Source organism: Colias eurytheme, chromosome 10, assembly GCF_061535395.1.
Source record: "Colias eurytheme isolate Ceu_HAF_F1 chromosome 10, ilColEury1 Martin Lab GWU primary, whole genome shotgun sequence".
Classification (NCBI taxonomy): domain Eukaryota; kingdom Metazoa; phylum Arthropoda; class Insecta; order Lepidoptera; family Pieridae; genus Colias; species Colias eurytheme.
Window position 1 is genome coordinate 7,796,105 of NC_142989.1, and position 144,179 is coordinate 7,940,283.

General features: G+C 31.5%; 6 protein-coding genes and 3 long non-coding RNA genes across 10 annotated transcripts; 7 read left to right on the plus strand and 2 right to left on the minus strand.

Moving 5' to 3' along the window:
* Positions 1–12,912: 12,912 nt before the first annotated feature.
* Positions 12,913–14,390, minus strand: LOC149905299 (uncharacterized). The gene is made up of 2 exons (XR_016457198.1): positions 13,975–14,390; positions 12,913–13,531 (listed from the first exon to the last, which is right to left on the minus strand). It is a non-coding gene; the product is annotated as an uncharacterized LOC149905299 (long non-coding RNA).
* A 9,686-nt stretch (positions 14,391–24,076) lies between these two features.
* On the minus strand, positions 24,077–37,034 carry LOC149905300 (alkylglycerol monooxygenase-like). Its single transcript, XM_090106344.1, has 9 exons — positions 36,702–37,034; positions 34,855–34,982; positions 33,662–33,813; positions 32,345–32,448; positions 28,340–28,502; positions 27,037–27,188; positions 26,686–26,817; positions 26,282–26,401; positions 24,077–24,439 (listed from the first exon to the last, which is right to left on the minus strand). The coding sequence occupies exons 1-9, from the start codon at positions 36,834–36,836 to the stop codon at positions 24,179–24,181; spliced, it is 1,347 nt and encodes a 448-aa protein (XP_089962470.1). The 5' UTR covers positions 36,837–37,034; the 3' UTR covers positions 24,077–24,178.
* Positions 37,035–43,544: 6,510 nt separating this feature from the next.
* Positions 43,545–45,472, plus strand: LOC149905301 (NPC intracellular cholesterol transporter 2-like). Its single transcript, XM_090106078.1, has 4 exons — positions 43,545–43,664; positions 43,824–43,937; positions 44,302–44,483; positions 44,898–45,472. Exons 1-4 carry the CDS (start codon positions 43,595–43,597, stop codon positions 45,072–45,074), a joined length of 543 nt encoding a protein of 180 aa, XP_089962204.1. The 5' UTR covers positions 43,545–43,594; the 3' UTR covers positions 45,075–45,472.
* Positions 45,473–50,917: 5,445 nt separating this feature from the next.
* On the plus strand, positions 50,918–52,014 carry LOC149905302 (uncharacterized). Its single transcript, XM_090106238.1, has 3 exons — positions 50,918–51,011; positions 51,379–51,560; positions 51,882–52,014. The coding sequence occupies exons 1-3, from the start codon at positions 50,954–50,956 to the stop codon at positions 51,996–51,998; spliced, it is 357 nt and encodes a 118-aa protein (XP_089962364.1). The 5' UTR covers positions 50,918–50,953; the 3' UTR covers positions 51,999–52,014.
* Positions 52,015–53,426: 1,412 nt separating this feature from the next.
* On the plus strand, positions 53,427–55,650 carry LOC149905303 (NPC intracellular cholesterol transporter 2-like). The gene is made up of 4 exons (XM_090106136.1): positions 53,427–53,503; positions 53,953–54,066; positions 54,703–54,884; positions 55,459–55,650. Exons 1-4 carry the CDS (start codon positions 53,434–53,436, stop codon positions 55,633–55,635), a joined length of 543 nt encoding a protein of 180 aa, XP_089962262.1. The 5' UTR covers positions 53,427–53,433; the 3' UTR covers positions 55,636–55,650.
* Positions 55,651–60,498: 4,848 nt separating this feature from the next.
* On the plus strand, positions 60,499–97,617 carry jus (EB domain-containing julius seizure protein). 2 transcript variants are annotated; one of them, XM_090106541.1, is made up of 9 exons: positions 60,499–60,749; positions 84,686–84,823; positions 86,896–87,048; positions 92,996–93,136; positions 93,629–93,743; positions 94,074–94,170; positions 94,791–94,875; positions 95,480–95,521; positions 96,220–97,617. In XM_090106541.1, exons 2-9 carry the CDS (start codon positions 84,718–84,720, stop codon positions 96,345–96,347), a joined length of 867 nt encoding a protein of 288 aa, XP_089962667.1. In that variant the 5' UTR covers positions 60,499–60,749; positions 84,686–84,717; the 3' UTR covers positions 96,348–97,617. The 2 variants fall into 2 exon arrangements, with proteins under 2 accessions (XP_089962667.1, XP_089962668.1); XM_090106542.1 differs by lacking the exon at positions 95,480–95,521.
* A 1,828-nt stretch (positions 97,618–99,445) lies between these two features.
* LOC149905305 (uncharacterized) lies at positions 99,446–102,233 on the plus strand. The gene is made up of 5 exons (XM_090106443.1): positions 99,446–100,227; positions 100,916–101,015; positions 101,340–101,429; positions 101,856–102,011; positions 102,180–102,233. Exons 1-5 carry the CDS (start codon positions 99,446–99,448, stop codon positions 102,231–102,233), a joined length of 1,182 nt encoding a protein of 393 aa, XP_089962569.1.
* Positions 102,234–130,758: 28,525 nt separating this feature from the next.
* Positions 130,759–133,048, plus strand: LOC149905306 (uncharacterized). The gene is made up of 3 exons (XR_016457194.1): positions 130,759–131,323; positions 131,447–131,508; positions 131,583–133,048. It is a non-coding gene; the product is annotated as an uncharacterized LOC149905306 (long non-coding RNA).
* Positions 133,049–133,536: 488 nt separating this feature from the next.
* LOC149905307 (uncharacterized) lies at positions 133,537–135,082 on the plus strand. Its single transcript, XR_016457193.1, has 3 exons — positions 133,537–134,113; positions 134,240–134,301; positions 134,376–135,082. It is a non-coding gene; the product is annotated as an uncharacterized LOC149905307 (long non-coding RNA).
* The last annotated feature ends 9,097 nt before the right edge of the window (positions 135,083–144,179 follow it).

The window sequence follows — 144,179 nt, forward strand, 5'->3', positions numbered from 1 at the left end:
GCGGGTAGCCGCATTGCGGGTAGCCGTCCGGCTGACCGCAGGATGCGGTTGCGAATGCGGCCAGCCGGACGGCTACCCGCAATGCGGCTACCCGCATAGTGCGGTTGAAGAACCGTTGCGATTTGCGGTCATGTCAATCCATTTCAAAGATGAAAATGGAAGAAGTTGCAGCTATTTACTACATTTACACACGTTACGTAAAGAAGAAAAGCAAAGAAAGAAGTACTGGGTGCATCCTTATTTGCAAACACGAGATGAGAGCAAGCATTTTTCAACCACGTGCACACACTCACTCAATTGCGGCACATGAGTAGAAAGACGGAACAGAGACTAAGCTTCTTAAGAACGTGCAAAATTGTTACCTATTTTGGTAGGGTTGTCACAATAGGTTAAGACAAATTAAACAAAACTACCTACTACAACCCAACCTAGGTATGTACACACTTACAATACATACATACATACTTACAAATGCTAAACTTGTAATAATAATGAAAGGTAAAAACACACCATGTACAATTCTCATCTTATTAAAAAAGGACCTAATAAAATAAACGCAAGTAGCTACTTACTTGAAAAAGTAATAATCAAAATATTTACTCACCTATTGTACTCCTTGAGATAGTTGAAGTATGATATATTTTTGGTTTTTCTACTATTATTCATACACACAGTACAATAAACAACCATTTTTGACAATGAAATATTACGTTTTATATTAAAATATTCAAACTTGCAAGTTGCAACTAATAAAACAAACAACGTGCGTCGTATCAACCCTGAGACTGTCCTCTGCCTAAACCGGTTTTTTCCAGAATCGCTGCGTACGCGACAAGCGGCCAGAGTCACACACACATGGCCCCGCGTACTTGTAGTAGTGCAATCGATTCTCGCGTTTGTTTGAAGCTTAGTCTCTGTTCCGTCTTTCTACTCATGTGATTGCGGGCAGCCGCAGACTGAACCGCACATTGCGTATAGCAACCGTCCGGCTGGCCGTCACTCGTGACGTAGCTCTCCGAGCAACCGGAGCGGTCTGCGGGTAGCCGCATAGCAGTGCGCATAGAAATGAATATTACGTACATAATTGTGCTTGCGGTCAGCCGGACGGCTACCCGCAATGCGGCTACCCGCATAGTGCGTATACGCTCTAAGAAGTTAGATATTGTCAGGATTGACAATGACACTTTGAAGTATTTGTTTTGAGAGAACAAAGCTCTCACTTGAAATTATTCATTGTCTAGTACAAACTCAAACTCAAACATTTCTTTACTCAACAAGACTTATTTTGGAAGCGCTTTCAATTTCAAATCTATATAAGCGGTCCGCCCCGGCTTCGCCCGTGGTACATATGAAAAATAGATGTTGGCCGATTCTCAGACTTACCCGATATGCACAGAAAATTTCATGAGAATCGGTCCACCCGTTTCGGAGGAGTATGCAGACTAACATTGTGACACGAGAATTTTATATACAGGGTGGCCCGTTTATAGTGGTCCAAAAATTTTTTTCAGCTTGAGAGCATCATGAGTAATCATTTAAAACAAACTTTAGTTAAGCGAAAACTTATGGTTTAGAAATTATGATTTTTTTTATAAATAATCCGGAGTTTCAATATTTTTGTCACAAAACCACTCTGTTATGAAAACTACTGGACCGAATTGAATGAAATTTGGTATAGGTATAGCGCAATAACCTACCTATCGCACTATAGGCTCATCTTGTGTAAATAATTAGACTGCATTTTTTTATTTTAACTTTTTCCGTAGTTTTTTGAATTTCTCGGCAAAATATGGATTTTTCGAAAAAATCCTGTGAAAAAAAAATGTACCACCAAGATTTTGCTGGTACTGCTAAAAACTACCTTAACATAGGGTTATTCTTGACACAAAAAATCATAGTTGTCCTTCGATTTTAACATCTTCAAAAACAACATCATGTACATTAACACGTGGAAATCGAAAAATTACGAAATTTACCATAATTTAATTTTAATCATTTGGAACGGCCAATTTATGTTTAAAGAACCATATATTGCCGTAAAAGTCATTACAAATCAGTATTCACATGGCTATAAAACTTAAAATGAATGAAATAAAATTTTAACCTGCCAGGCAAGATAACTTAACTTTATTCTAATGTCAATTTATTGAGTTTTTTTTTGTTGTTTAGTTTTTATGATTAAATCTTAATAAAAGGTTTGGAGAATTAATAAAACAACATAAATATTAATTAACATATTTTTTATTTTTTACAAAAGGTTTTTGAAATGCCGTCCGCCTTAACTAAACATAATCTGCATTTGCGTAAGAAATTTCTTCGCAGCCTTTTAAATGGCTGCCGGCTTTCTTTAGTGGCTGTTATAGCCACTTGAATTTATGCCTATAAATAACCATACATTCATTATACATAGGTACATTTGTATACCAATTTATGGTATTATACCATTTATTACCATAGGTTCATACCTAAAAATTCAAGTGGATATAACAGTCATTAAAGAAAGCCGGCAGCCATTTAATAGGCTGCGAAGAAATTTCTTACGCAGATGCAGATTATGTTTAGCGAAAGGCGGACGGCATTTTGAAAACCTTTTGTAAAAAATAAACAATATGTTAATTAATATTTATTTTGTAATGTATTAATATTTATTTTTAATATTAATTCTCCAAATCTTTTATTAAGATTTAAACATAAAAACTAAACAACAAAAAAACTCAATAAATTGACATTAGAATAAAGTTAAGTTATCTTGCCTGGCAGGTTAAAATTTTATTTCATTCATTTTAAGTTTTATAGCCATGTGAATACTGATTTGTAATGACTTTTACGGCAATATATGGTTCTTTAAACATAAATTGGCCGTTCCAAATGATTAAAATTAAATTATGGTAAATTTCGTAATTTTTCGATTTCCACGTGTTAATGTACATGATGTTGTTTTTGAAGATGTTACAATCGAAGGACAACTATGATTTTTTGTGTCAAGAATAACCCTATGTTAAGGTAGTTTTTAGCAGTACCAGCAAAACCTTGGTGGTACATTTTTTTTTCACAGGATTTTTTCGAAAAATCAATATTTTGCCGAGAAATTCAAACAACTACAGAAAAAGTTAAAATAAAAAAATGCAGTTTAATTATTTACACAAGATGAGTCTATAGTGCGATTGGTAGGTTATTGCGCTATACCTATACCAAATTTCATTCAATTCGGTCCAGTAGTTTTCATAACAGAGTGGTTTTGTGACAAAAATATTGAAACTCCGGATTATTTATAAAAAAAATCATAATTTCTAAACCATAAGTTTTCGCTTAACTAAAGTTTGTTTTAAATGATTACTCATGATGCTCTCAAGCTGAAAAAAATTTTTGGACCACTATAAACGGGGCACCCTGTATAAGAGGATATTACACAGCAATTGCGTTTCTATAACGGTGCATTTACATCAAACGAGTGAATGCTCATTCTAACCCACTATGTCAAATTATTTTAGTGTAAACGCTGAATACGAGTTTTCGTTTACACTAAAAGATCACGAACGAATTGCTCTAGCTCTATAGCTCTATGCTCGTTTGATGTAAATGCACCGTAACAACTGATACAATAAATTATTATGATTAAAGTTATGCAGTGGAAAATATGGATCTTCACACGGTTACATTTTATATGACCGTTTTTACTCATAATTGAATTATAGTGCTATTTTCACGTGTAGAATATTATGACTCTTATCTCTTAGTAATACCTATGTTAATTTTTCCAAAAAAACATAATACGTAAACGCTATCAATACATGGTCTTTTAAAAATGCGAAAATTACAAGCAATAAAATATAAATAATATTATAGTTATCATTTCGTCTCATCTATTTCATTGTCATATTATTAGAAATATATTAGAAGGTACACTACTTTTTCGAAAGGTCGTGTCTTGGTCGTGTCATGTTTTTAGAATCTTTGTGTATATAATATGAGCTATAAAATTGATTAATAAATGAGTAACAAACCTTTTAACCCTTCCTTTTCCATATTATTATGTTTAATTTAGGTATTTAATTTTTGCAAGTATTCAGTTTAAAGAGGTAGTTCTAACAGCATTTTTTAAATATATTGCGGACTTAATAGACTTCCCAAATCAGTCGATAAAATGTTAATTACACGAGCATTCTTTTATTAATATAAGGCCTATTTTTATGAAAAGCTTTAGACCAATTAGGAAGCTTACGAATTTGTCATTTATTGATAATATTACTTTTCATACACTATTTTTAAGTTTATAATATTAAAAAAATACTTGTGCCATGCCTCTTCAAGTCAGGTGTTAGGGATAGCATTTGCTAAAATATTAAAGTACATGTAGGAAAGCTTTTCTCTCAAACATAATATTGACAAATACAGCATATCAATTTAAAAGTATTTGAATACATAATACTTTTAAGTTTATACTATAGACTAGCTGTGCCCGCGACTTCGTCCGCGTGGAATAGTGACTGCATAGTAGTTACTACTTAACATACAATTATTGAGTAAACACGTCTTGAAACACGTACTATCATATATATACAACTAAATTGAGTATTTGAATTAAATTTTTTTTTGTGATAAATGGAAAGATTATATATTAGTTTTATAACAAAACTGTTTTTATTTTATTTTTTTGCAATAATTCAAAAGTTATTTCAAAATAAAAATTAGTCTTTGAATCCAGTACCGAAGCACGCCGACAACTCCCGAAGCGTCACCTGACCGCGTGTGACGTCATAATGTTAGTTTTCACTTTTCACTCATTGCAGTTGATAGAAAAATAAATATAGTTTGAAAAACTAAACAGGATAATAAGATAAATTCATGAAATTATTGTATTGTTACCGGGTTTTTATAAGTATACAAAATTCAAATTAAATCCGTCGGTTTATAGTGGGTCTAAATCGAATCGAAAGGAGAATTGGTTACATACAAACATATGTTTTAAGCTGATCCTGGCGATCCTTATCAGGATAAATTTATGATATTATTTTATTTTCATCGGACCTTGATAAGTGTTCAAAATTTGAACAAAATCCGTCGGTTTTAAGTTGGTCAAAATCGAGTCGAAACTTCGAAAGGAGTCGGTTACATACAAACATACAGGTGAAGATAATAAAAGCGTGTTAATAATAAATACAGTGTTTTGATCTATTTAATTTTGTTGTCATTATTAAATTACATATTAATTATATTAATTGTTAATTATATTACTTAAATTTATATTAAGAATGGCGAACCTCAAAAGTTTTGTACCATTATGTACGAATACTACAAAGGCATCTCCTGACAAAAATCGGTGATCATAAATATATCAACATCAAGAATATTATTTTCATAACTAACTAACTAATTCGGAACCAACTAACAAATCGTATTTTAGCTATAAACTTTCAATATTATTGTCTAGTCACGTGTAATAGCCGTAAACGCTATGTACTGCAGTAAATAGCTATAACATTATGACGTCACAACTCACAACTGTGGTGACCAGTCATGGCGCGTTTGTAGTCACGTGATTCTAATTTAAATTTCATCAATATTTAATTGCTTGTAATTAACGGAAAAAAAAATTTTGAAGTTATTTGTATTAAATATCAATATTATTAATAATAAAGTTTCAAAATACATAAAAAAAATCAATATTTTTTTTTTATTCAAATACTCAATTATAAGTACTTACACATTATTTTAAAGTTAAGAAATAAAATAAATAATAACACAAAAGAACTGTGAGTAAAATTTATTACTAAACTGAGCTAGGTATAAAACTTAGGTACAGAAGAGTTCAAAATTTCCAGGATGTGGTTATTCTCCCGCTCCCATATTCCTTCTACTTTCACAGACGTTCAACTTTTCCCTTTCACCCCTAGTAAATGGCAGAACCGATTTTGATCTAAACCATGTCTAATCATACCTATATATTATGTACATGTCATATCCTTTCGTTTGGTACCTACTCCATTTGGATTATTTATCCCCACTATCACCCCTAAGGTGCCCTATATGTAATAAACAGATTAACCAATTTTGATAAAACATGACTAATTGTAATTCACACGTCATTTGATATGCCGCTTGATTATATTATTTGACCACATTCGATTATTCATTCCCACTTTTACCGCTATAAATCAATAAATGGATGAACCGATTTTGATTAAATATGCCTCATCATACTTCTCACGTCAGGTCATGCCCTTTCATTTGATATGCCACTTGGGTATATTATTTGACAACTTTTATTCCCACTTTTATACCTATATCCAATAAATGGATGAACCAATTTTGATAAAATATGTCTTATTGTACTTTACACGTCATGTCTTTCATTAGATAAGTCACTTGAGTATATTTGATAAAATTTATTTATTTATTCCCACTTTTACCCCTATATCAAATAAATGGATGAACCGATTTTGATAACATTGGACTACTTAATTGTTTCTGACAGGTCATCTTTTTTCATTTGATATATCACTTGGGTATAACAGACAACATTCGTTTTTTTCATTCCCACTTTTACCCCTCTATATAATAAATGGATGACCGATTTTGATTAAATATGCCTCATTATACTTCTCACGTCAGGTCATGCCCTTTCATTTGATATGCCACTTAGGTATATTTGACAACTTTTATTGCCACTTTTATCCAATAAATGGATGAACCAATTTTGATAAAATATGTCTTATTGTACTTTACACGTCATGTCTTTCATTAGATACGTCACTTGAGTATATTTGATAAAATTCATTTATTTATTTCCACTTTTACCCCTATATCAAATAAATGGATGAACCGATTTTGATAAAATTTGACTAATTGTTTCTGACATGTCGTCTATTTTCATTTGATATATCACTTGGGTATAACCTACATTAACAACCTACATTAACAACTAACATTCGTTTTTTTCATTCCCACTTAGCCCTATATAATATAATAAACAACTAATGTAACAAAAAAACGCATCTAATTGGTATTACCCGTTAGCGAGCTACGGTGGCACAGACAGACACGCAATTAGCGGACATAACACCCCTCTTTTTGCGTCGGGGGTTAAAAATAATTCCTACGACATAATTTCAAAGACCTTTTATATAGAAAATTTACCTAGAAGTAACCATAATGCTACATATTTGTGCAGGTTTTAGACTTATGAGCAAAAATCTAAATAAAGGTCCTTTGACCCCCCTACTACCCCCTCAGAATAACCACCACCCCCCCCCCCCACGCTTGGGGACTTTCGATATGATCATCTGGACATGTCAAGGAATAACTTTAGCGTATAATTTACGTAATAAAGTAATTCATGTATAGAATGCCTTAGCAAATGTTCGCTGTGATTACTTAAATGGTCATAACTTTTTTATTTATGAACCGATTGACATGAAATAAACACTAAATGTTAAATGAAGCTTACCATAATATATTAGTGAAAACCGCATCTAAATCGGATAAGCCGTTTCTGAGATTAGCGTGTTCAAACATACAGACAAACAGACAAACCGACAAACAGACAAACAGACAAAAATTTTTTTAACAACAGTTTTGGGTTTGGGATCGATTTAGTAATAACCCCTGCTAATTTTTTTTTACATATTTTCATTGTACAGACACCACTTTTCTAGAATTTTATTATATGTATTGATGATAAGAGCAATGTTTTTGAATTAATTCGAACTGGGATAACGTAAATGAAGAGATATCATGCATGGGCACGATTTGGGCCAGGCTTATAGGTACCGTCAGGTCATTACTCCCACAAAAATCAGCATTAGGTATTCATATGAAGATCACGTACTGACAAGCGAAAGAAGAATAAGCTTTATCTGTTTGAAGTCACAGTATAACATACAAATACATAGATACATTATATTGGCCTTACGGGGAGATTTTTATGTATGTATTTTTATGTTTCTTATTTAAAAAATAGATACAGCTTTCCTTGACAAAGTATCGAAATTTTAAATGTACCAAATAAATAGATCTTATTTGAATTATAGCAATGTATGATAATTATTATTTTAATATAAGTTGGATAAATAATTGTGAAAATGTATGTTTTTCTTTGTTTTAAGTATGTAGAGAAATCGGATATAAACATAAAACAGTTATAAAATTATCTAACTTGTTTGCTTTTGTTCGATAAAAGAGAAGTTGAAATTTATTAATATCTTTGTTGTTCGTTTTATGGTATGATATTGTATTGTTGTGATAATAATTAATGGACAGTTAATATGTTTTAATCATTAATTTAGTAATTATTTTATACTAGTGGTCCGCCCCGGCTTCGCTCGTGGTACATATTTCGCAATAAAAGATAGCCTATGTCCTTTCTCGGGTATCAAAATATCTCCATACCAAATTTCATGCAAATTGGTTCAGTAGTTTAGGCGTGATTGAGTAACAGACAGACAGACAGAGTTACTTTCGCATTTATAATATTAGTATAGATTTTGTTTTGTTTCATTTTTAGCTAATGATGGCTTCTAGTATCAGCAATGTTAAAACGTACTTACGTGACTTTGGAAAAATAAAATACAGTTAAAAAAAATATGCTACCATAGCTTCGCCTTAAATAAAAAAATTGTCACGTATGACTGACACTTATACATGTATGAATTTACTATGAATTAAATTATTCTTGCGCAATATATAAAGAATTTTTTTATATAAAAAATTATCTACATAATGTCTATGTAAATAATAATGTTCTAAACGTATATATAGAGATAAGCTATTGAGAGGTTAAAACCAACGTTATCTTAGTTCAATTTATTCAAATTTTATTTCTATTCCCTTGTATAGTTTAAGTACACATCAGCGGAATGATAGCGTGGAAATGGAATAAGGAATTTTTATATGCTTTTACAAGCAAAGCTTATTCAATAAAAGGTCACAAATATAGGAGCAAGCGAATATATGCTTGCCACCATATTATGAATGAATGAATCTTTCATTAATTTATTGGTAACTACGTAAAACGTATGTTTATCTAAATTCTGTCATAATATCACTACATAGTATAAAAGAAAGATGCTAAGTATCCATTCCCATGTAGGTATGCTTAAATCTTTAAAACTACGCAACGGATTTGGATGCGGATTTTTTAAAATATACAGTGATTCTCGAGGAAGGTTTAAGTATATAATTGATTAGGTTTTAGTCAAAGCAGACAAAGCAGGGGGCGGAAAACTGGTCGATCTATATTTTTCGGAGTGCCACGGAGTTAATCGCCTTATTCCGCCGCGCTTTTCCACTTCGAGTCTTGTATTAGATTTTCGAGTCTTGTAGTAGATTTCTAGATAAAATTAATCGCGGTTAAGCCACTAAAGAGCAATGACCGCGGATTGCGAGTAATCATTGATTCCCATATACGGTGTGTTGTCTATTCGACACGAAATTAATTGGATAAACAGACTGCAAGTAAAACCAGATATTTTGAAAGGATTAAATCGCTTGTTTTTGCTGCGTTTGATTGACCTCTTTTAATATTAAAGATTATTTAGTTTGTGCTACCGCATTATGTTGGACGATTCTTTTTAAAAATTATTGTATTTATTTGTTATATTGGGTATTATTACAGGTTATATTTAGATTACTTTGTCTTTGCTACTTATCTGTGACGACAATTGTCTCTTATAATAATTTTGTTATTATATTTCAATATACATAATATCTTTTAAAATTATTGTGCAATAATTATTCTCTAACATTATTTAAAGCTTCACGATAAGATACATAATGAAGCTGATGTTTCTCAACCATTATAACAATTTAATTGAAATATTTTTATCTAGTTATGTGAGTTTGGGATATTTAAATATTTATAAGTCATAAAACAATTATTTATGGGAAACTAGCGACCCGCCCCGGCTTCGCACGGGTGCAATGCTGATACTAAATACACTACAGAAAAACTGTGAACGTTGTATATAAAAACATAGCGGCCCGACCGGCCGGTACCGCCGCAAACGCTACGTCCCGCAATTTTGAAATCTGTAATATCTTCGAAAATATTCACTTAAATCATACGGTGTAAAGGGCCATATAGATCTATATTAAATGAACAATGTATTCAAGGTATTTAATTGGTTAAGGATTAATGCTGTATTGGTGAAAATCGCTTCGAAAATTAGCTATTATTTGTCGTAAAAAGTAAATGACAAAAAAATGTTATTGTGGGTTATCCATAAGAGATAGACATATACCATCGCGGACTTTTCTGTAGACCTTTTCAATGTGTATAATACTTAGTACATTATTTTGATAAAACTCGTAGGGTTCAGCCTGCGTTTGCAATATAAGCGGAAACAATGTAATTTTTTACGACATCACATTAGAAACCTCAAAAATAACAGTACTTCTCCACTATTTAATGGATGTTATTATACATATAAACCTTCCTCTTGAATCACTCTATCTATTAAAAAAAACCGCATCAAAATCCGTTGCGTAGTTTCAAAGATTTAAGCGTACAAAGGGACATAGGGACATAGGGACAGGGAAAGCGACTTTGTTTTATACTATGTAGTGATGATTAGGTAGACAGTTTTAGGGTTCCCATTGTGCTATCAACATAGTGATTTTTGATATTTCAATTCTCATCAACAAATTTCAAAACATGATATTACTTATTTATTTTTTATGAAACGAACAAAATTTATTTATTAATTATCCCAATTCCCAACCTCTAATATTAGCCTGAGTCATGGCCCATATATATTTTTCGATAAAAATATCTGAAAGCGTAATTTTTTTTTACTGTAGTTCATGGGTGATGGGTATCGTATTTTTAAGAATAAAAATCTTTTATTGAATTATTTATATAGGTGACAAAGATCCTTATTTATATATTTTTGACTTTAAATTAACTTAATCTATGCATAATGTTATAAGATGTTATATTAGTTTCTGATTTTGAGATTTAGACGATTGGGCGAGCGAGGAAAACCATGAGCAATAGTAATTTATTTTAAAAATATTTTGCTTCAGCAATATGAGCGAAGGTGGGGAAAGCAAATATAGTTACGTGAGAAAAATTTATAAAACAGTTGTAAATATATGGTCTCAAATTAATATAAACTAATTAGCAACTATATACTTACTCCTAATTTTATACCTATAAATAAACTTCTTAACTATTACAATTTATCAATCATTCATTATCATTGTGCTCGAAGGACAAAGGGTAATTATTGTATGGAATACTATCATACATCGAATACTATGTGTAGTACAGATCTAATTACAAACAAGAACAATATTAAAAATCAAGTTCAAACTCTTGACTTTCCTTTTCAAATATAAAAGACACATATAATTCTAATAAAATATAATCTAAAGTTTCTACTACTACGCCAAAGTATATACTTCTTCAGCCATTTAGTAGCTTACACAAACAAGCTAAAAATAAAAACTTTCCCAAAAAAATAGGAAGTATTTTCAATATGTACAGACATTGCTAACTGTACATTTTATATAACTTATTTATAAATAACGGGTTGAAACTACAATGTCATATTATCATATATCAATGTCAAGGTAGATTCATGGAAACGGAAGCAGGAACTTAAATAACATGCACGATTTAAACTAATGTAAATAAATAATAAACAGTGTTTCTTTTAAATAATATAGAATTTAATAGATTTTTTTTAGACAGAGAACTGTACATTTTTGAAAAATTTGCCTAAATTATAACAGTTTGCCTATATTATATTATATAATGCCTACCACATTACATTACATACAATAATAATTGAATGTCATTATTACAAGATGGATTATTTATAGATTTTGTTCAATTTTAAGCAAAATGTACCCAATTGTAATTGCACCTTCACCATAAAATTATGTTATCCTTATGGTTTTGCGGGTTGTCTGGCAGAAATCGCTTACAGCGATAAGACCGCCCTCTGTACATGTTTTAACTTTTATCGCTCCTCTGTTGTAATCCTGTATGTGTGTGCAATAAAGAATTTTTCATTCATTCATTCATTCATTCATTCAATATTTTCCCTTCAGTTTTTGCAAGCGTAAGGAACAGAAAAATATATTGCGTAAAGTATGTATTCTGAAAATGATACTCTTAAATTAATATATGTTTGGGTAAATGTAATACAAATTACCTGTTATTACTTTTTCGCAGTATCCATTCACTTTTCCCTTTCAACCTTCACAGTTCACACAATGATGATTATAGGTTACGTGTAACCTTAAATTACTTTTCCAATTAATATAATATATATGTTATAATTTGACAAAAAAGGTAAAAAAAAAAAACAAAAAACTACGTATAGTTATGTATAAACCGATAAGTGACATCGTAGACTTAGAACTTTACATTTAATTTTGTTTGCGAACAAGTTATCTTGTAAAAGGATCATAATATACTATAATATTAGGTCTTAGAATAGTCAGGTATTGTAATGTTAAAATTGCGAATTTATGAGTAGTTTGTATATTGACATTTTCTTCATTAAGATAATTTTAGTATGTAGTTAGCTTTTTATCCTGATGAATCGGGTCTAGTAGATACATACTTTACCATTTTATATTTATTATATACCAACTACTTTATCATTTTAGCCATATCACGTCCACTAAGCATGTTTTAGAAGACATAATTTACCTATGCTTAGATTTGAAGATATGTAGTTTTTGCTAATAACAGATATTACTTACTTATACAGTCTGAAGATGACCAAAAACTTGTATCATTATACTCACTGTAATCCAGAGATTAAGTATAGGTAATTATGGCACATTGTTAACTAGTTTTTATTCGTTAGGTACCTCATATTATGATAATCTACTCTACAATATTACCAGACTATCGGTCCGTCGTGGCTTCGCCCGTGGTTAATATTATCTATAGGGTAACGGCACCAGTGGTCAGCCTCATAACAGCTTTTTGAAGTTTTGACAATTGCCATTTCTACAACAATCGTCGAATAAAAAAACGTACAACATGTATGGATTTATTGTTTATTGTAGTTTCGAATCAGCGTTAATCAAAAACAATAATTCTCTTAGTAAAATATATAATTAATTTTAAACAAAAAATGGCCCAGTGTCCCAGTGAACAGCCTCTAAAAACCAATAAACAGCCTTGTTGAACCCAGTGTTCAGCCTTTAGTAAGTATAACTAATTATGAGATCAAAATAAACAATGTTATATCAAAATCAACTATATAAATCACATTTTTATAGCAACGATTCACTTAGCACAAAAAAATGTATATCGCACATAATACAAATATTTTTTTAAACATACTACTTATTACAATCTCTTTGTGTCTTCTTATTGTCTAGGAACTTCTTATTATTTATCATAAAAACAACAATAATTCTTTTTAAAAAAATCAGCGATATTAGTTTATAATATTATGTCCTATTGATGTATCTATAATCCACAATATATATAATTATAATCAACCACAGGAGGATCTCTTTCGGAGGATTTCTCTGGAGGATACTGTTGTCTTGGCGGCATTTTTAGCTAAAAAAAAGGGAACAATAATAACTTTTGGATATGAATACACATAATACCATTATTTCAGGTAAAACTTAAGTAACATGAAGTATTACTTAAAATTTTAAACACAAACATTCGCATTTATACTTAAAATATTATTTCAATAACATCGTGGCTGAATACTGGATCATTGAGACCCAGTGGTCAGCCGCTTGAAAAAAATATTTTGAAATGCGGCTGACCACTGGGTTTTCTAACAATTAGGAATAATACCAGTAATCAGCCCCAGGGGCTGTCTATTGGATCTTTCACAAAAAATCAGTATCCAATGGTCAGCCCCTCAAATTTTTAAGTAAAAAAACAATATTTCTTATCAAATTTCATAAAATTAAATGCTATAAGTAATATATAAATTTATTTTCTATAAAACAAAATCACATTTCATACTAAAATATGTTATTTCTCACCTTTCAAAAGAGCACCACGTGAAACAAAAAATATTGCAGACATGACACTTCTGCTCTTGCCGGCGGACAGCACCTGTACGAACGTGTTTACTTCTCTCCCCTGACCCCCTGCTGCTCCTTTCGCGTGATGCATGAACCAATAACGAAACAGAGCTTCTATTTAAGTGCGCGTGATTTGGTTATTTTGATTACAGCGATATTTATGGCCAATAAACAACGCAATAGGCTGATCACTGGTGCCTGGCTGACCACTGGTGCCGTTACCCTACTAATATTATAAAGAGGAAAAGTTTGTATGTATGTATGTATGGTTTTCACGCATAAACTACTGGACCGATTTTGATGAAATTTGGCACAGATAATCTTTAGATCCTGAGAAAGAACATAGGCTACCTTTTATTGCGAAATATGTACCACGGGCGAAGCCGGGGCGGACCGCTAGTTATATATATACCTATAATAGCCTATAATAGCTCTCAAGAATCATATACATATATAAATAAGTAGGTACAATACCATTTTGAATTCGTCCTGAAACTGGTATAATTATTGCCATTATTACTATTAGTTCAATATAATATTGATACGAGGCTTTAAAATACGAGAACGTTAATAACAGAATAACTTAGAAGGGAAAACAGATCTATGTATGTTATGTGTAATATTCGTCGAATTAAAATGAAACCGTACAGGAATTTTGCAATAATAGCAATAATATATGATTTCAATTTTTGTAACTATACTGCATTCGGCATGCGAGCTTACAAATCGGTTCACTGATCAAACAATTTTCCGGTTTTATTGCAAATCAAATATTCTAATAAAATCTGCAAGTATGTTTCGAGGAATGCTCAATGCTCATATTAAAATTATTTTTATTATTAATTATTGCTTTTAGGATATCCATATTATTGCTTTTAGGTAGAGTTAACCTTAGATACCGTTTAGAAATTAATACTGATGAAAACCTGAAATTTTTGTGTCGTTTTTACATGTGTAACATTTTTAGTGATAATGACCGTAAACACGTTTGCATTTTTTACAAAGGTACTTTGCTTGTAGAAACTTTATTATTATAATATCCTGCGCTCATAAATCGAGATTTTCCGCCTGCGTCGAATATCAGTAGAGGAATTTTGAAGTCGATTAAAATGATATATACATTATTACATATAATTAATACATATTTTTTTGAAAACATTGTTTTATTGGTGTTAATAATTGCATAAATAGAACAAAATCTTATTTAGAAGCGGTCAAGAGTGTTAATAATAAAAAAATAATCTAAAAAAATAAAGCATTTACATAATATTTAGATTGGTAGAAAAAGCTCTACTAACTAACCTACTAATTTTAACTAAGTTATTAATAACATCATATAAATATGATGTAATTACAATTATTAATAACTAGCAGTCCGCCCCGGCTTCGCCCGTGGTACATAATATTTACGTTTTCTCTACATAAAAACCATCCTCGTACTTCAAGGAACATAATAAAAAAAGAATTATCGAAATCGGTTCAGCCGTTCTCGAGTTATGCGCTTACCAACACATTTTGCGATTCATTTTTATATATAAAGATTATTCATGTAAATTTTGTAATTGCAATTTAACTTTACATTTAATTTTGTTTGCGAACAAGTTATCTTTGACCTACCTCCTGGTCAATTAGCTTAAAAATTTTATAATGATGATTAATTCGAATGGCAATGAACATAATTATGTCAGACATGATGGTAAAATCAGCAGGAAATCTATAAATAGATACAAAAGAGAGTCGTGTTATTTATACCACTTATAACTCAAGAACGGCTGAACGAACTTTAATCATGTTTTATTTGTTTGATAGGTCTCCGCTTGGATTAGAAAAAAAAAACAATAAAAACAGAAGAAACAATCCTATAAAAAATTGAATAAAATTGTAATGTCTATCCGATATTGAGCAGTTGCTCGCTCTTGATCCAGCCGTATTTGTACTGAAAAAAATTTCGTATATGGTACTAGTATAATATATATCTATGATATTTGTTAAAATATACAATAGAAGTCACATCTCCTAAGAAGTTCCTAAAAGTCTTCGTTAAAATATTTAATGCAGCTTTATTTTGCTCCTAAACATACAATTCGACTAATTTAAGAATAAAAACATTAATGTACATAATATACAATGTGACATAAAAAGCCGCATTAGTCATTATCTTATTGTTATTATTTCTTTCAGGTCAACGGAGAATAATAATGTTTAATCTCATTTGAATTTTTTTAAATATTGTTAACAGGAATTAGGCATTCGCTTGGAAATGATCTTTATAATAAAACTAAGTATTGGTATTTGAGTTTGAAAAAAGTCTTTTCATTTGTTACAAAGTAAGTTTAATTACTAAGTTAGCACAAAAGTTATAATAACGACGACGACTACGAAGTTATTACAAAAGTATCAGAAGAAAATGGTGTGTGGGTTTCTTATTGTAATGTTCAATGATTGTGTTTATCTTTGGAAACCAAATTATATGATTTTATCGTAGGAATATTTGTATATCCATGTGAAAGTTGTATTAGGTATTTTAGGAATTAATTACAAACGAAGTCTTTCCAATCAATTGATACTAGATGTAGGGACACACATATGCAATTCGCTGATCGAGCTTTTTGTATATGTGTGCGTCCACATTGTTCCCCAAAAGGCGTTATTATTTGGGCAACCTTGGGGGCAGCAGCACTACTCTACACTAGACACTATAGACAGGTTATATTTATAGGAAATTCATCTCAAGTTACTCTACTTACTTATGTATACTATTATGTAATAGCGCTAGAAATGCTGTATTTAATAAATAGTTCGACGAATATCAAATTGCATATCTTCATTAGGTAAGCTACAATGTTTCAAATTACAATAGACTTTTAAAACCCGACGGTATTTTAGATAAGAGGCGGCGGTAAAATATACAATCTTTAGAAGATTGATTGTTTTCGCAAAGAAATCCGCACTAGTATTTTTCTGCTAATCAAAATAGATACGATAGAAAAAGTTCAAGTAAACAATACTAAATACGCGGCGAGGTCATCATTCTATATTTTTCTACAATAACAATATCGAGATACACGTAGCTACAGAATGATTAATGAAATAACGATATAATCCTACTAATATTATAAATGCGAAAGTTTGTGAGTATGAATGTTTGTTACTCTTACAAAAAAAATCTATACGGATTTGGATGAAACTTTATAGTAATAAAGTTTATACACCAGAAAAACACATGAGCTATAGTAATTGTGTACATGTTTTTACCCATTGGTTCGTTTGCTGGTAAAACCGCGTGACACAGTTAGCTTTTATTAAATTTGATCTAAGGGTTATTTAAAAGTTTTCCTGTTTCGCAAGGCATTTATTATCATAATATTTAAGCCCTTAAGACGCACTTATCGCGACCCCGTTTTATAATTTGACGTAAGAGATGGTGATTTAATGAACTTACCTGGATACGGAGTTGAAGCATAATTATTTTTAATCCTTTTCGTTTCGTATCTACTAATCTGAGACTGTTATCTATGTGTGACCTTATTTCATTTAAATTCGGTTAGCCGTGCTTTTGTAAAAATGTAACATATATTGAACCATTTCCGTACCAGCAATTTTTACCGTAACAAAGACGAGTAGGATGTATATTATTATGACCGCAGATAATATTTAAATAGTATATTATGTACTAGTAATCATGACTATTTTAAATCAATCAAGTTTCTTTAATTACTATTTTTACTCCATACTTATTTAATTTCCCATTCTTGTAACATTAACGAATCATGTTCATGTCAGTCATTAATTAATACAATGAACGATAAGTAAATTATTTATTAATACAGATAAAGTATAATTAGATTTCTTTGGTATTTGGCCATTTATTCGGAGGTTATCAGATTCCAGGTTTCAATGAATTTCTTCGAAAAGGGATGATTATGTTTATTTTCGTATTTGTTTGAATTTATTTGCAACAGTAAATTTCTTTAAAATATTATATTATGTTAATTACGGTAAAAGTGATAAGTCAATCAAATAGTTTTTAAACCCTTATTAAGATTCAAAGTCAGACGCATTTATCGATCAATTGACAAGGGACTCTATTAATCTGCATTTGAAATTCATTATGAGTATTCTGGGAATTGAATAACCTACAACATTAGGTACACTATGTTTGAAGTGAACCTTCTTTAGGCGCGTTGAGAGTAAAATTTCAATACCGTCACATCATGGAGTAAGGTGACGATTTTGGTATCTTTGAATCTTGCCATAGAAGTTTCACTTCTGACACGTGTGCTCGGCACACACGCTTTTTTTTTAATGAATCTGCCCAAAAGATGTTTAGAAACCGAAAAAGAATCAATACCGAGAAAGTACTACCGATAAAGTTTTTAATGTTTTTATTGATGGATAAACAAATATAATAATTACGATATTTCTTCAGGGAATAAACAGATATTATAACAATGTTGCCTTTTTATAATTACAATTCGTTAATGACTCTTTTGCGATATTTTAATTAATAAAACCTAGCATCTAATATTTCTTATTTCGATTCAACTAGGCCCATAATTGGGTAATTAGGATAAGAAAATTTTGGTCTATACCTATTATGCGTAAATTTGGTTAAATAAATGGTGAGGTCAACTTAATTCAAAGGTCTGACGGCTTTTTATAGGTTTCTTGGATTTGATGAATGTTAGTAAGGAAAAATAATATAGAGAAAAAGGAGATCTGATTTTTCTCTTTACTCAACGCTTTACCTAACAATTCCTTTAAACCCGTCGTCATTCTTTAATTTATCCGGTATTCCTTATCTTATAAAGCGAGCAACACATTCCATAGGCTCTGTAAAAAATATGCATGGCTGAAAGCGATCGTTTACTATGCACCACCAGCTCAGTTGCCCATTCAAATATAAAAAGACGTGTTGCACTCCAGGAGTGCCGGCAGAAGTGAAAACTTGATTATTAACGTTCAGCATGTTTGATATTTTGGAATGGTATCCGTCTTACGCATGGAACATAAGGGCTTAAAAAAAATCCGTCTTACGCTTTTTCGATCAGGCCACGTGTTCTGACGCGAGTTTAAGATTTTATACCCAACGCCGCTAAAGATGTTTTCACTTCAAAAAATAGAAATTGAGGACGCAAGAAAATACGATAAAAATTTCGATAGAGTAGAGTGAGGATAACCATTGGGGCAAACGCGTTGTAGAGTGGAGACCGCGACTCGGCAAACGTAGTGAGGTGGCGCCAGAGTCGAGGCGCCCTGTAGCAAGGTGGAGCGACGATATACGGAGTGTTGCTGGTACTCAATGGCGGCGAAAAGCTGAAGACCGAGCTCTATGGCGTGCCTTAGGAGAGGCTTTTGTCCAACAGTGGACGGAAAAAAGCTGAAGAGAGAGACAGAGAGAGAGGAAGTAATAGTGTAATTTTGGAATGTTTGACATGGTAATGACATAGGTTACTTTCAAGGACAAATGACTTTTGACACTTGAATGGAGAAAATTAGAAAATAAACCAATTTATTTATACTCAAATGATCGCTTTCAGGCGAGTCAATGCACTAGGTACTATATTGTACAAAATGACGAGAAAGTTTTCACAGTAAAAAGTAACGACTTAAAAGAGATATCTATTTGAAATACAATCAATATAATTTCTTTACACAAAATCAAATATCTTTTGAACCAGAGGTTACTTTTGTTTCTACATTTAACTAAATGCTACAATACTATAATGGTGGGCAACCACAACATTATAACGTAATAATATTTAATGAATTAATTATTAAATATATTATCTATAACTTATATTTAAGTTATAGATAATTCATAAGTTATCTCTTATTTCGACCCAGAAATATTCACTTTGCTCTCATTATAAATACTTACTTTGTGTTTAATTTATTTTGATTAATATACTAACTATCAATCGGTGTGTCAATGTACGTTACCTATGTGAATAAATAATATATTATATTATAACCTGGAAATTTTTGGAAATACGGATAAATCTTATTCGAAACAGCAGTTAAAAAAAAAAGAATAAAATGAAGTATTTTCTGAACATCACACGTTCTATCCTTTTTTTTATTCATTTTTGTTGAGTTTTATTTTGTTGTGAAAATCACTTTTGCAATAACTACCTATTTGTCTGTGTTCTAGCTTCTTTTAAGCTATTGCATACATAGCTTCTATCGCGGGCCTTGAGCGCGGGGACCGAATCCAGAAATTCCGTAACGAAAAAACCTCACGCTCCCCACTCCGACGGGCACGGAGGTGTAGCTTGAAGGCATAGCATGCAATAGCTTTACCGCGGCAGTCCCCGAGTGCCACACGTCTTTTTTTTTCAATAACTTTCAGTCTCAATCATTTGGCTTTCATTGTGCTGGAGAGTTCATATAAGAACTTAGTCGGAATTTATGTCAGTAAGGATGAAAAGTAGATTTGCATTTATCTAGATGAAGTCCGTCTAGACAGTTTAAGCACATGCCTTTGTAAATATTGGGCGTGCGAACAATCGTATTTGAATATTTTTCAAATTATTTAAACAATAAAAGTGATTTTGAAACCATCGTTCGTAAGCAATTTAGATATTTCTAAGTCAATGTCCATTCAGTTGAACAATAAAAACTATTTTAAACTATTGTTCGTATGTAGTTTATATCTTTAACTTTTTTTTTCGAGCATATAATTAATACTTAATAGTAAATGATGCCGTCGATTGGAACGTTAATTTGGTTAAAACAAATTCTCACACTCGCCTAAAATGGGCTTAAATAAATTACAAACTCTACAAAGGATAAATGGGCGCTTTTTTTTTAGGATGGACAGACTGGCTATGCCAATTTATCGAGTTTTTACTTATAAGTTAAAACACTAATTTTAGCTACGATATATTAAATAATAGATAATGCATGTGTATACTACCTTATAATATTGTTTCGCTTTTATCAAAAACAAACATCGTAAACTATTATATGAAATCTAAATTTTATTCTTAAGTGTCTTATTTATTTTTGTTTTTTCCGGGTCAACCCAGGCAGAAAAAGGTTAAGCGTGTCATAAAATAATTAACATTTTTCTTGTAAAATAATTATATTTTACATCATACCAACAAATAGTTATTCCATGAGTCGTCATATATTAGATTATTAAAATGTAAATATATTGAGAAAACCGGTTTTTAATAAGCATGTGAATATTATGAAAGTAATGACTCCATTGCATCATGGTACTTTGCACATGTTTAATATTGAACTATGATTTCACTAATTGCTGCATCTGGCTTTGCTTAAATCTACATAAATAAATATGCACGTATGAGTAGCTTGATGAATTTATTTTTTATTTCAACCGTTGATATGTTTTATTGGGACAAGTATTTAAACAAATTTTGGATAACCGGTGATGAAGATTAATTAATTACTTTTTGCATTCATAAAATCCATTTATGATTACAAACCATGCAAACTCCCCATTGATAATTTACAAAAAAATGCACCTCACAGAAAATTTTATGAGCCTAACCAGAAAGTTATAAATGCCTTATACATATCTACTTGTTTGTTTAAAATCAATGAAAACAAACGTACACTCCTCTTGTATAAAAAATATAGCTAGTGTATATATTTTAGCATAAGCATTTTATGTATAGAGGATGTTTATACATATAAACCTAATAAATATTAGATATAGAAGCCAATTAAAAAACTTAACCTGCGTTTATTCGTGTCGCCATACTATAATTAATTATTGTATGTTGAATAAATGAGTTCTATTCATATTGCATTTTTCTTAGGTCAACTTCCTCTTGCAATGCCTAGATTATGCTACTTAGATTTCTAAGTCAATGTCCATTAATTAGAAAATAATAGCTACATCCGTAAAAAAACAACTGGTCATTCTTTTCTTTACATTTTCCTTATCTTTACAAAATTATCTGTACATTGATTTATTTAATTGTTTTAATTACAGTTATTATATTGTCATAAAATAATTATCTTTATGGTGCACCTGTCAATCTATATAAATAATTATATTTTATTATTTGTTTATTTTTGAGACAGTGTTAGTTTATGAAGATTGCTCTTCACCTTCTTTTATTATGCCCCGAACTATCAGGTTGAAAAACTGTAGTAGTAAAGTATAAACTGCCGGAAATCCATATTATCCAAAATATTATTTAGTGTTCTACGCTTCATTTATACAATCTACAGTAAACTATAAAATATATCAATCAATGCAAAATCAATGTTTTGACGAATATGCAAAACTGTAATATTTAAGTAGGTAGTTGTTTATACCAAATTAAAACAACTATGTATGTCCCACAGACTATGTCTGTGGTAGGTATGTCCTTATTGATTTGCTAAACGGGATGAATACGAGTAGGTTAATTTTTAGTAAATGGAACAGGTTTATAACGCAAGTACCTGCTATTGTTGCATCATTATTATAATGCCCTTAATATCAATCTATACAAACTATAGTTACGTGGACACCATTTTCATAACTTATAACATTATTTATGAATGTTTCCTTATGCCTTTTGTAACCGACTGTAAAGGACGACGTTGAAACAATTAAAAACTGGACTGTTGTAAATTGTCATCAACTATTTGTTTTGCTGCACGATCGCAGAAAAAGTTTAAAGTCAAGGATTATCATCCTCTTCGGCATAACGGTGTCTACCCATTGCTCCATTATATTTTACTGAATGAACGGCACGAATCGCTAACGACTACGACTTTTACGTTGTACAACTTTTCACAACCGTAGCAGTAAATTACTGCAATGGGTTCGTTTACAGATTAAATTTTATAGGAGCGATTCGAACTGGGCATTGAGGGTTAAACGCATTTTGAACTGACAAAAGAATTAAGACAGGAATTAAAATGAGGATGCTTAATTTAATTGAAAATATTGTGATAGTTTTTTCAACTATGTAGAGTTTTCCTTCGTTTATTTTATGATGACAGAACAGTGGGTAGATATCCTTATATTCAACATTTTATGTGTCTAGAAGAACATTTCTTCGTACCTATTGTTTTTACTCGGCATGCTTGCGAGCTTGTTGCGAGCGTTTGCCCTTTTATAATAATTTATGTAAATGTTACAGTCATATTATGTATTTTGTATTGTACCACATTCTTAGTATGGTATCCGAAATGCAACGTTTATTTGCGTAGTATTTTTCGTAGATAAATTCCACATAGATAATGATATTATTATATAGATAGGTATATATACAATCACTTAATATAGCATTTAATTGGTTTCTATAATTTAAAAAATACTATGTTTTTTGTTAAGATAAATTTAATATTTTTACAGTTATACATGTGCCAACTGCAAATAAGGACGTTTGATGGTGGTTTCCCATATTAGTTCAGGATCCATCGCCCATTTTTGCAAGTGATTACTATCAAGCTAATTTTCCGTGAGTAGCTTTATTTTAATGAGACGCCCAATAGTTTCCTATACGAAACTCTCGATTGTGGTAGCTAACAGAGGTAATAAGGATACAATTTTTTGATTTGATGGTTCTCAACCGACGGGGTCTGGGTTCGATTCCCGGTGGAGACGAAGAAAAAAAATGTCTCGGTCTGGCAGGACACAGAAGGCTGATCACCTACTTGTCCCTAAAGAAAATCGATCAGTGAAACAGACGTATGAATAATGCATCTGCCCCTTACCCCACTACGGGGACACAGGACTTCACTTCACTTTTTTCTCAAAAGATATTATCGGAAAGATGATAGACAGCAGATATTAATTTCTGCCTTCCTTATATATTTATTACGGATACAGGAAATAATAAATTAATGTGGTTTTATCGTTTATGAGTCCACTGTGGCATCACTTTATCTGTACAAATTACAATCATATACATATTATAATTTATAAGCAATATGATGTAAATACGGGAAAAAAATGAAATGAAAATGAAAAATTTATAAATTGCCAGAAATGTGGTAACAAAGGTTTTACAGTATACGAGAATTACGTCCGCACAATAGAAGGAGAAAATTTATTCTAAATTCTTGTGTTTAAAATAAAAAACACGTGTAAAAAATATTTATAATTTATTCGAAATTAAAAATGAGTTAACAATATCATACGTATTAACTATTAATAGTCTTAACATACGCTTACAAATATTGTCTTAAATCAGTCCCCTTTCTTTTCAGCTCTTATAACGGTGGTTTTATACACAAACAAGAACCAAAACAAAGCGGATGACACGTAGAACATCTTTGAGAACATGCTGAGTCGTATTGATGGTACAAACGAAGTGATCACGATCAATGTGAGGCATCGAATGAGTTCCAGGAAGGGCGCCCTTGGAGACGCGTCCAGGATCATTCCGAATACCGTCAGAGAAGCGAGAATGTATAGCACTAGGACGAGTACTACGAGTGGTGACATACTCTGTGAACAAATGGTTAATATTAATTAATCACGTTTATCAATACTAATATTGTAAAGCTGAAGAGTTTGTTTGTTTGTTTGATCGCGCTTATCTCAGGAACTGGTGGTCGGATTTGAAAAATTATTTCGGTGTTAGGAAGCCCATTTATCGAGGAAGGCTATATAGGTAGGCTATATATCATCAGTCATCACACTAAGGCCAACAGGAACGGAACAATGCGGGTAAAACCGCTAGTTACAGATAAATATAGAGATAGAATTGGGAAGTAGTTTACGAACTTTATTAATTTTTGTCAGAGACTCTTATGAATGTAAAAGTTGTTTTTTCTTTGTAAAGGCTGTCATTTAATCACAAATGTTTTATTATGATACAAGTAACCGCATTAATAATGCAATCCGTAGGATACAAGTTTTTGTACATTTAGTCATACTTGGTGCCCAACTTTGTATAAGTTGGACACCATTCATTGCCAAAAAACTAATTCTACGACATGGCATAAATATTTAAAAACCATTTCAGAAGTTATTAAATGACTTAAAACTTCCCAGGAGTTAACGTTTTAGAGATTAAGCTTTCCACATTCATCCATCAAAGTTTGTGCCAAAGCTTCAAGAGTAATTTGGTGCATACTTTTAAAATATTTCACAAATTTTGTCGAAGTACCTACCTACTAGCGAAGCTTTGCTTTCACATTACATAAGAATACCGCGAAATTAGAAGCAGGTACAACTAAATATACAATATACTAAATATACAGTTACAAATAAACTAAACTAAAATAGCACAACTAAGTAAGTAGTAAGATAAATATCTTGAAAGTAAAATTACCTGGTTAACATAGTGTATGAGAGAAGTTTAGCCATATATATGTATATTTATTTAGTTATGTTTTACGCATGATATTATATTTGTGTCCAAGTTAAATTTAGTATATTAGTGTATGCGGTTTCAATATATTAGTTCAAAGCATGCAAAGTTTAAAAAACATAACATAAACATCAACGGCCTTAAGCTAATTTTAATATTTCCGCTCAAACCGGATTAGTCAAATTAAACAAAATCCACGTTTTTTCCAGATATTTCTGATACATAATAATATTCTAGTACATTTTATGATTTAAAATCGGAATTAAAACTACATTTATACTTCGACACAAATAAGCTAGATTTCTAAAAGCCACGCTTTCTTTGTTACTTTTATTAAATGGGAATTGTGACTGCAATTCCCATTTAATAAAAGTAACAAAGAATTATCTTTAATAAATTATATTTTTTTTCCCTCAAGCCTGTATTTTCACTCTCACTCAAATATTTTCACATTACATTCAGTTTATCTACTTTATATGATGAGATCATTTGTATAGTTTTATGTTAATTAAAAATATGCATGTACGGGTATACTTTATTTTTTATTCGGTCGTTTAGTAGTTAAAATAAATTTCAATTAGAAAAACAAACACGCCAAAAATAAACTATTAATCACCTTATTAATTCATTTGTATTTTACACAAACAACAAATTGTGTGAGTAATACAATAATTATGTATTAGTAACGCCTGCTTTGATGTACTACTATATAATATGTTGGAGTTGTAGACTGAAAACGAGAGCTTTAGGTCATGTTGATATTTCGTTCTTATCTTGTATTTTCATCCTCTTATGTTGAATGTAAGAAGTAGCTTTGATTCGTATTGAATATTTTAGTATGATGTGTGTTACACTCAGATTAAGATATACGACAGGGGTAAAATTTGGGTCGATATTTTCTTCGTGTTTCGTTTGGTACAAACTTCTCAATTATCTTGTAGTCTTATAAGTAAAGTAAGATATTATAAACTCACCAAATGCATCAAAAATAGGCGGTAAAATCCATAAAGAACTAAAGTGTAGTGACTCAACAGGTAAACGATGCACCACTTAGGAAGAACAACGTCATATTTCACGGCAAGATGTATTTTGGGCTGCAAAAAATATAAGTAACATGCATTTAAATGTTATATTAATTAATTATGTAATTAGATTATAGATTACTTATCATTAAAAGTATAATAAACAAGGAAACAAAACAGTAATGTAAGACATAAGTCACGCTAATAAGGCTGTTCCGGTTTCCTTAACAATATAACTTTGTCAAATTTTATGAAGATTTTTATGAGTTTGTTAAGAAACCGCTTTGATCCTCGTCTGATCTTCCTACCTTTGATGTAGAAGCACAATGTATTGCGTGGGTAATGGGTATACTTACGTCTTCAGGCAAATCCTGGAACTTAACATATTTCTCAGGTTTCCAACTTGGTCTATTAAATATAGCGTGTATCTTGTGATCCCATTTTGTGTAATCCTTATATTTCTGAACAACATACTTGTTGTAGTAAGTCTGAAAAAAATAACATAGGTACAATTAGAATATGTAAAGAAAATTGTATGTTGTACTCCTAAATATTATATTTATTTTAATTGACACATTTATAAAAAATAATAGCACCTTCAAAGAAAATTTAGTTTATTATCTACGTTATTTTATTATCTACGTATTAGAATTTTTTTTCAACAGGCGCTATCAAATTTTGCTAAATCAAAATAACGTTTTATTTACCTGCAAATGGAGAGGATTGAATGAAGGTTGTTGGAAAATAAGACCGTACACGATACGATCTGTGTCCTTCTCTGCTCTGAACGTGCCGAAGAGTTTATCCCAGATAATTAACACGCCGCCGTAATTGACGTCTATGCAATAGGGATTACTTCCTGAAAGCATGAATTATATTGAATTCCTTTGTTTTATAAGGGTCAATCAATGCATTAAAAACGAATAAAAAACAATTGAACCATAAGTCAATGGTAGTGTTGTCCAAGTAAGTAATAATTAAATTCAGACTCATATAAGAAAAATAACATAACTATGTACTACAATTATATATTATTCAAGATTCTTATTGCTAGAATATCTGAAGAGATTTGGACGAATGTTGTTAATAAGTAGTTGTATATTCGATAGCTAATTAAAAAACGTGCGGTTTTATTTTAAACGCATAACTTGTGTAAATTATAATTAAGTATACATACAATTAAAAGTCCTGCTTCTTAATTGAGTTAAGATTTAGGTACTGAGTTAATCATGATTACACAACAAACTTCCAACTAACTTTTGACTCCACCTCTACAAGTTTTTCATCAAAGAGACGGTGTTTTCATGCGTAAAATGAACTACCTATATACCTAATTTTTTGCTCAAACTATAAAAAAGATCATTCAAAATATGATTATGTAATAATTATAATAATAACATTGATAAATCTTTGCAATTAAGTTATATTATTAAAGAGACAACATAATTATCTTATAAACTTTATAAATACGCGTAATATTTTTAACCAGCATGATAAAAGCTAGGGCACAAATTTGCGACCACATTTGCTAAATGGTTAGCGGCTATGATGCGGTAGCCAGATAAATGGCGAGATCATTCTTATTTTCTTCCTCATTTTAAAAATCCCTGAAGTAAAATTGAGTAAAGTATTATCTTCCCCACCATATAGGCTATAAACCTGTACCATATAGGCTTTAAACCTGTATAACCAAAACCAGGCTATAAACCTGTGCTCATAACAGATCAATCATAATTACATTTATTTAGGACTGTGATGGGACTCACAGGGACGTTTAACACAATTTTCTTGCATCTTACACAATATGATAATCCCCACAATAATATTACAATACGAAAGTGTGTTTATCTCTCTTTACATCAATCGGAGCGATTTTGTGTCTGGAGATTGTTAGGACGCTAGAGAGTAAATAGGCTAATTTTGCAGCGGTAAAACAACTCATTCCCATGAGAATTTCCTTTGACTACGCGGCAAAGTCAATTTAATAATAAACAATTATTGTCTTCTTACCATGGTGGATTCTGTGGTGGCTGGGAGTATTCATGAAGTATTCTAGAGGTCCAAGCTTGTTCACTATTTCAGTATGAATCCAGAACATGTATAGATAACTGAATTGATGGTGAACCATGAACTGCGCTGGTGGGATGGCCAGAGCAAGAGGGAGGTAGAATGCCTGTAAACAATTTTAATCATTAGTTTTGTCCACGATACTTGTATATTTTTACTAGCTGTGCCCCACGCTTTTACCCACATTGCTATTAATCTTAGCTTGATGCTCCATCCTCCTGCATAAATGGGCTATCTATCACTGAAAGATTTTTTAAAATCGGACCCGTAGTTGCTGCGATTAGCGGGGCAACCAAACAAACAAACTCTTCAGATTTATAATATTTGTATGATAGGTATATTAAATGTAGAATTACCAAAAGTAGCTGGTATACGAAATATGAATTATAAATTACTACATTACTCGAATAACATTTAAAATGTATAATAATAACGTTTAAAAGGTTGTAATTATGTTCGTAAAGAAACTTTAACCGGATGCGTGGTTAAATTGTCTGTGTAAATATTTCTAACGTTTGTTTTAGATTCAGTCAGTTATATTATTTATACTTCACGTTTCATACTTCATACTTCGGAAACATAATATTGTAAGTAAATAAAGAATGATTTAAAACAGCTGACCATATACGTGCATTCCGGTAAAATTATTAACCTTTAATATGCTTTGTAGTCGAGCAATTAGAAACCAATTGAGTTGATTGGTGCTATTAAAATCTTTATCTAATAATGTTATCCGTAAAAATGTTAATTAGTGATTGATAGGTAATAATACCTCATCTCAACTACTGTTTAATGATATAAGAAGCACGGATTTCTCTCATATTACTCTATTTTATAATTGACCATAATTCAAAGTCAGATCAGTTTTAAATACCATCATCATACTTTTAATTTCAGCTTATTCTGATAGATCAGGATATAGCAAATTTAAGGTAAAGTTAGCGATAATATTTGGATAATCAATACAAATTAATAACATATTAACATATACATACTGCTGGCTCATATCTATGGCTCATATGTAAAGTAAAAGCGTTATTATTTCTCTATTTCGTGAATATTAAATAAAAGTAGAGTGTAAATATTTCTGATTGAAAGTTGATGACATAAAGAGGTTTACTTTATTTAAATGTCGGATATTTTCATGTTTCATGTTTTATTCCAGCGACACAAATTGTAATAGAGTTATTTTAACAGTACCACGCAGGTACTGTTCTATCTTATTGAATTTCGTAAAACCTGTATTAAACTCATAATGTAATATTACCCTCGGGTTGACCATATCTTATTATATTATTTATTACAAGGCATGTATGGAGAATACAATCCTTCTTATTAGAATTCCCTTATTAGCATTCCCAATATTATTCCGTATACAGCTCTATTTCCTGTATAAACAGTAACTGATTTTTCATCCGACTTTACCAAGTTAACGAGACCGGATAATTAAGTCTCTTCTGCAATTATTGATTGAAACGTGCATGCATTGCAGATGTACGTCATCGCGTGCCGTTTATTGCGTGATTATATCGATACACGGGCTAAAGAGCGTTGAACGACCATTAGTAGGGTTACAACACAATTAAACAGTACAGTAATTAATATATTATATAGACCACTATTTCTTTTAATATAGATTAATTTGCGGTGACAGTGGTGGCTCAGTGCAGGATCGGACTTCAAATCGACCCTTTCAATCAGGCGAGGGTGCATGAAAAAAGTTTTCAATACATCTGCGCATGTTATATCATCACCACTGCTTTAATTCTGAAGGAGGAGGAAATCGTCATGTTACTCGAGAACGGCTCGAGAGGATATTTTTTTAACGTTTTTGTCAAGACACAAGGAAAGTTCTAATGGAGAGAAAACACAAAAAAGGGGCAATAGAGCCACATAGAATAGAACTACGTCTACCAGGGCAGCCAGTTTAAAATAAAGTAGACCAAGTTTATGTATTCTCTTTTAAATAGACATGAATTCGTAAAATGACAATGACGTGAGTCACATTGACAGCTGGTATATTTTGTGTTGAGGCGGGTCATAGATTGTCTTATCTATTGTATTATTTTATGATAATATTAGGTTTCCGCCCGCGGCTTCGCCCGCGCAGTCAAAGAAAAACCCGCATAGTTCCCGTTCCCGTGGGATTTACGGGATTGCGTCATTTTCCCGGGATAAAAAGTAGCCTATGTCCTTTCTCGGGTATCAAAATATCTCCATACCAAATTTCATTAAAATTCGTTCAGTAGTTTAGGCGTGATTGAGTAACAGACAGACAGACAGAGTTACTTTCGCATTTATAATATTAGTATGGATTAGCTAGATAAATATCATTATCAATTAAATTCCATGTGAGTCATTAAGAATAACATCTGCACGATAGATCGCCAGTGATTATTTAAATTTGAATCCTATATAAACATATAAATTATAGTGTATATTATTTGTTCTATAAAATCAAACGTTTCCACAAAACAGTCTTAGCAAAGTGTATTTAGGTTAATCTATTGTAAGGGATATACAAATTTCAATCAGGTCATTTAGTTATTAAAATGTATTTAAATTAATCATTTAGAGGATAAATAGATTTTATTATATTTTCTTTTGTCCTATGCCTTTTTTCTGCATACCAATGTAATTTTTAGTAAGCTTGATTTTGCCCCGGTCGTCTGGAAGCGATCACTAGAAGAAGATAATAAGTTATCCATCTATAGTTTTATTAAAGAGTAACATATAAATAAATAAATTTTACATAAAGCGGTTACCCTAAGTTATAATGATAGTAAATGAGCCGATGTAAATACATAATCGAAGCTGATTAAATTTGTAAGAATTAATGATGTTACATTATAGCTAATTAACGAGTTTTAGAATAAACGTACATTTAGTATTAAAATTAAATTGCTCTTTTTTATAAAGCATTCAACATTGTTACATAATGTGTTTATTTTCTCTTTATAAACAATGTTTTGAAGGTGATATTTATGAAGCTTGATGTCATATGCGTAAAGAAAATATTAATAAATAAAATACTATTTAAATCATTAGATTTAAAGCGCAAGAGCAAAACCTCAGTAACTTTTATCTCAATTAAAAAAAAACCTTTGTGAGCAGAAGAAATTCACAATAATAATAATAAACGGATTAAGTATATAAGATAAGTTTTGCACCTCGTAACATATTGTGTAAAACTAGTTAGCAAAAGCGAAATATCCCATTAAGAGAACATTAGCTGTCCAGAGTGTGAAAGACGTCGAAACTAACAGAAAAGTTATTGAATAGTTGGGGGACAGAAAATTGTTTACGAACGAAGTAATATGAGCACGGTAATCATTTTATTTCCTCCATTCGATAGCTAAATAATAAAGCTACTTAATACTTATATTTCTATAAACTTATAGCAAAACCGTGTTCGTGAAAATGACCGGTGCGTTTGTCAATTTGTACGGTTTTAATATTAACTTATTAACGAACTCTATGCAGTTATATACGCATAATACGCAAAGTTCAACATACATGTTTTTTTTTTTACAAATTAGGAGTTACTTTATAATTTATATTTCATCTAAAAAAGATATAAAATACCGTTCCAATAGTTTGAGCTGAAAATCCAAGCACAGAACAGTTCAATAATACACCAAAGAATTCGTGGATGGCGAATTGAACTTAAATTGTATTTGCAATCGGTGGACCGAAGAGTCCGTTTCCAATGTATTATTTACGATATATCTTTTTATATGATACTGTTAAATATTTATGATATTTATACGTCACATAGAATAATATACAAACTTGATTAGTACCTAGTAAGTACATAATATCCCAAAATAATTAGACCTTAACGTAAACACATAACGTCATTGTAAGCCTGTTCTATAAATAAATGGTTCTGTTCTAAAAAAATAAATGCCTATTCTTCTATTAAAAAAACTTATAATGAAAACTCACAAATCCACACCATCCTTGCACAAATGATTGCCTGATACCGACTCCCATGTTGAAATCTTCTGACGTGTGATGAACCTGATGTTGAGCCCAGAGAACGTGACTCTCTGCAAAATTAACATTTTTAAGTTTGTGGCAAACAACAGTATAGAATATTAGCCAATAATAATATTATAATCTAATCTAATGTATCTTTGGAAAGTGAAGTAATTTTTAAGGCAGACAAATCTGTATAAAATGAAATGGATTATACATCTATACTAATATTATAAAGCTGAAGAGTTTGTTTGTTTGTTTGAACGCACTAATCTCGGGAACTACTGGTCCGATTTGAAAAATTCTTTCGGTGTTAGATAGCCCATTTATCGAGGAAGGTTATAGGCTATATTTCATCACGCTACGGGCAACAGGAGTGGAGCCACGGGGGTGAAACCGCGCGGAGCAACTAGTATTTTATATTATGACTAACGTGTAGCAAGAATAGCAAGTGTGCATCCTGAAAAAGATATCTTACCTTTAATCTAAATATTTATATATCTTTTTGGAAAATTCAAATGTGTATTACTCAATGTGAATACCTTATACTTTAGTTATTTTTATAATGATTTATCAATAATTGAGAATAACACAACTAATTTTAAATGTTTTAAATAGAAAACCGACCAAAGAACTATTATGAAAAGTGAAAAGTCTCTTTCATGTGTAGATAGTTATGTTTCTTATATGGGATTGAAACCACTGACATTACAAAGCCATTACTGAAAATATTTTAGTAGAGGTTTCAATACAAATGTATTCGTTTTGGGTCGACAGCAATTTTAAATCGGTGGCAATATTGTAAATAAACATCTGATATATGATGAATCATCATCTGAATAAACATTTTGATTTAAAAAGCCTATTCATATATTGTATTCCAAATACTAAACATTTTTCTATGTATTCGGAATTGAACATTTTTCGCCGTACTGGATATTTCATAATATTTTAATAAAAACTGAGTTTTTTTTTTAAATTTGCAATCATGATCTGCGAAAATATGGCTTTGTAAAATTGTTTCGTTTATCTTTGATAACACAGGATTTTTATTCGAATATTCTATCTATAGATGTTTGAAACATACTGTATGAGAAAGACGTATGCAAAATATATTTCATAGAGCTATATAATGCACGGTATGATATCTTCAGGCTGTTGCACCCTTTAAAGCTAACATAATTGAGAATCCATCCAAGAACCATAAGCTTTTACGACTATGTCAAAGGGATTACGACGAATAATAACTTTAAAACCGTATTATAAACAATGTTTAAAACTAACCATGACAAGCTCTGTGCATCCAATAGTAGCAGAAGTCCATCCCCAGAGCTGCTAGAACCCAAGTGGTAGTGGAATCCCATGGCAAATCCACCATTTTCCAATTATTATATATCCAGTTGTATGCATAGAATTCTGCGCCGCGCCATATCAATCTAGAACAAGATTATTAAGAAATCTTAACACCTTCATAGAGCCGTTATACAGTTTATTACTATTTTCTTGAAAGTTTTTCCAATATTCTAGCTTTGAAACTACAATAAAAAAAAATGTTAGAATCTAAATTTTAGATAGATTTATATTGCTCAATAAAAATATGCTGTTTATAAGAATTATATATTATGAGAGATGTTTTTTTTTTCAAAAAACAGTAGGTAGTGTATAACTAGTGTCAACTAAGTTGGATATCTATAATGAATTAGTTCTGTGTTAAAATTCGTACGTTTAATAATTTCCGATTTAAAATTCAATCGTGTCTGTAATTATAATAATATTATATGTAATATGATAGGTATACATCTATATTAGCGTTAGCTACTATTAAGTATTCTGTGTCTATATTATGCTTGCTGTATTGACTCTATAGTCAGTAATTATTTTTATAACATAACACGATAACATAAACGCAATATGTTAATGACTTTATTAATTGTTTCATTTCATTATTTATAATATTTTCTACCCAAGTGCATGTGATAATGACTGCTCTATGATTAAAATATTGCACAATAGTTGGTAACTATAGTAATTATCTACTTTATACTTAATAGTTTTACTAATGCCTTGTAAATACTGTATAATTATATTTATGCATTTTTCAGAGTAAAAAAGAGAGTGTGTGCGCAGCCAAATGTCATAAATGAAGTGATAGATATCCATTTTGACCAAAATCGTCACCTTATTCCATGACGTGACGGTATTGTCGAGACGTGGCCGAGACCTTGAAATTTTACCCTCACATTCACATTCACATTCAAAGCCTTTATACATTTTATATATTATGTAATATTAAATATAGTTCATAAATTAAATATGGAGGAGGAGGTGAAAAACTGATACAGAAATCGATGTATTGGCTGAATATAGCTTATTTAGAAGACTTCATGGATTAAAAAAAAATTCAAAGGGGAAGACGGGATAATTTATTATAAAAAATATAAAATTAATAATAATAATATGTTGATTAATTGACTTACCTGCCGCCTTCAAGAAACAGTCCATTTGAAATGCTTGTTATGCCGTCATTTAGTCTTATGCCTCGTTTACCCTTAAGCTTCAGAATGATATGTTCCAGTATCATAAAGGTAAAGAAGTAGGGCCATGACTGAAAAAATAATATTTATGATTCATAAGATCAATTCCTTATCAATTCTAAGAAGTTTTTTTTACGTATATCGTTTAGGGCCGATTTTTCAATGCTTGGATAAAACTTATCCGTCCAATGTATTACACGATAATATTAAAATGTCACGTAAACTGTCGAATACGGGCAATTAGAATACGTTTTTAAAATGGTAGTTTTATACATTATTCGACGAATAAGTTTTAACCAAAGTTTGATGTATATAATGTTTAATATGCATAAAGTTTCTCTTTGAAATTAAAATACAAGAAATAATGACAAAATTAACTTAAAAATATCCTCAGTTATATTTTCGGGCATAATATAAAAAATATGTTGTATATAAAAAAAAAAAATGTTTCAAATTAGTATTTTTAACTCATAATAAATAGCTGATACATAAACACATTAAAAGGCTTCAATATGGATAGATTTGCAAATATTGCGAATTCCGGTAATTATCCGTATCGACATTAATTTATACTAATAGTCATAATTATATGAAGCAACAAGCTGCTTTTAATTATTAAAAATAAGCAAACAATTATGTATTTTTATAATCATTCTATCAATCAACACACATTATGCGGTTTAAATTATTATATAATAAGGTAATAAATAGGTAAATAATGATATAAACTAGGGATGTAACGATACCGATACCGATACCGATATATCGGCCGATATAATCGGCAAGCCGATATATCGGTATCGCCGATAATAAAACAACCGATACCGATATCAAACAATTAAAAAAACCGCGCCCAATGAACGATGCGGGAGGCCGCCAGCGCGTGCGCACTTTGTTTTCTGAAAAAACTCTACCAATAGTGAACTTTTATTAGGTACTGATTGTATGTGTATTACTTAAAGTTTAACTGACTTTGTAAAATAATAATACTAAAATAAATGGTTTTGTTGTTTTTTGATTTGGCATTTTTATTTAAAAGAATACGATTAACAGTTGAGTCTCTGTTAAATGTTGGTAACTTTTTATGCATAATGCACTATTTATTTTTCTACCAAGCCATCGATATCGGTATCGGTATCGGTATCGCCGATACATTACTACAAATATCGGTATCGGTATCGTATCGGCAAAATCATGTATCGTTACATCCCTAATATAAACATAATAATATATGTGTGTTTCTTAGTGGATATAAAAATTTGGGAGATCGAAATGTGTATATCAAAATAAAATATTATCTATGATGCTAGAATAGAACAAAAATTTCAATTGATGGATAATGTACTTCCAAATATTTTTCTTAGAAACGTCTATAATTCTTGTAGTAGGTACAAACCATAATCTAAAAATACTTTAATACTATTTTATTCATAGTTTAAATAAAAGCCTCTTGTGTCTTATTTCAGTTGTATCCTTACTATAATATAAAAGTAATTTTGATAAAAAAAGGTATGCAAACACAATAATATAATCTAGAGGCTGTTTGTTATCCTCAGCGTTAAGAATTATATCTTTATAAATATTACAATAAATAAAACAAATAACTAAGGTACTTGTTTCTATCTATGTATAAATTTTTATATTATGCCTAATAGATAAAAGGTTAAATAGTAACGGTAATAAGGTTAATAAACATGTAATATACATAATAGGTAATATATTATTATATAAATACACATGTATAAAATACAATATCACACTTCGCATATATGAACTATATATTTTTCTACCTGCACATAAAAATTGGGCACTTCCTCGATCCTTTCAAACTGCGACTTCTTGGGGTCTATCACATAAAACATCCGGCCGAAGCCTTCGATAAAATCACTCGTCGACGATATAACCGAACCATTGTTATGGTTCATTTTGAATGTTGAATTTTAATGGGATTTTAGAATATTTTATTCTATTTATATAAAGGCACAATTGCTAAAGCAATTAGGCAGATTGATTTGTACGCGACTTGTATATTTCTTATGATTGTGCAACTGTGGCCAGCATTACAGTGGCGGGGCAAACCACGCACTGAAAAATTACACGCATATACGATATTAGAAACGCGAATTGGTACTGACGATTCGCCTTTTTTAGCGTATTATTTAGCTGTTGACATTGCATGTCCTACCGAGTGCTCGGACGAGGAAATTAGGCTAAGTGCTGTTTACCGTTAGTTAAGTTTTTGCAACGCATAGCGTATGATTTTTTTAGCAAACGAATTCAGTGAATATTGGAGCTGATAAGCTGGGCTAATAAACATGGTATTTTTCATTGTAGCAAAAAGTAATGATAGACTACAGGCTCATGTTGAAAAATTTATGGGTCATTTGAATCACCAGGTGACCTATCTAGAACGATATACGAGCATAAAATAATGAGATTCAGCACTATGACGTCACTTGTATAAGCTGTCCAACTGAGTGCAGATGAGAATTCGAAATAGACCGGGATCCCTCGCCCTTTTTCGTAAGTGATTACTAACAAGCTAAATTTTCGTCAGTAGCTTCATTTTGACGAGACGCCCAACATTAGCTAGTACAAAAATTTCGTAAGTGGTAGCTAACAGGGGTAATGAGAACATAATTTGTTGATTTAGTGGTTATCAAAAATTCATTACTAACTGGTTTTTTTATTTATAATTCTTATAATAATAATCTAAATTAGCCGAAAAAATATTTGTCCTACAAAATGCTAGGTTTGATCAACGAGGTCCCATTTTTGCAACATGTACTATTTACGAGGTCATGAAAAATTATTACTAACCAGCTGATTTTTTTTTTGTTGGTTAATTAATAATTATATAATTTAACGCCCACATTGTCCTACACATTACGTGGAACGTTTTTCTAGTCCGACACTCTTAGGTTGTAGTACAAATACTAGATGTAAAAATAATAAGTATCAAGTTGAAACTTCGTGAGTAGCTTCGTTTCAATGAGACGCTCAAGAATTTCCTTTACGAAAATGCTCGATTGTGGTAGCTAACAGGGGTAATGAGGACATAATTTGTTGATTTAGTGGTTATCAAAAATTTATTACTAACTGGTTTTTTAATTTATAATTCTTATAATAATAATCTAAAGTAGCCGAAAAAATATTTGTCCTACAAAATGCTAGGTTTGATCAACGAGGTCCCATTTTTGCAACATGTACTATTTACGAGGTCATGAAAAATTATTACTAACCAGCTGATTTTTTTTTTGTTGGTTAGTTAATAATTATATAATTTAACGCCCATATTGTCCTACAAATTGCATGGTATATTTTGCTGATCCTCCAATGGAATTTGAAATTCATAACAATAAAAATCTATTCATTCTGTACATTTTTCTATTGGAGTTTAGTTATATTAGTACGCATGCGCGCGATGCTGCGTACTGTGTTTAGTTACTCCATGCTGAAGCCGACTATATAACTTACATTTTTTTTTTAATTGCTCAGCAAAAATGGAGTGTTCTTTATGCAGTGTATTGTGTGATAACCCTCGCTTTAGAGAGAAACGCGAAGAGATCAAGAAATTTTCTCAAGAAATTTTGCTTTCTTGTCGAACTTTTTTGTCTGCTCGAAAGCATCATAAACATAAATATAGTAATGTCGTATTACCGGAAAATTGGAATGACGACATAATCGGGTATCATTCCTCTTGTTATAAGGAATTCAGAGTGAAATCTCAATATTTGTGTTATCAACGGTAAGTCGATTGAATATTTTTTAATTTTATTTTCAAAATAAGGTAAAGCACGCAGCCGTTGCTCAGGAATTTGTATATCTATATATATGAATATAGATATACAAATACATGGAGTAAGCAGTTACTGATCGCTGAGCAGCTACTGGGTGTTTTACCCTATATGATAAATAATTTATTAAGTAGAAGTTTTCACATAATTATATAAAAAGCATGATAAAATTATAGCTATTTTTTTTTGTAAACAATAATTTTACAAAGTATATTGTGCTTTACATATTTTACTAAAAATTTTGAAGTATAATATATAAATATATATATATACATTTAAGAAGGGTTTATCGTTCAGTTTGTCCATAAAATGCTCTTAAACAAATAAAAATGTTTAAGAGTATTTTATAGACAAAATTTGCATTTATCGTTCAAGTGCAACAAGGACCTTACTATTTATCTCAACGGATGCAATAAAGAAACAAGTATAAACCCTTCTTAATACAGAAGTTAATTTAACCGCGTGCTTCTCATTTTCTCCATTGAGAGTCAGAGAGCACAATTATATTTGGAAATGCCCAATTGTTTTTGATGATTTTCCACAGAGCGTAAATCTAAAAAAGCACATGGTCGTACACTTAAAAAAAAAGCAAATTGTTGTCTTAAGTGTCTACTTTTCGGATCTGCTCATAAAAAATGTTTAGCAAACTAAGAAGTATCAAATTTTTTAACAAATCAATGAGGTGAAATTTCGAAAAAAAAGTTTTCAAACTCACAGACTTTTTTTAAAGGAAGCTAAATTGTTGAAATTTTTTTATTTTTGTAGTTCTCTCTGAATAACTCCGAAACCGTGAATGATAAAAATTTTGTATGGTAACATATGAAAACTAAACAGTTGGGACTAAAATAATTTTTTTTTGTTTACTGAACGACGATCTCCTTCCGAGTTACAATCTGTTGAAAATTATCCAAACATTTATGACCTTTTTTTCAATCCCGTAATTTTTGTGTCTAATGTATATATACTTAATTTGAATTATTCTTTTATTTATTTGTTTTATACAGAACTGAGCCAGCTGTAACATCGTCTGCAGCTGAATGTACTGAAGTTACAGACGCTTCGACTTCTTTAACGTCTGCTCCAATCGTAGAACCACACTTAATGCCATGCTCCTCTCGGTTAGTTCGTAGAATATTCTTTTTTTACGTTATTGTTCATTCTTATAATGAGTACATGTGAATACACAGATTACAAAATTATGCCATTTAAATATTTTTTAGCTATTAATTATTTTCGCCCATACACAAAAAGGGTGGCGATTGACCTAAAATACCTTGAAATGTCAGGGAATTTAAAATTTCTGGAATTGAAATTGAAAATTATTGAAATTTGGTTTTTAATTTTTCGGCGACATTAATTAATTTTTTTCATATTATTACAGATTTAGATACCACGGAAGATCAGAATGAAGAAGATACTGATGAAGATGAGGAGAGTGATGCCAGTAGTGAGGATGAATGTTTTTCTGATGAGTCAGATGAAAATTAATTACTTTTTTATATAAAAATATCTACTTTTTCATGTATGTTACATAATAAAGTTGATTTATTTCAATAAATATATTTTCACTTTACCTCATGTTGCACATAGGAAAAAGGAAAATTACGATTATTGTAGGACTACGGATGCATACCAGTTTTTTTGTAGGACATTGTTTTATTCGGATAAAAAACACACTAATGTATCACGTGATACTTTTGTCCTACAGTTACTAATAAAAAAAATGGTCCTGTGGTATGGACAACTTAGGAGTCTAGGACTAGAAAAACGTTCCACGTAATGTGTAGGACAATGTGGGCGTTAAATTATATAATTATTAACTAACCAACAAAAAAAAAATCAGCTGGTTAGTAATAATTTTTCATGACCTCGTAAATAGTACATGTTGCAAAAATGGGACCTCGTTGATCAAACCTAGCATTTTGTAGGACAAATATTTTTTCGGCTAATTTAGATTATTATTATAAGAATTATAAATAAAAAAACCAGTTAGTAATGAATTTTTGATAACCACTAAATCAACAAATTATGTTCTCATTACCCCTGTTAGCTACCACTTACGAAATTTTTGTACTAGCTAATGTTGGGCGTCTCGTCAAAATGAAGCTACTGACGAAAATTTAGCTTGTTAGTAATCACTTACGAAAAAGGGCGAGGGATCCCGGTCTAAAAGGGTAGGTAGCTAGAGATTTTTTCCCCTAGTCTCCATGATTTTTGTACGGATTTTTGTACACAGATGCCATACAAAATCAAATGACCAAATTTACCCTGGCAATTGTCGGAAAATAAAAATAAATTGCGACTTTGTGGAGTGTGGACCACCATTTTTGTACGGAATCTATGTTTTTTACCTCTTTACCAGTTTCTATTTATTACAACATCCCCGATACAATTTATTACAACATCCCCGATACGAACTTACAATTCCTAAAGCAACATGCTAAATTAGATAAAAACTCGTTGTTAGAATACATAAACCGAGAAAAGGACTGAAAAATTAGGCATTTCAATACATATTCGCGTATTTTTATTATAATATCTCGCTTTGTCTTGGAGAACAAGGTATTCTGGATACTGAAGATTTATAGTAACTATATCTATCTTAGCTCGGATTTCCGTTCTATTGAACTATGAGCTGGAGGAAATATGGCGTCTTTATATTTTGCTCACCTACTCGAATATATAATATTGTATCTTTGTAGCCTCTTTCAAGGTACCTATAATGTACCTATCAGAATTCTTGTCAAGCGTATTTTTCAGGGTCGAAAACTTATATAAGAAAAGAGTAATAGTAGTTAGTTAAGTAGGTCTTTACGTTAGATCGTCAGGGAGAGTGAAAATAAAAATGTGTCCATCAGTTGAAAGTTGAGTTACCACAATGAACGGATAGAAAATATATTTTAATGTTACAGAGGTCAGGTCTTTTTCTATTAAGTAGATTGATTTGAACCATAATTCTGTTTTGCTAAGTTTTTTCAATAGGTACAAGGTACATAGGTCCGCGTCTTTTTAGTAGGTAACCAGTCAGGAATACATGCATGAGAGCGTCACCAAAATCCACCTATAATCACAAACTATTCACATAACATAAGGAAAGAGGAACGAATCTTCCTTTTCTAATAATGTTCAAAATTATGCTGATACGAATCTAATGAGGCACGTAGGTATATCTAGAATGTTCCATTTACTCGACTCTGGAGGATGGTTATGTTAATTAAGACAAGCTCCATGAAGGGAATGTAGGTGAGCGTGAGCAGTTGAACTCATTATGTACGAAGACTTGTGCCTATAGGTATTTTAATCTCAGCACACGTTTTGTTAATTGCTCCTTAATTGATGTAAAAATTGTGTGACTTCAATTTAATTATTTAGTTACTATAAGCAATTGTCATTTTTTCACTCTTCATCTATATTCTAAGAAAATGGATTTTCGTATGTATGTAATATAACTACTGAAGTGATTTTGAAAATGCCTATCTTTCTCAAGAAATATCGTGTAGAAGAAATTGTTTAGGCGTATCGCGGATGGCTGGCCTGGCGCGACGCGCGTTTGAATCCCGCCTCGTGATAAATTTTTCTCTATCCTTAAAAATTATACCTACTCATAAAAAAATTGAATGCTGAAAAAAATATAAAAATAAAATTACGCAATACACCGCTTTTATCCGTCTTGAACTCTTGAATATGTTAATCGTTTTGTAATAGCATATTAATTAAGTTACCATTATGGCTTAACCACAAAAAAATCATTTTTTTATAAAATATATTTTTCATGTAGGTATAATCACTCATTGAGTTTTATGTAATATCTCCTTTCTGGTATGAAATAAAAAAAAAATATCAAAAGTCGTAGAACAAAATATGTTGTTACTTATAATGTTACCTATCTTGTCCTGCGAGGTTGCTGGTGTTTTACAAGTAACCCTGTTTAATATATCTAATTTATCAATTCGTTCTCGAGTTCTTCTTTTTCTCTAAAATTTGATATTTATTACGACGTCGCGGTCGCATGTTTAGTTGTTTATAAAACAATCAAATTTGATTACTGTCATCAGTTAAAACTTTGATTTGATTAACAATTAAAATTTGGTATCTCAAAAATTATTGAGATAATTCTTATCAATACGATAATAATCAATACAGTTACTAGTAGGTGTTCTTGACGGCCGAGATTAGCGCAAGCAAATCAACAAACAATCTCCACAAATTGATACCTTTGTTTTAGATCACGGGGATATTAAACTGAAATTGCTCTACTAACCTCAGCTAAATATGGAAATGAATAATAGCATGGTTGCGGGTTAGAATAATAGCATAGTGTCTTTAGCGTAATATACATAATATAAGGAATGTTAACAGCTAATTGAAAAACAAATGAAAATAGACATTTGTCTTATACACACAAATTAGTTACTGTTGAACAAATTCTCTTACTTTCTAGTTATGTCCAAGATGTTGACATGATTACACACGATTTCGCAATAATGTTACCTTTTAATCACATAAACATTCGGTGTTTATACGTAGGAGATAAAAATACATGTACAAAAAAATTTTCATGAATTTTAATAGCAAAAGAGAATTCACTCCAAATAATAAAAAAATACTACATGTACATATTTTATTTTATTGTTATTAAATAACTATGATATGTAAAGACCGCATTATTCTCTGTTGAATCTAATGAAATTAAATTTGAAATTCGTAGTTCGGAGTTAGGAAATGTATCATCAGCGAAGTTGAGGGAAACAGCTTGTTTTTAATCAGATAAATAAAAATTTAGATAATTAATCATTATATTATATCACATATATTTATTTGCACCTGTTTGATAAGAAAAGGTATAAAGGTACGGAATTCTTGTTCCGGTAGCGGTTTAGACCAAGATGTTTGGTGCTTTATATTTCGTTCTTGGATTGGCCTATGTCACGGGGCAGACGACACAAGTTGACCGATGTAAGTTGAAACAACAAAAAAAAAATCTATAATATCTATCAAAAATTAGTGCTCCCCTTGAAAATCATTGTTTAAAAGAGTGGATTTTATATACTCTAACATCACATATTTTAGACGCTATATTTAGTTTTTTATATGTATTGCTTTTCATAATTTTAGGTCCGCCTGGGGATGCCGATCCACCAATTAACCTCTATATTGAAGGGTGCACTACAATGCCCTGCAGTGTAGTCAGAGGAGAGGATGCAATTATTAACGTCATCTTTGAAGCTCGTAAGTAGATGGGGCATAGGTGGCTCAATCAGCCTCTGTCATTTCTAAAAGTCACTGAATAGCAATTAAACCATCTTCTTAAATATTATAAGAAGCATTGCATCCAAAAGTTATAAGTTATACAGAGTGTTTCGCCTGCGCCTAAATTTAAAGTTACTAACTTAATAAAAAATAGATTTGTTCAAAGCCGTCGGTGCGCGAGTCCGAATCGCACTTTTATTCGCCGGTTTTTATATCATACTTCGGCCGTACAGAAAACTGTTAATAAATAAATAAATCTATCTATATCATATAGTATCCAAACAATAGCAAGTACCTATTTATTAAAAATTTTACTTGATTTAACATTTATTTAAATTTCCAGCTTACACAATACGAAGTATGAAAACAGTTGCTCGCCTCCCTACTTTCAATATTCCAAGTTTCCCGCTTGACGAAAACGAAGTGACTTGCAATCATCTAGAAAACACATATTGTCCTCTGCAGAAAGGAGAAATAGTCCAGTATCAGCTTCGAATGTACATCGAGCAGATATTTGTCACAATAGTAAGATTCAATTTACATAATATTCTATCTTAATCTTAAGGATAGGAAAAAATCAATCATCATACTTAATATTATAAAGCTGAAGAGTTTGTTTGTTTATTTGAACACGCTAATCTCAGGAACTACTGGTCGAATTTCAAAAATTCTTTCGGTGTTAGATATCGAGGAAGGCTCATTTATCGAGGAAGGCTATAATCACGCTAAGACCAATAGGAGCGGAGCAATGCGGATGAAACCGCGGGGCAGCTAGTAACGCATATAATGTGGTTTTAACTTTAAAGACATTTCTTTTCATTTTATGCCCAGATCTAGGACTTCACCGAAAAAAAAAATACAAAACTATTGAATACCGCGAGCTACCTATAATTAAACTCCAGATAATTTCAGTGACATTTGGAATTTGTTTTCGTTTAGTTTCCAGTGACAGTGGACTTCTTCGTCGAGGATTCTGCTCAGAAGCAAATTTGGTGTGCAAGAGTTCGAATCCAGACCACCGCCAACTCGTTAAAAATGGAAACATCAGCCGATAATAGTAACAGAGACGTTTTGGAGAGATTGTTACTAAAATATAATAATTCTACTAACTTGTAACGAAAAGAGATGATAGACAAATGAGAAATATGAAGGGGGGATATTTTTTTTTATTTGTCAAATGTGTAAATGATTATACGGAGCTGTCGAAATAGGAGTTTAGTTAAAGAAACAATCGATAAACATAATAATATATTGAACTCTGCTAATGATTTTAAAAACTGGTCAAGAATTGATCATGGATTGATTGAAAATATAGTTGAGAATGCAATTAATAACTTGAGAATGAACGAATTCAGTAAGACGGTACTATTATATCGTTAGTAAGGATTAACTGAAGCTTCACCGAACTTGAAGTGAAGCAGAAGAGGAGCGTAATTATATAAAAAAAATATCATCCTATTCAGGATAAAACAGTGGATGTTACTCTTAATTATGTGATTATTATATATTATACCTGTATGAAGTACAATTTATGTTTTATTTTTATTTATAATTTATTTTTAATTCATTGTTGTATTATCTCTGGAAATTTTTATTCAGATTTAATTTGTCAATTGGGCGAGCATTTATTTTTTTTAACTTTACGAGCCGCTCCATCCGCCCGGACAAAAAAGAAATTCAAGTAAGTATATATTTTAATTCGAAGTTGGATAAATAACAAGTAGAGCTACATTAAAATATAATGTGGTAGCTTCGGCTTGTGAAAGGTTTTTTCAAATCGGTCCGGTACTTTCTGAGTATAATCTTAATGTAATGTGTAGACTATAGGTGGTTTTACAGCAGTTACAAGCCGTGTAATATTGAGATTTATAACTCAGAATTTTAGACGGTTCTCTTACGCTGCATTTACATAAAACGAACATAGAGCTAGAACAAGAGCATTCTTCGGTGATCTTTTTGTGTAAACGAAAACTCGTATTCAGTATTGTTCAGTATTAGAGCATTGCATAGAATCTTTTCGACGCACTAAAACGAAATAATACTCTACACCTGTTTACACTAAAATAATTTAACATAGTGGGGTTAGAATGAGTATTCGATCGTTTGATGTAAATGCACTGTTACATGTCAGGTTTAGAATTCATGGATTATTTTAATTTGCCAGTTATTCATATATTGAGTTGAGACATAAACCAAAAAATTAGAGTAAAATATAAATAATTAAGGGGGCTCCCATACAACTGACTATAAAAAGAAACCTTATTTATTGTTATGATCTATACTAATATTATAAAGCTGAAGAGTTTGTTTGTTTGTTTGAACGCGCTAATCTCGGGAACTACTGGTCCGATTTGAAAAATTCTTTCGGTGTTAGATAGCTCAATTATCGAGGAAGGTTATAGGCTATATATCATCACGCTACGGCCAACAGGAGTGGAGCCACGGGAGTGAAACCGCGCGGAGCAGCTAGTATAATATAACAAGCGCTATTATTAAGTATTCTGTGATATAACGGCAACACAGAAATATTCATAGAACCTTTAAAATATTCATTTAAAGAATAATTACACGAAAATATGGAAATAGATGTTCATATTAATCTTTATTTTCCACGTATAAATTAACAGTTGTCAACCCCTTTTGTCCGATTAAAAGTTCGTAGGATGTTTAAATAGAAATCTCTTCAAAATGGGTCTATTTTTATCTTCTGGTGTTCCCTTTTGCATCGTTTTGGTGTCACTCCATAACCAAACTCTTGCACACCAAATAGGATTCTGGTCAGAATCCTCTACCGCGAAGTCAACGGGTATTGGGGCCTAAAAACAAATTAAAATTAAATACGCCATCAATTTACAAAATGTACCTAATGGAAATTAATTGTATTGTTACATTTTATGGAAACTATAGTTTTCGCCATTGGCCTTGCTGTTGCTACCATCAATCATAAATCATAGAGGGATTGCTCAAAATGGAATACATGAAAATTACATAGAGAGATCTGATTCATATATCGTATTTACGATCACAACATATTATAAACCTTAAGGAGATTATAGAATAAAAACAAATTAAATCTTACACGAATAACAAAAAACGAATCCAGGAACACTCGAAGCTTATACTCGACTATTTCTCCCTCCTTCAGGGGACAGTGTGCATTTTGGAGATAATTACAAGTCACTTGATTTTCGGCGAGAGGGTAATTTGCAACCACATTGAGCAAAGTGACGCGAGCAGTCGTTCTCATACTTTGGATTGTGTGAGCTGAAAATTTAAATTAATGCTAAATTTATTATTAAATACAATGTACACAACAAATTATTGTATGGAATGTATATAGTTTTATAGCTACGTAATTATGTACTACACCACAATTAATGTTCTGGCATCTCAGGAAATTTTTAAAGAATTTTTTATTCAATATACTATGTAAAACATTTTAATTTTTATGCTATAAAACTAAACATTAACACACTTACTTTGTGTCCTCTCCACTCGTCACATTGCAGGGCATTGTAGTGCACCCTTCTATATAGGTGTGGATTGGTACATCGCCATCTCCAGGAGCACCTAAAATTATACAATGGAGCTAATTAAAATGCGAATTTATAAACTTAAACATTTATTTAATTAATGAGACTTCTCCTAGAAGCACTTCTAAATCGTCATAACACATTTACCAGTGATTCAGAAAGCAGTTTCTACGAAATACTTCTTTAAAAACAGTTAAAGAATTAACACTTTTTAATTGAATATTACTTCGAAGTGTACCAATATATATATATTTTTTTGTTTCAACTTACATCGTTCAACTTGTGTCGTCTGTCCCGTAACACAGGCCAACCCAAGAACAAAAAATAAAACACCAAACATTCTGACCTAAAACTTTCTGAGACCGGAACGTTTGACTAACGTATTTATACCTGTTTTCTTTTCTTATCAGTGCAGGTGCTGCAAAATGATTAATTAATTTTTCTTTATATATATTATGTCAAGTCATTTCCCTCAACTTCACACACATTGGCTCACTGCGGGATATTGATACTCCTTTTTTATAGGGTGTGGCTCCCGGATAAGAAGTCTTGGATTCCTACCTACTATATGGTTGAAATTCGTTCACGAACCCCCGGCAGCAGTCCGTCACCGCGTCAAGTACATCTAAATATTACGAATGTTGCAATAACATCATTGAAATTTCCAGCAGAGTAAAAATTTAAAGAAATAAAGATGTAGAAAATTCAATTTGCATTTAAGGATGTCTTGTAACATTTTCTATATAATTGCGCTAGTTGAAAAGATAGAGCGTAAAACTCTTTTTTCAAGAAAGCGGTCGTGGGACAACATCGGCAACCCAACTAACTCGGAGTAAAGTTACTACTAACCACCCCTACGAATCTATCAAATAAAATTTGCATCTCGTAACGCACGCTAAGGTATTTAAATGTAAGATTTAAATGGATTATTTTTCCGACCCAAATATCGACCAATAGAATTGCACCATTCGACGTCACGTGGTACAACCTACATGGTATTATACCACTATTATACTGATAATTTTTTGAAAATTTTCTCTGGTAGTTGCCACACGTCAAACTGACAGGTTGAATAATTCAATTGTGAAATTATTGGCCAACATTTGAGACGGAAAAATAATCCCCCGAATACCACACGAGCTTCAAAATTATCTGGCATTTCCCCCTAATTTTGAAGCTCTTGTATAAGTGACTAATTCGTATCCTAGTTCAAATGTCTACGACAATTTTACATGTTTTAAAAAGACACATTCTTATAAATATTTATTTAAATCATAATAAAAGCACAATATTATATGCAATGATATTGATTGAACAAATGTTTTCAATTTCAAATTATTAAGTACCTTAAAGAAAAAGAGCTTGTGTGCCGAGCACACGTGTCAGAAGTGAAACTACTTTGGCAAGATTCAAAGATACCAAAATCGTCGCCTTACTCCATGACAAATCAAAAATTCAACAGTTGTTTGTTTATTGTTTAACAAAGATAGATCCCAAGGCCTGTGAAAAATATAGCCGGAAAGCACTACTAAGCCTTGTTGATTATTATCGTATTGATATTAAGTCAAAATAACAATTATCTCAATAATTTATCAAATGCAAACTTATACTATTAACAACGAAACATGAAAATAATGTCGTTCGAGATATCGGATTTTGTAGGGAAACATTATTTTGCAATAATTGAAATGTATACTTGACGCATTTTTTTACAGCTCAAGCTAAAATGACGGAAGTTATCACCTTGTGGCTGTGTTATCTAGCCTCAAAAATTTCTGTATGGGAAACAGTTTCACAGTCATCTTATACATTGGGTTAGCGAATTATAATGATGTTCAGATCATGGGAAATGGGAATTTAGATCGTGACTAGATGACGGCTAGGCATCAGCTCGGATGAAGTCCTAAACATTTTTTTTTACACTAGAGTGGATTGATCTTTACTACCCGAAATAATCTTTCCAAAATAAGCATTCTCATTTTATGATATTAACCACCCACATAATTTTTTGCCGATATTTTAACAATTTTATCACAGAAATTCACAAATCAACAAAATCTACTGATACTTTTTATTAAATATCTTAAAATTAAGAATTTTATGATATTGTAAATGTAAAATCATAGCTTTTTTATGTATTTATTGATTTATTTCATAACAAGAAATTAAAGCAAAGCATTACCCACATGTTTAGTTTTATAAAATATTAAAAATATAGTACAATTTTCATTATAGGTTATATTTCACTATCTTCTTAAGAATTTAAAAATATATGCTTTATGTATATTTTAAGGCGTACTAAATAGATCTGTCTCGAGTAGCAGAGCGAGCAAGTCGTTTACCAATTTTACCGAGCGCACCAAAGGGGGCGTTACGGCCAGAAATAGTTCGTACGCCTTGCTGCACAGCTAGGAAACCACGACCTGGTTGTAGTCCTATACTTATTCAAAAAAAATTTAGTTATCTAATCGCGTACCTACACATCGGGATACCAGTTACCACTACCCACAGGTGCAGCGGTAGGTGATACCGCTCTAGTTTGAATAGGCCTTCATGCTCTTATACATTCTTGCAGTACCTTTTTATATCTTTTGTTTTCGGACAAGATCTTTTTATTGTTTTAACAATTTCAATGTTTGTTTGTTTGCAGCTTATCAAATTAGCGGTTTTCATCTTCTCTTAAAATTTCTATTTTTGTTTTATATTAGCACATTCTAAAACGGAAAAGTTTTAAAGTAGCGGTCAATGGTCATGATTGACATGGTATCTAGTTATTCAGAAGATAGATAAATAAAAATTAAGATAATAAATCGTTTTGCAACACCTCTATGAGCACCTGCGTGATAAGAGAAGTCCAAAAGCTATATAAATACGCAATATTCACGTTTCATCACAATTATTTTAAATCGAAATGTTCGGTTTTTTATTTTTCGTTCTTATCGCCTATGTTGCGGGACAGACAACACAAGTCGAACGATGTAAGTTAATACAAAAAAAATATCATTGTCAAAAATCTTCATCATTGACCTGTTTTTCTAGAATTTACTTTTTTATTAAAGAGCAGTTTTTAATTTAATTTTTAACATTTCACATACTTAATATGCACATTGCACATAATGAATAGCTATGCTAGCATATAATAATATGCTAGCATAGCTATTCATTCAAGTGTTAAAAATGCTGATGTGGGTGGATTTTATTATAGACAAGCTGTGCCCTTGATTAAAGATATTGCGTGATGATAGCTTTCCTCGATAAATAGGCTATCTAACACTAGTATAATTTTTCAAATCGGACCAGTAGTTCCCTGGATTAGTGCGTTCGAGCAAACAAACAAATAACAGCTTTATACATTATACCATACCATAGATTTGCATATTAATTAGAAAATGGTTTCTATAATTAGGTCCTCCTGGGGATGGCGATCTACCAATTAACATCTATCTAGAAGGATGCACTACAATGCCCTGCACGTTGCGTAGAGAAGAGGATGCAATTATCAACGTCGTGTTTAAAGCTCGTAAGTATTAAAATTGTACATTAAAACAGATGTAGCTCAGTAGTCAACTTTTATAGGTAATAGTCGGCCTTTGATTTTTGTATTTCGTTAGATGAAATGCGTATTAGGTACCCAGGATGTACCTAGGTGTATTTCCATGCGCGATAATCTTTAGTTTCAAAGAATGATAATATGGTTTTAATTGCTGTGATTAACGACAAAGAGGCTACCAAACCGAGGTCTCAAATATGGACAATAATTATTATTGTAATATTTACGACCAATATATTATACAAAAAAATATGTTATTTGTCGTACCTATATATTATTGTTAATAATATAACATCATCACGTTTAGAATAAATTTAACCTTTATTTAAATTTTCAGCTCGCACCATCCGTAGTATGAAAACATTTGCTCGCGTCCCTTTCTTCAATATTCCAAGCTACCCTCTTGGTGAAAATGCAGCGACTTGCAATCATCTCCAAAACACATATTGTCCTCTCCAGAAAGAAGAAGTAGTCCAATATCAGCTTCGAATGTACATCGAAAATTATTTCATAACATTTGTAAGATTACGTTTTAATTTATTTACCTTTTTTATTGATCAGCTAAGAAATTTTAGTATGTATAATATTCTGAAGTCAAAGACTTTTTCACTTAATACATATTTATATTCAAATTCTGCCCAGATCTAGGACTTAATAGTCTTTTTATCAAATGGCTCGATAGCCATTCGATGAATGATGATATATTTTATTACTATAATATATTATTAGGTATGCCGAGAATGGATGAGAGCAAAGCTTCAAGGAAAAGTATAGTAATTACACCACGTGCAATATACCCATGTATATATAATATATATATATTTAATATATTTTTTTTAGTTTCCAGTCTCCGTGGACTTCTTTGTGAAGGATTCTGCTAAGAATTCTACCATTTGGTGTGCAACAGTTCGAATCCTGACTGTCGCCAAGAACACGCCACTAAAGGAAATATTATAAGAGGATTATAATAGTTACCAACTATATAACATATATATATATACATTTTGAAGAGATGCCAATAAATTGTTATGTATATAGGTAATTTGTTCTACAAACTTGTAATGAGACATGAGACAAGAATATGTGACAGATTAGTGAGAAATAAAGATTAATAATTATGAATATATTTTTTTTGTAGTATTTATTAAAATAAACATACACAAACAAGTGCTTCAAACAACTTGTGACAAAGAAAACGTGTGTGGGTAAGGTGCAATTTAAATATGCAATTTTCCCGCAGAATACAAAAAGCGCTCCTGCGTTCGTAAAAAAAAACTTAAATATACCTACATTTTATACAAGAAATTAAAAGTATTTTTTCATATTCTTTTTATTTTTATTCAGGATATTTTTTTAGAATTTTTATCTGTTTGTCTGTATGTGTGTATTAATGTCCGGGCTAAACTCAAAAAGTACTTTATGGATTTACTTCAAATTATTTTACATTAATATTAGGTACTAACAAATCGGGTCGACATAATATACATCAGAACGCTAAGACCAATAATTGTACCTAATAGGAGCGGAGTAATGCGGGTAAAACAGCGGGGCACAGCTAGTGACATGTAAAAAAAGTTTCTTTTACGCATGACAGGGGGCTCCTTTCGTGGACGTATATATATATTATAAATTCATGATAAAAATATGAACAATGCCATCTCTGGAAAGTGTATAAATCCTTGTATATATTCTGACAAAACATTAGTTGCGATAGTTCAATTGTGTATAACTAGATGTCACTATGACAATATCCGACGGATATTGTTTTAGTGACATCTAGTTATATTATATGTTACTATCATAATTATTGACCGCCTCCTCGGTACAGTGGTTGACGCGTGAGCGTAACACCGAGGGGTCCTGGGTTCGATTCCCGGTGAAGACGAAGAAAAAAAAAAGGCCTTGGTCTGGTAGGAAACAGAAGGCTGATCACCTACTTGTAGCGATTGTCTCTTCATGAGAATATTGTTAATATCCATCCTCTCTGGACTTTGAATTATTAATTTAAAATTTTTAAGAATTTATGAACCGTATCTATAGATAATTAACCACTATTGCTATAAACTTTATTTTATTTTCAGTTGCGTTTATAAAACACCCCTTTCTAATATTTTTTTTCATTGTTATGTATTCATATATTAATAGATCTAATTATTATTATATTTAGTTTTTTTTAATTTATAAACTGTATATACCTATTACGTTTATTCTTATGAACGTTGTCTAAATATAGATATAGTTTACCAATTTAAAAATTCTTATTCAATAAAATTGATTTGTGACAAATAATCGTATTAATTTTTGATATAAAAAGATAATTTGCTTGCACCTGTGTGATAAGGAATTACGTATAAATACTTCTGAATCATGGTATCGGAGTTTTTTAATCAAAATGTTTGGTGTGATATTTTTCTGTGCTGTTCTCGCTTTGGCTAAGGGGCAATCCACGCCAGTTGAACAATGTAAGTGAAAGTTAAAAAATATAATATGCTTACTTTCTTTATTTTGATATCCTAAAATTTTATAGATAGAACCTTCTCTTTGAATTATATTACAATATTTATCATAACGCTTTCAAATACGCACCTACCTAACCTATAATTATTTTTGTTTGGGATACCTAGTTGTATAGCAAAAATTTTCGGGGAAGGCTATAGGATATATAAGTTGTTATATATCCTGCTGCTACTGCTATAAAATACGCCTTTTTGAGAGCTCTTTTATACTAAACGGTTATGTTATATTATTATGTATTAATATATTTTTTGTCCAAATAAGTCGTGGGATATCGTTTATTCAATACTGACATAAACACTATTTTGTCTTTTAGAAAAAGTAAGGTTCGTCTAACCTTGACCTTGTTCTCTCTTTACACCTATACATTCATATTAATTTATGTTATAATTTTCAGGTAATACGGGGTATGGAGATCCACCAATTAACGCATACCTAGAAGGATGCACTACAATGCCCTGCAGAGTACCTCTTGGGGAAAATGCAGTTATAGACGTCGTATTTGAATCTCGTAAGTAAATAGCTGAATAATTTAATTAATCGAAGTGATATATAGTAAAGTTTGTCACTCTTTCATGCAAACTGTTGACCGAATATAACGACTGGCTAGTATTCTGGCATAAATATTATGTAAATATTACATACAGTACATTGAGAATATGATTTCAAAACAGCAACTAGAGTTTTTTGCCGTCCTTACTGTTATAGCTTTTCGTACCGACGCGACGGTGATTATCTGTAACTAGCTGCGAATTGCGGTTTTACCCGCGTGGCTTCGCTCCTGTTAGTCTTAGCGTTATGATAATATATTCCCTCCTCTATAATGATAATATGCCTTCCTCGATAAATGGGCTATCAAATGCCGAAAGAATTTTTCAAATCAGACCAGTAGTTCCTGAGACTAGCGCGTTCAAACAAGCAAACAAATAAACAAACAAACTCTTCAGCTTTATAATATTAAAATAGTATATATTCGAAAGCGCTTCTTACTAACCTTTAGTTCGATAAATAAATGTTGGAAGTTGTTTTGTGATAAAGAAGATGAAACCCAGATCTCACCATCACCATCACACGCCAATCATACTACGCGGGTGGGGCCGCGTGGTTTAAATTCTAATAAAATTAAAATTAAATTTCTTGTTTTCAGCGCGCACAATCCGAAGTATGAAAACGGTCGCTCGTGCTTCATTGGGACCTATAGCTTTCAATTACACTCTCGGAGAGAATGAAGTGACTTGTAATAACCTTGAAAATACATATTGTCCCCTGCAGAAAGGTGAAATTGTACAATATACGCTTCGAATGTTCATAGAACCAGTGTTTCCAACAGTAAGTTTACTTTTTATCTATTATCTTCATCCGCCCATATTATACTAACTTTCCCAATGCTACGAGACGGCCTCCTATGAGGGTATTTTTATCTATATTATCCCACAATCTTAAAAATGTATATACGCCTATTAATTTTGGCTATGACATTGTGTGAAGTCCCGTGTCCCGGGGTATGGGGTAGGTGTATTATATACATCTGTTAATCGATCTAAACAATCATTCATCGTGTCAATCTAACTTGCAAGAAAAGCCACATCAGATAGCAGTCAGTTATCGTCTAGGGACGATTTTAAGCATCACTGTTTGCTAGCATATTATGAGTGTGTTTACCTAGAAGAAAATAGAACCTTCATTGCACTTTTGAGACCTGATTCATTATAAATTTTGAAGCAGATTTTTGCTTTTCCGGGCAAAGTATTTATTTATTTATTTTATTCAATGTGTACTCATATTTCCCTCAGATATGGTACAGTGTTCGAAGAAAAGCTTTATTTACAAAATAAATATATAATATTTCAAAAAGAACTTATTGGCTATGTCATGTCAGCTAATGTTATATATTTTTTTTAAGATTGGAGTACAAGTCGACTTCTTGGTTGAAGACGAGGATCAGATTCCTCTTTGGTGCATAAGAATTCGGATCCAGGTCGTAGACTCACAAGTGAAGAGAATATCCAACAGTTCTACACCACCGGCTTCGAATAGCTTATTATTAAAATATCTTAATGCTACTAAGTTAATAAATTGATAGAGAACAAGAAAATTTTGTATTATTTTAATTAGTAAGTACAAGAAACAACGTTATATTAGTTACTAGCTTTCCGCCCGCGGCTTCACCCGCGTTTTCAAAGAAAAACCCGTTCCCGTAGGATTTCCGGGATAAAACCTATCCTATGTCCTTCCTCGGGTGTCAAAATATCTCTATACCAAATTTCATGCAAATTTGTTCAGTAGTTAAGGCGTGATTGAGTAACAGACAGACAGACAAAGTTACTTTCGCATTACGTATTACATATTAGTATGGATTAGTTTTTTGTCAACGTATATATCGTACACAAAAAATAAGAAAATAAAATACATATTATACATAATATTATACCAGGTTTAAGAAGTTTGACCATATTGTAATGAGCATGATTAAATTTAAATAATTAAGATTTTTTATCTTATATTCAATAATTGTTAATACCTACCGAACTGCCACGATGTAATTTATTATTTATTACTGTTCACAAAGTAAAATCACATTAATTGCTGTTTGTTTATTTATGTCTGTTTACGAGTATCTATAGCCTAAGATGATTAAATGTATTAAGAATAAAGAGTGCTTATTTATTTTTATATCAGTCAAGTGGATCGTATTTTATAATATACAAACGTTACCAATAATTGTGTGATCTTTGAAGATTTATTTGAATTTGAAGTTGAGAGTAACTTCGTAAGTAATGTCTATCGTTAATTGACATGAACAAGAATTGGGTCACGTATATTATATCATGAGAAGTTATGTATACACAATACACATAGACATTCAAAAGATAGGCAATAAATTCTGTATTTCTCATTATTTTCTTTGTTACTAAGCGATTTGTTTAAACACAATATGCTATTCAGTTTTGAAGTGAAATTTATTTTATTGGTCTTTATTACTGCCAATCATATTCTTGCAGTGTAGCTACTTAGATTTTGGAGATAAATCAGCGTCGGCATAGTGCATAATTTGCTCACACTCATATAGTTACAGGTTATACAGCAGCAGCATATTTACAATACATTGTTACCCGTAGTGTTTACTAAATCGGAACTCTCCCTAGCTTAGAGAAAAGGTAGATAATGTAAAGAGCATCTATTTTTAGGAATTCTCCCCAGAATTTCACATTTATAGTTTATTCTTCCAAATAAACCCAAGATGCTTTTGAGTATGGGAACAATACTTGAATATTGGTGTTTAATAGCCCTTTATTATGTTTGTGTTGTTTATAATCGTCGTGGTAACACAGAAAGTAAAATAAATGGTCATAATGTATGTCTGTGGTCATAAATTAAAGCTTATTTACTGTGAAGCTTCGAATATTATTCATAGAAAAATATAATTACAAGAACCACCAGATAGTAATAAGTTACCGCATTTAATGTTTAGATCCCATGGGAAATTTTCTTTTGTGGCCGAAGGAATCAAGTATTGATAGAGTCAAGCGTGAAACTACGCAGAAATAAAGTTGCATGTAGTATTTTAGATTTGAAATTGCATAGTATAGAATTTTTAGAATGATTTCCTTATCGATTCATCTTCTAATCATCTTTAAATGCTTATTTATTTAAATTGATTATATGGATGTTTCCATATTCACCCAATAGTACGTAAACATCTGATTTTCTGTCTTATCACATAAGAATATTGAATATTATACATCATTCGTTCGATTACTTATAATGGGAATAAGGGGAGCAATGATATAGGGACCTGCAATAAACCACATGAAGCAGTCGAAATTTCCATCTGAATGCGATTTACATAAATACGCTACATACATTAGGAGATAAAAACCGGCTTAAGAGTGTAAAGCGCGTCACACACGTTGAAGATACTATAATATTTTATCTTAAGATACTGTTATATTTTATATTACAGTATCTTAACGCATCCGGTATCAGCGTTCGGACCATCATTTTTCTTTTTGTCATTGCGTAGGTACTAAGACCCCTGTAGAACCGCCATCCTGTTACAAATGACCCACAAAATTTCGCGTCATTTGTAACAGGATGGCGGTTCTACAGGGGTCTTAGTACGCAATGACAAAAAGAAAAATCACTCTATTGAGAATAAGTACATTATTAAAGCTACCTACTAAAATATAATAGTAGGTAGGTATTTAAATTTTCAATAAAGTTCCTCCTCCTAAGTGTCTCTTACGTATAAAATTCCAACGTTCCTGAATGCAAAGGTATGATTTGATTTGATCTGTCCCTGTATCGATGTAATATTGAATTGGCGCTCCATTTCAATACATAATATGTATGTAGATTTTCACCTCTATCAAATAGCGGGCAAAAGGTTGAAATCAACTAGTAAAATACAAGAAAATAGGTCAAATTGCGTTAACGTATTGGTTACTCACATTGTAATAAAAATACTATTTATTTATTATTGGAATAATACATAAGGAATAAATTATAATTGTAATTCTTAATAATTGTATTTTCTAACATAGTTTTTCAGTCATGTAACTAACAATGCCTCTGTTGCTAAAATAAAGAAGTAGGTATATTATTATTCATACTGCCGCAAAGAAAAAATAACATTACTTTGTACGCATTTTGTGCTGATCCCTAATTTCCCTGCTTATCGTATGTGGCAATTATGCTACAAAGCTTTCGTATTGCAGTAGTATTTTATCGATTTGCGGACAGAACTAAATTACAAATTTTGTTTGTTAATTACGAGCAGTATTTTGTTTATTAACAACAACATCTTATGTACTAAGTATTAAGTAAGAGTCTATCTAATTTGCTAAAATTTTTAGGTTTCATTTAGTTCTTAGTTCATTGTCTTTTTTGCATGTCTATGAATTACAATTGATAATTTTTATCTATTTAGCTAGATAAGATGTAAAAGTATGAAATTTATAAGCCAACATTGTTTTCGATGAGAATAAAAATATTAAAAAAATATAAGTGCACTTATGCATATTACTTATTATAGACCGTACCTACTCCTTATTTAGATCTGACATTTCAAGTTTACTCATCTATGATGCAGAGATAATAAACAAGGCAAATACTGCTGTACAAATATAATTTACGTGCAATAATAAACAAAGATAAATATGGAACGGTAAATATAAACAAATTGATAATTTTATACAACCCCAAATGACATGGTCGTCCATTTTCCATTCTCTGCTCTATCATTAATCCTTAATTACTATCAATATAACGTATGCACCTGACACCATATTACTGAGTCATAAATTATACAAATATATAAAAAATATGATATTTGACAGTGTCCTGGACTGGTTATCATCAGAGTTTAATATTTATTTAGTATACTTCGTAGGAGACTTTCTTTTTTCTATACCAAAGAAACACTTTTAAAGTTGTGACATTTCTTACAAACGCAATCATATATTATATTACATTATTTTAGGATTTACCTTAGATTACGCGCGGGTCAAACACAAGCGGCGCGGGCGCGGGCGTGCCATAAGCACACCTCTTGAATCTGTTTTGCACCACGTCCTTCTTATACATTTTGTATGAAAGAATTTTGGAAAGGCGTCGAGACGGCTCGCCACGGTTGTGCCACGGTTGCGCCGCCTTTCCAAAGTTATTTCATACAAAATGCCAATAGCGCACCCGATGCACGCCGGCAGTGCGCCCGATGCGCGCCGCGCCGCTTGTATCTGTCCCGCGCCTAAGGGATTTACTACCACACAAAGACTCTCATCTAGTTGACATTCCGATGGTTCTTTTTTGATGAAAAATAGCTTGTCTTTTCGAAAAAATACGTACATCTGGGTATTGGTTTTATGTTTCGTAGTCAAATATACAAACAGGTACCGGAGTACCTGCTACTTATTCTTTGGATTTAGCCACCGAAAAGGTGTTAGTATAGGTAGTAAGTAATCCCATATGCTGTACTTTTCTTAAACATATAGAGTCTTTTTCAAAGTTTTTTAAAATATTTTCTCTTAAAAAAGGCGTAGCTAATTAGAGCTTTATTTTTAGCAGAATTTCCGTTACATGTTAAAACAAGGTAGAAGATTACTTCGTAGCGTATGTTTTTTGTTTTACTTTGGATTGCATATCGTATAGCCTCTCAAAATGGAATGCATTTCACCAAAAAATACTCAGTTGTTTCAAAAAAAATAACACCAAAAAACTCTATGAAATAAAATACTTAGAAGTACTATAAAAGTATACAACCTAAAATTAAAGTGCTTTTAATTATTCGAGTCGCAGAGAATGAACTACCTACCCATATTATTTCAATTATATGCATGCAAATGAAAAATCTACGTTTCTTTTATTAAAAACAAAAAACCTATCTACCCATATTTTCATTAAAACTATTTGTTTTCACTTCGCTACAAATATTAAAAACTCAAAAATCTGATGTAACTTGTAAAATTTTATTTTGCCGAGTACGAAATTTAAGGCGCATGTGCTGTATAATATAATATCTAGTGATGTCCAACAGGTTTCGGTATATCGACAAACTTTGTAGACACAATATTTTTATTTTTCCTTAAAATACTCAATTTAATTTTATGTTAGATCACTTAAAGAGTTCGATATAACTAAGACATAAAAATAAAAATAATATGATAAGAATAATAATTTTAGTACATATTTGTTTGGGGAAAGGAAACTTATATTTTATGAAAAGTAAATTATTTCATGGTGAGCTTTTAAAAGTTATAATAAGTTCGTAAAAATTAAATCGACTAATACATCTGTTATTATACAAATATATACAAACAAAAAACACATCAGATGAAAATTATAAAAGCAAGAAACACGTAAACCATGAACTCAAACATTACATAAACATCGAATCGATATATAATTTTCGTAGCAACACTAAGCGCCAAGTCTCCGTAGTCTGTAGTCGACGCTATGCGGCTACGCCCGTGCCACCTCTGTTAGACGTTTAGAACAAAACATTTGTACTATATGAACTGTTTTATGTATAATTTTTAATTACAATGGGCTTCTAATGAATTAAAACATTGTGTTCCTGTGAAGCATAGGCGCGGGAGGATTTTGACACATGTGGCAAAGAGGTATAAGGTTCGATACAGCGTGGCATAAGCCTGGCTAGTTCGTGTTTGGTTCTTTGTGCGTCAAAATGACACGGTGAGTATTTTTTTGGGTATAATTTACTGTAACAAGCCCATTTTATGTTGCCTAGTAGCGATCTTTCGGAGAACCGGGGCAAGCTTAAGTGACCTAATTTTTAACAAGGACTTTATTGTTTGTTTCCTGAATACAGCTAAGTGTGAGAGTCATCTGAGATATATTGTTCTAAATGAATTCAGTGGATAATTTTATAATGGCGCCAGTTTATAGCGACGTATCACAATTACCATTAATTTAACAAAGAAAAAAATATTCGCATAATTCGTTACACAAAAAACTTCAAAGCTTTTTTCAACGATACTCTGTTATCAGAGTATCGTTGAAAAAAAGCTGAAATGTCTACGACTGTAGACATTAAGACGCCGTATGATATTATAAGCTTTGTTCTAAAACAAAGTTAATTTTTACTAAAGAATAATAATATAGATATCTACCTAAACTATATAATATTATATTATTACGTTTATCACAATTGTCTTTGTTTTAAAATTCAATGAAAAAAATTATTTTAAGTATAATTTTTTTACCAGCTTTGATCAAAAGCTATTATGATGGAAAGCTTTTGTATATTTTCGGTTAAATCATTGATCACACAGTAATGAATATCTATATTTCTCTGTAAACAAAAGATAAGTTAAGTTTCATATTTAATCAAAAGAATATAAAATAATTATCACATTGCTAAGGAGTTTGATTCAAGATTATTGATTACTAAAGAACCCCTTTCTGCGGGGTACTAAAGCTTCCGGGAAAGCTCGATTTTGTATACAGATAAGCACGCAATTTAGCGACAGTTTACTTCCAATTTCTTTTGTCAATTTATTCTAATTACTTAGTTAATGGAAGAAACGGTTCTGGAATTGATTAATGCAGCCGCTTTCATTGTTTTTAAACGACATTTTGTGGCATTATAGTGATTGTAGATCTTAAATGTAATTTCCTGAAGTTTAACTATTTGCAAACATAATAATTTTAATTAATTATAAATAAATATAAATCATTAAATTTTAATAAATATACTACTTAGGTATTGCTTTATGTAAATGTCAAAAAGAACAAAGAGGAAAACATGAATAAAATATTGTAGATGTGATTCTCTATGGTACCTTTTAAATAATTCACGAATTATTTAAAAGATTCCTTTATTTCTTTTCTACACATTAAACAATAAATATACCTACAAAAAACCTATTATCTAGTAACAAGTAGTATCTTCCGAATGGTAATTTTATTCATGGCAGAAGCCCTACCTCACTTTATCACCTTATCCCCTATGGTTATACTCTTAGTATTAATATTACATTATTTTTATTCGCATTTCCTTTTACCATTTATTCTCTTTTAACAATCTAGAAATCAATACCTTCTTATATACAATGTTCGTTTGTTTCAAGTTGTAAGACGAACTTTATACCAACGGAGATACAATTAAACCTTTTCTATTTTTTTATAATCAGAATTTAGTGGTTTCTGAAATATTACTTTAGGTTGTACATTATAATTTTATTAATATTTTTTCGGCGTATCTTTGCTAAAATATGTACAAATTACAAAATGCATCTGCGATCTCATTTATCAAACAATTGAATGATTTTTTCAAAATCATTTAACAACACAACTTCAGCGTTTAAACATGTTTTTTTTAAGTGAAATGAATACATTAGATAGATAGAAAATCGAAATGTAAGATCCGTTCATGTGGAAATCTTCCATCAAAATTATTAATCATTCATACGTAAAATTATGTTTTAAATAAACATTATTCGAGGATATACCGAAGTTCACGATGATCCAGTATAAACAGCGCCTAATGTATTCATTTTACTGGATCGTCGCCAGTTCTTTCAAACCGAAGCTTTGAGACTCAATTGCGTCGTTCATGCTCAGTTCTTGTGATAAATTAGCAGCTGTTATACTAAACGCGTTTAATTTCAAGAGGATTTACCGATGCATCAAATACATGATGAATTATAATCAATGTTAAACCTATGAGAATTTTATAGAGCTTTCGATAAATTATAATATGTACTTGCAAAGATGACTGAATTCAAATTATACATGTTATATTACTATAGTAGAAGGCGTATACAAAAATTCCATGTTTCTAATATAATTCTTTGTGCCAAAAATTTTACTCTGTTCTATTCTAAAAATATAACATCAAACCAAGAGTACTGGAAAAAATCCCGAACAACTTTATTGACTTATCCCGCAAAAAAATCTAACAATGTTCCTCGAATAAAATAAGAATGAAAATAAAATTAATTCGAGCGCAAATTTTTCTCAAGCTTCACACAATCCCTTCACGCGGAGGATTTCCACGAATAAATCCTCGCCTTGTGAGATTACTGTAAACTACCAATCTGTTTTGGATAAAAGTAAAGCTGTTTTTGAAAGCGACTATGCAATTTTAGTTGAAATCGGTACAAAAAGTGTGAACTATAATTTATTGATCTTAAAAGCTCCTGACTCATCAGTCACTCGTAAAAAAATCTTAGAACATCTTCGTCTTTTTTAGCAATGATTTGGACATCCCTTAAGCTTTATCTATACCATTTACCTTTTTCATGCGGCTTGTAGTTACCGGAAATCGAGGAAAATCGTCTTTTTTCCTTAAAAGCATACCCCACCCACTTTCCGACCTCGGATAGCCTGTAAATTATATTTTTTTCTTTTACTTTATTTTATTCTCCTCCCTTAACAATAGATTTCATTATATTTTTTTATTCACAAAAACATCAGCTCTTTATTCTAAATAAATACAATAGGCCCATTGTTTATAATGTAAATATGTAATCAAATCCAGTATCGATCGAAGAAGCTCTATTTTCTTATGATATCAGGAGAAAATCATCTTATTCTTCTTATTTTTATCCTATTCTCGTTTTTCGAAGTCATCCTACTACTTAGGTATATATTATAAATGTGAAAGTTTGTGAGGATGTGTATGTGTGTGTTTGTTACTCTATCACGCAAATACTACTGAACCGATTACAATGAAATTAAGTAAATATATAGAGGGTAACTTGGATTAACACATAGGATAGGTTTTATCTCGGAAATCCCACGGAAACGGGAACTATGGAGCTTTTCTTTGAAAACGCGGCCGAAGCCGCGGGCGGAAAGCTAGTTTAAACATAATTACAATAGCCTTTCATGTCCGCGCTCCGTGTGTTAATTTCTGGGGTTTTATTTAAATTGCACAGAAGGGTCGTTTGGCTGAACATACTTGCACGGATGCCAAATTGAGGACCAGCATAAGCGAAATGATGCCAATGCACTTGATGCAACGCTACATAAGATATAAGAGTGTTAGTGGCCTATTTACTAAGATAAATAAGTCTAGACATGATATAACTGGAGCAAAACATGTCGTTACGGTTCATGATTTTATGCTTTATCGTTGTATTTCTGTAGAATTTAATATAATATAGGTAGTAGGTTCATAATATTATCCTATAATAAAACTATCATTCCGCTCACAGGTTCACTTGCGTTGTCTAAAACTAAACAATTTACTAAAACCTTCTACTTCTACTATAGTAACGACCAGAGGCGGCTCGTGACAAAATTTTATGGGTGTTCACTTGAAATAAAACACTGAAAATACATGGTGTAAATCAGTACAATTAATTAAAAAAAAAATATATATATATATAGATTCCGGGATTCAGGGATTCCGAAGACTCATCATGCCCCCATAAAGCAATTTGAAATGCACCACAAAATACGACACAATCTATTAACCTTCGTAAAATATGTCTGTTTTCATCGACACGGTCATTGAACTCGCGTATTGACTTTCGGTACGCGGAATCTAGTGCTTTACGAATGTCTTGTCTTCCGATAGACGCCAATTGCAGTTCATTCAACAAATGGTACCGAGATTGTGAATGTTTTTTCATCTTGATTGAAAGATGAGCTAAGTCGTCAACGCCCGTTTCAGTCCAAGCACTCTCACCTCCGCCGGCCGCGCCCGCTTTAAATAAAAGACACGGAAAACAAAATAGTTTGTTGCTTTCATCACAACCACACAACCACGGTGTTTTCACATATTGTTCAGATTTAAACACACGCGTATATGTTTTCGTTTTTGTCGTACATTTTTGCGTAAGATCAAGTTCAGGCCGTGGCGGTCCCTTAGCTTTACATTCAAGCCGAATTTGTAACGTTTTATCACACTTTTTAATGAACGCCACATTATAATTATTGTTCATTTTAACACTCACAAGTAATACTGATAACTACAGGCTATTTCAACACGTATTTTATAATTTTAATTAGAAAATTGCATGAATCGCGCGCGTGCATTGAAGTTGACTCGAGTGTTTGTTTATATTATAGAAGTGGAAACTGGCAACATCGCGCCGCGCGCGCAATCGCTGTCCTGCCGGGCGGTAAAAACGAACCGGCAACGTTTGCGGGTGCGGCGCTCCGAATTTTGCTACTTTTCCATAGAAAATCTTTTGTTTCACGCGCAGCGCCCTGGCAAAACCCTCTCTTTCACTCCTATTGGATTTCGTATTAGGAAATGTACTAAATCTTTTTTCATTGGAGCGCAATCGTGAGCGCACCGCTTCGCGCGTTACATAATATAGTAGGTATTATACAGGTTTATGTGATGATGGAATGATGGATATATTCATTGGTATTAACATTAGTTTTAAAGATTACGATTGATTTTAAATAGTAATAATTAATGTTAATAATTAAATTAAGGAGTATGATTTTATTATAATTATTTATGGGAGTTCACTGCACCAGCGCTCCTTAGGGCGAGCCGCCTCTGGTAACGACTACCTATAATACTATGTACTTCTGCCATGATAAAATTACACAGGTTATATCAAACATGTATTGAAAGTTATGCTTATAAAATAAGAACCTTCTCTCGTTTTTCGAAACCTCGGTTAAAATAAAGAAACATAAATAATGTAGTCCTTACGTCGATCCTTGTCGTCTCTTGCAAGATTGATTCACTCGAAGAATGATTTGGAAAGTGGTTTGTTGATGAATTAATGATATGTCAACGCGGATAAAATATGAAGTTAACTGAATTGAAACATTTATAAGGAGAGATCCCAACGGCCTGAAGCGCGAATTTAAAGTGCTTCTAGAAGAAATCTAATTGAATAGGTAAATATTTGAGTTTGAGTTCAAGTTTGATTTATGTTTTAAATAAGTCCAATTGCAATGGTCTTATCCCAAAGTCATGTGACTGATATGACTCCTACGCACTTGCAGTTATCGAAAGCGCGGCGGCGAATGAAGGATAAATACCGCTTGCCATTTGACCCTCAATCGTTACTTATAAATATTTTAAACGAATACATTTTTGATAAAATGTATTTGTTTAAAATATTTAGTATAGTAATAGTTCCTCGTGAGATTGGCCTGCGAATTGTTGTCACTAAAGTGATCTTTTATCACGAAATACACTCCGGTTCAAGTTGCGATTGAAACCAATGCCATTGATTTTATCTAGTCTTGCATCAAACGCTGTCTTGTTGACTGTCAATACATCGGATTAGATACTTAATAACTCATTCCATAAAAGCTTAATCCGCTCTACAAAAGAAGATTAACCCCGCGGAAAAGTGCCTTTAATTCACCCATCTGAAAATCTTCTTCGACTTTAGCACATCCACTTGGCTTAAGTACCGGCATTAAGAACTTTTGGACTATGTTTTTACACTGCTTGTTGCAGGATTAGTGTTAAATTTATGTAGATATTATGTTTAAGTTGTTTATATAACAAGTGTAAGAATTAAATAATACGATTAAAGCCACTATAATTTTGAAGGAACTTTATGGTTGTACATTATGTGTAGATAGGCATGTGCATTTTTCAGTCACATGATATTATTTTCTTGTAGAGATTGTTTATAACAATGACCGTTATCACTTTTTAATGAAATAGGTACACAAAATATTGTATTTGCTGAATTTGTACATAACAATAATTATCTTTTGAACATGTTAGTTGTAGTTCATTTCTACAAGTACCAGAATTTTAAATAAAAGTTATTTTTATAAATATAGCATAGCAACTTATGTCATACTCGATTCGTTTTAAAATTTTCTTACATTTTAAACGATGGCTCATATATCATAGATGATATGAGTTCGTGTTGAAATTCTCTTAAACTCCTTTATATTTTATGTATTTTATCTAACGAATGCCAACAGAGAACATCTCCATTCATATTGTGTATTCGGGTCACGCATTGAGTTTTGCTTCGTACAAAATTCAAAAAGAGCTAAAAGGTTTTACGATCGGTTCAAAGTTCACTTGAATGTAAAAGTGCCTGTTTAATTTCAAATTATTGATTACTTGGACACGCAAGTGACGCCTAGATTTTATATTTAGCGCTATATAAATACTGTTGTAATTAACAAAGACATACCTGTAGTAATTTACACAATTCATTTTAAAGATAGCAGAATAATAAACAGTAAAAGAGTTAATAAATTTAATTGTTAAAATATGCGCTGGAATAGCGTTGTTGTTTTAAATTGTATTATAATAATATTATTTTATGAACTTGTTGAACTTATAAAGTAAATTTGCATTTTGTTTTTTTGATAAGCTCTATAAAATGCAATATATTATTCTATGGTTGACCATCATAACGTACCTAACTTCAACGGCAAAGTATGCTGTGCCAACTTCTTAATTCTATAATATATTTTTATTTAAATAATATATTAGCTACGCAATAAAATGGGTTATAATATGTTAATTTATTGTAACAGTTATAATATACATAATATTTTATTTATTACTAAAAACAAAGAGTAGGTAATATGTTATTCTTCCATAAGTTGAATTACTTCACGTGCGAAGGTAGGAACTCGGCTGAAATGTGCGTTAACATTCAGAAGGAATTTATGAGCTAAATTAATAATAAATTGTATGTTTACCACATGTATTTTATGTTATTTTACATTTAGGTGTTATTATAGCGTTTTTACAGGTGACGGTCGGATTATTCAAGGAAAAAGATTGACACATTTTGTTCCCAAAAAAGAGTCATATTTTAATGAACATAAAGTATTAATTTGCTTCTCATTAAATATTAGTTTGCGTAATACGTGTGCAGTGCTATCTCGTACAAAATTCATGTTATGAATGTTAGCAGACCGACAAAACAGCAATTAAAGCTCGTGAGATAAACACGGTTAAATGAAAACATAATTCAAAATCCAAAATAACAGAGTTTAAACGCAACTGCAAAAACACTCGAATGTGGCTTTAAATGCAATGTTTTCATTTCAGTCGAAAACAGGCACCGAAAATGTGCTTTTACAAATTATATATTTTACTGAAGTCGTATTTATACTGGAATATCGAATGTGCCTCAGGGATTGTGTTTACATTGTTATCAATTCATTTTATTCGCGTTGTAAAAATACTTTATAGAATGCAACAGAGAAATAATCAGATTTTATTTAACACAGTTTTCAGATAAATGCTCAGATTTTATTTTCGTTTATTTTTGTTCGAAAGCTGATTTTATAGTGATATCTTTGTAAAGTAGATAATACACAGTAGTAGTATTATTTTAAGTCAAATTTTTCTTCAAGGCGATTTTTAATTATCTAATCGGCATTCGGCTATAAGACAAAACGACATCTATCAACGCTGATAAATATTAAGTACCGATTAAAACATTAGTACTAACTATCATAGTCAAGTTTAAACTACAATGTGTAATCCTTGCAAATACAACTAACTCGGTAAGTAATTGAGTAAAAATAAACTAAGGTAAATTCACATAACGACAAGATTTATACATGCAATTAATCATAATATTTCGTCTGTTTTATGGGCATTGTAGGGTTATTTTAATATTGTAGGCTAGTATAAAAGCTGAATCGACATGCGAACCTTATTAGAAAATTAGGGGTCATTAACTTATTCTGAATAAGTCCGTATTAAACTAATTCCATTTGACTTTTAATTGAACTGTCAGAGCTTCTGAACATTTTAATCCCTCAGTCCCGGAATCACAGACACAATAGAAAATCTATTGTGTCGCGGCCCGATCGGGCCGCTCGGTGGTCAATGGGTTAATTAACGTACCGACGTTAGATTTCAGTGTTGTAAATGATATATTATTAATATTACGTTCGCTTAAGCTTAATATGAACTGATCATTAATTAATATATTCCTTTCAAATTATTTTAAACTGATCATCGCCCATCCTATAAAAAATTGTAGGTACTTTATATTCTTAGCTACAGACTTTTTTTTTTCGAAATCGGAATTGGATAGTGACGTCAATGAGTTGATCTTAATGGCTATGGCACGCTACCTATCTAGTATCTGGTAGATTAATAGAATATAATATTATGTGTGTGTGTGCGTGTATGTGAGTGTGCTTGCATTAGTGTGATGTGAATCAATTAAGGAAGGAGACACTAAACCATGCTTCTGAATTAATTAGTTTACATTGTAAATCGTCAGGGTAATCTTATAAGTGTTATCACTATGCCAAAGTTCATACATATATTACCAGTTTCAGTTTGTAGACGTACTTACTAAATGACATCGTTTATCGATTGTCTGCCTAATATGGTCTATAAAATTGATAGAGTACATGAGTATTACTTCAAGCAGTAACATAAATGTAAAATTGAATTTTCTTCGACTGTACAATGATGTAAAATACAATAATCAATTTATTTTGAAAATGCCATAACCTTAGAAATCTCACAAATTAATTAAGCTTTCAAATCAATTTCCCAGGTAAAAAAATCCAATGCTTATTTTACTTGTAATAACTTCCAATTCCAATTCCTTACAAAAAGCGTTCGATAATCCATTAACTTTTCTTACACGGATTGCTTGCTCCGAAGTACGTTGACTCGAGAGCTCTTAATTATTTATTCATAAAAGGTTGCCCGGGTAACTCACCGCTTTATTTGGGTACAAGGAGATTAGCGAATATTTATATTGTTACATAGATTTGTATAAACCCGAGTAAAGCTAGCAAGGAATACGATTAGAACCCTGGAGATTAAAATGTTATACAGGGGTCGTAATAATGCTCAAAATTGTGGCTGGCCCGGTGTTACTAATCTACGGGTTAAAGGTTTGAGTGGTTGGATTAATATTTCTTGTTGCACTTTATGCTTTTGATAGACACAATATGCTTTTGATAGACATTATCTTTATGGTATTATCATAACGGTTCATTTTTGTCATTAGGTATTATTATAATCGCTATCCCAACGTAGTTAGACTTTCTTTAATCTCTTTCTAATTCTTTAGCATTAATGTAAGTTGTTCGTACGACTTAGCTTTATTATATTTATTTGTATCTTACCTTTACCAAGATATAATAATTATTGTAGCAGAAGTACAAACCGGTGCCATTTAAACTTTTTGATGATGACAGAAATTACTTTTCGTCTCCCCCGCTACATTGTCTTATTGAAAGCTACAAATTGTATCAAATAACACTGATTGCGTATTGTTAAAATGTCTACCACCTGAGACGAGGGAGGCTGAGGAATTTATATTCAATTTGATTATTATCATACTTACTGTCTACTTTTATAAAAATAAAAATCATTTTGAAGTGATTTTGATATCTTTGAATCTTGCCAAAGAAGTTTCACTTCTGACACGTGTGCTCGACACACACACACACTCTTTTTTATTTTATTTATAATATTACGTATCAACAGACAATTTTTAAAGTTTCTACTACATCATAATTTTTCTGTTCATACAGAAACAAGCAGTGTCTCTAAGGATAAATTTACCTAATTGTGGCATAAACCGCTGTAATTACGTGTACAACATTATGAAACCGTAATTTCATCGCTAATTTCTCTCCGCTTCAGATATTCCTATTGGTATGCACCACTAGGTTATACACCTCATTTGAATTGTGTAGTATATTAAGCAATGTCTATTAAATAGATCAATACCTATTCAGTCTATGTAACTTACTAAATTAGGCTATTAATTGGCTGCTAATGTTAGCAATAGTGCTGGCTTGATGGGCATCGTTATGCAGATTGCTTCATATCTTCAAAGTTCTAGTAACGTGATTGGCTGTATAGGGAAGCGATTCGTAAGAAAGCTCTCTTGGTTTGTAATTTATGTAATTACTAGTGGTCCGCCCCGGCTTCGCCCGTGGTACCTACATGTTTAAACTATCCTATCTCTCAAGTTGGATCGAACTGCACATGGTGTGCGAATTTTATTATAATCGGTTAAGTGGTTTAGTAGTCCATTGAGGACAAACATTGTGACACGAGATTTATATAATATATATAATCTTTAATATATTATATTAAAGATTTGTTATAAAAATTCTTCGAAACAGCACATTATTTTTATAGGTATAAAAATGTTGGTCTTAGACTAGATAGCTTAGAGGTGAGCAAAATGTTACTTAAATTTAATGTAAAGTTTATTGAGTCATCAATTTATAGAGTACTTTTAAAACTGTTTTAGCTAAAATTACTTCTTTTATTGAAGCGAATACGTTTAATATAACATACTAAAACTTTAATCCGATGCTACGCGAGGCTTTCAAGTAGATAAATGTAGCTGAAAATTATATGTAACGAAACCTTTTTAAAATAAAATGTGTAATATTTCAAAAATTGCGGTATATTATTAAAAATAAAATATTTTAACTTTGCATTTACTATCAAAAGAGCGTACTTCGTATAAAATAGACCAAGCCGGGTTATAAGCGGGTTCTTTGACAGCATAATTGATGTAAAAAGCTTAACAATGAAGCCTTCCACAGATAATAGCATACTTGTTTAATGGAAATACGGACATACGTATAGCAGTTTGCTACGGCTTCTTCCGGGTTCAACAATTCATAAATAAATATTAAATACTATCAAAAACTCTTTAATTACTCATTATCGTCCCCAACTTTTAAAAATCTAATCTACTAATAAATTAATATAAATAAATAAAAATACAATTGTTTCTCGCACAATATAAGAGTGCACATAGTAGAGAAATTATTAAAGTTCTTATTTAAAAGAAACAAAAAGCTGCGTCTCAGCAATTGCTGTCAAAACTCATACGTATCATACAGCGCTGTTTTTCAGCCGCCCCATTTAATTAGGTATACTTACTTAATTTTAAATAAAAAAATTTTAAAGCATAATATAATATAATTACACAACTTTTATTAATATTGATATGATAGTTTTGTGACATGTAATATTCAAATAGGTATGTAAGTGAAATAGTATTCATGTCTGTCGTTGTAAAACGCTGACTAAGATATAACCTTTGTCAGTGTGAATATTTTAATACTTGGTACCTTTCGTACCGGATCGTATCAGGCACGGCAGTAATAAAGACAAAAAGCTTAAATTTTTATGAATTGTGAATAATTAACCTTGCTTGGAACAGATTAGAGGCTTGTAACAAATTAAAACCATTAAAACCCTTCGGTTATGATACTTATTTTCTTTGTGTAAAGTATATACATTTTTATTTTATTACATTATCTTGTAAAACTTAAATATGTATTATTCAGCGCATTTACACGACGAATAAACTTCGTTTATATATTTCATGTTTCTAACTTATGAACAGTCCCGTAATATTCATAAAATCTAGTGAAGTACAGAATATTTTGTACGTTTGTATAAAAAGAACCAAAAACGTATGCACTAATTTAATATTAACAAGATTTTATCAAGAAGTAGCAAGATGGAAGTACCTTATATGCACAGTAATGAAAATATAAATATTAAAGAGATGAAAACTACTTCAAAGCCTTTGAAAAAATTCTGTTTACCTGCTCTAAGTATTAAAGAGTTCATTACGTACGTTCGTATAGTATCTCTTTTGTTTGAGACTCGCGGAAAACTGATAGACTAGAGTAGATAATTTTTGAAACAAAAAAAAATCGCAGTCGGATGAAATCCATTAGAAAAGGAGGGGAATATGATAAAAATGTAAGGAAAAATAAATTACGGTCAATCCGAGTTCGGGAAGCGGGAGGGGGGAGCTTTTAAGAGAAAAAAATGGTTTCTCTCGATTTCCGACAAAACTACAAGTCCTAAAGAAAAAAGTTCAATGGCAAAGTTGTAGGTAATTAAAAGTTCTACAACTTTTGTATTCACAATTTTTTCACATAACCTAAAAATTTAGGTGAAAAATTCAAAAAACCAAGTTTTTGGTCTTTTATTTCTACCTACTTCAAAATTTATTTTTTTTCTACGAAATTTGGTGGAAACTTACTTTATTATGTCCCAAATACACTGTAATTTATTTGATTGAAAATATTTATTTTTTCGCCTTATTTTGAATGAATACCAAAAAAACAACCTAATTTTCAATCGAAAAGTCACCCGTCAAAATATCAGCTTTTTTCAAAAACTTGGGGTGCCTTTTATTCATTGAAATCTCTACTTTCATATGGTGTAAAAAAAATAAACACCACCATAGTAAATGTTCTCAGGAAATGCATACAAACAGTCTGAAAATTAGCTTTTACTAAATCAGGCACACTTCTCGAACTACCTGAAATGTTTTTATCGACATCATTTTGCTTTTGAATATGCTGTAAAATATTAAACTTAGAACAGATAATTATTTTTCTTTTGAAATATTACCGAAAAACCGATACAAGAGAAGATATAGAGTTCAAGAAGTGTGCCTGATTTAGTAAAAGCTCATTATCACACTGTTTGTATGCATTTCCTGAGAACATTTACTATGGTGGTGTTTATATTTTTTTACACCATATGAAAGTAGAGATTTCAATGAATAAAAGGCACCCCAAGTTTTTGAAAAAAGCTGATATTTTGACGGGTGACTTTTCGATTGAAAATTAGGTTGTTTTTTTGGTATTCATTCAAAATAAGGCGAAAAAATAAATATTTTCAATCAAATAAATTACAGTGTATTTGGGACATAATAAAGTAAGTTTCCACCAAATTTCGTAGAAAAAAAATAAATTTTGAAGTAGGTAGAAATAAAAGACCAAAAACTTGGTTTTTTGAATTTTTCACCTAAATTTTTAGGTTATGTGAAAAAATTGTGAATACAAAAGTTGTAGAACTTTTAATTACCTACAACTTTGCCATTGAACTTTTTTCTATAGGACTTGTAGTTTTGTCGGAAATCGAGAGAAACCATTTTTTTCTCTTAAAAGCTCCCCCCTCCCGCTTCCCGAACTCGGATTGACCGTAATTTATTTTTCCTTACATTTTTATCATATTCCCCTCCTTTTCTAATGGGTTTCATCCGACTGCGATTTTTTTTATCTTTTCATTATTTTCAAAGGCTTCTACCCCAGTCTATGAATAGTGTTTTATATTTGCTTTAACCAAAGTATTCATGTATTTCAACCGTTTGTTTTAAAACAATACATTTTCATGTCCATGCCGTACATAGAAGGGTGACATTTTTTTAAAGAATAGAGTCATGGGAGTAGAAAAATTGAAGTGTGTTAGAATATTATGTTTTAACTATGTGTTTTTAGTGTAAGTAAACTTTTTGCATAGTAGGTACCAACTTTTTCTAATCAAACCAGAAATCTTATATATAAAAATGAATCGCAAAATGTGTTGGTAAGCGCATAACTCGAGAACGGCTGAACCGATTTCGATAATTCTTTTTTTATTATATTCCTTGAAGTACGAGGATGGTTTTTATGTAGAGAAAACGTAAATATGTACCACGGGCGAAGCCGGGGCGGACCGCTAGTCCTATATAAAAATGAATCGCAAAATGTGTTGGTAAGCGCATAACTCGAGAACGGCTGAACCGATTTCGATAATTCTTTTTTTATTATATTCCTTGAAGTACGAGGATGGTTCTTATGTAGAGAAAACGTAAACTGTACCACGGGCGAAGCCGGGGCGGACCGCTAGTTTCTAATAAAACGTACGTTTAACTAACGGTAAGTTATAATTATTATCATAATAGTGTATTAATTTTTATACGATGTGGTACAATTTAAATTGTATTTTAAAACAAAACACAAGAAGGGGTTTGATAAGTTACCAATTTCAAGCATGTTAGTTTTATCGTAAAATTTTGCGCATATTTGGTACTGCAATGCATTTCGAGTTACATGCATGGTTGCATTTTCGGTCCTTTTGTTTAAATTTACATTCCAAGTATAAGCTTTTTTAGCTTTTTGTAGTTATATCTTTTGAATCGTATTATTCGTAGTATCTGTTCGTTCTAAAAAATATCGAGTTGAATCTATAAAAAATCTAAAATTTTACATCTTATATTGTATAGATCTCATGTTACAATGTATAAAATAACTTTTTAATGTCATTAAAACTTTATAAAACCGAAACTTAATGGTTCAGAATTATCTAATGTTATAGAAACCGCAATCGTGTAAGCCTTGACCTCTGGGAGCGTCTCTGTTGCAAGCCGACTCATTGAATGCTTACAAGGCCATACCTTGGCCATATTATATCTTTCAGCCTTTGAACAATATTTACATCCAAAAATATCAAACCTATATTTAAAACAGACGTTAACAGTAGAGAAGAATACATGTGAGGAGACATAGAGATTCAAATTAATGTCTTATTTACCTCTATCCTTATATAATACTAGCGGTCCGCCCCGGCTTCGCCCGTGGTACCTACATGTTTAAACTATCCTATCTCTCAAGTTGGATCGAACTGCATATGGTGTGCGAATTTTATTATAATCGGTTAAGTGGCTTAGGAGTTCATTGAGGACAAACATTGTGACACGAGATTTATATATAATATATATTATGATATCCACATAGTATATCAAATGTGAATCCAAATGGAAATTTTAGCTTCAACCCTGATAGATATTTTTCAAGCAAAGTCCCCATTTCTTATTCAAAACTAAACTTCAACTCAAACATTTTTTGATCCCAAAAACTTTTTAATTCAGCCTTCCCAGAACTTACATAAAATTTCTTTTGGATGTTTTTCTTCTGAATAATTTAACGACTGTTAAAGCTGTGATGGACCCATTATTTCTTAATTACGTGTTTAATAGTTGAAATATCTATTTTGGCGCTAAAAAGGCAGTTCTGTCGGAAGTTATAACTAGGCGGATATTACGTTATCTTGAGGCGGAAGCTACACCGACCCCCTGTATGATAAGGGTAGGTTGTCTTTGATGATATATATCAATACCTACCTACATGTGGTGAATATCATCAATGTTAACATAAATCTGAAACTTTGTGTGAACCAATTGTTAACAAAATTTGGCCGTAATTTGGGATGACGTCATGGATACTTAGATACGTATACATTTAGAACGCAAAATTTTAAATAAATGTAAGGTTTAAGTATTAAAACAGAAACATTTTCTATAAACAACTAAAGAATTAAAATAGACAATGAAAAACCAGCGCAATGTTCATTATACGAGTACTTCTTTTTTTTTTTTTTTTTTTGGAGAACACACAGGTACAATTACAAATATAATAAGATAGCATTATTGTAACATTCGGCTATTAAATCTAAATTGCACCCTCAACGTCTCACTGTGTACATATTAAATACATAAAATAACAATAACAGAAAAAATCAGAATCTATAGCAAACAGTTATCTTAACAACTCCTGCTATTAATTAAATAAACAACTTCTTTAAATTATTCTTAAAACTAATTTGAGAGCATGAAAACATATCAGTGTCATTAAGTAGAGAATTATGCAAATTACACATTCTATGGAGTGGCGCTCGTTGACCGGCATTAGTTCTTGTGTGCCCTACGTGAAAAAGATTTTTGGAACGACAAGGTCTTGTTGGGGCCCGAAAGTACAATGACTCGAGTAGATATGGAGAATCGATTTCACCCAAGCAAATTTTTCTGAGAGTAAGTGCGTCACTTAATGAGCGCCTGCCAGACAGGGACATCATATTGTACCTGACCAACAGATTATCATAAGAACAACGAGGCAAATGTAGACGAAAGTTAAGAGACCGTAAGAATTTTTTTTGAACCATTTCTAATTTATTTTTGTAAATGTCATAGAAGGGATTCCATATGGGCGAAACGTACTCAAGTTGCGATCTTACTAAACTTTGAAATAGATAAATGAATGTTTCTTTATGCCTGAATTTTTTTGTTCAAAAGAACGCGACCCACTTCCATTTAATATAGAACACAGGAATTTGACTCTCCCTAGTATAGTCAAAAGGTGAGAATCCCATTACAATATTGAATAAATTCCATAACGTCGTCATCTTATCAATATAACCTTCGTGACCCGGCTCATTCCACGCGAATAAATGGTGCAGACAGCGTATACCTAGTATTGATTACAGCGGTTTATTTGTGATCTAGGACTTTCCCAGTGGAAAGGCCTGTCGCCAGAATCGATAGTGGACTGGGCTACCCAGAAACTGTTCAATTGTTTCATGAACCGGGTTGTACTTTGAAGTTATAATAATTTTATTGTGAATATTAATTAAATTGTCGAAGTTTAGTGGCTAAATTTTAAGTTAACATTTAAGCAATATTCTCCATAGTATTTTGTAACTTGTCGAATATGTCTGATTTAGAAAGATCAAAGTCAATTCAATCAACTTATCATGAAGTAGCAATCAAGTAGTATCTTCCAAATGGTAGCAATCAACAGATTTTCTTATCAAATAATTGAAGATAAAAAGGGAATAGGAAAGCTTAGAAAGAGAATTCTGGGTCATTACTTGCGCAAGGATATACGCATTGCATCGGATCTAGCCAAGTTTTAACAAGGACGTTGAAAATTGAAATCTATCGTGCTATGACGTATTACTTAACTTTATGTTATCTATATTTGAAATGAAAATAAATCTGTGTTTGGGTTATGCGCATATTAATAAAAACGGTGACCTTAGATTACAAAATAAAAGGCGGTTTACAAAGAATTGATTGCTGGTAATTTACCTGGTACATAGATGGATAATAATTGGTTGTCGATATGTCGTGGCCATATCGTAAATTTGCTCATTTCATGATATGATTGGCCATTTCACGAAATGGTCGCATTTCGTGAAATGGCCAATTTAGTTTGCCCACATCATGATGTGGCTTGAGCAGATCAATGATAAGAAATCGTTTCACGATTTATGGCCAACTAAACGCGCGTTTTTTTCATGAAATGATCAAAATTATTTGATCATATCGTAAAATGGTTACATTAATCATTGGTAGAGGCGCTGCAAGCTCTGTGTTTATGTGATAAGATGGCGATGACAGTTAAAAACTTCATAATTCGTTTAATAACAATATGAAGAAAGTCATAGCAAAGAATTTACGACGGTTCGAGTACTATGGAAAATGTGGATATCTTATAGGTATGTATTGAAGAAAAAATGCGTCTTAAATAAAATAATTTAAGACGCATTTTTTCTTTTAGGATAATATATATTTATATATCCTACAGCCTACTATAGTATTATAATTGTTTGTTTTTTAAAAAGCGATCCGCTTCTGGCACTCGCCGGCCGCTGCCGCGGCACGCTCGCTTTGCTCGCTCGGCTCGTGCGTTGTTTATCAAAGTCTAACCTAACCTAACCTAACTGTTTTTTATTGCAAAAACGATTCGCTTCTGGCATTCGCCGGCCGCTGCCGCGGCACTAACTTAAACACATAAATGACATTAAACAAGTTTTTAGAATATTTTGATTTTTTTTAATATTTTATGGACTCTTTATATTTTATACGATCTGGCCAAATGTGGATGGCCAAATCGTGAAACGTTGACGATTTAACGATCTGATCAAACTATGTTGGCCATTTCATGAAATGCGACCATTTCGTGAAATGATCGATCATATCATGAAATGAGCAAATCTACGATATGGCCACGACAGATAGATGAACTTCCCGATTTGATTCATTAAATAGCACGATTCCATACTAGAAAACTGTAAAATAAAGACATTTAAAAATATCTGTCTTGTAAATATATATAAACAATATATTTAAAGGTAAACGCAACACATAGGTAAGTCAATTGGCTTTTGTTCCCCGGTGTTTATAAATAAATGTGACATTTACACAAGAGACTTCGGTTCAGAATGTGCTTGTGTTAACATAAAAAGACAATGATGAGCGGCACTTGAGATTTTCCACGACAAAAGATAATTACTCTCTCGGTCCAGATAACTAAAGGGAGCTTTAGAAAGGTTCGCTAATTTCAGCGAAACTTGACTCCAAGCGTCATGAATAACAATCGAAAAGATTGGGTCTTCACTTTGGATCTTCATTTAGTCAAGTTGACAGCTTTCTCGGCCCTGCCTCTTCCGACTTTTATGACTCGGCGCTTCTGTGGATGTTTAGGTACGATTTCATGTGTTTTATACAACGTGAATAACTACAATACGTACAGCATTACTTAAGTTCTTAGACGTGAGGTTTATTTGAAAGCGTATGAGAAAGATTGATTGCCCAATTTTCTCGACCTTTTTCTTTGCAGACTAAATGGAAAAAATCCTGATTAGATCGATAAGGTTTTTATGAACAACATGTTTTACTTTATTTATGATAAATCAATACCTAATATTCCTCGCTTGTAATGAAATAAATCACAAACTGACGAAAATGTTTGAGATTTTTTGGCATCTACAGGATCTAATTTCCAATACAGAAGGGAGGAGAAATTGCTATTGATGGCTTCATTTTTATGACGAGGGTATAACTCGCTACGCGTAAATATTGCGTTTCTGGAATATAAATGATGATTACTTACTAATTTATAATAATTGCTAGAGTTTTGTATCTATGACCATATCGATATTTATCTATTTTTATATATTTTTTTTATTCAGTGTTAAGTATTTAAGTATTAAATAACTTTATTCCGAACTTTTTTGTACACATACAATGTTTATTTTGTCTGAATATTACAAATCATTACAATTTTTATCAGACATTGTTTATGAAAATGTAAGTTTTCCCAGTACTATGTAATGTTTAAATAATTGCTGGAGTGTTACATTTAAAAAGGTCACAGAAGGTTATAAGTACAAAAAATATGCCATAAGCTAATTGTAACGCAGTGTTATTAGTCCAGAAAACTTTAATACCCGTAATTCTACGAACAGTTCCAGGCAAACTTATAATGACCGGGAATGAGTAATAGTATTATGTTAATACTTTTACCACGAGCACAGACCTACTTCAAGTTTGTTTTCCAAAGAGAAGCCAAACAAAGTTGTACAAGAATTGAAGCAAGAATAACAATGAATGTGGATATCTTGAAAACGAGCTCACAAAATGTATGTATAGCCTTAGAGAGCGTGCATTTTATGTGAAAACTAAATGGATATTAGGTCACCCGGTCAATTACACGTACGATGCAGGCCTTTGTAATGCAAAGTTGGATCAAACGTTTGTAACATTGCTCAAACATTTGTCCATACGTCACAACTTTACGTTTTTAATGGTGGAAGCTCACGCTTAAGCTAGTCGGGAAGGCGCCGCGCACTGCGGTATCCTGACCACGCATGCGTGACTGGAACAGACTAAATGCAACTTTGAGACTATGCAATAAGATATGGTTTTGTTTTGGCGTTTTGCAAAAATGTCGCTGAAAGTAATTTGCTCTGAAGAGTCCGAGTAAACTCACTGAATGCAGCGTTCGGTAAACTCTTGAAGTTGTTCTTGCATATAAACCAAAGTAGAATAGAAAGGAGTTATTAAAGTGTTTTATTTTGTAGTGATTTCAACAGTAATGTGTTTTTAATTATAGAATAGAATAGAATAGAATAGAAATCATTTATTCGTGGTAAAAAGAGAAATACATACAAAACAAAAAAAGTAATAGGTACAGATAAAAAAATAAAAAATCACCACGAAAAGGGTATGGATTCAGCATATGGAGAAAACAATGACCAAAAGGCCACTGCTTTCACCGCTGTTTTTCAGCCATAACCTGTTGTGGCCACAAATGTCATACGACAAAAAAAAACATGTAATTATAATAAAAAAATACACAGTACCATAACAAACATAGCGGTTCCCCTTAAACAAACATATTATATTTTCAGGAACACAGGTAAAACAATAAAACTTTTAATACAAAATAAAAGATAAAAGATAGAAAAATGCATCTAAAACTAAAAGAATGCAGTATACATCGTACAATTGAAATATCGTGTGGATGATATACAACGATCTGGTTTTACACCTATTTTACCAAACAACCTTGAAAATACTCCATAACCCTTAATGATCGAAACTATGAAATGCTTTTAAGTTAAACAAGAACTTCTATATGAATTATAACTTTAGTAAGTCTATAATAATAGTTGCTGACTAAAGTTGATGTCATCATAAGAAACTAGTCAACAAATTATGTTTATTTTATTCAAGAAAGTTATGCAAAAAGTTGTAATTGCTTTTTAATTTAAAAATATTCATCAATCATAATAATAAATCAGTATTAAATTCACTGAATAAAGACTTTGTTTTTAAATAATAAATATTATTTTATTTTGAAAAAACAAAAAAAAACTCCCGCTGAAACAATTTCTTACAAAATTTGAAAGATATATAAAAATAATATTACAACTGAAGTCTCGTAATACTCTTTGCTATTGATCTTTTAAAAGGTGTGCAATTGCATTATATTATGCACTACATTATGATTTTAAAATGTATATAGAGCATTTTAATCGATTCACAAAATAGTTATCTCCTTCCTTGCTATTCAGCGTCTTTCAAGGCCTTTATTTCATCACAATACATCGCCCATACAGTAATTACTGAGTTTCAAGATTTTAATTTCAACCACATTCTTTGTTTGGATTTTAAATTTTCCAAATATGTTCTGCGCTTTAAATAAGCGGTATTGTTATAACTACAATACGCAATGATTAAACTGCTGGGATTTTAAGAGCGTGACTCACGCACGCCATTTTTAATAATAATTTGGGGTATAATAATTTTCAACTAGCTTGGTTCGCCGCTAATTAAAGCCTGCACTAAACAATGCATGATTCAAACAGCGGTTGGTGAAATTTTAATAGTTTAGCCCGTTTCGATTATGAACGCATTCAAATGTTTCCGTGAAATTTTCGTAGTTTGTATTGGCCCTAACGCCTTCTTAGCAGCATGATTGATGAGGCAATTTACTGAGTTTTTTGTAAATCAGCAGAAAATAATGATATTAAAAAACACTCAGTTGCCGTATTCGTAACATGATTACGGCTTTTGACAGGTATTTTTCTGCTTTTCGCCGGTGACGAGGTAAATTACCCAAATATGCTTAACATTTTTAGCTACCTATTTATTTCGTACCCAAATAAACTAATGCAGTAACGTTTCTAATTGGGGGCTTACATCTACATTTCTTTAACGATATTCAAGGTTTAGTAAATTATAATAGACCTGTAATAATATTACTGGGCATAATTATATAATTAAGGGATATTTATTACTTTTTCCTTCAATATAACTTTAGTACCTATTCAAAAGAACTGAATATATTACAAGACATTAATTTTAATCAAGATCATAATGGAATGACGAGGAAGGTCCTTGAATTACAATTTAAAGTTTCTATCGAATATTGCAAATAGTTGGAAGGTTCTCGAAGGATGCCACGTGACTTAATTTGCGGTTGCTTCATAAACTTAACCCTTTCCAACCTTGCTATAAAATATTACTTCTCTTATTTAATAGAATAAATAATATACAGTCACATTCTAAGCGCCGACTGATGAAATTATTCTTTTATTATTGAAAATATTTATTAGAAAGAGCAAAATTTATTTCAAGATTAAGAATTTGTTTTACTTCAGACGTCAGCGTACCAAGAAAAGTTTAAGTTTTGTTGACCAAGATTTCTGATTTATTTTGTTTGATTTATTAGAGGGTAAAAGGTTTATAATACAGTTCTTTCAGTACCTCTACGGTTTTCTGCCGAAATACAATAACTTCGATTTTTCAAAATTTTTGAAGAGAAACTTCTTTAGGCGCGATGAGAGTAAAATTTCAGGGTCGTGTTATAGCAACCCCGTCACGTCATGGAGTAAGGCGACGATTTTATTATCTTTGAAGCTTGCCAAAGAAGTTTCACTTCTGTCATGTGTCTGCTCGGCAAAGACACTTTTTTTTTGTTAAGAAGTTTTGATTGTGAAAAATTAACAAGCAGAATAGATGGAAAGAGTTTAATAATATTTGAAACAAAGTTTGTAAAGAGATGCCTCTGGATTTGGACATTAATAAACTATCTACTATTAGTTAAAATACTATAAATGTACTGTCTGCTATAACTACAAGGCCATAATAACCATCAAATGAAATGGAAATGAATCAGTATAGGTACTTTAGTAATTTCTACGTTACAAAGGATTGATGTAATATATTGATTGTATGAGCATAACTTGTAATAAATAAAGAATAGATGGTCGAAAAACTTTATCTACAATATACTCTACACAGCCAATAAATAAAAATATTTGTATAGGTTAATATTATTTTTAATATTATGTTATGATAACATGCATTATGTTAAAATATATACAGTGCTATGTACAATATATGTATTATTTGTGAATTGTAGAATATTACCTACATTTTAACAATGTAATAAAGCATTGGAAAGATGTTTCAAACTTTTTAAGCTCGTAGCGCTCTTAAAGATTACGAGAATATTTGAAAAAACTTAGTTAATTTACATTATTTTCAAGATCTCTATTAGCATTGACGAAGCTCGCCGACTACAACAGTAAATGTTAAGTAACTTATTATATACGAATCTATTCATTATATTCTCATCTTTTCACTCTTTACAGTCTTTGAAATAAAACTTTATTATTTTTTTTTTCGTAATCAATATTTTATACCCAACCGTTCTTTTCTATACCGATTGATTTCCTATTTATTAATAACTACTGGTAAATACTGTGTTTTGCATACAATAGTAAAAATAATTATCATTTCATTTTTCAGAAGTATATATCATAAATTATAATATTATATACCTTTTTTCACGCATCATCATTACATAGTATAAAACAAAGTCGCTTTCTCTGTCCGTATTTCCCTATGTCCCTTTGTATGCTTAAATCTTTAAAACTACGGAACGGATTTTAATGCGGTTTTCTTTAATAGATAGAGTGATTCAAGAGGAAGGTTTTAGTATATAATTTATTATGTTTTAGACAAAGCGGGCGAAGCCGCGGGCGGAAAGCTAGTTTACTATAATATCTAGTAGGAAGGGTGTACCTGCAATATTGTAGAGTTTGGTTTTGAATTTGTACGGATTTCATAACGCAAGTGGGAATATTCCACACTCGTATTATCTACAAGTGCCCATTTCATGCATTGTATTAATAGAAATAATATAGGTATATACCTAGCAAAAGTGCTTGCTTTTCGAGGCGATAACAGCAACAACAATATTCTGCATGCGGGACAATCCCACATCCGGGATGAATATGATATTTAAAACATCCATACTAATAATTATCATTACAATATAATTTTAATAATACATGTAGGTATTTATAGTGTTTTATGAAAATAATATGGTGTGTCGTGCGAACTCATCACGCGAAAATATAATTATTATCATTTATTTTTCTTAACTTTACTTTTCTACTAAATTATATTTACGTATATTTTCTAAGAACCTTTCGTACCACAAAGACTACATAAAGAGAAAATTATTGTGATAAAGATGGACTTAATTCGGCAAATTTAATACTGTGAATTAGTCGAAGCGCTCTCAAGGTTCGCGCTTAGCTACCCATTTGTTGATTAAATTTATATTCCTACACTAATAATATAAAGCTAGAGGTTGTTTCTCTGTTTGAATCATTGAAGGAAATATGGAATGGATTTCAAAAATAATTTACCATTGATAATGTACCTGAATGATATAGACTACCTATATTATTATAATATGTTTAAAGCGAAACCGCGGCAGACTGTTTGGTAAATACAAATTTTACGTAATTTTATTCCTATGTACAGGGTTGGCATGTGACGGGGGCGCAGCGGGCGGCATGCGGGCCGAGCGCTGTCGGCGGGCGACGCTCGCCGCGCTCACGGCGCTGCTGGCACTCGCGCCCTCACTGGCGGAGCAAGATGTTACCACTACCGCTACCTTCGGTAACTATGTTCTACTTTCCATAATGAAATGTACTACTCGAAGTAGTCAGGTCTTAAAATAAAAATAAATAATATACGGGCATTTCTCCGCAATTCGACGTCAAGCGCCTATTTTGCGTGAGAGAGGGAAGGGAGGGAGGGGAGGTGGGGGAAACCAGCTAAAACTGAAACCACCCGAGCTCCTCCATGACATGTCTTTTAGATGAAGATACAACAAGTCGATTTTGCACTAGTCGACCGGTGACGCAGCATGTTCGCTTCACTCGCTCGGTCGTGGGGTGCTTCATAGTCAACTTAATGTGCTCGTTGCTTCGCCGCTAATGGTTAAATTGAATTAAAATAACAAGGAACTTTAAGTTTTTTTGTGTAGATAATAATTTATATCTAGATCTTTGACTGTGACCATGACAAATTTTGGTTAAATTATTCGTTCAAAAAGCGATTTCTTTACACGTAACATATTATATAGGTAAATAATGTGTGAAGGCTAAACAAATAACTGATGTATATAACAAATAATTCAGCCTACACTGTACACACTATTATTAATAGCTTGTTGTTGCCTAAATAACTTTACTATCGATTTCGTTCAAAATTATCTGAACCTCCTTGAAAGCAGATTGTTCCAAATGTAGATCTCTATAGTACACAATATTTGGACATATGATAATTAGTAATTACGCTCTACAATCTTTAATGTAAGCGTCTTGGCACATAGCCTGAATGTTTCAGATAAGCGCTTATTGCCTTGTGACATTTGGTTCTTCTTCGCTTTAGAGCGAGCGCGCACGAGCAACTTTGTCTCCGCAACTATTTTGTCTCCGCAACTATTTTGTCTCCGCAACTATTTTGTCTCTTCACCCATGGGCTAGTATGAAAGTGCGCGCACGTAGCGACGCAACTCCCCATACAAATTGATGGGAGAGACAAAATAGTTGCGGAGACAAAGTTGCTCGTGCGCGCTCGCTCTTAATATTGTTATTCACGTTATCTTATATTCAGCACATGTTCCAATTTTTCACCACCATAATATTTGCAAACATATTATTATGTATGTTATTTAGAATTGTTTTTACATATTACGTGTTCCTATATGTAAAACAATGATCTTTTAATGTTTTTGGGAATATTTTAGCTTCCTGATCTAAATGTAATTGCATTCGGTAGTCGGTCAATTTTTTCACAGTTACAGATAGGTTCAATTAAAATTTGGCAAAGCTAGCATAGGTCAAAATGAAAAACAACAGTTTGTTATTTTCTGGTCTGTGGACATTACGGTATTCTCGGGCTTAAATTTATTGGGTTTCTCTATAAAGGTGCGGTTAGTCCGAGCACTCCCTGACAAAGCCAATTTTAGCAATTTCTTTAGAAACTTTTGCAATGTGGCTCACCGAGAAAGACGTCTTTATCACTCGTCTTTTCAAATACATTTGATATTAAATTACGTAATTTCTTTATAAAATTTCACCAAGAAATAAGTCTTATAAATGTTTTTATCACTCGTATTTTGACATAAATTTATATGAATATAGTGTTTAAAAGTTTTAAAAAACATTGCAGAAACATGAAACAAAACAGTGCAGAAATATTTTAATAAAATTCTCGGATACGTTTTCTCGTTAATTGAACCCGAATGCTTGCATGTTCATTTTAATGAATTAATGCGATCTGCTGCATTCATTTTAATGACTCAGTTGTTCACATGCATTAAAATAAAATTATTTTAAACGACTCCATTGTGATTTTAATGTGGTAGCAATTTCTTATAAAATATATCTTCACTTTGTTTACTTCAACATGTTTTTGCTTCCACGTATGTACTTGTTTGTTTTATGATTTAGTACCTACTTCTTCTTTTCTAGTTCCTACATGAAACCATTCCCATTATAGTTATAATGCATTAATTATTTTAAAAACAGTAACAGTAAACAAAACTTTAAACGTGATTTATATTTGTTCTCCTGAATCGTTTGTACTAGTAAAAAAATTCCCAATTTTGTCTACAGAAAAATTAGTAATTGGCGCAGCAAAAACGTCAGACAGTGTTTAATATAATTTCTAAAACATTTCAGATCCTTCAAAGCGGGGTAAGATGATGTATGGGGACACCTGTTCCACGGTGATGGAGTGTGGGTACCCGGACTCCGTGTGCGACGAGGTGCATAAGATCTGCCGGTGTCATCCTGATGTGCCAGTTACTAACCATGTTGATAAGTGTGGCAAACGTAAGTAAATTTAACGCTCTTTTTTTGCTTCTTCTTTCTGCCTTCTTTTTTTCTTCTTATTCATGAACTTTTCATATTATGTTCCCCCCGATGTGCCAGTTATTAACCATGTGGATAATTGTGCGTAATTCAAACGTAAGCGAATTTAGTCTTCTTATTCGTTCTTTCTTGTTCCATCGTCCTTATTTCATCCTTTCTTTTTCCTTTGATTCTTCTATCTGCTTTGTTTGTTTTTTTTTCTGCTTCATTGTTATTTCTTCCTTGAGAAAATAACTTCAATGTGTTCCTATTTTTAGATACTGTTTGGATAATGGCGTTACAATTATTTGGGCAAGCCATTATTTATTTACGCTACCCTGTGTCAAAGTATATTTCCGATCCTAATATGGAGGAGGATGGTTGACGTTTTCTTTATTTCTATTTTTGTTTGTTTTTCTATCATGTAGCTTTATTCTGTAGCTGTAGGGTGTACGTGTGCCATCAAATTACAATTTATTAAACTCATAATCACGTTTCAATTATAATAACTTCGTATAAAAAATTTACATTTAGAAAATATATAAGTATACATTAAAGTTTTTTTTTCTGGAAGATTGGGTCAGTCTTTTGTGCTAGAGAAAGGACAATACATGAAATACAATGAACACTATAATATGATGAATATAAATAACATTGAAAAAAAATGGATGTGCAATGAAATTAGTAACTGATTTCACCAAGTCGTCATAGAAAAATGTCATATTAAATACACAACTGTAATTAATGATGTGCCTTTATTATCTTGGTCATGTGCTAGCTCAGTATATCTTTTTCCAACATCTCCTTGGAGACTAACATAGCTTGTTAGTTGTTACATTAGTTCACTGACCTGTGAAGGGGGTAAAACGCCGCAGGTTTTTAGTTTCACTCTAATTAAAATTGTTGGCTTCTAGATTTTAATTTTTAAGGGAAAAATAATAATAAACATAAGATAAACTGCCCTCAACGTCTCAAAATGTTAAAAAACTGGAACATCAGGAATATTAAAAAAGTTTTCAAATTAGTTTTATAGTAACGAAGAACAAAAACTTATAAACTTGCAATTTTTACTTTTTATGGGCTATAATTATGGGCTAAAATTATTGTATAGAACTAATATAAATTATATAATTGTATGCTCGTTGATAGGGATAGTATCATTAAATCAAATTGATTCATCTTTATACAGAACTACCTATCTGACAAAGTAAACACACTAAGAACACAACTAAGAGTCAAAATCAATGTTGGACTAAACGTTTTTGTTCAGGCTCTTGATAGAAGTATCCCAACGTTGTTTGAGTTGTGTAGAGGGTTGTCAAATATATCAGATTTCGGGTCCAAATTGGATAAATGGAGCCGCATGAGGAACTTTCTGTCTCAAATCCATTAGGATAGTTTACTGTTAGAATATGTTTATTATAATCCTTTATGCGAATTGTTGAACCTTTTTGAATAGCTATACGATTTTTAATTAAATTTCGTTCTAACAGCCAGTTTGTTATTTTAACCCAGTGTAAACTGGTTCAAACCTAGAAAAATGTCTCAATTTATCATTTTTAAATAATTAATATGTTCAGTAATTTAGTAATGTAAAGAAGCATGTCAAGAAACAATTTTAATAAGATATGGCACAATTAGTTCCGACTATCGTAAACACTGCAATGCAGTCTATGAAAACAACGCATATATTTAAAATAGTTCTTGTTTTCGACAGTTTTAGTACTTTTAATGCAGCAGGGATAATATTATATGAAATGATCGTTTCGTTATTTTTGTCCAATATCAAACAAAAATAAACAGAAACAATGTTTATTTAGTTGTCAATTTACATTTTCCTTTCCCTTGCATTCTTGTACGGCCAGTCGCATTTAGTACATATAATATTTATAGAGGAAAACGTAAAAAAGCAAGGAAACCTCAGGTGAGCAATTGTACATTTGGCTATACAGTTGTAGTCGAACCCCAAATAAATAATTCAATTCAAGTCGGAAAAGGCGAAGCAAAATATTTTTCTAAATAATATAGGTACTCTAGTGGGGCCAATTTTATTTCAAAAAAGGTAAGATGATAAAATTGTCATACGTATAAATAATACAACCCTGCACGCCTGCAGTTTATTAGGTTATATTTTAGCTTTGCGCCCGCGTATTGTAAACCTTATAAAACATATACTAAAACCTTCCTCTTGAAAAAACCGCTTCAAAATTCGTACTTTTAAAGATTTAAGCATGCATCGGGACGGACAGACAGCAACAGCTATTTTGTTTTATACAATGTAGTGATAAATAAGGTATGCACCGGAATTTAAACAGCCAAGTATAGATATTTTACCTGAAGATTTACATTGAAGTATGTACTAAAATAATTTTTATTTAGGTTTTTTATACCTGTAGGAAGTCACAAAGACACTTCCAATCGGTTGTAAGTTGTATAATAAACTCAGTGATATTCCAGAAGAACCAAAACGTATTTAGTACATTGCGAAAAGCAATACTAATATAAATCTATGAGTACCTAATTTATGTGTGGTTGTTGCTATTTAATCGTGAATAGAGTGCTTCTACTGATAGCATAAATGCTAATAGATCATTTACGACGCAATACACGTTTGAAGTTGAAAACATTTCTGTTGATTGTATTTGGGTATTGAAAGCAGATTTATATTCTTTCGATACTAATGAAAAAAAAAGTTGTGTGGTTTTATGAAATCACGGTAAAAGTGAAACTGTTCGAACGGTTCCGAACATTGCTTTGTGTAGCGCTTGTCGCGTGTCTGTCGGCTGCCGAGTACACGCGACACAGACCAAAAAGTTTAAGACGATGTAATAAAAGTTTCACTTTAAAACAAAAAAGAATATACTGCATACATACAACATACATTTGATTCACATACGTTATACAATAAATAGAAGTAATGAAAAATTAATAGTTATTGACCAACTTACATTTTATTGACCCCTATAATTTTTATGCTAATGGTTGAATATCGCTGAAACTTGCAATACTTCCTAAGTACGACACGAATTGTCACGTGGTAATAAAGTTTAACCCTTATTAAAACGCTGGGAGCTATACTTCCCACGTCTCAGATTGAAGTAAATCGTGTTTTATTTTTATATACTTAAACCTAATGCAGTGTAATATTTATCTACGCAATCTTAACATTTCAGAGAACTTTTTTTCATGGAAACACTTTTCAGAGAATTATTACATGTCATGGTAAACACACGTCAAAGTCAGGTGACGTGATTTTGCAGCCGAAAACGACCGTTATTTTTTAGTTTTTGGTGTAGTGCTAAAAAAAAATTAGATAAGTAGATTTGAGTTCTAGCTATGTAAACTAGACTATAATATTACGGTTGCGTGAAACGTAAAAATATGCCCAGAATCTTTCGTTTATACCTTGGTAGAGTCGATTGAAATTAAGTCTTTAAGTGGGAAGATATCATCCCAGTGTTTGTCACTGCACACGACATTCGGAAATTCTATATATAAAATCTGTGTGTCTAAAAAATCTTTTTTAGTTGGTATAAGCAACTTATTTATTGTTATTCGTTATTTCCTGATCAGATAATTAGAAATCTTAACTCAGTACATTAGTATTTACCTATTGTTTTTATTTTGTTTTAAAAAAATGCCATTTTTATGTTGAAGTCATTCATTTTTCAATTCCCGAATACTTCCCTCAGTAAAATAAACTTGCATTGATGAGTACTTTCACCTCCTTTATTAAAAAACTTGATCTTTATAATTTTTTACGATATAATTAAATTCACAAGTGGAGTCAGGGCAACTAACTAGTGTTTTAAAATATTGATGTCTGGAGTGGACACTGGGAGCTATAGTTCCCACCTATCCAAACTTTTTACAAGAGAGAACAGATGACGGGATATATACTTCCCACCGAAAAAAGGGTACTTCCCCCCACTAACCCCTTTTTTGTGTGTATTTTTGAAATCTACGACCCAAAATTACCCAGGAACGTATCTTACTTTTTTATTAGCTCCTCCACAGGCTCGCGTTTGAATAAGGGCAATACATTTATTACAAAATAATACATTCTGAATTATGAAATTTTTTGTACCAAATACAGTCTTTAGCCAAATTCTACGTTAAAATTTTCGCTACCAGAAGACGTGATACCATTACAATTCACGTCAGTTAAAGCTTTAAGTTTCATATAACTCCTTTCTCATGATGTACGTATCCGAAATTTTAAAGAAGAAAAAGTATCTAGTTATTATCATGAGTAAAGTTTTTCTGGATATTTTAGTAACATACTTAAAAAGCCTTTAATTTTCACGTAATTCTCAAAACTTCAAAATGTTATTATGATAATGCTTTATATTCGTGATTAATTAGAATTAAATTTAGATTGATGTTTATGGTCGAAACTCTCGTACGAGGGATCGTAAGGAGTCAGATATTTTAAAATTCAAGCTTCGTCTTCACACGACTCAGATAGATAATTCCGAATTTATTATAAATACATTTACATAATGTATGAAAGGTATAATTAATGAAAAGTAACTGGGATAAATTATTTGATTGAATGAAAAGTCGATGTTGTTTTGTGTAATTGATAAGTAAGTTGATAGTCTTAATACTTTACATATATAGTCTTTAAATAGCTCAAACACACTAAAGGCTAAAGATGACTCGACACGCCTGCATAATTAAAAATAGAGAGCATAGTATGCAATAAAGCAATTTCCTTTGTTTGCGTTAGTATTTAATATTAATTTCCACGGCCCAAGGGACGTGACTGCATTGGATCGATGAGCCCCAAAGTTTGAAATCGCGTGTCGTCACCACCTCAGAGCGTTTGGACAATTACATGCACAAGGCTACTGGAAATGCATTATAGTGTTTAACACGTAATTAGGCTATTAATTTAGCTATTAAAATAAACAATTAGAGGAAAAACTAAAATTGGCTCACGTTCGCTCGAACTCCATAATATGCATGACGTAGTGACAATTCTAAGACATTTTTTTTTAGTCACTACGTCATGCATTTAACACACTAAAGTTATTATCTATTGGGTCGTTATTACTTTTATAGAATACTTTAACTCGTAAGCCTCTACTCACGAACATTTTGATAGCTTTACTTCTCTGAAAATATCCAATTTTCTGCGCTGTTTCCCTAATTTTTCACTCCATAAGAGGCTTGACAAATTATAAGCAAGTTGAATGAAATGCGTAGATTGTTCTCAAGTTAAGTCGTAAAAGGAAATAGAGTTTTTCATAGGTATTAGGTACATTATAATATAGAAATAAATCACGAAATCATAACTCTGTTCTTTCAAGTAGAATTTTCAGTAGAATTATCTAAAATTTTGATCGAAATACATTTATACTTCTGTATTTTGTTTCATGTATTGTATGTATTTGTTTCATTTTATAAATAACTAACAGCTGTACTTTGCTACGATTTACTGTGGCATATTGTTGTTTCATGCATGAGTAATGAGGAAAATAGAATAACTTTTAAAGGATGAAGATGGTTGCATGTATCGTGAAAAAAGTAAATCGACACAAAACTTTTTGAATTAAGTTCATAGGTATAATTTTGAAGCTTACAAAAGCGATTTACGCCCGCGGCTTGCTTCACATTTTTATAGTTATCGCGTGATAAATCGACATTTTTTGTCTGTATTTTTTATTGAAATTACATCAAAATCGATTTCGACGATAAAGAAATTTTTCTTGAATTCTAAACGCGATTTATACGGTATAAAAATAGTGATATTTAATGAATATACCTAGTACTAAAATCAAACACACTATAAAATCTACATCAATTTAGTGGTTAGGGCTTACCTAAATGCCTAATACCCAGATAGACTCTCTCATTAATTACAATAGTAGACTTCTATTTTAAAAGTGTAAGTATCTAAATACAATTTTCTTAATAATTTCAGCTGCGGGAATCAACGAGACATGTTCATTCAATGAACAATGTGAAGATGTTGTTTTCAAAACGGAGTGTCGGAACGAGCGTTGCGTCTGCAAGTATGAGTTGGTCGCAGAGGTGTCCGTGGACGGGGGAATTGTTTGCAATCGTAAGTTATTGTAGTACAATAATTATATTTTAATAATTATTATTGCGTATTAAAGGATTAATGGGGGAGCTTATTCTAGACAAGTTCTTGTTAGGTTAGTTCTTGTAATTATAAAACGAACATTAAGAAGGTTTATTATCCATGATTGGTGAGAGATAAATTACCCGATAAATTAATATAATCATATAATTAGTGAAGTCCCATGTCCCCTAGTGGGATAAGTGGCAGATGCATTATGTATACATCTGTTTCACTGATCCATTTCCTTTAGGGACAAGTACCTACTTGCACTTTTATCACCTGATCAGCCTTCTGTGTCCTGCCAGACCGATACATTTTTTTTTTCTTCGTCTCCACCGGGAATTGAACCCAGGGCCCCTAGGTTCTACGCTCACGCGTCAACCACTGTTGACTGTACCAAGGAGGCGGTCATGGTATTATACACTATCAATGTAATCATATACTTAATATCAATTGTTATTATAATTTCAGCTGAAAAAGAAGTAGAAATCTCGACCAAAACCTTGGACCCGGCAATGATTGGCGTGTTGGTTGGCATGGCTCTGATGTTCGTCATCATCTGTGTGGTTTTGCGTTTGTTTAGCAGGTTAGTTATAACCAACAGGCTTTACTTAAATCTCCTTGGGATAATGTTCTCTCAGAAAATCATTATTGTCAATACTGCTACTATTTGCCCGACACTGGTAACAAATTATTAACAAATAAATTATAGCAACATGTTTTTTTTTTATTGTAGGAACGAAGTTCCTTATCACGCGTTGTGAAAACGGAAAAAAGTCTTACGAAAAGTTGTCACGACACTTTTTGCTAGAGTCATCCTAAACGATTTATAGAAGCTCTTCTTTTCGTCTTCTTCGTCTTAAATCTTAATACACACCCAATATTTAAAATAATAAAAAAATATTGAATCTTTCAGAGCACGATGGAGGGAAAATAGAACCATCTTCAACACGCCCAATCCTCGATTGATGAATGTGTCTCTACTCCGAGATTCCAAACTTTTGCACGCGCAGGTAAACTTCATGTGACTTTCAGTAAATTAAAATAATTATTTTTGGGTAAATAGATAACAATATAATATATAACATAGTAAAGTGTCTGAAAATATCATGGAATTCTGGTTTAGCGGCTTAAGCAAAGGAGTAAATTATAATCACTTTTGTAGAGTTGCTTTTACACTTACAAAATTTATTTTCGATTCAATTAAAGAAAAAGTGGCCATTTAGCTTGTTTATCATTTTTTCATAAGAAATTGCGTCAAGAACAGCTATATTTATGTGTGCCTTGTAAGCTATCGATTGCCACTTGGCGGGTTCGTGAAGAAGTAGTTGTTGTGTACAATTTGACGCACAATACTAGATGGCGCTATAATAAAAAAATATTTAAAAATCACAGCACACAATATCTTTTCATACTACTTTTACGGTTTTATAAACAACACAATACTTTTGTGTAATGGTATTTTAGGGAACATTTTTTTTATTTTTTTTGATATTTCTTGAAAATTATAGGTAGCAACGGAAAGCGGAAAAATTCTGATAACATTGATGAATTTTGAATTCTAATTAATTTACCACACGATATAAATTTCTAAATAATAGACAATAAAAAAATGTGATAAAATATATTTTAGGATCGTCGTGGATCTCGAGTAAGCGTTCGACCCCCTTCACGACAAGCGAGTCAACAAGAACTCAGACCACACTCGCCAAGTCCAGGTAACAATTAAGTCATTATGATTCTATACTTATTCCTTCTGTTCTCGATGTTTCCCTATTTTCATCTTGCTGTATGCTTCAACGCCTTAAATGTTAGCCCCTTACGTGCCCTTACTAGATATTGCTGTTTTGTTATTAGATACAAAAATTAAGAACAATGTCTAGAAATAAAATATCTGATAGTTAAAAAAATTAAATTCGAATAGTTGTAGAGTGCTTTGTAATATAGAAATTTACTATAAAAGAGAGAAAGCAAATAGCTTCATATAAAAATAGATAACGAGTTAAATGGTTCTTGTGATTTTTCTAGAACAGTGTCAGTTTTAAAGTTACCATTGTTTAGTTTAAATTGCCATAATATATTATACAGTGAGAGCTAAACTTGGTAGAGAATGTAATTGTTAATTAACTTTATTAAAAATATGACGATATACCTCAATACTCAATTCTCTTCCGCTGCCTTTCATTTCTAATTACCTTGTTCGCTTTGCTCAGTACATTTATTCCTTCTTTGTCTAACCGCACCTTTCTCTTTCTTTCTCCAACACTATTGGCGATCATTGGTGTCATTATGAAATTCATACATTATTTCATCTACCAACAGCACGCCCTCACCAAAGCCATCAGCTACACCGAAAACACTCAGGTTACTTTGAAATATATTAAAACTTTTGGCTTCTTAATAGAGACAATTTTGGTAGACACATAGACAGGCATGGAGAGGTAGATGTGCAAGAGTGCATACACATACAAATTTGAAGCTTCTCAATTATTGTAAGATAAGTATTATTTTCACTGATTGAATTAACTCAGAATCAAAATTCAGTTGAGGCCGAATCCATACTTTGTTTTGTTAAAGATAATTTCAAAAGTATTACAGAAATTTCAGTTATACTACCTATCGACTGGCATGTTAACACAAATATGTAGGTAGGTATCAATTTTTGGAAATAATAAAGTATTGATACTTAGTGCTCGTTCTGAAATTTTGTTTGATAATATAAAATGTATGATAAAACTTAGACAAGTAGAAAAATTACATATCTATCCACTTTTGTAAATTGACTTTTCTCTTTACATTAAATTTGTCTGGTAAGATATAGCTTCAATAATAACTTTTCTAGGATACAACTATGATTACGAACTGAAATTGCTTGCTTTATAGACTAACCTTATGATCTAAACATAGACAATAAAACTAGAAAACATGTAAATAGTACGAAAGTAAAAACTGCAAGGATAACACTGCATGATAAGGTTTTCTTTTTGAACATTTTGAAATTTTGGCATGAACTGGTAGGAATGTTAAGTAATGTGTATTAACATGATGGTTTTCTATAATAGGTTCTCGGCGAGGATCGAAGGCCAGCAGTGGTCACTCTGGTACCTCTTTGAGATCTGCCACGCTTCGTTCGCCGAATGCTCCGGGGCCGACATCAGTTACTGTCGAAATACGCCCCCCGGATGCGTAAACCTTAGTATAATAAACACAATTTATACAACAATTCGAAGTTTATTACAAACACTAAGTACAAACTGCTAATCGCAATAATGAAAAATGATGTCGTACACATCAATTTATTGAAATATATTATTATGTCCATGATATTCAATGTTTGGGATAAAATTTATCAGATGCTTAAATTTATATAAAGCTATTTAAACGTGTCTCTAAAATTAAGATTTGCATCCGTAGCAATAATATCTGCACTGATATGACTCTATAAATCAGCTCTTTAAAGTGCCTCTAAAGAAAAGCTTAAAGTCTCTGATAAATATTAATGATACAAAATAAGATTTAGCACACAATAATAGAAATAAAGTATTTAATAAATTATTATAAACACATTTACAGTTTAAATATCACTTTATAAGTATGCGTAGAGCACGAACATATTATCCGAAGGTATTATAGAATTAGAATAATGTTTTAGCTTTTTTAGCGTAAAGGTTATCGCTTTTTAGCATTTTACGTAGTTAAATATAATTATAGTTTGGATAAAGTCTATTATTAGTGAATAGGATTAAAATATTTAAGTATCAGAAATATTAATCTTTGAATCTCTCATAAGTGTACGCTAGATTTTGTGACATGCCTTAGAGTTCTATATTTAACTCACGGTTACTCGTGGATACATAGATCTTTACTAATTTATGGGGACCACCTCCTTTCAGGAGTGATCTGAATTTTACTTTTTGTGGAATGAATTCGATCGAAATAGAGAAAGCTGCTATCCGCTTTCAAACGTAGAATAATAATAGATACTAGATTTAAATTAGAATGTTTTGAAATAGTGTGGGAGAGTTGTGATCGATGGTAAGGGTTTCGTCTTTTCTTCAATCTCTCTACTTTTAATGTAATGTGTAAAATTGGGGAAATTTACACATCGTAAGATAAGGCTTTGTTGCACATTGGGAGCTTAGAAAAATTCGCAGACGCACAAGCGACTTTGAAAACAAATTAGATATTTATTGTAATGAATATTTTTAATGAACTTGAACTGATAAATGTGGAACATCGTTTCATCGCGTACCGCGTACGGCCGATGCGTCAATATGGGGAAGAATTGACATATCGGCCGTACATATAAATCATAAATTCATTTTGGTAATAAAATAATAAGCTAGATGTACCTTTATAATATGCTCACAATAAAATTATATACTTCGAACACTGTGCTAGTTATATATCTACGAAAATGCTATGATTTACTTATATAAACTTTTATTATACTTCTGAAACGTGTTTTATTTAATCGGTAAGAATCTTATCCTTTTATTCACTTCAATAAAGAACAAAGACAGAATTACGAATGGTAAGTATATTATGCTGCAGGTAAAATAATAGCGAGGTAAGAAACAAATACGAGCCCATAACAATATTCAAATAATAATTACTGTACAGATTTAAGGACTCAAATGGAAAAGGCTCTTTAATGATTTGGAACCATTTTATTTATTAAGGGGGATATGTTTTTGCGGGTGTAGAATAATTTGTAAACGAGATGTAAGTAGCAATCACATATTTAACATTCCGAGAAAGTTGCTAGTAACAATCATAGCTGTGATATTAAATAAATCTCAGTTATCCCTATAATACTATTATGATTATGATAATGTGTTTGTTTGTTTGTCTTATTTTACGACGCAAGGCCGATTTCGTGATATTTATATCTGGAAATAGGTTAGGAGGCTAGAGGATGGTGAAGGCTTTTTTTTACTATTGTAATATCATAAATTGAAAAGAAGCTGAAGGTAAATAATTATAAAAAGGAAATAAAAATATTGACGAGATTTATTATATCCTTATGATTCATATAATATACCAAAGCGGTCCTTTAACTAGTTTTTAAAAATAATATATAATCTTACTTACATATTATTATGTATTTAGTAAAATTAATTGTAAAGCTGACATGATTTAAAAGAGCAACTATGGAGTTTCATGCCAGTTCTTCTCCGTAGATACTGCTTTCCGAATCGGTGGTAAATGTTAAAAATATGTAGGTAAGTAATGACGTTTCAAAAGTGCTTCTAGAAGAAGTCTAATTGAATAAATAAATGTTTGAGTTTGAGTTTGAGTTTAGTAACTTCTCCCAAAATAGTATGAGTATGATTTGCTACCTAAAGATTAAACTATTTAATATTTTTTTACGTTGGTCGTAAAGGTTATTTAAAAACTGTAGCCTTTTAACGAAAAACAATTTCCCAAATGACTTTGAAAGCACTCGCCTTTCATAAATCACTTTTCCAAATGAGTATTTTATTGGCCATAAAATATCATTGCAGAACTTAAACGGTAGCGTTCAATTAGTGGAATAGGTTTTAGTTTCTTTCGTATTAAAAAGTCATGAAATAGATACAAAACAACGCTCTTATTGGCTTAAGAATAAGAGCAATTTTTGAATGAATTTTGTCACAAAAACCTTAATTACATAATTGTAATAGCTGACTCTTTCATCGTTTTGTAACAGCGACAAGGCGGGAAAAGTTTAATTAGTCTTATTCAATAATTATAACGCTCGGTTAATAAGTACAATCAAGAACAGAATATAAGCAAATTACTCGAAAAACTTCTACTACACATTACTGTTGTTGAAAAATAAAGGTTAAAAATAGAGTTATTGAAAGCTCTCAGTGAAGCTAAAATAATTTATTCATTATTTTATGTTAATCATTTTATATTACGTATAACGTATATTTAAAGTAAAGGGCCATTACATTAATAACTAGAACATTTAAGTTCTACAAAAAGCTCTATTGAGAGAGATCTCACGACTTAATTATGGAAAATCTACGAATTGAAAGGAATTTTATCTAAATATAACTCTATTACCGAATGGAATATTAGCTTAAAACAACTGTTCTTACTATTAAATTAATTTTCAAATTGAACGTCGTATCTAATAATATCCCTGCGTTTAAACAACTGACATTTAATTTACGCCCGAATGAAACAACTTTTGTTCGCAATGATACGATCAAACGATATAAGACAAAATTCAGTGAGAGATTTATTAAAAGTATCCCATATTGTGTAAATATAAGAATAAATAAACATACAGGAAATATGAAATTCGAAAACGTTATCAAAAAACACATTAAAACCGTTGGGAAAAACAATGTTGTGGACGACATATTTACTTCGGCTTTATTTTACCAACAAATATTTGGACAGCAAATATTAGATCCTAATTGGACTTGGAAGAAATATTTCGTTCGCCAACTACTCATGTTGTTTCTGTTCATTTATGTTTTCTTAGGCACGTTACAATGTTTGAAAATAAATAACGATGCGGAATTGCTAGCCGAAGCCTGTTATACTATTATAATGATCGTTATATTTCCCGTAAAAATGGGGCTTTTTATAAAGAACAGGTTGATATTTCGCAGTCTCTACGTCTCTACAAAAACTACTCTTATCGATGTAATACGCAGCGATAGTAGTGTAGATTTAAAAGGCATACTAAGATATGGGAATAAAATTGTTTTAACATTATTTTGTATGATTATAACGCCTTGTTGCGTTTATGAGTTGACCACTTTATGGAACTACATAACTGGAAATCGAACACTACTTTCAAGATCGACAATGATTTTAATGCCAATGACTACGCCATACTTCGAAGTCGCTTGGTTCTTACATACGATATTTCTATTTGAAATTGGCAGTACGATAATACTGGACATGTGGTTTGTAGTTTTGATCTATTTCATGTGCTCTGCTTTAAAGAGCTTAGCTAATATGTTACAGGTTGAGCAAAAACGTTATCAGGAGAGTAAGGAAGACTATGCTGATCGATTGGAAAATGCGCTACGGACTTTTTACAGGACTCATTTGAAGTTGAACAAGTATGTATAATTGTATAACTACATAATAATTATTATCTTCTTATATATAAAAATGAATCGCAAAATGTGTTGGTAAGCGCATAACTCGAGAACGGCTGAACCGATTTCGATAATTCTTTTTTTATTATATTCCTTGAAGTACGAGGATAGTTCTTATGTAGAGAAAACGTAAACATGTACCACGGGCGAAGCCGGGGCGGACCGCTAGTCTTCTTATATAAAAAAATGAATCGCAAAATGTGTTGGTAAGCGCATATCTCGAGAACGGCTGAACCGATTTCGATAATTATTTTTTTATTATATTTCTTGAAGTACGAGGATGGTTCTTATGTAAAGAAAACGTAAATATTATGTACCACGGGCGAAGCTGGGGCGGACCGCTAGTATTTTATATAAGTCTTGATATGAGTTATATTTTATTAGCATCCTCACTTTTTAACTAGCAATTATTTAATTAGCAATTATTAATAAACGTTGTATTGTGATTAACTTTTTAATCCTTGATAATATGATTAGGTGAAAATATCTAACAAGCATATAGCGTGCTTCATAGGATGAATATCAACATACTTACGTCTTTTCAAATAACATAAGGCTTTTTCTGGCCTAATTGAGTAACGCTCTACCTGTAAGAGTATGTACCTAAATAATGTACCTAAATATTATGTAAGAGGATATTCATTTACAGGTTCTTGGTAACATTATGTGAAATGTATAAAGTTTCCGCTTTTATTCCTTTATGCAATGCGGCTATCTGTATTTGTTTGATTTTGTTGCTCATGAGCAAGGTAAGCAATGTTGTAATTTAAGTTATCGTCTAGATTATATTATTATGATGATGTCTTTCAGTAGGTATATAGTTTTAATCATTATAAAAAATACAAAGAGTATATAATTTTATACCTATATCATATTATGCATTGTTCACATACATTAGTATGGTTTTGATATAATAATTATATAGTGGTAAGTACTTAGCCTTTGTTCAACTACCTTCATTATATCTCTATTTTACAACGCAATTAACCGATGTACAATAATAATACACTATATTGAAAATTAACGGCGAATTTGCCTACCCTTAACAATTTAATACGTTGTTATTATTTCAGGAAGTAAATTGGCGATTTGCGCCTCATATGCTGCCAATGTTTGCGGAAATTTTCGCTTACAACTGGTTTGGGGAACAGATTAAAACGAAGGTCGGTTTTCGAATTTACAATATGAATATCGATATTAATTAACCATATTAATAAATTGTATGACTTGTTTGATTTTACGCGAGTATACATTTAGAAATTAGTCTTAAAACTAGCTTTCCGCCCGCGGCTTCGCCCGCTTTGAGTAAAACCCAATAAATTATATAGATACTAAAACCTTCCTCTTCAACCACTCTATCTATTAAAAAAACTCATCAAAATCCATTGCGTACTTTAAAAGATTTAAACGTAGGGACATAGGGACAGAGAAAGTGACTTATACTATGTGGTGATGGACGTTTCGTACAGTTTTTTACAGCTAGCGTTGTTACGATAAGACTGTAATGAAGAATATAGTGAATAGATTGCGTTTAAAATCCGTTAAAAATATATTTTTAAACTAATATTAATCCTGATTCTCTAATACAGATGAACGATGTGCGATTGGCATTATTATACTTCGATTGGACTAATTTAAAGGCTAAGGACAAGAAATCATACTATATTATGGTGACGTATATGACGAAAGATTTTGGTATCAAGACTATAAGTGGAAAAGATTTGTCTTTAATTACTATGACTGCTGTAAGTATTATGTTTAAATATTTTATCTACGGGCTTTAAGTTTACAAATAGTTGTGCCAAATTGATAATTATTTTATGAGAACTTACTTGATATAAAGCTCCATGAGCCATATTTTATGCTTTTAATAATTTTCCTTCTATCTAGTCTAAAACGCACTTTGTTTTCAGGTTTTAAAAATAAGTTACCAAGCATTTACAGTTCTCCAGACAATGGATGGATAAATAAAGAATTGGTAAATTTAAGTGAATCAAGTGTGGATGTTACTTGAATTTTATGAATAAAAAGTATATCGGATTCTTATTCCTGTTTTTTAATTATAATTGTTTAATAGCAATCCATTCAGCATTTTATTTTATGAAATAAATAAACCATAAGTTAACTCTACAGCTATATTCAGATAAATTCGTTTACTGCCCCTTTTCATGAATCTTAATGGAATTTATACAATTATCTTCACCTTAATTCATAGAACGTGATTGTAATATTCATGTTATCTAAATATATTATTTAATACATTAAATTATTTATAAATATTAAATAAATAATGTAAATGTAAAATAATTGTAATCTGTATTTGTTAAAAAACCGTAACACAAACATTAAAGAGACAATTTGCGTTGTGCTTAATTTGCACTTTTAAATTCGTTTTGTTTCGTATATAGGTTTGTTTGCATAAAGCTCATGTAATATTGATAAATTGAAACCATTCTGATATTAAGCTTCTATGTGACTGTGAAAATAATAATGAATAAAATAATAATGAATCCTTAGTTGTGTTGGTAAACGCAAAACTGTAGAACAGCTGAACCGATTTCGTAAATTCTTTTATTATAATCTTAATCTATATATTACTAGCTTCCGCCCACGACTTTGTACGTGCATCCCCGTTTTTCCCCGTTCCCGCAAGAATTTCGGGAAATCCTTTCTTAGCGGATGCCTACGTCCTAACATCTACCTGCATGCCAAATTTCAGCCCGATACGTCCAGTGGTTTGGGCTGTGCGTTGATAGATCACTATATCAGTCACCTTTGAGTTTTATATATATATAGATATAAAATTTATACTAGAAGTACGAGGATGGTTCGGTGCAATACGCTAGTAAGTACATATAATAAAAATGAATTGCAAAATGTGTTGGTAAGCGCATAACTCGAGAACGGCTGAACCGATTTCGATAATTCTTTTTTTATTATACTCCTTGAAGTACGAGGATGGTTTTTATGTAGAGAAAACGTAAATATGTACCACGGGCGAAGCCGGGGCGGACCGCTAGTCTTATATATAAAAATGAATCGCAAAATGTGTTGGTAAGCGAAAACTCGAAAAAGCTCGACTTAATTCAGCTTACATATTTCTTTAAAGTATTTTTTATTACACAAGGAAGGTTCTTATGGAGAAAAAACACGAAAAAGCTGCAATAGGGCAAAACAAGTCTGTTGGGGCAGATAGTAAGTAGGTATATGAATACACATAATTCCGAAAAAAATAATGTATCTTATATATAAATTATAAGAAGCTTACAACAGTTAAATATTAAAATATTCACATACGATAGGTACCATTTAACAATACTATTCAGAAATAGATTTATCTATAGAATATTGGACATAAGAAAAGGGATTTAATATATCTGAAATCAGGATACCCTTTAGAAATGTTCACGTTTTGATATCACGTGAGATTTTATATTGATACTAGTAAATCCCGTGGCGTTCTTTAACAAATTTCACAAGTCGTTGTAAGTTTGTCTAATCGGAATATTATAATAATTAGAATACTATCAACATTGAATTAATAAATTATTTCTGTACTTCTGTATCTGCGTCGATAAGACGCATAAAAAAGATGCAACCATGATGCAACGCATGGTGACGGAACGAAGTCTAAATCTTAGACTTTTGCAGCGTTTAATTCTCACAATACCTATAAAAAAACTTTAAGTAGACACTAATAAAATGTAGTGTACTACTTTAACCACATATTATATGAAGCATTAAACTAATATGCATATATTCCACTCAATATAATAATGCACAGATGCTAATAAATTGAAAGCAAACGTTCTACCGTCCGCATTCAGTATAAAAGGCTTGGTACCTTTCATGATATAGGTAGCTCACTGAACCGTATTTATTTTTTATGTTTAAGAAAAATTCTTTATCGTGCCTTTCCCTGATTTATGGATTCAATGCTTCATTCAATCCTTTATGACGACAGTGTAATGAGTGTTCCTATTTATAAGTTAAATATAGGTTACGGGTTGAATAATGCTAAAATTGGATATCGGAATGGATTTAATATCTTCATATTAATTCAATAATATTAATTCAAGGATTAAATAATATGATTGATAACCTATAAAGAGATGATAATGTTTTATTAGTGAAAATGGATTGAACAATGAACATACATAATTCTTATGATCTACAATAATATAAGTAGATTGTTTTGAAACTGCATTTGCATGTTACTTTATCCTATTTACAAAGAACTAGTGGTGGCCCATGGTTCCTATAATTGGCCTTAGCGCAATGATATAAAGCCTTTCTTGATAAATTGACTATCTAACAATGAAATAATTTTTCAAATCTGACCCGTGGTTCCTGAGATTAGTGCATTCAAGCAAACAAACAAACAATCCTTTCAGCTTTATAATAGTAGACGTAGTATATTATTATTAGTCTGTGATAGTAGTATAGATTTCATTCAGCACCAGCAAAATATGCTTTATATTTTTAATTTTAATAAATGTAGTATGAAATCAGTAATTTATACGAATTGCACCTGCCGTTAATTGCAGTCACGCAGTAATAAATCAAATGTAAATTCTTTCATTTACTGCAAGTATAAATACAGAAAAATAATAATTACCTTCACACTAATTACTATTATTGCGATATTTACTATTCATTTTGAATATATGATACTACCTGTTAATCCTGGCTTTGCCCGGTGATTCTATAAATATAGATTATTCAAAATATTCGGTAAACAGAATAATGTCGCAATAAAAAAAGCCTTCTACTAAATTTGAAAATATTTGCAACCTTCAACTTTATTATGTCCTTAGAACGAAAATCTAATAAATTTTCCTAATAAAAAAAACTCATACCTCAAACTTACATTAGTTAAAAGGGGGTATATTTATCTTGAATTTATGTTAGAGTAAAGGTTACCTATGTTAGGTTGGGATAATTTATATGTCCGTTCTGACCCTAGCGGTTGGAATTCGATATCCGAATGCAAGTGAATAATGTATATTATGAGGTAGAAATCCGTTTTAACTGTTTATTAAACAGACGATTTAAAGCCGGCTGTTTCCTGTACTTAATATTTAAGTCGATGAATAGTTATAACGTTAACTGTGTAATGTTGAATTAACAGCTATTTATTGAATGTTTTTAAAGTAAGATTAACAACTTTTTATTGATAGTAGTATGTATATTATGTGAATAAATATTATATACAGAAAATATACAAATATAATTAATTGTAAATAAAAGCTCATTAAATTCAAACTAGTCGTATAATGACTTTTGAAGAGCCTTTCCTTTCATACAGAGCATATTGTATTTATTATTTCATTCAGTGCAATATGAAAATACTGAAAATCACTACATAGTATAAAACAAAGTCGCTTTCCCTGTCCCTATGTCCCTATGTCCCTTTGTACGCTTAAATCTTTGAAACTACGCAACGGATTTTGATGCGGTTTTTTTTAATAGATAGAGTGACTCAAGAGGAAGGTTTTTATGTATAATAATATCTATTAAATAGTGGAGAAGTACTGTTATTTTTGAGGTTTCTAATGTGATGTCGTAAAAAATTACATTTTTTCCGCTTACATTGCAAACGCAAGCTGAACCCTACGAGTTTTATCAAAATAATGTACTAAGTGTTATACACATTGAAAAGGTCTACAGAAAAGTCCGCGATGGTATATGTCTATCTCTTATGGATAACCCACAATAACTTTTTTTTGTCATTTACTTTTTACGACAAATAATGGCTAATTTTCGATGCGATTTTAACCAATACAGCATTAATCCTTAACCAATTAAATACCTTGAATACATTGTTCATTTAATATAGATCTATATGGCCTTTTACACCGTATGATTTAAGTGAATATTTTCGAAGATATTACAGATTTAAAAATTGCGGGACGTAGCGTTTGCGGCGGTACCGCTATGTTTTTATATTATACAACGTTCACAGTTTTTCTGTAGTGTATTTAGTATCAGCATTGCACCCGTGCGAAGCCGGGGCGGGTCGCTAGTATATTATATAGAAGGGAAGAAACAGTGAGTAATGCGTTACAATATAACTAGTAATTAAATATATTGGTTCTAATAATATAGATCTAAAACTAAAATATTGACATCTTACAAGTTACCATTTTTGTAATTATTTTTTACAAATACTAAGAAGATATACCTATATACAAGAATAAATGAAGAAGGAAACTGGAATAACTACCAAAATCATTTAATATTACAGCAGACTGTATGCTCTAGTAATTGTTGACACAACATTGATTGGTTGATTGTGATAGGCAATTATCCTTTCCCCGTGAATAAGCTTTCTCATATCAGTATAATATCGTATATAATATTTTATTAGTATTTTGATATCTTTTTATGAATTTATTTGATGGATTTACTTCAAAATTACTTCAATTTTTATCCGAATATTCATATATATATAAAAAGGTCATCTAAGGCTTGTATAATATATTCAATAATAAAGATTTGTGTTCGTATGTTTGTCAACGTTATCAATCGGAATATTATGATTGTTCGGAAAATCGGTAAAGTAATATAAAATAAACTGCTATAAGTCGTTAGTAATCACTATATCATTCATACAACACGCATTGTTATTACGTTTCCATTTTCTTTAAGATTATGCGTAAGTAATCTACATACTGTGACACGACCTACTTAGTTTATAAATACAAAATAGACAGTAATTGTAGTTGATAAATATAAACCAGGCAAAAGGGTTTCCTATTAAAAGCTGCAGCTTGTGTTTTTAGAAATAAAATTTATAACGTTATACGTAGGGATACCTAACAACCTATTTCTTAAAAAATACTAACTAGCTGTGCCCCGCTGTTAAACATGCATTGCTCTCATCCTATTCTTCCTTTTAAGTGTAAGCCTGATGATATATAGCCTATAGTCTCGCTCAATAAATAGGCTATCTAACACTGAAATAATTATTCAAATCGGACCAGTAGTTCCTGAGTTTAGTTCGTTCAAATAAAAAGAAAATCTTTTTTTATAATGTATTAAAAGTTATAATACCTTTATCTAACCTGTAAAATAATGAAACTATTGTGAAGTTACGTATCAAATTTAACGGTAAAGTTTTCATAATTTAGACATTAAGCGGTTTGGAAATTTCGAGCAAAATATTTGTGATAGTGGACGTCAGGTGTGACCTGCATAATATTATATCTACATTAGCATATCAATGAAATAGGTAATGCCACAGTATCGCTAATATACTCGCACGCTAGAAATCAATAGTTAGTGTTTTATTTCTTTTTAAGGCATATAAATTGGAACAGTATATTTGTGGGCAGTTACTTTTAATACTGAATAGGTATCATAGTTTTCTACGCATTTCTGCATCCGCTATATACAAGAAAATTGGTAAAAAGAAACGCAATAAATATATCCGTGTATCTTAGTAACCCCTAATGAACCTTAGATCACAACTGTTAATTTTATTTATATTTACGTAGCCATTAATTATACCGTAAATTCCTTGTTCTATGTTTAAATTATTGGAAAAGCTTTATAGAAAAAGCTTCACTTGTAAAAACAATAGAACATTTAAGCACTTCATTAAGAATCCGATTTCCGGATTTTTCATTGAATTAACAGGCTCTTTGTTTTCCAAATGAATAGAACATCTTCATTGTGTTCATTTCTTTTTACTCGCTTAGCAAAATAAAATGTACATTTTAATTTTTTTTAACAACAATGGCGTTACGTTTGACAGCGTAATGTGAAATCATTTCTACATTATTTCTTCTCAGTTTTTCTCAGTATTTCAATTTAGTTGCAAAATAAATTTATTACTGTACCTATGTGAGTAAACACTCAGGTACTCGTATACCTGAATACATGTCAATTCTCTATTTCCTAATTTATTATGAATAGAAATTAATTAAAATTAATTATGAATCTAAAGTTATGTGCAATCTGTAAAAGAAACCTTAATTTTTTATAAAATAATAACAAAATGAGGAAATAAAGAGTTATAAAATGAATCAACTCAAATATTTACAAGCAAACAATTCTGAAATCACTTCAAAAGTTTCCTTAATCTTTCGCCTTAGTTCAAAAGTAAACAGGGTAAATTTATTAGCTAATAACTGCCCTGTTCCAACACAAATCTAACCTTGGGCATTGTACTTATTCCGTTGTAACTTTTACACTAAAGGGCTACACTTTATTACTTTCTCAGCCGCGACTTATGAACCCTTTTGATGCGATTAAAAGATTAAACCGTGTTTTCAATTATAGGCCGTTATTTAATACCTATAAAGTGTTTTAAATACACGTTTGTTAGCCCAAAGTAATACTACTGTATTTCATATTATGTATTTGTTTATATGTGGTGGTGCTTATTTTGGTTGGTAGTTAAGCCAAAAATTTAAAATTAACACATTCGCAGCCAAAGGATTGGCGCTAAAGAAATCATTTTTAGTTAAAAAATCTCATTGCGCTATCGTGCACAAGTGATAAAATGTGAGCGGTCGAGGCAACCTCTGATGATGTCTTTGAATTAATCTAGGAGTGTTCTTGCAGATTCTGACGATTCCATGCAGTCAAGTGCGAGCTTTCATAAAATTTCATGTAAAGAATTTCAAAATTCGTTTCATTCGTCTCGTTCGACGCGTTCGGCTCAGTTAAGTGTGCGTTCACTAAAAATAATTAAAATATCAAATAAAGGCTTCAAAATATTAAAAAAAATCGTTATTTTATGAAAAACTCAAAACGGATTGGCACTTGAAAGTTTGGTCAACTAACGAACTCACAAGAAGTCAATTTAATATTTGCACAGCTTAACTTTGTCCCTCATGTTGTAACAACGGACAAGGGGTGCACAAGTGTCCCGAATAAACATCGATCTGGCCACTATTTGTTCTAGCAGTGTCGTAAACCTTTACATGGGCAAACGGGCGTTTTTTACTGTTGTATAAAATTAGCGTGGCTGACATTAGGAGAGAAAGGAATTGTTCATGAATTAAAGTTTTATTATCATTAGGTGTATTATTAACTTACATGCTTATTCTAATTGCTAATGAATAATGTAAAGATTTGTGGTCTGTGGATGTGTTTTTTTTTGAGAAACGTGATTTAAAGTAATTAATCTCTGTCAAAATGAAGTTAAAAAAGCTCACGCAGTCCTTTATTTCATTGTTATTCAATTACAGTAAAGTCTATAAAAACTACTTAACTACATAGTTCAATTACATTTTTATCATATTTTATTAGCCACTGAACAATTCATTCTAACATATTTGTCTAAGACTACAACAATCAGTCGTCATAACAAACCGTGTCTACAAGGTTTCCTAAAATGATTGACCAATGAAAAGCTCGTACACAACCGTGTCCCAAACCTCAACAAACAGGCAGATCAAACAAACATCCCGCAAGTAACAATATTGCTCAGTCACTCAATCTACAGGAACACTAAAACGGTTTACGCAACCTTCTTTGTTCTTTGTTTTCCCATTTTCTCAGATTATACCAAAACGTATTCATGTGATAGTGCCTTATGTTTTACGTGTGCCTTTTTGTTGGTTTTGCGACACTTGTACGAATAGTTCAATATTGTTTGCTTGACCATTATTTGTAGCTTATTTTTTTTAACTTACGATATTAAGGTCTAGTTTCTGTATTTGCTGTTAATGTGCCCGCTAGCTGATAGATAGCACATAGAAAGGCAGGTGGTTTATACTTTTTGACGTCCATTTTCCTACTTTAAATGATCATCATTTTAACTGACGCATAAGCTTAACAGAACATAAATGTACAGAAGTTGTGAAATCAGCTATAAGTATCTTTATTTTATTTGATGCTACATAAAATTTCCACGAATATTCTGAGGTAACTTCACGATATAAGGTGAAAGAAATATTACATATAAGTAGTATAGTATACTTTCAGTACGTGAGCAAATATTCCCCAGTGACAATACTTGGGAGCGCGTCAACAATTTTCAATTGCAGACACATAATGGATGTAACATCGCTTAATATGAAGCGACGTGTATGATCATTTGCCATACGTTACTAAAATATCAATAAGCGAACATTTTTATTAAGGATTATTTTAAAATGGTAACTATGTCATTCGCTTCAAGATACGAGACCTTCAAAACGAAGTCCAATCCACTTTAACATTGTGTCAGTCAGTCAATGATGAAACTAATGAAATACAGTTAATTAACCTCAAACATATTATAAATACCTTAATGAAACTGTAATCGACTTATTTATTTACCATGTTTTAAATGTAAAACCAATTTATTTTTAACAAGATTACCAACTACAAACTGTCCGCCTCAACTAAATCAAAGGCCGGAGCAAGTTTATCTTCATAAATTAACGATGACTCCTACATAACGTCCAAGCTTGCTGGTAACAAGATAGAATTTATTATTGTGTGTTATACCCACTCTGATTGGTTAAAGTCAAGTGCAGAGAAATGCCTACAGTAAGCCTATCAACTCTCTGATTGTGAATACTATTATATATCCCTACCATTACTAATGTCTCACAAATTGAGAGCGTATTTGTTGTCCTTTATGTTTTTCCTTTGATATTTTATTGATTGAGCATAAAAAAGAATTACATAATAATTATTATAGTTGTATAAACATCAAAGCTTGATATTTAATTATAAGCAAAGTAAACAAGTCAGCTTTTACTTTACTTAAATTATCATTATAATTAATCCATCAGTCCTCGGAATCACAGACACAATAGAAAATCTATTGTGTCGCGCCCCGATCGGGCCTTACGGTGGTCAATGGGTTAATACCGAATATTTAAGCTGAGCATACTGAATGTATAAGTAATTATTAATTATATGAATTATTATAATATTTACTTACTATATGATTTAGGCCAACATTTTGGTCTTTTTATCGAGTTTGGTCACGTATTACTCGTCACGTCACCTCGTATTTATAATAATATTTTCAATAAAATGAAAGGAACTTTTTCTTTTTTGGCTTTTACGTTAATCTATTCCTCGAAAGGGGAGAATGGAAATTTTCTGTCTGTCTATCTGTCTGTCAAAGACCCTTTTTCTTCAAACTTTATATATAATTGTTGCGTTTGATTAGGTATGTAGTTTAAAGGAATATCAAAAACAAGTCCGCTATTTTAGAAGTGAAAAAAATTACTTCTTCAAAACGTACAGTGGAAGTTTGGCAAATTATCAAAATGTTTAGGACTACTTCCCGTTGATAAATAACAAGATTACATTTTGCGATTATGAATAAATAAAATAAAGAAAATATGTAGAGATATTAATAATAACTATATTATATTATATTATTATATTTATTATTTACTAATATTATGCGAAAGTAACTCTGTCTATCTGTCTGTTACTCAATCACGCCTAAACTACTGAACCAATTTGCATGAAATTTGGTATGGAGATATTTTGATACCCGAGAAAGGACATAGGCTACCTTTTATTGCGAAATATGTACCACGGGCGAAGCCGGGGCGGACCTCTAGTATAATTAATGTAAAAAAAAGTGTTTGCGAAGTTACGTAGGTACCTATATCAATCAAGTAATCTGTTTATTTCTTTAGAATAATTCAGTTGTCATAAATAATCTGCTGTGTGCATCAAGATACTTTTTATATCAACACAAATATTTTTTTATTTTTATATTAGAGCGGGCAACGGAGCAGGTGGGTCACCTAGTCAGGTAATCACCACCGCCCATGAGCACTCACAAATTTAAAAACAAATTAAAATAAAAAATAATTTTGATACTTTTTAAAATATTTTCAATTTTCAAGCAAAAAAGCAAACAAAAGCTCGCGGTTCAAAATATAAATGAAAGAACAAATCTACAATAGAACGAGTTTCATTGGTAGCGTTACCTACCGTTGAATTGATTTGCATTGACAAAATTGCAATTTGAATTTTGCATTTGACATCCACAAAGCAATCTATTGAGGTAACATTGGAATCCTTTGTGATGACATCCATTTTGAATACTTGCATTGGCCGGTATTACAGGATCATTTAGGGAATGATGTTCCATATTCCTTCCATTTATGAAGACCTTCTATGTGATTTCATATTTTTGTTTACGTCAGGTATATTGTTATACTAGCTTTCCGCCCGCAGCTTCGCCCGCGCTTTCAAAGAAAAACCCGCATAGCTCCCGTTCCCGTGGGTTTACGGGATAAAACCTATCCTATGTGTAATTCCAAGTTACTCAACTTAAATTAATATTACATGACATTTATTTAATCGAAGAATATTAAATAAATACAAGTGTAATAATTCATAACTTTTGTTTTATTTCATATTCATTATGATACACTGTGCATATCAATATATTTTTTAAAGTAAATAAGGAGTAATCGTGACGATACTTAATCAATAAGAATATAATGGAAAATGTTTACGAAGTTCGAAATGTAAACATTGAAAATCTGATAGAATAAATTGTTTGGAAACATAACGGTATTAAAATGTAAATAATATCAACATAAATACGTCGTATATTCATATCAGTAGAATTAAAGTGATAGACGTATGTGTCCATGGTTTACTGAAACAAAAGTATATTTTCACAGCTAAAAATAAATACAAATAGATATTTAATTACGTACTTCTGAAAATTTCAATAAAATTAAAGTATTTAACAAGCATTTTCCTGGTCGTGTTTATAATACCTACTTAATTGTTGCCAGCAATAATATTATTCCGTAATAAGACGATCTCACTGGAGCCTTGTGGAACTCTGAAAATGGTTTTGTAAGTTTAGTTTTTGTTCCGTTTCTGTTTGGAGTTCTAGAGGTGACAAGGTCTTTGTTAGTTGGAGGTTATTTGTAGAATTTGCAGCTTGGGTTTTAATATTTTCTTTGAAGCCTCGTTAAAGAGTTTCTTGTTAAAGTGACATCACACTACACTCTACAGGCTTGAAGGTTATATGCGAATAAATTAAACGCTTTGGTACGGATAAAAGATATAAATAGAAAATACCTTTTGATAGGGCCTTGAACAAAAAATAAGAGCGTGCCTGCCGAGCACACGTGTCAGAAGTGAAACTTCTTTGGCAATATGCAAAGATAGCAAAATCGTCGCCAATCTCCTTGACGTGATGGTATTGCTATGAAGCAAACTTGAAATTTTACTCTCAACGCACCTAAAGAAGTGTCACTCCAAAAAGCAAGCTTTAATGAAATTTTTATACTAATATTATTTATAGTATAAAATACTAGCTTTCCGCCCGCGGCTTCGCGCGCTCTTTCAAAGAAAAACCCGTTTAGTTCCCTTTCCTGTGGGATTTCCGGGATTTAAAGTAGCCTATGTCTTATTCTGTGTCTTCAACTACCTACATACATTCATTGTAATCGGTTCTGTACTATTTGCGTGAAAGAGTAACAAAGGTCCATCCATCCTCATAATCTTCGCATTTACAATATTAGTAGGATTATCGAACGACCCAACTCTATGTAACTGAATTTTTTACTTTGTAATGAAATCTTTGGAATTAATTAATAGAATTTATTCTAACAGATGTTCAAGCCCAATAATTACGTATTCCGTTTGCTCATAACCATTAACTAAGGCTTGATAACGAAACCCAAGGCGCTTCACTTAGCAATAGTTATAGATGTTCTGCCTAGTTACCTACCAATAAACATCCCGCTCCCAAGAGAATAATGCCTACGTGTCCGATTCAGTCGTTTGTCAAATAGATCATCAATCTTCGTTCGTCAACGTATCACGCCTTGGCTGTGTATATGTATAGTCAAATACACGTAATGGCAATTGTTCGATCAATAGAAAGCTCTCTGTTTAGGTTTAATTGTGTTTTGTGTAACTCAAACTGAAATTCAACTTTTTTTTTTCAACTAGACTTCTTCTAGAAGCATCTTTTGAATTTTAATAACATAATTTGACCCATTTACTTTATTAAAGTAGGTATATTGCCTATCTTTTGTCGTTTAAAATTTCGTTAAATTATAATTTCCCTAATTTGAAATCTATACATGATGACAGTATACATTTCAGTCAAAAAATATTCTTCGTGTAAATATTTTTTTTATTATTTAGGGATTGTAAAACAAGTACTTCTTGTAAATGTGAAGAAATTTCCCAACAAGGAAAATCTTAAAATCGTTGATTTCTTATAAGATGTCAAATTAGAAGTACTTATTGTGAATGAATGAACTCAACTGCTGAGTCTCCGCCCTTCACAGGGCTTTAACGCAAAGGCGATTAGAACTGAAAATAAACATGCAAAAAGAATAAAGAAAATATATTCTGTATTGGTGTTTTATCTATTGGTATTATAAATATTTTTTAATGAAATATTATTTCTATGGAAATATTGTTATTATTATAACCGACTTTAGAATGTATCATCACATCAATTTATAGTAAAATGTTATAATTATTAATTTCTATTCTATTACAAAAGAAATACAAATTTTAACTAATAACCAACGCTCTGCAAGGACACGAAAGAAGGCTCTAAGAATCAATGTATTAGACAATTAGGTAGTACAATCAATGTATAAGACAACTACTAATATTATAAATGCGAAAGTTTGTGAGGATGTGTTTGTGTATTTGTTACTCTTTCACGCAAATACTACTGAACCGATTACTATGAAATTTAGCACACATATAGATAAAACCTATCCTATGTGTAATTCCAAGTTACTCAACTTGGAATTACACATAGGATAGGTTTTATCCCGTAAACCCACGGGAACGGGAGCTATGCGGGTTTTTCTTTGAAAGCGCGGGCGAAGCTGCGGGCGGAAAGCTAGTATAACAATATACCTGACGTAAACAAAAATATGAAATCACATAGAAGGTCTTCATAAATGGAAGGAATATGGAACATCATTCCCTAAATGATCCTGTAATACCGGCCAATGCAAGTATTCAAAATGGATGTCATCACAAAGGATTCCAATGTTACCTCAATAGATTGCTTTGTGGATGTCAAATGCAAAATTCAAATTGCAATTTTGTCAATGCAAATCAATTCAACGGTAGGTAACGCTACCAATGAAACTCGTTCTATTGTAGATTTGTTCTTTCATTTATATTTTGAACCGCGAGCTTTTGTTTGCTTTTTTGCTTGAAAATTGAAAATATTTTAAAAAGTATCAAAATTATTTTTTATTTTAATTTGTTTTTAAATTTGTGAGTGCTCATGGGCGGTGGTGATTACCTGACTAGGTGACCCACCTGCTCCGTTGCCCGCTCTAATATAAAAATAAAAAAATATTTGTGTTGATATAAAAAGTATCTTGATGCACACAGCAGATTATTTATGACAACTGAATTATTCTAAAGAAATAAACAGATTACTTGATTGATATAGGTACCTACGTAACTTCGCAAACACTTTTTTTTACATTAATTATACTAGAGGTCCGCCCCGGCTTCGCCCGTGGTACATATTTCGCAATAAAAGGTAGCCTATGTCCTTTCTCGGGTATCAAAATATCTCCATACCAAATTTCATGCAAATTGGTTCAGTAGTTTAGGCGTGATTGAGTAACAGACAGATAGACAGAGTTACTTTCGCATAATATTAGTAAATAATAAATATAATAATATAATATAATATAGTTATTATTAATATCTCTACATATTTTCTTTATTTTATTTATTCATAATCGCAAAATGTAATCTTGTTATTTATCAACGGGAAGTAGTCCTAAACATTTTGATAATTTGCCAAACTTCCACTGTACGTTTTGAAGAAGTAATTTTTTTCACTTCTAAAATAGCGGACTTGTTTTTGATATTCCTTTAAACTACATACCTAATCAAACGCAACAATTATATATAAAGTTTGAAGAAAAAGGGTCTTTGACAGACAGATAGACAGACAGAAAATTTCCATTCTCCCCTTTCGAGGAATAGATTAACGTAAAAGCCAAAAAAGAAAAAGTTCCTTTCATTTTATTGAAAATATTATTATAAATACGAGGTGACGTGACGAGTAATACGTGACCAAACTCGATAAAAAGACCAAAATGTTGGCCTAAATCATATAGTAAGTAAATATTATAATAATTCATATAATTAATAATTACTTATACATTCAGTATGCTCAGCTTAAATATTCGGTATTAACCCATTGACCACCGTAAGGCCCGATCGGGGCGCGACACAATAGATTTTCTATTGTGTCTGTGATTCCGAGGACTGATGGATTAATTATAATGATAATTTAAGTAAAGTAAAAGCTGACTTGTTTACTTTGCTTATAATTAAATATCAAGCTTTGATGTTTATACAACTATAATAATTATTATGTAATTCTTTTTTATGCTCAATCAATAAAATATCAAAGGAAAAACATAAAGGACAACAAATACGCTCTCAATTTGTGAGACATTAGTAATGGTAGGGATATATAATAGTATTCACAATCAGAGAGTTGATAGGCTTACTGTAGGCATTTCTCTGCACTTGACTTTAACCAATCAGAGTGGGTATAACACACAATAATAAATTCTATCTTGTTACCAGCAAGCTTGGACGTTATGTAGGAGTCATCGTTAATTTATGAAGATAAACTTGCTCCGGCCTTTGATTTAGTTGAGGCGGACAGTTTGTAGTTGGTAATCTTGTTAAAAATAAATTGGTTTTACATTTAAAACATGGTAAATAAATAAGTCGATTACAGTTTCATTAAGGTATTTATAATATGTTTGAGGTTAATTAACTGTATTTCATTAGTTTCATCATTGACTGACTGACACAATGTTAAAGTGGATTGGACTTCGTTTTGAAGGTCTCGTATCTTGAAGCGAATGACATAGTTACCATTTTAAAATAATCCTTAATAAAAATGTTCGCTTATTGATATTTTAGTAACGTATGGCAAATGATCATACACGTCGCTTCATATTAAGCGATGTTACATCCATTATGTGTCTGCAATTGAAAATTGTTGACGCGCTCCCAAGTATTGTCACTGGGGAATATTTGCTCACGTACTGAAAGTATACTATACTACTTATATGTAATATTTCTTTCACCTTATATCGTGAAGTTACCTCAGAATATTCGTGGAAATTTTATGTAGCATCAAATAAAATAAAGATACTTATAGCTGATTTCACAACTTCTGTACATTTATGTTCTGTTAAGCTTATGCGTCAGTTAAAATGATGATCATTTAAAGTAGGAAAATGGACGTCAAAAAGTATAAACCACCTGCCTTTCTATGTGCTATCTATCAGCTAGCGGGCACATTAACAGCAAATACAGAAACTAGACCTTAATATCGTAAGTTAAAAAAAATAAGCTACAAATAATGGTCAAGCAAACAATATTGAACTATTCGTACAAGTGTCGCAAAACCAACAAAAAGGCACACGTAAAACATAAGGCACTATCACATGAATACGTTTTGGTATAATCTGAGAAAATGGGAAAACAAAGAACAAAGAAGGTTGCGTAAACCGTTTTAGTGTTCCTGTAGATTGAGTGACTGAGCAATATTGTTACTTGCGGGATGTTTGTTTGATCTGCCTGTTTGTTGAGGTTTGGGACACGGTTGTGTACGAGCTTTTCATTGGTCAATCATTTTAGGAAACCTTGTAGACACGGTTTGTTATGACGACTGATTGTTGTAGTCTTAGACAAATATGTTAGAATGAATTGTTCAGTGGCTAATAAAATATGATAAAAATGTAATTGAACTATGTAGTTAAGTAGTTTTTATAGACTTTACTGTAATTGAATAACAATGAAATAAAGGACTGCGTGAGCTTTTTTAACTTCATTTTGACAGAGATTAATTACTTTAAATCACGTTTCTCAAAAAAAAACACATCCACAGACCACAAATCTTTACATTATTCATTAGCAATTAGAATAAGCATGTAAGTTAATAATACACCTAATGATAATAAAACTTTAATTCATGAACAATTCCTTTCTCTCCTAATGTCAGCCACGCTAATTTTATACAACAGTAAAAAACGCCCGTTTGCCCATGTAAAGGTTTACGACACTGCTAGAACAAATAGTGGCCAGATCGATGTTTATTCGGGACACTTGTGCACCCCTTGTCCGTTGTTACAACATGAGGGACAAAGTTAAGCTGTGCAAATATTAAATTGACTTCTTGTGAGTTCGTTAGTTGACCAAACTTTCAAGTGCCAATCCGTTTTGAGTTTTTCATAAAATAACGATTTTTTTTAATATTTTGAAGCCTTTATTTGATATTTTAATTATTTTTAGTGAACGCACACTTAACTGAGCCGAACGCGTCGAACGAGACGAATGAAACGAATTTTGAAATTCTTTACATGAAATTTTATGAAAGCTCGCACTTGACTGCATGGAATCGTCAGAATCTGCAAGAACACTCCTAGATTAATTCAAAGACATCATCAGAGGTTGCCTCGACCGCTCACATTTTATCACTTGTGCACGATAGCGCAATGAGATTTTTTAACTAAAAATGATTTCTTTAGCGCCAATCCTTTGGCTGCGAATGTGTTAATTTTAAATTTTTGGCTTAACTACCAACCAAAATAAGCACCACCACATATAAACAAATACATAATATGAAATACAGTAGTATTACTTTGGGCTAACAAACGTGTATTTAAAACACTTTATAGGTATTAAATAACGGCCTATAATTGAAAACACGGTTTAATCTTTTAATCGCATCAAAAGGGTTCATAAGTCGCGGCTGAGAAAGTAATAAAGTGTAGCCCTTTAGTGTAAAAGTTACAACGGAATAAGTACAATGCCCAAGGTTAGATTTGTGTTGGAACAGGGCAGTTATTAGCTAATAAATTTACCCTGTTTACTTTTGAACTAAGGCGAAAGATTAAGGAAACTTTTGAAGTGATTTCAGAATTGTTTGCTTGTAAATATTTGAGTTGATTCATTTTATAACTCTTTATTTCCTCATTTTGTTATTATTTTATAAAAAATTAAGGTTTCTTTTACAGATTGCACATAACTTTAGATTCATAATTAATTTTAATTAATTTCTATTCATAATAAATTAGGAAATAGAGAATTGACATGTATTCAGGTATACGAGTACCTGAGTGTTTACTCACATAGGTACAGTAATAAATTTATTTTGCAACTAAATTGAAATACTGAGAAAAACTGAGAAGAAATAATGTAGAAATGATTTCACATTACGCTGTCAAACGTAACGCCATTGTTGTTAAAAAAAATTAAAATGTACATTTTATTTTGCTAAGCGAGTAAAAAGAAATGAACACAATGAAGATGTTCTATTCATTTGGAAAACAAAGAGCCTGTTAATTCAATGAAAAATCCGGAAATCGGATTCTTAATGAAGTGCTTAAATGTTCTATTGTTTTTACAAGTGAAGCTTTTTCTATAAAGCTTTTCCAATAATTTAAACATAGAACAAGGAATTTACGGTATAATTAATGGCTACGTAAATATAAATAAAATTAACAGTTGTGATCTAAGGTTCATTAGGGGTTACTAAGATACACGGATATATTTATTGCGTTTCTTTTTACCAATTTTCTTGTATATAGCGGATGCAGAAATGCGTAGAAAACTATGATACCTATTCAGTATTAAAAGTAACTGCCCACAAATATACTGTTCCAATTTATATGCCTTAAAAAGAAATAAAACACTAACTATTGATTTCTAGCGTGCGAGTATATTAGCGATACTGTGGCATTACCTATTTCATTGATATGCTAATGTAGATATAATATTATGCAGGTCACACCTGACGTCCACTATCACAAATATTTTGCTCGAAATTTCCAAACCGCTTAATGTCTAAATTATGAAAACTTTACCGTTAAATTTGATACGTAACTTCACAATAGTTTCATTATTTTACAGGTTAGATAAAGGTATTATAACTTTTAATACATTATAAAAAAAGATTTTCTTTTTATTTGAACGAACTAAACTCAGGAACTACTGGTCCGATTTGAATAATTATTTCAGTGTTAGATAGCCTATTTATTGAGCGAGACTATAGGCTATATATCATCAGGCTTACACTTAAAAGGAAGAATAGGATGAGAGCAATGCATGTTTAACAGCGGGGCACAGCTAGTTAGTATTTTTTAAGAAATAGGTTGTTAGGTATCCCTACGTATAACGTTATAAATTTTATTTCTAAAAACACAAGCTGCAGCTTTTAATAGGAAACCCTTTTGCCTGGTTTATATTTATCAACTACAATTACTGTCTATTTTGTATTTATAAACTAAGTAGGTCGTGTCACAGTATGTAGATTACTTACGCATAATCTTAAAGAAAATGGAAACGTAATAACAATGCGTGTTGTATGAATGATATAGTGATTACTAACGACTTATAGCAGTTTATTTTATATTACTTTACCGATTTTCCGAACAATCATAATATTCCGATTGATAACGTTGACAAACATACGAACACAAATCTTTATTATTGAATATATTATACAAGCCTTAGATGACCTTTTTATATATATATGAATATTCGGATAAAAATTGAAGTAATTTTGAAGTAAATCCATCAAATAAATTCATAAAAAGATATCAAAATACTAATAAAATATTATATACGATATTATACTGATATGAGAAAGCTTATTCACGGGGAAAGGATAATTGCCTATCACAATCAACCAATCAATGTTGTGTCAACAATTACTAGAGCATACAGTCTGCTGTAATATTAAATGATTTTGGTAGTTATTCCAGTTTCCTTCTTCATTTATTCTTGTATATAGGTATATCTTCTTAGTATTTGTAAAAAATAATTACAAAAATGGTAACTTGTAAGATGTCAATATTTTAGTTTTAGATCTATATTATTAGAACCAATATATTTAATTACTAGTTATATTGTAACGCATTACTCACTGTTTCTTCCCTTCTATATAATATACTAGCGACCCGCCCCGGCTTCGCACGGGTGCAATGCTGATACTAAATACACTACAGAAAAACTGTGAACGTTGTATAATATAAAAACATAGCGGTACCGCCGCAAACGCTACGTCCCGCAATTTTTAAATCTGTAATATCTTCGAAAATATTCACTTAAATCATACGGTGTAAAAGGCCATATAGATCTATATTAAATGAACAATGTATTCAAGGTATTTAATTGGTTAAGGATTAATGCTGTATTGGTTAAAATCGCATCGAAAATTAGCCATTATTTGTCGTAAAAAGTAAATGACAAAAAAAAGTTATTGTGGGTTATCCATAAGAGATAGACATATACCATCGCGGACTTTTCTGTAGACCTTTTCAATGTGTATAACACTTAGTACATTATTTTGATAAAACTCGTAGGGTTCAGCTTGCGTTTGCAATGTAAGCGGAAAAAATGTAATTTTTTACGACATCACATTAGAAACCTCAAAAATAACAGTACTTCTCCACTATTTAATAGATATTATTATACATAAAAACCTTCCTCTTGAGTCACTCTATCTATTAAAAAAAACCGCATCAAAATCCGTTGCGTAGTTTCAAAGATTTAAGCGTACAAAGGGACATAGGGACATAGGGACAGGGAAAGCGACTTTGTTTTATACTATGTAGTGATTTTCAGTATTTTCATATTGCACTGAATGAAATAATAAATACAATATGCTCTGTATGAAAGGAAAGGCTCTTCAAAAGTCATTATACGACTAGTTTGAATTTAATGAGCTTTTATTTACAATTAATTATATTTGTATATTTTCTGTATATAATATTTATTCACATAATATACATACTACTATCAATAAAAAGTTGTTAATCTTACTTTAAAAACATTCAATAAATAGCTGTTAATTCAACATTACACAGTTAACGTTATAACTATTCATCGACTTAAATATTAAGTACAGGAAACAGCCGGCTTTAAATCGTCTGTTTAATAAACAGTTAAAACGGATTTCTACCTCATAATATACATTATTCACTTGCATTCGGATATCGAATTCCAACCGCTAGGGTCAGAACGGACATATAAATTATCCCAACCTAACATAGGTAACCTTTACTCTAACATAAATTCAAGATAAATATACCCCCTTTTAACTAATGTAAGTTTGAGGTATGAGTTTTTTTTATTAGGAAAATTTATTAGATTTTCGTTCTAAGGACATAATAAAGTTGAAGGTTGCAAATATTTTCAAATTTAGTAGAAGGCTTTTTTTATTGCGACATTATTCTGTTTACCGAATATTTTGAATAATCTATATTTATAGAATCACCGGGCAAAGCCAGGATTAACAGGTAGTATCATATATTCAAAATGAATAGTAAATATCGCAATAATAGTAATTAGTGTGAAGGTAATTATTATTTTTCTGTATTTATACTTGCAGTAAATGAAAGAATTTACATTTGATTTATTACTGCGTGACTGCAATTAACGGCAGGTGCAATTCGTATAAATTACTGATTTCATACTACATTTATTAAAATTAAAAATATAAAGCATATTTTGCTGGTGCTGAATGAAATCTATACTACTATCACAGACTAATAATAATATACTACGTCTACTATTATAAAGCTGAAAGGATTGTTTGTTTGTTTGCTTGAATGCACTAATCTCAGGAACCACGGGTCAGATTTGAAAAATTATTTCATTGTTAGATAGTCAATTTATCAAGAAAGGCTTTATATCATTGCGCTAAGGCCAATTATAGGAACCATGGGCCACCACTAGTTCTTTGTAAATAGGATAAAGTAACATGCAAATGCAGTTTCAAAACAATCTACTTATATTATTGTAGATCATAAGAATTATGTATGTTCATTGTTCAATCCATTTTCACTAATAAAACATTATCATCTCTTTATAGGTTATCAATCATATTATTTAATCCTTGAATTAATATTATTGAATTAATATGAAGATATTAAATCCATTCCGATATCCAATTTTAGCATTATTCAACCCGTAACCTATATTTAACTTATAAATAGGAACACTCATTACACTGTCGTCATAAAGGATTGAATGAAGCATTGAATCCATAAATCAGGGAAAGGCACGATAAAGAATTTTTCTTAAACATAAAAAATAAATACGGTTCAGTGAGCTACCTATATCATGAAAGGTACCAAGCCTTTTATACTGAATGCGGACGGTAGAACGTTTGCTTTCAATTTATTAGCATCTGTGCATTATTATATTGAGTGGAATATATGCATATTAGTTTAATGCTTCATATAATATGTGGTTAAAGTAGTACACTACATTTTATTAGTGTCTACTTAAAGTTTTTTTATAGGTATTGTGAGAATTAAACGCTGCAAAAGTCTAAGATTTAGACTTCGTTCCGTCACCATGCGTTGCATCATGGTTGCATCTTTTTTATGCGTCTTATCGACGCAGATACAGAAGTACAGAAATAATTTATTAATTCAATGTTGATAGTATTCTAATTATTATAATATTCCGATTAGACAAACTTACAACGACTTGTGAAATTTGTTAAAGAACGCCACGGGATTTACTAGTATCAATATAAAATCTCACGTGATATCAAAACGTGAACATTTCTAAAGGGTATCCTGATTTCAGATATATTAAATCCCTTTTCTTATGTCCAATATTCTATAGATAAATCTATTTCTGAATAGTATTGTTAAATGGTACCTATCGTATGTGAATATTTTAATATTTAACTGTTGTAAGCTTCTTATAATTTATATATAAGATACATTATTTTTTTCGGAATTATGTGTATTCATATACCTACTTACTATCTGCCCCAACAGACTTGTTTTGCCCTATTGCAGCTTTTTCGTGTTTTTTCTCCATAAGAACCTTCCTTGTGTAATAAAAAATACTTTAAAGAAATATGTAAGCTGAATTAAGTCGAGCTTTTTCGAGTTTTCGCTTACCAACACATTTTGCGATTCATTTTTATATATAAGACTAGCGGTCCGCCCCGGCTTCGCCCGTGGTACATATTTACGTTTTCTCTACATAAAAACCATCCTCGTACTTCAAGGAGTATAATAAAAAAAGAATTATCGAAATCGGTTCAGCCGTTCTCGAGAAATATGTAAGCTGAATTAAGTCGAGCTTTTTCGAGTTTTCGCTTACCAACACATTTTGCGATTCATTTTTATATATAAGACTAGCGGTCCGCCCCGGCTTCGCCCGTGGTACATATTTACGTTTTCTCTACATAAAAACCATCCTCGTACTTCAAGGAGTATAATAAAAAAAGAATTATCGAAATCGGTTCAGCCGTTCTCGAGTTATGCGCTTACCAACACATTTTGCAATTCATTTTTATTATATGTACTTACTAGCGTATTGCACCGAACCATCCTCGTACTTCTAGTATAAATTTTATATCTATATATATATAAAACTCAAAGGTGACTGATATAGTGATCTATCAACGCACAGCCCAAACCACTGGACGTATCGGGCTGAAATTTGGCATGCAGGTAGATGTTAGGACGTAGGCATCCGCTAAGAAAGGATTTCCCGAAATTCTTGCGGGAACGGGGAAAAACGGGGATGCACGTACAAAGTCGTGGGCGGAAGCTAGTAATATATAGATTAAGATTATAATAAAAGAATTTACGAAATCGGTTCAGCTGTTCTACAGTTTTGCGTTTACCAACACAACTAAGGATTCATTATTATTTTATTCATTATTATTTTCACAGTCACATAGAAGCTTAATATCAGAATGGTTTCAATTTATCAATATTACATGAGTATTTATTTGAGAGAATTATAAAATACAAAAATTACAATGGCTATGGATTGAGAGGTGATTGAATCATCATGCCGCCATCGTCAACTTTTATGAAAAACAAATCTGTAACATGACCCACACTGCTACTCAAAACACAATAATAAAACCTAACCATACAATGTTTACCTTACCGTATCTAGTTGGAAATTCGGTTGCAATAGCTCATGCACCATTGATCAAATAATTCCCACAATACGTTACAAACGTGTCGGCGATCACGCGACTGATCGCGTGTTCGCGTGATCCGATTTTATTGCGTGCACGCTTTTCACTTCAACTCTGTCGGGGGCTTTCTTGAGTGCTCAATAAGGGAGCACATGCGAATTGCATAGATGTAGATATCTAGAAGTGACTTTTATTTGTGGAATAAATGTGAGGTCTGTGTTTTATAGAATGGCTTTCGATTTTAACCGCTTGTGAAGTTACCTTTCTTTTTGTTGTTTTCTCTTTAAATCATATAAACGCATAGAACTTTCTAGAAAAATAATAATATTTTAATAACATATACTCAATACTGTGACGTTCAATATTATAGCAATACAATTTCAAGTCCGCTTTGCAAGAACGAATTAAATTTATAATAGATGGATCATGCTCTCATCAATTCTCATTGTAGCGAAAGTAACATATCGTATCAGACTGGGTACGGATAGTTTATATTGTGTATTTTAAAAACATTGAATTTTCTCCGAAATCTATAAGTAATAGTTCATGTTTTTGTATTTTCTTTAGTTTGATTTTACGCGACTATTAAGTAACTACATTTAATATTTAATGATTTAATATTTTTCGACCTTTCCGTCTGTGATAAGGCTCCTTATTAAATGTAAGAAAAATGTCTGTTAAAATGAATTATTATCTGTTGTCCTCTTTTAACCTTTTACAAAAAATGATTGTATTGCGAAAGAATTCAATACAGTTAAACAAAACACCGCACCGTTCTAACTATAAACCGTTCAATAAAACTGAAATCTCTCGGAAGGGAAATTGTAGGTTATTCAAGTTGTATCGAACTTCGAGCACCAAGAGCTTAGGTATTACTAAAATCAAAACCACAGCCTCCATTGAACACTAGCCGGTAGGCATCGAGTTCCGATATTCAAGTAAATACAGACTCGATCTCGGAATATTACAATAATTACTAGCCAATGTCGCGCAATAAGCAACTATTCAAATCAACGAGTTGGATTAATATAGGATCGTTGGTTAAAGGCTGTTGAACTTAATATCTTCATCTTCTATCTATACTTATATTATAAAGAGGAAAGGTTTGTATGTATGTATGGTTTTCACGCATAAACTACTGAATCGATTACAATGAAATTTAGCACACATATAGAGGGTAACTTGGATTAACACATAGGATAGGTTTTATCCCGGAAATCCCACGGAAACGGGAACTATGCGGGTTTCGGGTTTTCTTTAAAAACGCGGGTGAAGCCGCGGGCGGAAAGCTAGTCCGTAAATAAATTTTGATGTAATGTGTTCACAATGGACATTAAGTATAGAGTAGTCTATAAATACTGAATGACTGTCTTCATGTTATGGAGGTCTTAAAATATTTATGGTTTGTATCAAAGGTTTTTATTTATATTGTTCTTAAATAATGATGTTAGATGAAATTGTGTTGTGAGTAAAAACTTAACAATATCTAAAAATATTATCTCTGTAAGTACAAAAAGTTATTGTATACTCAGTTGTACCATACGAACCTTTCCCATATAAGATTATTTCACAAAAAATGGCAATAATTCCACAAACCACATATCGCCCAAGATCGATATTGATCCCGTTTGATTCGCAGCTGGTTCAATTTCCACGGAGTAAGAACCATTTCAATATATTCATGCTTATGTGGAAAACATAAAATTTAAGCACACTGCCTACGCATTAACAAAAGCCTGCAATCAATTGCTACATACATTCTCTTTGCGCTCGATTCGACACACGGGTCATGGTTTTTTTTTATTGAAAATATTTTATAAAAATGGTATCTAAATTTTTGATAAGAATTTATTGCATACCGATTTATAATCTAAACGTATGTATTTAAAACTTTACAAAAGTATTATACGTACCTATTAATTATCTATTGAAAGAATATTATTTTGATATACTTTAATATTATTAATAGTCAGTAACTGTTTAAAAATGAATATCAGCTATATAATATTGGAACTTATTTAATATATTATATAAAATACATGTGGTACTCGAGGACTGCCGCGGTGAAGCCAATTGCAATAGCATCGCCGCATCGCTGTTCCGGTTGGAGTTTGGAAAACCTAACACCCCCCGTGTTAGGTTTTTTCGTTACGGAATTTTTACATTCGGTCGCCGCGCACAAAGTCTAAGATAAAAGCTATGCAATGGCTTAAAATGCATTTAATATTTTTATACAAAGAAATGAAGAAGTACGGTCTAACCCACAGGTCTAACCTATATCTTTAAAAAGGTTACATTCTACTCACCTCTTCCTTATCTATAAAATATATTTCCACAATATTATGTTGTATTTTGTAACAACCGTATGTCACTTAAGTTATAGTCAATTCCCTTATTGAAAATGTTGGGTTCAAACCTCAGGTGATTAATATCGGAATCAGATACCCGTATAAGCAAAAGCGCCATTTATAGATAAATTTCTGCGTTTTCTATTTCAACGTAACATTTATCAGAATTGCTAGGCTCGAGAGATTTTATATTGAAATTATTCACCTGTGTTTGATTCGTAATATTTTTCAATAATATGATAATGTTCACTCCGTGAAAATTGATAAAATACTTTAACAAGGAAACAAATAAATGGCGAATAAATAGCGAACCTTATTATACAACATTAAAAAAAAATATTATGCTTGAAGTATTGCTTCTTCTCCTTAGTGGGTGATTGAAAGTAAATATTATATTCTATCTAGTTAAAGAAGAAGTTTATTTTTTTTGTAAACGATAAATAGTTCCTCATAAATTTGCAATATAAAAATAATAAATACCAAATAGCCTTTGTCACCTTTTATCAGAAAGAAAAAATTGGGTTTATCTCTATTAAAACAATTTACAAAATTCTCAGAATTTTGAATTAGTTAAGTTTCATCATAATAATTCTTACACAATTATGTAATGTTCGCTTGCAACAAAATTTCCCCTATTATTGCTCTCAATAAAATTGATTATTACGAATTCCTGGAATAAGTTGTTTTAATTGCAGAACCGTGCATTATTATTTCATATTCCTAATGTGTGCAGAAATTATACAAAATTACCATACTGAATTTTACCGAGGACTAATAAAATATTCAATACTAACTGCTTTTCCTAGCTTCGCCCGTGTTTAGTTGAGTAGTAATTTTAAAGCGTATTTTACTCGATAAAGTTAAATAAATAAATTTGTACTATATACTTTTACCACCATTTGGGATAAGACTTAAAAGGGCATTGTAGTTCTGTATCTATAATATGTGCAAAACTTATCGATTCTATCCAATAAAACAAAAACAAACCTACAAAACCAAATCATACATTCTAAATTATATAGTTAAAATAACAAGATACGAGTATATTACGAAAAACACTCAACATATCTCGTTATTTTTATTTTACGCACTCATATCACTCTAGGTTAGCAATAGCGTATACGATGAATGATATCCGATTCTGGGGTCCTATTTCCATATCAATTTGTCTGACATTACAGAAAGATCACATCATTATTGTTTTTCGATCCAACTTTGATATATGAAACGTTTAATGGACTTTGTATCCAACTGAATAAAGGTTTTATTTGGTCCTTTTAACTCTACTTCTAGCGCACTTTAAATTGAATCTACTAGTTTGCATAGAATGTTTATTAGTTTTGTTTTGCAGTATCGAGTGTTCGCTCCAATTTTTTGGTTTAATGGATACTTGTGTTGCAGCGATCCTTTGGTTGAAATAAAACTAAAATTTCTATTGTAGATCAATTTGAAATTATTGAAAATAGAACAAAAAGCCTGCTCGTGAACAAGCTCGCTGTTCCAAATATAAAAATATTGTTGAGGTTGATTTCAAACAGGGTGAATTTAACCGTTTAAACTGGCAGATTTGGCGTTGTGGACGTTATAATAATAACAATCTATTCAAACAGATTTACAATTATAACAAAAAGATCCTTAAGATAAATCGCTCGCTATTTCAAACTTTACTTAAACAAGATAACGAACACCACGAAGAATATCGTATGACACAAGAATAACCGTGAAATAATAACGAACACATAAAAACTGACACGATTATGCTGGTCAAGTGCTTCATATAGCGAGAGGTTTTATGGCCCAAGTGAAAATTACATTCAGTTTACGATTGTGCTCGTAATTTAAGCGTATGGAGATGACACCAATACGGGGGATATGGTTAATCTGAATGAGAGATCAATTACTTTTTACCTCATATGAAAGTTCAATGGTGTGATTAGATTCCAGGTTCATGCTGTCATAGAAATACACATCTCTCATATGTATAGAATTTAATATACAATTGATTATAACAAAATACCTGTAAAGTCAAAATTTACTTTTTACTTTGCCAATTAAAAAATTTGTGTGATAATATTTCTTATTGATTCAATATTGATCTTGAAGCCTTGAAAGCCAACTGAATCACCTGACACTGCAATATAAAGTAGCTATCAAATTTTCATTCACAGATACTACACAGATTTATAATATGACATAGCTACACGGGCAATTTTATGCAAGAAGACTATTCGTATTACTTAAATATTTAGTGTAGTAGTTACTTTGCCTATACGTTCTCTTATCATGTGGTAGGATGTAAATTTATTCCTATTCATTAAAGCAATAAAGGATAATATTATGTTTCTTACAATGCTTTAATAATTAATAATATATGAAGCGGAAAAACATATTACAGCTGTCATTACCTACATCATTCAAATCCAAATCAACAGCAAAGGGCTGATTGTCATGACGAAATTCTAGAAACTTCTTTTCCGTACCCTAAAGATCACACCAATTAGATAACTGCATAAGTATTCACCTAACCTCTATTGCTTTTGATGCGAGCTATTTCAAGTTACTGAGCCATAAAACATGACAAAAGACGATTAGAACGTCTCCTTAAATATAAATATGTCACGGCATAGCTCTTTGTTTTTACTTCATTATCATACAAATTGCAATTTGTTTTCTTTCTTTCCATCGGGGCTTATAACATCTTCAACAATTTAATTTATCGAGAGGGTGGAATTGAAATAAATTTTAAGAGTGCTGATGTTTGTAATATATTAAAGAAGAGATGAATGAACATAATATAGAAGAGATGAATATAACTGTCATTGTTAGGGTTGCCTGGTAGAGATCGCTACCTAGCAATTTGCTGTTTATGTTAAGCCTTGTCTTTATTTCATGGACTTATTTTCAAAGCAATGAATCATTTTCATGCATTCATAATACTCTAAATCTGTGGACCAAATATCAGCAATATTAAGACCTACACTAATAATTATGATCAAAACAAAATTGTTGACATTAATGTGTTTACATTATCATCTATACATAACAAGTAATTACCTGAAAATAGCCTTTTTTCCTCATATTTTACGAGTAAATATTACCAGTGACGTGATTGCGTATCCTGTTTATTTTTAATAAAGCCATCACGTTAGTTGGTAAATATTAAAGACGTAGGACTATTAATCACGTCCGAAGCGACGTTAAGGTGATGAATTAATTTTTCTAACATTTACGGCCCTTTTCAAACCTTCGTAATTTTTATATTATTAAAGTTGTCGTGATGAAAATTCTTGACAAGAAAGTTCAATAGTAACACAATACGTCTACCGTTTTAGAAACATGATTCCATGATATTTTCTCGATAGAAAAAAAATACAAAGTTCTCATTGTTATTTTTTTATAATCTCTGGCATCTTCAAAATAACAAACGTAAAGTTACGACTTTTTGGATATTAACTATAAAATATACAACCTATACGTCTACCGATTTAGAATTTTGAAATATGCGATGGTTTTGAAATAAACAAGAAATACTTGAAATTAGCGCGCGACCAGCCAATATAGCGAGAGCCGCCCTGTACCTTCCTACCCCGATCGCTGCACGAGTCATTCCCGCTACGGCCGTCACACGGGGAACTTGTGTCGCTCGCGCAATCGTAAAAAAGGGTGACAACACGATAAGACAAAATGAGACAAATGGGGACAATAAAGAAAATAAGAAGAAGAAACATAAAGGTTGGAGAAAAAAGAATGCTTACAATTGGAACAAATTAATGAAGAAGTTGGTTTTATTTTAAATTTGATGATAATTGTATTATAGACGATGTTTGATATGTACCCCTGTTTTAAGTACATAACGAATGTGTAAGATTTTTTTCATTTATAGCATAGATAATCTTTTCAGAAATCCGGAATCCAGAAGGAAAATAAACCCACTGATTGTTCACAATGTGAACCCACTCCTTCGTAAGTACCTTTATTCAGTCAAAAATGTATGTTATCAACGTTCTACTGGTTTTATCGCATGATTCCATTTTTAGCAAAAAGCAACAAAGTGCAAAGAAATAAAAAATCATGGTGAACTTAGTGGAAGTATGGCGGACGTGATATGGAACAGGAGCTCATTGGAGTAGTATTATATTTAAAAAAAATACGAAAAAATTTCAAGAATTACATTTCTTAGTAGGTGGTAGATAAGTATGTTGTATAAAGAATTTGATGTTGATATTTATTTCATTTATACTTACTACACCTGTGCGGGAAATTGCTTAGTACTAAAACAGGTTTATATTCATATTTACATAGTAATGTGAGTTTTAATTTCGAAAAATTTTGTGTAAGTATATTGAATTGAGTTCCTGGGTGATCTGGAAACACAATTGGGCCCGGAAGATGGCGCTGCAGTCACTCCTCCTAATCACATGAACCGATTTGGATGAATATTTGTGTGAACATTTCATTGTTGTGGGATGATTGGTTGATTCGTTTTCACATTAGCTAATATTATGTATTTTTGTTGTAAACTTAATTTAATGTTTATAAAACATTATTATTGGTATAAATAAGCCAGTGTTCGTCTCACATTGCTGTACCTGCCTACCTACCCTACCAGGGCCTAACTTTGTTCTGGCTATTTTATTTTGATTATTTGTAATGAATAATTACAATTATAATAGAGTGCAAAAAATAAATACATGCGTCAATATATTTTGTGTTTTTTTTAAACAATTTTTCTATTTAAAAAAATATCATTCCGACCGCGGCTTTGCCCGCTTGGAATTAGGTTATATCGTGAATCCTGTTTTATCCCACAGAAGTGTTCAGTTCGGATAAAAAGTATCTTATGTGTAAATCCTGCCTGGATTTACACATAGGATACTTTTTATTAGCTATATTTTATCAAAATTGGTAATGTAGTCTTGACGTGATTAAGTAACAACTAACAAAAAAATATACAAATTAACATCCAAAGTTTCGCATCAGTTTTACTGTATTAGTGATATCTTCCACTCTTGACTTTGACTGAGAAGAATTAGGGTTTATAACTTCTTTCAGAAATAGTACCTTTCATTTCTGGGCATGATGTAATATCTACGTCAGCACTCAGCATCAAATTCTATCTAAATCAATTCAGTAGTCCGCGTTATTGATTACCATTTCATTTTTTCAGAGTAACAATATTTTTTGTTATTTTAAAGATTATTTATAACCTGTATTATTTTGTAATAAAGTAAACATTACGAAATAATAATAATTATTAATAATGTCTAAGTAGTTGTTGGAAAGAAGATTATTTGTTTATAAGCAAGAAAATAAAACCAATAAATCAACAATTGAATAAATGTATAACAATATTATAACTGTATGACGACTCCATACATGTTTGTCCCGAGTCGGCCAGCGGCAGCGCGGCGAGTTTGCAAGAATGACTTCGCGCACACCCGCGTTCGCGATAGCGAGCTATTAGACTCCGCCCGCCAAGCAGTGGATTTTTTTTCGTGTATCGTCTTAAAGGCATAGTCGGTGACCGCGAACAAGAGGGTAGTTGGAAAATTAATTAATCATTAATACTTTTAATTATTTTTGCATCGCGGTATGAATCGTTACTCGTATAAACATCAATTTGTTATGCAATATTATGCGGATTTTTTTTTAAAGATTAATGTTTGTAATTTATTAGAATCTCTATCAGAATACTCAGTAGGGCTTAAAATTAAATAAATAGGGAAAATTTTATGTAAAAAGGGGTATTTTCTGAACAGGATTCCTTCTTCCTTATCTAAAACTAATTGATGTATGAAATAATTGATACTTTTGAGTACAATAATACAAAAAGGAAAAACAGATAAACATTTTACTACTGATAAGATTTCTTTCTTATATCCACCGTAAAAAGGTAGGTACATGGTAAGCTTAGTAGACTAGTAGTAGGTAGTAACAAGGTATTTTACCCTTTGCAAAAATACCTGGACGTCGACTTAGGCTCAAAGACTTTAAGGTGATGAATAAATTTTTCTAACATTTACGGCCCTTTTCAAACCTTCGTAATTTTTATATTATTAAAGTTGTCGTGATGAAAATTCTTGACAAGAAAGTTCAATAGTAACACAATACGTCTACCGTTTTAGAAACATGATTCCATGATATTTTCTCGATAGAAAAAAAATACAAAGTTATCATTGTTATTTTTTTTTAATCTCTGGCATCTTCAAAATAACAAATGTAAAGTTACGACTTTTTGGATATTAACTATAAAATATACAACCTATACGTCTACCGTGTTAGAATTTTGAAATATGCGATGGTTTTGAAATAAACAAGAAATACTTGAAATTAGCGCGCGACCAGCCAATATAGCGAGAGCCGCCCTGTACCTTCCTACCCCGATCGCTGCACGAGTCATTCCCGCTACGGCCGTCACACGGGGAACTTGTGTCGCTCGCGCAATCGTAAAAAAGGGTGACAACACGATAAGACAAAATGAGACAAATGGGGACAATAAAGAAAATAAGAAGAAGAAACATAAAGGTTGGAGGAAAAAGAATGCTTACAATTGGAACAAATTAATGAAGTAAGTTGGTTTTATTTTAAATTTGATGATAATTGTATTATAGACGATGTTTGATATGTACCCCTGTTTTAAGTACATAACGAATGTGTAAGATTTTTTCATTTATAGCATAAATAATCTGTTCAGAAATCCGGAATCCAGAAGGAAAATAAACCCACTGATTGTTCACAATGTGAATCCACTCCTTCGTAAGTACCTTAATTCAGACAAAAATGTATGTTATCAAAGCTCTACTGGTTTTATCGCATGATTCCATTTTTAGCAAAAAGCAACAAAGTGAAAAGAAATAAAAAATCATGGTGAACTTAGTAGAAGTATGGCGGACATAATATGGAACAGGAGCTCATTGGAGTAGTATTATATTTAAAAAAAATACGAAATAATTTCAAGAATTACGGTGGTAGATAAGTATGTTGTATAAAGAATTTGATGTTGATATTTATTTCATTTATACTTACTACACCTGTGCGGGAAATTGCTTAGTAATAAAACAGGATTATATTCATATTTACATAGTAATGTGAGTTTTCATTTCGAAAAATTTTGTGTAAGTATATTAAATTGAGTTCCTGGGTGATCTGGAAACACAATTGGGCCCGGAAGATGGCGCTGCAGTCACTCTTCCTAATGACATGAACCGATTTGGATGAATATTTGTGAGCACATTTCATTTTTGTGGGATGATTGGTTGATTCGCTTTCACATTAGCTAATATTATGTATTTTTGTTGTTAGAAAGTAAACTTAATTTAATGTTTATAATACATTATTATTGGTATAAATAAGCCAGTGTTCGTCTCACATTGCTGTACCTGCCTACCTACCCTACCAGGGCCTAACTTTGTTCTGGCTATTTTATTTTGATTATTTGTAATGAATAATTACAATTATAATAGAGTGCAAAAAATAAATACATGCGTCAATATATTTTGTGTTTTTTTTAAACAATTTTTTTATTTAAAAAAATATCATTCCGACTGCGGCTTTGCCCGCGTGGAATTAGATTATATCGTGAATCCTGTCTTATCCCACAGAAGTGTTCAGTTCGGATAAAAAGTATCCTATGTGTAAATCCAGGCAATTAGCTATATTTTATCAAAATTGGTAATGTAGTCTTGACGTGATTAAGTAACAACTAACAAAAAAATATACAAATTAACATCCAAAGTTTCGCATCAGTTTTACTGTATTAGTGATATCTTCCACTCTTGATTTTGACTGAGAAGAATTAGGGTTTATAACTTCTTTCAGAAATATTACCTTTCATTTCTGGGCATGACGTAATATCTACGTCAGCATCAAATTCTATCTAAATCCATTCATTAGTCCGCGTTATTGAGTAGGTACCATTTCATTTTTTCAGAGTAACAATATTTTTTGTTATTTTAAAGATTATTTATAACCTGTATTATTTTGTAATAAAGTAAACATTACGAAATATTATTATTAATAATGTCTAAGTAGTTGTTAAAAAGAAGATTATTTGTTTATAAGCAAGAAAATAAAACCAATAAATCAACAATTAAATATATGTATAAGAATATTATAACTGTATGACGACTCCATACATGTTTGTCCCGAGTCGGCCAGCGGCAGCGCGGCGAGTTTGCAAGAATGACTTCGCGCACACCCGCGTTCGCGATAGCGAGCTATTAGACTCCGCCCGCCAAGCAGTAGATTTTTTTTTGTGTATCGTCTTAATTAAAATCTTTGCTCAGTCTACGGTAGAAATATGTTATAGACAAAGGGTTATGAGGCTATTCATTCGCCTTTAGCATAATTTAAGATCTAATATTGCTTTATTTATAAGTGATATTATAGCTGATGCAAAATACAATATTCTACACACAAAATTTCTATTTCGATAACAATGGTCTGATAAAAATACATTTTAATATGGTTTTTCATCTGGAAACGGTAATTCAGAACGATATTCATTTAAAACCTATTCGTATACGCCGCGGCCGCCGTCCTATATTGCGCTTTCCCATGCAATCTCATTTCCCAATCATAATGTATTTTACAAACTCCAATTTCAATTTATTTCACGGCGATAATAGAATGATTTTAAATTTGAAAAATCCCTTCAATGCGCGTGACACCGCTCGAAATTATTTGTAAATCTCGTAAATGCAATGGAGTTATAATAACAAAGCACAAACGTCTTAAAAGTGACACAAATGTCGCATATGAATGTATCTTTACCACGAGGCTTATTCCCACGCGTAATCCGCACGTTAAGATAAATTATTCTGACGTGTATATGCACGTCAACTGTCGCGAGATAGGCTTAGCTCGCTCACTCACAATATTATAAGAAGGTTGCAAATGTTCTAAAATTATTCATGTCTAAATCTTTCCGTATATAGCTTCATTTGCTATCGTATTTATTAAAATCATAAGACATGTTGCTAAATTTTATGCTTTAACCTTTTACCTAAACAGGTGGGAGGACAACCCACACGTTTGCGTATAAATTGCATTTCCTCAAACACCAAATATTATAAAGTAAATCAAAGGAAAATAAACGTTGGTTGGTGCTTAAATGGCAGAAAACAAACAAGTTCATTAGTTTCTACTAAAAAAAGCAGGACACACACAAAATAAGATTACGTTGTCAAAAACTTATCAACCCCTCGAAATTTGGCCTATATACAATTATAAACATTGCAAATTATTGAAATTACAACACGTATAAGCCTTACATTAGGAACGCACGCTGCAAGCACGCGTCATGAATACAAATTGATGCGCGGGAATGTTTCATAGAAACGTTTATTTCACATAAATAGTAGCCATTTCACAAAGTAATTATTCATATATTCCCTGAACACTATTTGGTTTGAACGAAATAGATTCTAACATCATTTCAATATATTTATAGCGTTTGATATCATTATTTGCTTTGGTTGTGTTTACATAGATCTAGGCTGCTCCAATATCGTTCATAAATTAATAAAGCTTCGTATTCGAAACTAGATTTACTATTACTTATTGAATTAATCTCCTCACACTATAAATATAAGCAAGTGACTTAAATACATTCAAACAATGACAAATGAATGGCTTTCTATTTCTATTCTAGAATCTATAATCTGTCATATTAGAATAACTAATTATTCACTGCGTTGTGGTCCATTTCCGTAAAAAATTATACGACATTCGCTACGTAGCATTTGCATCGGCTCTTTGTGGTTATTTTTGTAAGCGTCACAGAGAGAATTAAGCGTTGTTATGGTGTAAAAACCACCTTTAGAGCCGTGCACTGGCTACTGCACAAAGGACAACTTTATTTGTTAATTGTATTTGTAAAAGTAATTTCATGTTGGGAATATTTAGAATTCTTACGTTTTATACTACCTTTGACTTATTAAAACGCCTTTAATATTACATTTTCATAATATTATGCGAGTAGAAATAGGTACATTTAGGAATTAAATAGTAAGTATATACTTTTTAACTGATTTTAAATGTTTTTTTTTATTTATAGTTTGTACACTTCACATAGCAATCAGATAAAAAGCTTCGAATTTCTATAGAACTAAGCTTGGTTATGAAAAATTGCCTAAATAAAGATGTCAAAGGAAATAATAATAATATTATGTATGTAGCGCCATGATTACAATCATAATCACACTACCCAAGGTGTGATTTTCTTCCTTTTACCATAAATCATTTCCTATTAAAACACCTCGACTATTATTAACGTTTCGTTCTATCAAAGGCCGACATAATTCTACTATCCAATCTCCTGCGCCCACTTTGGCGCCCAATTTTATCATGTGATTATAATGTTATTAATCGTTATGGCCAAAATATGCTCACTTTTGATATTTTTTTAGGCGTAACGATCGTAATAAAAAACGAATTAGCGACCCCTGCGAGGACCCCAGAGGTTAAACCATTACATTTTATTTTTTACAAGAGTAATAAGCGGTATTAAATTTCGAATAATACCGTACAAATTAAATTTCGTGGGAGTCGGACGAAAATGTAATAAGCTATTTTTAAGTCATTTGACTCCGATGCTGTGTAAAATAGTCTCGCCATAATTTCATGTTTCTGTTTTGTTTTTTTTTCACCTATAATTTGTGTAGTTGCGCTTTTGTTTTGCCGACATATGCTGTGATAGGTGGCGAACGACTGTGGTTTGATTTTGAGTCTTTGTTTATGTTAATATTACAATAGTTTATATATTTAGCGCGTAGTACCTTCGTATATTAATTATTACTTCATATTTTGCTACCTTATTTCTTTAAATGTTACTTGTAAACAAACCAATGTCATTTGTCACTTGTTACATGTCAGATGTCATTACAATTCATGCTTTTGTATCTTGGTGTTACCACTTTATAAAAATACTGGAAGGTGTTTATGGTAAACTGTCATATTACATATTATATTGAAAAATAACACATTTTATTTAACACATTAATAAATTATTATATTAAATTGTATAATAAACTAAAACTTATATATTTTATTAGTACGTATTAGAGCTTAATATATATTTTTTGTATAAATCACATATTTTAATTGTATTTATTTGTACTCTTATTTTTATTTTATTTATTTATTTATCTATTATTATTATTATTTTTATCTCCATTTATATAATATTACTAATAGGCTTTTAGTATATAATAATGTCATCCAACGAGAGCATCACGAGCGACGAGTTTTTGTCATTACCATCAGCCTCTGACTGTTCAATAGAAAGTTTTCTTAGCAGTACCTCCTATATTCCTCTCAATATGTCACTTGATAATCATTTTCCTGCAACCTCTAAAACTTTTAATGTGGTACATATTAACGCGCAGAGCATTCCGGCACATTACACTGATTTTCTAGCCTCTTTCGAGTCCAGTAATGTTCAAGCTATCCTTGTATCAGAAACCTGGCTGAAGCCCTCCTTACCTTCCTCCTGTTACTCCCTACCCGGTTTCCATCTGATACGTAACGATCGTGCCTGCAGGGGCGGAGGTGGTGTCGCTATTTATTTACGCAATCACATGCCGTTCACTATTATCAGCTCTTCGCCAGAACCCACACCTGCAGCTGCGATCGAATACCTTATCCTAGAGGTCTGCATTTCCCACACTAAAATTATTTTTGGTGTTATGTACAGTCCTTCCTCTTCCGTTGACTATTTTCCTTCTTTCGATGATCTCCTTCTAAATTTGTCTCCTTCTTACAGTCACACCATAATTATGGGTGACTTCAATACCTGCTTACTAAAAAATGACTCTCGCTCTAATAAACTATTATCCATTGTAGACTCCTATAATCTTCACATCCTCCCTCTTAATCCCACGCATCATTTCCCTAACTGTGCACCTTCCTTGCTTGATCTTATAATTGTATCCAACACAGACTTCATCTCTAAGCATGGACAGTGTGCAGCAGACGCGTTCTCCTATCACAATCTTATTTTCCTTTCCTACAAACTCCGTCCCCCCAAATCCAAGCCCCAAATTGCTATGCATCGAAGTTTTGGTCGTATGAATCATGAAGGTCTCTGTGCTGATGCGATTAAGATGGATTGGAATGCAGTACAATGCTGTGAGAACCTTAATGAAGAAGTAATGTTATTTAACTCCTTTCTTACGCAGCTGTACGACATCCATGCCCCAGCGCGTCCAGTGAAGCTTAAACACTTGCCTGCACCTTGGCTCACTGAGGAAATTAAATCGCAACTAAATTTAAAAAACCAAGCCAAATCTCAATTAAAATCGTGTCCTTCTGATGAGGCGAGGGAGAGGTATATAAGACTGAGGAATCGATGCAATACTGTGTGCCGGGATGCACAGCGCCGCCATATTCATACATCCATTGAAAATGGTGACCCATGTTTTGTATGGAAATTTCTCAAAACGATTGGAGTAGGCAAACAACCTAAAGCCTCGTCTACGAACCTGAATATCGACCAGTTAAATACACATTTTTCTACTCCTCCCGTTCTGTTTGACAGTGTCGATAAACAGGCTACCCTTGATTTCCTTTCTTCCTTACCTCTTTCTTCTAAACAACCTTTCAACATTTCACCTTTCACCGAATGCGATGTTAAGAAGAACATATTATCCATATCTTCTAAAGCTGTCGGTTGTGATAACATTAGCCGTGCTATGGTCGTTCCTATCCTTGACATCATCCTTCCTACTATCACCAACATCCTTAACCACTCTATTTCTTCCAGCACATTCCCTGAAGTTTGGAAAGATGCAAATGTTATCCCACTCCCAAAGAAGTTGAATGCTAGCTCACTGTCCGATTACCGTCCTATTTCCATTCTCCCTTTCCTCTCTAAAGTTCTTGAAAGACTTATCCATCACCAATTAAGTATCTTCCTAAACTCGAATTCCATACTCAATCCTCTACAATCCGGTTTCCGCCCCGGGCATAGTACGGCTACTGCTTTAGTAAAAATAACTGATGACATCCGGTTAGGTATGGATAATAAGCAGCTCACGTTACTAACTTTGCTTGATTTTAGTAATGCATTTAACTGTATTGACTATGACGTACTTCTGAGTGTGCTGCGTTCTATTAATATTTCTGCTTCGGTGTTAGAGTGGTTCCGTAGCTTTTTGTATGGTCGCCGTCAGAGGATAAAGCTAGATGAATCCATTTCATCCTGGAGTTATCTGACTGCAGGTGTACCACAAGGCGGCGTCCTCTCTCCTCTTCTTTTTTCACTCTTCATTAACTCCATTACGAACAACATCTCATCCCGGTTCCACATGTATGCTGATGATCTTCAGATTTATACGCATTTTCCTCTGTCTGATTTGCCTACAGCCATAAACTCAACTAATACTGATCTCGATTTTATCGTTAGGTGGAGCAAGCTGTACGGCCTTAAAATTAATCCCCACAAAACGCAAACCATTATTATCGGTAGTCCGCAGTTCATGTCTAAAATCGTGTGGGATAATTTACCTTCCATTTACGTTGACAACACTAAGATCCCTTACAGTCCGTCTGTCAAAAATCTCGGTGTCCATATAGACCTTACACTTTCCTGGCATGAACACATGAAAAATGTCAGTAAAAAGTTATTTGCGGCATACCACTCCCTTAAGCGATTACGAAACTTTCTTCCGATTCCGACCAAAATTTTGTTAGCACAATCACTCCTTCTCCCTATCCTCGACTACGCCGATGTCAGTTTCTGTGACCTTACTGAGATACAGCTCGATAAGCTTGAGCGATTTCAGAACTTGTGCATCCGTTTTATCTTCGGGTTGCGTAAGTATGACCATGTCTCTGCTTATCGTCGCAGGCTGAAATGGCTGCCTATCAGATATCGCCGGGATGCTCATGTGCTGCATCTGTTGTATGGAATATTATTCGATCCCAGAACCCCACCCTACTTAAAAAACAACTTTGAGTACGCAAGTAACCACGGATTAAATCTTAGATCCAGTGATACTTATCTCCTTAATGTACCCATACATAAAACTAAATTTTTCAATTCCTCATTTACAGTGAAGGCTATTAGACTATGGAATGACTTACCAATAGCTATACGCAAAGCGAGTTCCATTGATGCTTTCAAAAACTTGCTTTTTAATTACTACATATCTTTAATCAAGTGATGACCTTATATATTTATGTATTTTCTCTCATCTATTAGTACGTATTATACACATTTATTTATTTTTTATCTTTTTATTGCTTCAGTGCTTCAGTATACACCACCTACCTGTATTCGTTGTTTTTGTCATTGCTTTCCTTGGTTGGGTTACCTGGAAGAGATGGCTCTGTAGCCATAAGGTCGCCCATTGTGCAATTTATGTGTATTCTATTTTATGTAATGTCTGTAATTTGGTGTGTACAATAAAGTTCTCATTCATTCATTCATTCATTCAAAATACAAAATATTATTGAGGCCTGTTTCCATTTTAACGAAAATAACAATTTATTCCATAAATGGTCCACCAATCAATAAAGAACAATAAATAATAAATAATTTAACTATAAACTCAAAGCATAAATACTGTTTACTCAATAGTTATTGCTTACAAAATGCTAGTCACGTGACTACCTTAAAAATAATAAATATTGCAAGCATATAAATACAGAAACGGGTCTCTACGCCGCGAAGCGTAAATCATTTATATTTATTTCTCGTGAATCATAAATTAGTTAAGGAAAATGTCTCTGGAATCGGGTTTTTATACTTGCAATAATAAAGTATTTTATTATATCATTGTTTAATCGAATAATGTATTGAATAATATAATCTTCTAGCCTTAGATTACAACTTCTAGCCATACTATAAAGAGGAAAGAATAGTATAAATTTCTCTAGCTTGATAATAATTTTAGGGCCGATTTTTCAATGCTTGGATAAAACTTATCCGTCCAATAAAGTATTACACGATAATATTAAAATGTCACGTAAACTGTCAAAATATACGGGCAATTAGAATACGTTTTTAAAATGGTAGTTTTATACATTATTCGACAAATAAGTTTTATCCAAGCATTGAAAAATCGGCCCTTAAATGAATAAACTAAACAGTCCAACACGCTATATTTAATCACTTGCTTTTAAATCTAATAATAATCCTCTGTCAAACGCATTGAAACAAGCTATTGTTATTAATCCGCTGTCTGTTAGTCTGATGCATTTGAAATGTAGAGAACTACGCTATAATTTTAGTGTTATGATTTTGTAATTGTGTTTTTTCCTGCATGTTACTGAATGTTTATTTTCCTCTACATTCTAATGAATGTTAATAATTAATGTTTTTCTTTTTTTAAGTATTCGATTAAATATTATATTCACATGAATTGTCTTCGGTTCAATATTTTCTATCAGAATTTGTTAATAATAATTATTGTAAACATGCAATGGATGTGTCCGAGTACAACCAACAACTCAAATTAATATATTGGTATAATAATGAGTTGAATTAGAAAGTTACCCCGTTCCAGTTTAGGAACCATTCGTTTGGGAATTTAATCCGGCCGACAGAATAATGCTTTGATTAATATCTAGTTATTAATCATCTGTAGAGCCCAACTATTCAACGTTCGCGCGGGATTTACCGATGTTAGTTTCAAATTCGAAATCCAAATTAGAATCCCATTAACAATATGGCCGACGTAATCGCGTGTGTGTATAAATCGCTGGCTTTCCGTGATTCGCTATTAAACATTGTGTATCAGATATTAAATGGGATTCAATGGTTATTGTGGTGTCATAATTATCGCCTTTGTCGTTTATCAATGTGAAGAAACATATTTTTATCATACATTTTTATTTCGTCTGATCGTGGTCGGTTGTACCTAAGTACCTGTATACATTTATTTTAATCATAGTACCTATTATGTTTAATTTTATTCAACAAAGTCGTGATGTATATATTATAATACTAATCATTAATGAAAAGATCATTTTATTGGAATTTCCATTCCAAAATTAGAGCAAGTAACGCTTTATAATATCTGCCAGTATTCAACTCAAAAATATACATTTAAAATGTACGTCATTCATTTTCACGTCATTTGATTACATCATACGCAACACATCATGTAATATGTTCTTAATTTCCGTTACCCTTTGTAACATTTTTATTACGAAAACAATATATGTAGTAGGATGCCTAAGCCTTTTTAGCCCTAATTTCTCTTAGCGTTTGCTCAAGGCACTTCGCCTGTCAACGTCAATATACCTAATTGAAGTTAACGTGTTTCGCTTCGTAGATGCTTAGGCACTAAGTAGCATGCTAAGTGCTTCTAGATGGATCGGCGTCTTCGCATTAATACGTCTTTAATACTTGCCTCGGAAATGAAGTGTTTAATAATGTTACTATCAATTTTATGGAAGCGAGGTGAGGTAATACTGAAGGTAATGTTTTACTTGGAATTGAAATTGTGCTTTAAAATGAGGGTTTTGAAGATAGATACTCTTCTTAATGTAGGTAAGTTTAGTTTAGATCTTTGTAATGATGTAATGTTATAATTTTAAGATGTACATTAAACCCCATTTCTTTTTCTTATACACTTCGCAATCCTTTCCTTATTCCTTTCGTCAATACTTTATTTATCCACTTCCCA

Coding starts and splice junctions, on each gene's coding strand:
- LOC149905300 (XM_090106344.1), bottom strand. CDS start 36,836: ATGAACCATAACAATGGTTCGGTTATATCGTCGACGAGTGATTTTATC. Junction 33,814..34,854: donor CTGTTTCTTGAAGGCGGCAG/GTAAGTCAATTA, acceptor ATCTTGTTCTAG/ATTGATATGGCGCGGCGCAG. Junction 26,402..26,685: donor TCCAGGATTTGCCTGAAGAC/GTAAGTATACCC, acceptor TATTTTTTGCAG/CCCAAAATACATCTTGCCGT.
- LOC149905301 (XM_090106078.1), top strand. CDS start 43,595: ATGTTTGGTGCTTTATATTTCGTTCTTGGATTGGCCTATGTCACGGGG. Junction 43,665..43,823: donor GACGACACAAGTTGACCGAT/GTAAGTTGAAAC, acceptor TCATAATTTTAG/GTCCGCCTGGGGATGCCGAT. Junction 44,484..44,897: donor AGCAGATATTTGTCACAATA/GTAAGATTCAAT, acceptor GTTTTCGTTTAG/TTTCCAGTGACAGTGGACTT.
- LOC149905302 (XM_090106238.1), top strand. CDS start 50,954: ATGCCCTGCACGTTGCGTAGAGAAGAGGATGCAATTATCAACGTCGTG. Junction 51,012..51,378: donor CAACGTCGTGTTTAAAGCTC/GTAAGTATTAAA, acceptor TTAAATTTTCAG/CTCGCACCATCCGTAGTATG. Junction 51,561..51,881: donor AAAATTATTTCATAACATTT/GTAAGATTACGT, acceptor TATTTTTTTTAG/TTTCCAGTCTCCGTGGACTT.
- LOC149905303 (XM_090106136.1), top strand. CDS start 53,434: ATGTTTGGTGTGATATTTTTCTGTGCTGTTCTCGCTTTGGCTAAGGGG. Junction 54,067..54,702: donor AGACGTCGTATTTGAATCTC/GTAAGTAAATAG, acceptor TCTTGTTTTCAG/CGCGCACAATCCGAAGTATG. Junction 54,885..55,458: donor TAGAACCAGTGTTTCCAACA/GTAAGTTTACTT, acceptor ATTTTTTTTAAG/ATTGGAGTACAAGTCGACTT.
- jus (XM_090106541.1), top strand. CDS start 84,718: ATGCGGGCCGAGCGCTGTCGGCGGGCGACGCTCGCCGCGCTCACGGCG. Junction 93,137..93,628: donor CGGGGGAATTGTTTGCAATC/GTAAGTTATTGT, acceptor TTATAATTTCAG/CTGAAAAAGAAGTAGAAATC. Junction 95,522..96,219: donor GCTACACCGAAAACACTCAG/GTTACTTTGAAA, acceptor TTTCTATAATAG/GTTCTCGGCGAGGATCGAAG.
- LOC149905305 (XM_090106443.1), top strand. CDS start 99,446: ATGAAATTCGAAAACGTTATCAAAAAACACATTAAAACCGTTGGGAAA. Junction 100,228..100,915: donor ACTCATTTGAAGTTGAACAA/GTATGTATAATT, acceptor ATTCATTTACAG/GTTCTTGGTAACATTATGTG. Junction 101,016..101,339: donor TTTTGTTGCTCATGAGCAAG/GTAAGCAATGTT, acceptor TTATTATTTCAG/GAAGTAAATTGGCGATTTGC.